General features: G+C 40.5%; 3 protein-coding genes across 8 annotated transcripts; all 3 read left to right on the top strand.

The window, feature by feature from the left end:
* The first annotated feature begins 33,261 nt into the window (after window positions 1-33,261).
* Window positions 33,262-63,449, top strand: LCP1 (lymphocyte cytosolic protein 1). The gene is made up of 17 exons (XM_035553415.2): window positions 33,262-33,324; window positions 42,396-42,478; window positions 45,207-45,358; window positions 46,229-46,358; window positions 47,512-47,644; window positions 48,235-48,316; window positions 50,254-50,419; window positions 54,073-54,215; window positions 55,275-55,301; window positions 55,642-55,737; window positions 56,362-56,557; window positions 57,831-57,909; window positions 58,125-58,239; window positions 59,102-59,235; window positions 60,234-60,357; window positions 61,240-61,364; window positions 62,771-63,449. Exons 2-17 carry the CDS (start codon window positions 42,412-42,414, stop codon window positions 62,901-62,903), a joined length of 1,902 nt encoding a protein of 633 aa, XP_035409308.1. The 5' UTR covers window positions 33,262-33,324; window positions 42,396-42,411; the 3' UTR covers window positions 62,904-63,449.
* A 9,528-nt stretch (window positions 63,450-72,977) lies between these two features.
* On the top strand, window positions 72,978-89,768 carry CPB2 (carboxypeptidase B2). The gene is made up of 11 exons (XM_035553341.1): window positions 72,978-73,048; window positions 76,670-76,745; window positions 79,247-79,371; window positions 79,462-79,570; window positions 80,143-80,244; window positions 80,807-80,911; window positions 82,759-82,875; window positions 83,853-83,943; window positions 87,262-87,464; window positions 89,369-89,453; window positions 89,584-89,768. Exons 1-11 carry the CDS (start codon window positions 72,978-72,980, stop codon window positions 89,766-89,768), a joined length of 1,269 nt encoding a protein of 422 aa, XP_035409234.1.
* A 1,739-nt stretch (window positions 89,769-91,507) lies between these two features.
* On the top strand, window positions 91,508-140,206 carry ZC3H13 (zinc finger CCCH-type containing 13). Of its 6 annotated transcripts, none has more exons than XM_035553305.2 (20): window positions 91,508-91,778; window positions 97,620-97,742; window positions 98,183-98,292; window positions 103,887-103,998; window positions 110,560-110,668; window positions 113,309-113,448; window positions 114,230-114,390; window positions 115,655-115,852; window positions 117,224-117,397; window positions 121,224-121,534; window positions 122,522-122,986; window positions 124,355-124,534; window positions 126,741-127,284; window positions 128,336-128,439; window positions 128,775-129,788; window positions 130,815-131,324; window positions 134,532-134,681; window positions 135,629-135,829; window positions 138,957-139,120; window positions 139,721-140,206. In XM_035553305.2, the coding sequence occupies exons 2-20, from the start codon at window positions 97,626-97,628 to the stop codon at window positions 139,889-139,891; spliced, it is 4,935 nt and encodes a 1,644-aa protein (XP_035409198.1). In that variant the 5' UTR covers window positions 91,508-91,778; window positions 97,620-97,625; the 3' UTR covers window positions 139,892-140,206. The 6 variants fall into 6 exon arrangements, with proteins under 6 accessions (XP_035409198.1, XP_035409196.1, XP_035409197.1 ...); XM_035553303.2 differs by having other exon boundaries at window positions 134,532-134,687; XM_035553304.2 differs by having other exon boundaries at window positions 97,617-97,742; window positions 134,532-134,687.
* The last annotated feature ends 3,973 nt before the right edge of the window (window positions 140,207-144,179 follow it).

Raw genomic sequence — 144,179 nt, 5'->3', positions numbered from 1 at the left:
AGACACACAAGATCTACACCTGCAGTCACTGAGAGCACCAAGGTTCTCTCTCATTAGTGCTCTGGTTCAGGCTGCTTTCCTAATTGTGCGATAAAATAAGTTGCCCAGATTTGTTGCTGCCTCTAAGCTCTGTGATTTTTGGCTTGCGTTTTCATTTTATCTTATGCTCTAATGTTGTTCAAACTGTGTTAGACTCTTCTTCATAACCTTCTTAGGGTGTACAAGATACATTAGCTGAGGAAGACTTGTTAGGTTCTGGAATATACTCATCATTTAAGGCAGATCCAAAACATGCAAACCAAAACATCTCCAGACCCAGGCAGTGAAACTCTTGTTTATTGTGCATTTTTTAAATTCTTACTTTCATTTCTAACCTAAGAAACTTTACACAAATATCTGCTATGAGAGCATGGCTTCTGCATTATTATGACAACTCAGGAAAGTATAAAGTTATTGTTACACACACTGCCTGAAACTACACAGATGCTGAGATAATATTAAATTAGTGTCACACATACAAATACAGTTTAAGATCTAAATCTAGCATCTGGTTCCTTGCAAGCCAGAATTAATTAATGATTTTTCATGACAGACAAACAGTAAAGTATATCTACATAACATAGACTACCTACTAAATTGCCTGTAGTCATATCAAATCTAAATCTAAGGATTACAATACAAAAGAGTTATAATAAATAGGTACATGTAAATAATGAAGATTATTAGAGTTCAGAATTTTCTTAGATTCCTGGAATCTGTTTTGCAAGAAAAACAATGTTTCATCTGAAGATTTCTCATGGTTATACTAATACTAGATTGTCTATATCTCATTAAATTATCAACCAAAATGAAAACTCTTCTGGATGTTAACGAAAATCTGCAAAATGAAATTCTAAAGGTGGAAAATATTTCCAGCAAAAAAATGAAAATCCAGTGCAGATGTTCCCACTGGTAGTTGTGAAATATTCCAGAGATGAGCAAGATAGTTTGAGATACTGGAAGGATTTTGTCATGGAGTTCAAATTTGTTATACTGATGAATTGTTTCAAATTGGGTAATTCATGAACAACAGATAAGAGCTCTCAAATATCAGTTCCTCATACAGAAAAAAAGTTCACTGATTTGGCAAACAGCTGCAACAATTCTTTCTGATTTTAAATAACTGTCTTGAGGATATAGAAGCAAAAACAGAAGCACTTTGTCTTCTAAGCAATATGATAACCCTGAGAACCAATACCTTGACATGACATTTACTGAGCTGTGTGAATTGTGGTGGCTCTGCTTCACGTGCAAGTCCTTCCCTTTTTCATTTCACAGCATTTCTGTTTTTGAGCGTGTGAACGGTGAGAGTATCTGAAACAGCAGCAAACACTGGAAATTTGTCCTGTTTCAGCTTAAACCAGATGAATGCATCAGGATTCCTTGGTGGGCTTAGGCAGGAGGGCTGACAGTCAGTGGTGTGGAGAAGACATGAATTTCTGGCCTTCTCCCCTCTTCCAGAGTGCTCTGGAGTCATCAGCTCCTGGGCCCTGTGCACCAGGGGGAGTTTGGCTCTTTTGTCACACTCCCCGTTCAGACGGAGCTCTTTCTTTGACTCCTCCAAGGACAAGACAGTGGGTTGGATGCTTTGGTTCCCATCTGCTGATGGGATCATAAGATCTTAAAAGTCAGGCAAATCTAGAGTTATATTTATCTCATAACAACAATCTGTGGGCAGATACCGCTTAGTCAAAGGACTTTTGCTGGAGCTTCTAATTACATCTTCAAGCACAAAAGCAAGACTTACTGCAGAGTTGTACAAAAACCTGTTTTCATAGCAAACACGTTTCTGAGACACAGAAAAATATTTCCTGTTCCCAATAGAAAGCACTGTCAATAACATTTAGTACTGCTTTATATTCAGCAAATTGAAATTTCTTGATGACTCAGGAAGATACTAGTTTTATTTCATCTTTTTATGAATCTACAAACCTTTTTAATAAATAATCCAACACGTTAAAGGAAAGATGCCTTAGACAAATAAAAAAAATGTGTTTTGCAAAACAGAAATGAAAGAAAATTGGAAGTTTTGACAACTTCTGTAAATCACTCCATTGCAAAATTTTGCATTTTTTTTTTAATGGTGGCCAGAAAATAGGTGGAACACCAGAACACTTGCTCTGAAATGAGACCCTCTCCTCAATTTTTATGTTGGTTTTAAAGTCTGGCATGACTCTATGTATTGATTGTGCAGTTCCTTCACACGCAGCTCTTCACTGCTGTACAGCATACCAGTACACAGCAACCCAGATTTCTGGAATTTCTAGACACAGTGAGTTTTCAGGAACTGAACACCAACCTCAGCAAAGCATCAGGTCTCTCAGTTGTCTCATAGATAAAAAAATGCACTAGGACAAATCTTCAAATTTCCATTACTGGAGCCCTCAGCAAAGCTGCACAGATCATTGCATGAACAAGATCACAGTAAAAGGAATTGAATACTTACAGTTAATTTACACATGGCATTTGCTTAAGAGTGAGGTGTATTGCACAATGCCATGGTATTCAACTAGTCCTAAGTAATTTAAAATAATTTAAGAAGCTACCCCCAAAAAGAGTGGATGCAAAGAAGGTTTCACCAGTGATGACCATGAACCAATAATCTTTTTAGTGCGTGGCGAGGCCTGACTGCGTGCCAAAAATAACCTGACAAGGCTAGTCTTTCCCCAGTGAGACCTCTCAAAACGTCAGCAAAATGACAGCAATGTCAGCAAATAATTCTCTTAACAATTACTAGGTAAATGTAGATAAGTTGAATAAGGAGGAAGTGTCATCCGAGGATCTCAGCTCTCAGCAGGTAAAGTGCAGAGTAGCTCCATTGATTTGGATGCTTTGGAGATGATTTATACAGCTGAGGAGTTAATACGCTGTACGCTTTTCAGCAAAGAGAAAAAAGCTCTATAAAGACTTTTTTTTTCTACACCCATTATAGGGTATTGCTGGCAAGAAGGTGAAAAATCAATAATTGTTTTTTATAGTACCGAGAAAGAGAACTCTCAGCACTGTTTGCTCATGATGATGGTTCTGGTATTTCCAACTCTGTTACTGCCAGTTTCCATTTTGATGAAACTTGCAGAAATGGATAATAAAGTGACATAAACTGTTTGATTTGATAATGACACATCTTATGCATATGGTAGCCGTGACCTTCAAAATGAATAGGAATCAGACAAAATTTGTACCATATTGATAACTGGCAAACAACATGGGGTATTTCTTATCACGTCTTCCAAACAGCCACATCACAGCATGACATTTTCAGATCCTGAGCAAGTTCACAGTGAATACTGACATTTCAACAGGTTTTCTAGATGACAGAACAGGAAAGAAAACAATAATACCAATTCTTTCAAGATCACAGTAAAAGGAATTGAATACTTACGGTTAATTTACACAGAGCATTTGCTTAAGAGTGAGGTGCATTTAAAGTAGGATGTATTCAGTTAGTATTATTCCCAAAATCCCTGATCAGTTTTTCCTGATCAACCTTTTGACTGAATATGTTTATTCTGAGATATTAAAGTTGATACATGAAACTCATTGTCTGCCTCCAAGAAGGACTTTGCTTATCCAGATATCAACAGCTACTCCAATGGAATCCTGCAGCAGACAGCGGGGTGAAGCCTACAAACCATTTGTATATAACAGTGGCTTAGAAAACTATTTCCTCATGCTAATTTATGGGCAGAAACATAAATTCTGCCAGAGAATCCTATGTAGGAATTTGGGTGAAGCCTTCTCTGGCTTGTTCAGCTAGACTACAACTTCTGGTTCAGACCCATCAAGGGACAAAGTTTAGATCAGCAGGCAAATTCCTAGAAACCCTGAAATACTAAACCTCTGCTGTTCCCTACCAAAAGCAGAAGAAACCTTCTCTCATTGTCCACATCTGACAACTCTTTTTCATGGTGCTGACATAATTTAGGTTAAATTAGAAACACTTTGGCAGAAGATACAGTGCTGATGAAGTGCCATGAAAATTATGCAGGATGCATCAGAAAGAAAATAAGACACAGTGATTGTACAAGAGAAATGGGGAAAGAAAGTGAGATAAAAGGAAAGAAGTAATAAACAGTGGAAAATTTAGGCATGGGAACTACAGAAGAAAAGCATGTAAAACAGCTATCTGTACAGCTGTTCTACTGTTAATAAAATATTTTTAAATCATTCCAGGCACTCCTTTTTCACATAGTTGTCCAGGAATAATTTTAAGATGATTTTTTTTTTTCCTGTGGATGAAGTTATAAAGCCAAAAGATACTTTGAATGAAAGCTGCTATTGACTATTAAGCACAGGAACATTACTGCATCTTTAAATGATTTACCTGAAGGCTGAGAGCAGTCTTCCGGTTCAAGAAGCAATGCCATACTTTCACTTAGGATCTGAACATCAGTTTTTCCTCCTCATCTTGCTTGCTTGCTATAAAGTGGAAACTGGTTTCCCAAGCATTGTCCACACTATTGACATCAGGGCCATCATTAGAGTCTATGATATGAAAAAGGATGCCAAGCATTACAGAATTTCTTAGAGGTAAGCAACATTAGAAAATAAAGACTGAATAAGAGGTGATCTGCAAAGCTCCTAAATCTAATCATTTAGATTCTCTGTTGCCATACTCAGATGAGATTCTCACATAGTAATCAATTTAACTCATGACTATCTGTATAAAAATGTAAAGAGTTCAGGGTCACAGGGAGTAGATTTGGATTATGGCCTACAGTAATGTCAGTAGTTTGCCTCCTTCCACAGTTACCATCTGGAGTGATGGAGACTACAGGGTTCTCATTGTGCGGGACTGAACATAACATGAAAGGCTTCAGAAGTGGAATCTTTCTCCCAAGTACTTTAGGTCTTATACCTTCAGCCTCACTGTCACTTCAAAGCCAAGCCAAGATTGCAAATGATTTTATTACGCTATAATTCCACTATTTTGCTAATGTAACAGCATGTAGTGGTGGTCCCCTACACTCTGGAGTTGTCATGGCACGTTTCTGAGAATCTGATTTCCAACAGTGCCTTTTTATGACTGTCACCCCATGCTGTTGATCTGGTTTATCTCACAGAAGTGACATATATCTTGTTCCTACCTGCGAAGGGTCTTTTTCCTCTTTCAGGTTCAGTTAGCTTTACATAGTGTATAATATATGCTTTTTCTTTCTTTTGTTCTTGCAAAAGTTGTTCTGGCAAACCAGAGTTTCGTATTTTCTCTTGCGAGGTGATACCTAAAGAAAAAGCAACAGTGGAAGACATTGCATACACAAGAAATACATTCCTTAATACAAATGCCTCAAAATCTTATTGTGCTAAAGCCTTACATGTTGTTCAAATGCAGTAGGAAAGATCTTAAACATAAGAGATTAATTTTAAAGCAGGTTCAAGAAAGACACAGAATTATAAAATAATTCCTATTGGAAAGGGTCTCTGAGACATCATCAGCTCCAACTCCCTGCTCAAAGCAGGCCTAGAACAGGTTGCTCAGGGCCTTTTCCTGCTGAGTTCTAAGTATCTCCAAGGATGGAAACCCACGACTTCTCTCAGCAACCTGTGCCATTGTTTGACCAACCTCATGGGGAAAATGTTCTTCCTTATATCTAACCAGAATTTTCCATTTTCCAGCTTGTGTCAGTTGCCTCTTCTGCTGTCACTGTGCAGCTCTGGGAAGAGTTTGGCTAGCTGATGACAGCAGTAGGATCTCCCTTTAAGCATCTCCTCTTTAGATGATGCAAACCCAGCTCTCAGTCTCTCCTACATACCATGTGTCAGCCTCCTGACCACCTCATCTGGCCTCTGCTGGAGTGTGTCACTATCTGTCTTGTACTGGAGAGCCCCAAGCTGGACAGAGTACTCCAGATGTGGTTTAACAAGTGTTGAATATGAGAATATGAGGTTATAGACACTTCCCTTGACTTGCTGGCTATGTTTGGTTTAATACAGCCAGTATGTGGTTGGCCTTTTTTGCCACAAGGACATGATGCCAGGTCATGTTCAGCTTGTCATCCACCAGGATCCCTGGTGTTTTTGTGCAAAGACACTTTCCAGACTGCACCGGTGCATGAGGGGTAATTATGTCCCAGGAAATCCGAGCCTAAGATTGTGTAGTTTATCATAAAAAGGTTTATATTTGAACTATTATTACAAAATAGCTTCACAGAAAAACATTCTCAGCATTAAAATATGAGATCAAATAATAATAGGGCTGACCACTACCAGGAGATAAATAAATATATAGCTTAAAGCTGCACACACTCAGTGTACTGCTTCTCTCAATCAATCTGAAGGAACACCTCTCTCTAAGCCACAATCACCATATCTGCATCTGTGGTGTAAGCAACCAGTATAGAGCCTCAGCACCGGCTACAGTGAACAGCTACAAGTTTCTGTGCTTAAAATAGACCTGCTATGGTTCGTTCCTTCTGCAGCTGACCGTGGGTAATATAACAGAAAGCGTAAGCCAGCAAATGACACTGCAAATCTCTATTTTACTATAAATGGTCAAAAAGTAGACATCTATTTTGTGCTTCATTCATTCCGCCCATCTTAGACGTTTACCTTGGGTTAGTAAAACTTGCCTTCTGGAAGTTTCTGTCCCTCTATCTATAGTTCAAGACAGAAGCATTCATTACTAGTTATGATTAAGTAATAAACTCCAGGGATTTGAAGTTAGGTGATATGAACTGCCTCCTTGAGGTTTCAGTTTCACTTCAGTGCAGGAGACTCTGCACTGTCACTTAAGGTAGCAGTGGTTTGCCAACCTCACATATTATTTTTTTAAATGTTTTGGGCAACACCCACAGTCAGGAAGAAAAAGGGATGCACCTGCAGGAGAAAGGGACGCTACAGAATCAGCTATTCCCAGCTCTGATGACCTTCTTCAAAGGGACTGGAGAGGCTGAGACAAGGCCCCAAAAATACTTTGGATTTATTATACTTTTCTTCTTTCCAATGCAGCTGAAAAGAAACACATCAAAGTACCCTTCTAACAAAACACCTTTTCAGTGAAGTGATACCTTCGTGTGTTACCATCCACTTCCTCAAAACTACTTGTCTAGTCCCTAGTGACACAGCACCTGTATTCCCGCTCATCCAGAGTTTGGACGAGTGGTGTGCTCAGACCATTTAATCTGAAGAAAAGCCTGTGACAACCACAAAATGCTGCTTTTATCCTTTCACAAGTTTGCATAGACTGGATACAAATAGGAACATGAATGCTACAGTCAGGTGTCGCTGCATCTCATCAGAAATATTGGATTGCCACTTTTTTCTTCCAAAATGTACATTTCTCAAACTCTGCACATGGTGAACAGGGCTCCTGCCAGTGGAATAGATGCCCTCTTGAAGTTGTGTCCATGCAACCTGTGTGACAGGACCCATCAGCAATGAGAATCACTTCCCCTATACCAAAGCACATGCAAACCCCAAATGGGACGATTACTTGAGACCGTGTTTTCACTTTATTACCACACACCAAAACACCATTTCCACTGTGTGAATGATTCACAGTGGAAGTACAGAAATAACTGTAAACCTGCTCCTAGACCACCACAGTAGAAGGATGAGGCAAACCCTTCTTCCCATGGAACAGAGCTACTCACTACTCAGGAGTGGAAAACCGGTACCCAGGAATTCTACATTTGAGAGTTGGCTTCCAGAGAGCCAAACACCTCTCATGCAAGGTAATTATAAAATGTCAGCTTGTGGCAGCACCTCCATGCCTCTAAATCCAGTTGCGCAACCCAGCTTTACCATCAACACATCTCAAGACGGAACCCATGGGAAACCTTTCTCTACTATCACTGCGCTGTTTCTGCTGGAAGGAAACCTGGTTCAGAAGCACTGACAAACCTGGGGTGTACTACACGTAGTCCCCTGGGAAGGCAGGACTGTGTTTGCCCTCTGAGGAGTTCACCTCTCTTCCTCCAGCTCAGGCATGGTCTCTAGTGCTGAGGTCTCATGCTACGATGTGACTGGCAGCAACACCAGCCTACGGAATTCCCCATTGCTTGTTCCTTCCACTGTCTCATACTTCTCTCACAGCTTGTATCATCCCAACCATTTGTGGGAGATCCCTAATATAGGACACAGGAGGACACTGGTCTGTCCTGAAGAAAATCCCACGAAAACAAAGCTTTTTAAACAATCTGGATAAATTTCTTGATTTCGTCTGTAGCATGGCCACACAAACACTAGTTTCAGTACAGTTGTAGACGTAGATGGTAAATGGTTGTGAAGAGGAAGAAACAAGATGCCAGTATTTATTTTTAAACCTGCTCAACATGAGACCTGCTTAACATTTAAACCTGCTTAACGTGGCTGGAGCAGCAGCACAATACACCAAGATCACTCAATGCTCTGTGCGTAGGAAGCCTCGGTGTACAGAAACTCAACATAAGCTCATTCTCTCTGTATTTTCAAAGATTTACAGCATGGGACTTTTCACAGTCCCCTTTTATCATCAGTTAAAATAAACATACACGTTTACATTTAAATCATCATTTGCTGTTATCTGAAAACACAACATTTAATTTAGTTAGCACAAGCTGTAATTCTCCATTGACTATTTCTCAACTAATGAGGGCAAATTCAAAGACCCACACAAATAAAAACCCACACATAAATGAAGGTGGTTTTTTGTCGTTGGTTTTTTGTTGTTGTTGTTGTTTGTTTGTTTTTTGTTGTTTGTTTGATTTTCTCCCTGCAAGAGATGCTTAGGAAAATCTTACAATAAAACACTGTACCAACAAAAAAATACTATGATATTTAATATCAATTACCTAAGAATTTCTGTTGCTCAGGCTTTCTTGTTTCAACTACTGGTAAATCGATATCAGATAACATCACTGTGTTAACTTCAGTCTGCAAGCTCCTGTTTTCAGTCATTAACTTGCTACTGAGGACTTCACAGTTGTAGTGGGAAACAAGTGGCTTTTTGAGTGTCGTCTTCAAAGGCAGATGGTGAAAGGATGAACCTGCAGCTAGATTTTCCTGTGTAAATACAGGAGTGAAATGGTTGGGGCCAGTGCGCTGTAATTCTTGGTGCTTCACACGAGAGGATTTACGATTTTTGCAAAATGCAGTTATCAGGCACACTGAGATTTTTAGTAGTAATAAAATTGCTTCTAGGAATTTGGACAGAAAGGCCGTTTTCCTCTTCACTTTGGTTTGGCATTTAGCTGCTTGCATAGACAGGAATAATTTCATATTGGTCATGGAATTTCCTTTGGTCATGCAAACCTGTAGTTTTGGGCTGGATCTCTATTTGCTCATGGTTATTATCTTGCTTAAACATGTCTGCATTGGAAATGTATTGGGCAAGAAGAAATGTATTCAGACTGGGGTTGGGTACTGCCAAGTAGGAACTGAATTTGAAGAAGGAGGTCTTCGTGTTGGACTTGAGTTTGATCGTGACAAATCTGATGAACAGACAGAAATGTATCTTTGGGTTGGATTTGCAGCAGACTCTGGGAAATCTGACCATGGCTGAGGGAAGCATCCGTCTGCTTGACTTGCCCTTGAGCACTGACATAACCTCCAGACACTGCTTTTCTATTTTCATCATTTGTACTCTTCATCACTCTACTTAGGTATTGTCCAGAAACCTTGCCTGCTGACGACAAAAGAAAGAAAAAGACATTTAGAACGACGCATACTCTGGCATTCTTTTCGAGGAAAAGTTTGTGTGACAAACCTCCACGCCCTATAAAGATTTTTCTTGTTCAGAAGAAATGAACAAATGGTTAAGACTAAGCATCTCAGCATTACCAATCACAAAATAAGTATTTTTTTTTCCACACAAACAGAATTCACCTATACTCTATATTGAATGACGTGCAGCATGCAGTAGAAGGGTTAGATAACAAGCAGGACAGAAAGGGCAGGGTTTTTGAAGTGCGAATCATATAGCTTAAGGAAGAATGAATGAGCAATGTACTGCTGCATGTGAAATTTGTGGCCAACAGGTCCCTATTTAGGGATCCTGCATCTGTTCTGCTAGGTGCAACATGACAAGGCAATGAGATCTGTGATGTGGGAAGTAGTGGGATTCCTTCAGTGAATGCTCCTCTTTCTGCTCCGTTGTGTTCCCTGTATCATCTAAACCCCATGTTAACACTACTGAAAGGGAAGGGGGAAAACATTTAGGGAAGTATCATATCAAAAAAGCACCACGGAGTGGACTTGTGGCCAAGTCAGTTGTGGCCGAGCTGTGAAAGGAACAAGGAAATCAGTTTCTGGAAGTTGTCTTAAAAGTAAGCGCAGGATCTTTTCCAAGCTGTAGACAGTTCCACAGAATTTATCATTCTTTTGCAGAAGCACTTCTATTTTGAGTCTGGATTCCTTTTTCTGCTGTTAGGAACCCAGCCAAAACACCACATTCAGAAGCCTGTCTGCTCCTTGATCCTATTAATAATGCAATAGAATATATATATAATAATAATGCAATAGGATGTATAATTCCTCTATTTGGAAGGGCAGAAAGACCCCTCAGAGAGTGAACCAAATCTTCAGCCAGCTAAACAACTTGCTGGAATTGCTTACCTCTCTTCAGTGACTACCGAGAGGCTTAGAAATACTATTTATTTAGCTTATTCACCTCAGTTCAATGAGTAGCATGCGTGGTGGGATGGTGCTGAGCACTAGTGGTCCCACACCACTGAGACATCATTTCATACTCCTCATGTATGAGACAGACTTTGCTACTTGGGCTATCCCAAAGACCTCATTCTGGAGGTCTATTGGCTCCTTAGCTAGTCCCCAGTTTCCAACAGTACCACACCCAGCAGTCATTTAGTCCTGGACATTTTTATCAACAAAGAAATACTTAGTAAATTACACTTCATTCAGTGTGTGTAGTTTCACAAGCTTGGTGCTCTGTTTGCTTTCCTAGGGACACTCATTTTCAGGGTCCTGCTGAGGGAGAAGTCATTCTCTATAGCTCTCTGCTATAGCTCAGCTCTCAAAGAAAGCTGGGACTATTCTGTGGGCTCATCTCCCTGGCTTTCATGCCCCCCAGCACTGTGGTTGACAACTTCAAGCCCTCTACCAGGCACAGGCTACCACCACGACTCCCTGAAATTTCTTCTGCATTTTCAGTCAACTGCTTAATTGTGTTACATCCTTCGCTTTCTACAGTCCTCTGCAGGGGAAGACACTCATGCGACACCACTGAGGCTCATCTTTTTTTCCTAGCTCAGAGCTCCTGGTCCCAGGTCTCAGTCTCTTCAAGAAGCATGAAACAAGTCCGTCCCCCAAGATGATCGAATCGTCATTGCCAAAGAGTTGCTTTTTGATCAATGGTCATGCTGCTGTACAAGTATCTATCACGTGTAATGGCTACATTTGGAGAAATGATCCTTGAACAAACTTTACTGTGCAGCTCTTAGATTCTTGTCAGGTGTACTACATAAATATGTAATCTATAAATAGCACCCATCACTAATCATCATGCTCTACTACAAGGAGAGCCATCACAATAAAACTTTGTTTCAGGATAAAAGGTTTATCTATCACTTTTAAAATGGTTTAAATCACTGAAGCACAGCTCTGGTACTGAGCCAGAAATATTTACATCTGTTCCGACAGCGCCAGGCTGTATTGTATAGAAATAGGTTGTACCAGCCTTTCAAAATAATCTTCAGAAGGGCCTAATAATAGCAAAGGATCAAACATTACATCTTCTAAGTTTTCAACCTTACTTGTCTAACTTAATTCTCTTTAATATTTTAATATTGTTATAAAGGTATTATTCTTAATATATTATTGTTCCTTTTTAATTAGTGTTAAATATTCATTAATAACAAATATCAGCATGGCAGTGTTCTAATAAAGACAAGTGAGTTGCAACAAGTCAAATTACTTACCATTTATTTCAAACATCCAAAAAAATATTTTTAATTTATTTTTTTTTCTTTCTGGTGGTCTGTCTTGGTGATTATGCGAAGATTAAGCAGTTTTAGCTATTTAGATACTCTAACAGAAGATTTTTTTAGACACTCTAGCAGATTGTACAGAATCTTAGAGAGAAATAAAAAAAAAATAGCAGCTTGCCTTGGTTTCTTTAACCCAGTTTGTAGGGACAGCACTGTTCTTTCATGTAACCTTTATTCTTTCATATTACATTTATTCTAACGTGCTGATCAGTGAGAAATAAAATTGACAAAATGCTGTATGCTATACTTCTACAGCAGATCCTGGGACCTTGCAGTTTTGACTACTGCCAGTTAATCTGTTCAGACATAGCATCCTTCTTTACAGATCTGTTTTCAGGATTGGTGCCTAGTCTCCATTTTTTATTTATTTATCACTTAGGTTAAAAATATTTTGATTATAGATCATGTTACTGTTTTTCATTTTTATTTTTATATGTTAGTGCTTAAATATTTAATCAATAGCTACTTTATATAAACTGGAAAGAGCTTTTCATTCACATATACTGGCACACAAAATGTCTATTTATTTCTGAACCATACTGCACCGCAAGTCCTTTGTTATAAAATAGAATTTCTGGATGCCTTTAAAATAATATAACCCAATATTTGTCTTTGTACATGAATGTATATTCTAAGAAGACCATGACCATCCTCCCTGAACATATTTTTTTTATTTTGTCTGAATCAAAGTTGTATCTCACGTCCCCTATGGTATGAATTAATCTGTTTCAATCTAACTTTTCTTGAAACCAGCATTTTCTCAAGTTACAACTTATATTTTCAGATGAGCTAGGGGGAATGCCTCTATTATATGGGAGGTAGTGTTCGAGTCTGACAGGTGGAAGACTCAGGTTCCAGCACATGCCCCAATCACTCTTCCACTATTTTATATGAACAGCCTCCCAAAGAAATGCAAGTCACATGGGTCATTGTGAAGTCCTAATCACATTGCTTTGCACTGGTTGCTTACAACACTTGCTGACAAGGATTATGCAGATGAGAATTATTTTTTGTTGAACAGCCATAGCAATTAGAAATAGACGCTTACAGCACATTTTGTGCTAGGGTAAGAGGTTGGCAGGCTAGCATCAGCTCGTGTTAGTATGCCTGCAGTGCACATTAGCATATAGAGCCTGTTCTAGATCTCTGACTGTGCTATCCAGAAGCTTCAGCATTAGAATTGGCTGACTGGAGCCAGTGTGGGTATCTCCAAGCACTCCACTGAGTATTCACACATTAACCAATAGATTCATCTTCTTCTGTGTTAATTTTAGAAAACACATTGAATTTGAAACTATGCACTACAAGATCTGTTTCTGTACAATTTACCTTTACCAACCTTCTCCCTTGGTGTAGATAGTTTAGATGGCAGCTTAGGAGGCAGAGGTCTACGAAGTAGTTTTGGCTGCTCACCCATTTTCTGTTTTGCTTCTGATCCTGACAGACGACTGCACAGGTTTCAAAAAAATGAGAAAAATCTGACAAGTCAAAACAAAAGACATCGGCATTTCCAGTTTAATGTGCTGAACTATAAATGTCTGCTCATATAAACAGGGTGAAAGAAGAATCGTAGAACAGGACAAGTAGCCAAAAAGGAAGATTTGTTCTCTTTGTGACTGATTCAGCAGTTTTTCTAATTATCATTAGTATTTCAGGACATAAATCAGTGATATTATTAAAAAAAAATCTAAAAGAGCTATTCTATTAACCTTGAAACGTTTGCATTAAAGAATGATTTTCAGCACCTCTGTCACAGGAGGTGAAGCAATCAGAGCTTCTCATCTCTGAGAAAAAGGAGGCACAGGAAATTAGAGAAACACCCCACGTTAAGCATTCTGAAATCTCCCGGAAGCAGGTTTTCTGCTGCATAAACAAATTTAATAAGAGCAACAGTTAACTCTGGTAAAAAAAAAAAAAAAAAGGCCATGTATGCAAGTAGTATATTTAAGCTTCTTTCTGTCTTCGTATTAGTTCATGAATTATAGAATGCTCATAATGATACTGATTTCCATCACAGAACTCCCAATTTGGTGTCAGAAAACCACTCATTAGTAGCTAAGTTTAGCACATTTCTGATTTGCCGTAATTTTCAAGATTATCTATGTCCCAAGTTACAGGGCTTAGGCTTTTTTTTTTTTTTTTTTGTAGGTCTAATAACATGTAAGACATCACACAATACAAAGACTCTATCCTAAAGAACTTGAAATCAGAAGGGGAACACAAAAGACAAACCGATGATGAAAGTGACTTTGAAGAGAAACTAAAAGTGCAATCATCAGGAAGCTATTGGCTCACAGGAAGATATACAAAGATTAAGAGAATTCTCACATACAGTTAGAAACAAGGGGATCAGTAGGCAGAGAAAAAGGAAAGTTTCAAATATTTATTTGGAAAGTACATAAACTTGAGACTTCAGTACAACTTTGCATGTGGACAAGATTAACTTAAATGAAGTGCAGCATTATGCAAATTGTGATGAAAAGAACAAAAATATGCATTGAAGAATGAACACAGTCCTGAAGCGTGTAAGCAGGTCCAAGTTCAGATTTGACACAGCTTATGGACTAGAAACTACACTTACTTACTAACTACAACGAAATATGGGGATGGAGAAAGGAATAAGCAGGAGAAGCTTAAAAAGGGAGCCTGGAGTTCAATTTTCACATTGAGTTTAAATGGTCAAATATCACAACAAGATGAGCTACCACTGCACAAAAATAACCAGAACATAGCATGTTTCACGCTTACTAGAGGCACAAAAGGAATATAAACAAAAAAAAAACCACAACTGGACAACAGCAAAAACAATGCAGGAATTATTACAAAGCCAAACTTGAATTTCAAGAACAGGAGAAAAACACTCCATAGCTATGTCTGGTGTTCCCAGGTGATACACTGCGTCTTATCATACCAGCCTTTCACTCTTCAGGATAGGGTTCTGCCTGGCACCCGCTACATGGATCAAAATAATTCACGTTGGGACACAAAGGTTGACTATGAGGTCCGAGCAGATTACTCTTACTAGCAAAGTCGTAACCAGTCTGATCTTGAAAACCTTCCAAGGATGGAGACCTCACAACCCTCTGGGCAACCTCTGCACCCCCTTCCAAGACTGATATAAAAATAGAGACGTAGAATTCATACCCAGAAAACGCACACATGTAAACATAGAAATATGTTTTTGGTTTCTTTCCTGTGTAGGCAACCTGGGTTGAAACTGGCTGGCAGGTCAAGGAGGGAAATGCTCTCACACTTAGTTAAGAAGGAATCATCAGTGCCTTGAGCTCAGACAAGAAACCCTACTGTTTTTGGCAGGGGTGGATGAAAGAGTTGTTCCAGCTGCTCAAGACAGGAAAGATAAAGCCAGAGGGAGAGAGAACTTGATTTTCTCATGAGATAACACCAACCATTATAGATGGTGAAATTCTAGGTAAAAATCTAAGTGAGAGCAGAAGCAAGAACTTGAAAGACTGTGGCCGCAAAAACGTGGCTGTGGTTGCAACTGTACGTCTAATTTAGCTCAGGACAGCAGACAGTTGAGCCAATAATGCTGAAGAAGGAAAGGAACACATCAGAAGCTGGGAAATTCAGCCTGGTGAATGCAGAGACCTTGCGATAGGAGCGAAGCCAGGAGATGGAGAGGGGGAGATGATTTACAGACACATCATGAAGAGAGATTTCAGGTGCGGATGCAAGAAAGCTATGATGTAGCTGTCTCCTGCCCTAACCACAGCCAACCTTAGTGGTTCAGCCATTCTGGACAACATTGCGCACCCCAACCAAACTCCAAGGAAATGGAAACTCCCAGAAAACTCCCTCAACCCCCTGCACAGGAGCAGCACCCCTCACCGTGCTGGGCGGGGGGCTTCCCCTCCGCCACACAAAATGTCGGACACCCTCCCGCCACCGGGGGGGGGGGGCGACGGTTAGAACACGATGGGGGCGGGGCTTAGCGATGAGGGCGTGGTCTAATAAGTCGAGGGCGTGGTCTGATAGATTGGGGGCGAGGCTTGGTGGAATGTGGGCGTGGTTTAGCGGCAAGGGGGCGTGGCCTGGCGTGGCGCCGGCGGGAACTGGCGGCGTGGCCGCGGCATCCCGCCCGCCCCCCGCCGGCACCGCCTGCCGCAGCGTGCCTCCTCGCCGGTAATTACCCGCGCTGCCTATTCTTATTTATCACTATTTTTATTATTATTATTATTATTATTTTTCTTTTCTACGAGGGGGGAGGAAATTAAATTAATTAATTAATTAAATTTAATTAAATTAAAGCGAACCGCCGGGCGCTTGCACCGCTGTGCCGGTCCCGGTGTTTGTAGGGTCGGGGCGGCTGGGAGCGTGTGCTGGAGCCCCCCGGGTTGGCAGCGAGCTGGATGGAGCTGCAGAATAACGGGGGCATCGCGGGGGATGGAAGCGCCGTTTTCCACCGGTGCCCGTCCCCGCAGCGCCCGGGCAGGGTCGGGGTGCGGGGTGCGAGTGCGGTGCCAGCCGGGGCGAGGGGGGGCAGAACCCGTCGGTGAGCCTCGGAGGCTGGGTTGGTGTTGGGAGACCCGGCATTGCAGCCCCGAGGTGGGCAGCCCCAGTGGATGAGGTGTGATGGAGGTGTCCGTGCAATAAAGTCACCTTCGAGGGGTTTGGAAGTGGGGGAGAGGGTAAAAAGGGGGCCGGGAAGGTTTGGAGGCAGGGGAAGATGCTCAGAGCATCTCCCTGTGCTGAAAATGGGTTGTGTTTCGGGACTGATGAGTAGCCTGCATCTGGGTTGTGCCAACACTAACCACCCGCCATCATCTCCCGTGTCAGAAAGTACTTAGTCGCTACCTTTAATCGTAGTATTTATTTCTTAAATTCCTTTTTGTCCACAGGGTCCCACTAAAGACAACTTCTTTATAAGCAGTAATAGTTTGGAGAATATCTGAAGGTCATTTCCTTTGACTCACTTTGGAAATGAAGAAGCTGTTTTGCATGTTGCAGATGACTCTGCTGTTTGTCCCCTCTCTGCAAGGTTATAACGTTTTCCTACCAGACTGGCAGCAATCAATGTCCCTGTCTTGCCTCTGCTTCTGCTCCTCCCTTGTGCATATTGCGCTGCGTAAAGGTTAGTGAGTGGAGTAGGCTGAGGGAGAAATTTGGATATCTTTCTACAGAAGAAGCCGTGTAAATGAAATCAAAGGTATGGCTGCAGCCTGTATAGCAGGTGCCAGCGGGGAATTATTTCTGTAACGCACCAAGGCGTTTACATTTTCTTAATGTAGTCATCATTCAAGGATCGATCCTGTGCCTGAGTGATTTATTTGATCGCTTGCTTCCGTGCTTGGCGTTACAAGCTGAAAAGCAAAGCGGCACAACTGAGAAATACCTCTGATGTCCACACCGCGAGCCCTCCCGCGTTAGCCTGTAAGCTCTTTTGAGCAGGTCTGGTGGTGGCACCATCAGCACAGCAGTGATGGTGGCATCTCCACCCAGGTGTGGCCACGGGGGCCCGAGGGCTGTCTGGTGGGACACCCCACCTCCAGCTTCATCACCCTGTTTTGTGAGAGGCAGCATGGGGGCGGCTGATGGGTGCCTTTGGGTCTGGAGGTAGGGTAGGACCAGGGCAAGCATCCAGACCTGGGAGCCCAGACATGCTCCCGAGTCCCCTGGTTGGATGCAGGCTGAAGATGATGCCCCTGAAGAAGGATAACAAGAAGGAGACCGGAGTCTTCCTGCTGAAACATTTTGTGTGTGTTTGTACTGTTGACAACAATATACTGGGTTGCAGTCTTCCCGTTGAGTTAAATGTGAGATTTTGTGACCGGCGGTAGGCATAATCCAACAAACCCTTGCCAAAATTGGTAATTTTTCTTTGCTTGAGTGCTGACTTGAGCAGGGTTCATAGTTTTGGTAACATCCACTGGGCCAAGTGTGAGCTGATGGATAAGGTGAAGCAGGTGATGGTAGCACGGTGGTGTGACCCCAGTGGCCGGGGTGTACTCGCTCCTGCCAGGCTGGAGGGGTCCTTTTGGGCAGTGCCACTGGTCTGTCTGGGTTGACTGGTTGGATGGTGCGTCTGCTAGCAGCCTCCACAATTATCCCTCTGTTCTAACGATCATTAAGATGCACTAATTGTGAGTGAGGAGGTCAACAGCAGCCCTGTAATAACTCTATAAATGTTGCTCCCGAGTTAGAAAACAAGGTGCCGCTCCCTTTCCACGGTGCTTCCTTGCTGCTAGTGCCTTCTCCCTTGCCAGTCTTGATGACAGAGCTGCGATTCCTGAATTTTCCTGCCTGCAATGCATGTTTCAGATAGCCCTTGCTCCTTTAAAGGTGTGATGATAAAAAAATAAGCCCTGAAATAACTCATACCCTCCGTTCATCCATGCAAAATCAGGAAGGAGCAGCACAGAACTGTAGACAGCTCTATTTGGAGAGCATGCTGGGAGATCTAGGGGAGGGATTTGGAGATAAACTTATTTTGCCACTCTGCCTGCACGTGTAACCTGTACTATTGCTAAATAACAGGACTTTTTTAAATTTTGAATTCGCTTTACAGATGACCGTCACGTTTTTCTCATGATTTGTGTAATCATTCGTCAGAAATTTTATTCTTTTCCGTGTTATTACAGAATCTGTCTTTCAGTTTTGAGGGCTGGGTGAAATAAGTACCAGTCACAGCAGTGTGGGTAACCAAAATGGACTGATTTTATCTGAGAAGATGCTAGACTAGCATGCTGCAAGTCTGCCTTCTGACCTTTAGTACTGGAGACAGAGGGAGCACAACTGGAAAATTCACAAATCAGTAATAGCGTTACGAGGTGGACTTGAGGGATGGTTTTCCAAATTGTTGCTGTGTTGTGCAAAGAAAACATCTGCTGCGTTCCTCTCTATATTCTGCTTTTCTCAGGCTTTCCCTGTGCTGCCTCTGAGCAGAGCCCTGACCCAGCCAGCTCTGGAGGGCTCTGAGGTTGGTCCTGCTGCATGCAGGCTTAGGGACCTGAGTGGGATGCTCAGTGCTAGGGAGTGGGAATACTCCCCGTGTAAATAAATGTCTGTTGTCTTTAGGCTTCTTCTCCTTCCCACTGTCTGTGCTCTGGTGACCCTTAATTTTTACAGTGCACTAATTTCCTTCTCTCTTACAGGAAGACAGCTAGTCCACTTAATCAGCATTCTCAATAAACCTAATTTGTGTTTTAATCTGTTTTGGCCATATTTAATGTGTTCCGATTGTGATCATTCTTACACTTCCTTTTTTTTTTGGTGGTTTTAGTCTGAATCTATATTTAATGTATTTCCCCAGTTAGTGTTTTCCTAGCTGAAAATTTATGTATCTTTGTTCATTTTTGCCTTAGACTGTGAATGTATGCCCTTGGCAATTACTGCTTCAGGAAGCCATGCAAATAGTTTTTTAGGGTTTTCTTCCGCAAACAGAAGCTCAGAAGAAGGTCAAAACATTTCTTTTTGTCCTTGCAAGCCCTTATCCTGCAGAAGGTCAATCATTTTGGCTGGGAACAGTCATACCTACGAGCTGAGTAAGCATGTGTGCTTTTACATCAGAAAAGTTTCCTTCCTCATAGCATTGCATTTTCATGTTACTCCCAAGCAGATGTCAGTAGGTGACTCCAGAGGTCCCTTCCAACCAACACATCCCTGGTCCTTTCTTCTCAGCCTCTTTATACTGGGTACCCCAGGATGGAAAAGCATGGTTAAAACTCCCGTGTCAACATATTTGGGACAGCAGAATGGCAGCACGTACCTCCCACGTGACATTGAAGTCAGTGAGGTCCAAAAGGTTTTGAAAAGGAGGCCGGTATCATTTCTGGAACTGATTTCCCCATAGATTAAGCACAGTAAAATTGTAGTAAGGATATGTTTGTTTCAGAGACTTGAGTATTTCACAGAATGGCTTTGCTCCTGTAAACAGAAATAGCCGTATTTCTTATCAAAATGAAATGTCTTGCCTTGATATAGTTCCTGTCACCTTCCTGTTACGTTGGTTAACCTAGAAATGAAAGCAGTTTTGTTAACTTTTTTGTTTGTTTGTTTTAACAAATGTTTGTTGCCATGTTGGGATGGAATTGCCTATCCCTATTAACAGCAGAAAAAAATACAGGAGAATTTTCCTTTTCTTGCATGTACTGATAAAAGGGAGCCAGCATGCTGGGTAAGAGTGGAACTGAGTGGCATTACTTTGGATTGAGGAGAGGATGTGTTATGGAAAAAAAAAAGAGCTGCTGCTTTTTCTTTTGTCTTTTTTATTTTTCATAGTTCTGTATGTCTTTATGGCCACCATGTTAAATAACAGGGAAAAATGCAAACCCCAACAAGTGTCTTCTCTTAAGCAGAAGTCTCAAGTTGAATCAGTGAAGACACATATCTAAAAATAGAAACAACTTCTTTATTTCAGGGTTATGAAAAGATACATGAGTAAATGCTCTAATTTCTATATAAACAGAAGTTTCTGGATGACTCTAGGAAGTTGCTAACACAGTTTTTCTTCTGTTGCTTATGAGAAGAACTCAACAGATGAGATTTCGGTGGACCTTCCAGGCAAACGCTTCTTTGCATTTACAAGAAAATAAATCATTTAAGCCATATATTGAAATGTCATTTCAAGCTATGCAGCCTTTTCCCTACTTTTGAATTTGAAAGCATCTGCGCTCCTAAGTGTCAGCAAAATTTTCTAGCATTTATGCCCTGTTGTTGTATACAGCCCTGGCTTGCCGATGTTCTGTAAGGAGAAACTTGAAGTACAGTTTGTGATATTTTAGTCATGAAAGATTGATAATATAGGCTTGCAAATGTAACTTGTACTTAGTAGTTAACTTTGGCAGACTATTTTTTTCTTCTTTCCTGACCCATATATTTGCTGCTTTTACAAAAGGGGCATGTGGCTTCACTCCTTAGTTTTCCCACCTGTGTACCTCAGTCAGAGTTTTCAAAATAAAACGTAGGTTTCAAAGTACCCAGTTTAAGACATGAAAAAAAAATAGACAAATCTCTAGAAAGTGCTGATGAGCTGCTGTCAGAAAGCTGTACTCGGTAAGGTCCCAGGGAAGAAGATGCATACAGGCTTCCTGAAAGTCTTGCGGACCAGATGTTCTTGGAAGTCTTCCAAATCTGGACCTCAGAGTTCATGCATTTCCACTCATGGTTAGCACAAACAGCAAAGACCATACAAGATACATGGAAATAGCTTGAGTTAAGTTTTGCAGGTACAGAGAGGTCATTTGCATGTTTGTGACTTGATCAGCTTGGCTTTAATGAGCAAAACTAATCAGAGCCTTGATTAATACAAGGAGCACGAGCAGGGACAAGCAATGGCTGATAGTCTTGGAATATGTATTTTTGCCAGTGAATTAAAATTAAGGAGTTTTCCTTAAATAAAATAATATAGTTTCTCCTAACAGCTTTATGTTAAAATACACCCACCTTGCCATTTTAGCATGTGCTTTTCCAGTGTCTGGGGCTGTGCTCATTGGGAGGGGTTCATTCTCAATGGCTGCTCTGTTTTAATGCTAGTATAAAAAGTTACTCCTAGGACCAAGATGCTGCTGTCTAGACCCCGTGCTACCAGTTCGAGTGGACCAGGACTGAATGGGCTCCCCCTTGCTAAAGTCTAAAATTCAGTAGAAAACATTCTCCCCAACAGTGACCCAAAGTCAAATGCTTTGCCAAGCAGCCTGGTGGGGTTACCCTTGCACAGGAGGGTGATGATGTCCCTTCTGCCTGGTGGGAGAGCCCTGCGGTGCCATCAAGTGATAAGCCTGGGACATCTTTTGCCTGTAAGGGGGTGCAGTAGTTACACCTCACAAAAGAGAGATGCTGCGAGGGGACACTGGGGCAGAGGAATTAACACCGTGCTACTCCCTTCCTGATGAGGTGGGGTTGTCAGCTACTAAGGGTCTCCCGTGCTCATCAGATCTTGTTTCTCAGAACTAGCACCAACCAAAAACTCTAAAAAGAAGCTATCTTCGAATATGCACGTCCTGATATTCACAAAAGTTGCTGGATTTTACATAGTACTGGAGTTGCCAGTATGTCAGTTATTTGGGACAAATAATTGAAAGTCCTGCAAAGGGAAAATAATCTTTTGCACATTTTCCTTTTTTACAATGGTAAACGTTGTACAGGATGGGGCAGTAATCAGTTCTGTTATTTTTGTATCACAAATAAAGATCTTGTATCTTCTGTTTGCCTAAGAGAAATTGCTATGTCAAAACAGAGGTACTTGTCAGAAACTAAGAAAGATGTCTACAGTCAGAGAAGGAAAATGACCTTTCTAAAGATCCTTTAGACTCACCTTCAGTCTCCTGTAAATATCAGGATAACTGACACATTTTTCATCCGATTTCCTGTATCAGAAGGAATCAAAATATTTTAAGTACTACCATCCTTCCCCCACCTTCTTTTCCTTTTGGGCTGTTCATTCAGTTAAAAAGGCGACATAGTCTTAATGCTGTGACAGACCAGTGAGCCCCTCTGATGCTCCCACCAGTGATACTACACACATAGGTGAGAAAACCATCCATTTTTCAAGACAATTAAAAAGCAGTCCTCCAATGGCGATTGGCATTTTACACTGATTTTCAGATAACCCCTCCTGACTGCCCTTGCTGCAGAGCTTTGCATTTGCCTTTGTATGTGGTTCTCATTTGCATCTCAATATCTACTTTCATAATTGTGTGCCCCACGCAGACATGTGGAAAGTTTTGGGCAAGCAAAAAAAATTTTAGGAGAGGATGGACTGTCCAATGGTTAAACCACTATATCAAACCATGAGAGATTTCTCTCGTAGACATACATACATGTACATATATCTGTATATGTAATATATATGTTTTCAGTAGAAGCAGAATGCATTAGTCAGCTGCAGCTGTATTGCTACCAGCATTTGAGCTAGCTTGTTTAAGGTGAAATTAATAAATAGAATATATTTATAGAAATATTGAGCAGAAGAATGTGAGTTTTCCTTAAATGCTCATTTGCAAGGATTTTACTGCATGCATGGTAACTTATCTCCCTTTCATGGCTCAACATCTCCTGCAACATTGCAGGAATATTGGGAGTAGAATAGCTTGAGAATCATGGTTCACATGCCAGTTGCCCTCTTGGACGTGGCCAGAAATGCACTTACCAAAGGTGTCCCTGAGCTTTAAGGATCAAAACTGAGTACCAAAGTCTCAGTGGGGTGTGGATATGCACTTATTTTTAAAATGAAAGGCAGCAGCTCTTCAGGAAACAGAGCTTACAACATACAGCTGAAACTACCGAGGAACTGTAAACAAGCTGAGCTGCTAAATCTAGTCTTTGCAAGGGCACCTGCAAACCCTCTTGTTCAAACATGATTTGCAAGTCAGAGCCTCCAGCATGCAGTCACCGTATCAGTTTGCTGCATGGGAACACGGTGGGTCTTACTTCTCTGTGATACTAGGCAAGATTTGTTCGTGCTGGGTTGTTGCAGGCCATCAGAGCCATCCCCCGGTCTTTTCATCCTTTTCCTGTTCCGGTTGCAGAAGAAGCTCACGTGCAGAGGAGAAAAAGGGCGAATTGTTGGGGTTTTCTTCAGTGTGGGATCTTTGCCTGGCTCTGCTCTAGTTTGGCTGTCCAGTGTTTCTGAAGGCTAAAACTGGTATTTCATGACATTACTCAGCAATGTAACATGTAATGTTGTGAAGAGCTGAGGAACACATTTTATAGTACCTCAAACTTACTTTCCACACTAATGCTCAGAAAGGATTTTGAGTTATTGTCATGTAGGAAACTCATTGCTGCTTGTGTGAAACTTGTAACTCACTGGGTAAGGAAAGGGAAGGAGATGCCTGAAGGAGCATTAAACCAGCCAAGGCAAGTGTAACGAGCAGGTAGACTGCTTCTGCCACACTGAAGCCCTCTTTCACTACCGCTATTTGGTGGTTTGTGCCAATCTTTATCTCAGTGTTGCTCCATCTCTCCTATCTGTGTCCTGCTGTGGCTAGCAAAAGGCATGGAAGTGACAAAAGATGCTCCTGCTTTCTTCTTTCCTCCACCTTTTGCAGCTCTCTCATGGTGGCAGTTTTGAATAGGTATCTCTGCTTCTTGGGCACGAGCATACAGGCAAAATAAGGTCAACACAAAGATGCTGGTACACAAACTCCACAGCCATCTCTCTGCCCCAAAAGCTGTCTGGGACCCCACAATTGCCAGTGAGGCTGAATGTCACCACAGGCATGTGAACCGCAAGTCCTGGTTTGTAAGACCTCCTCCAAGACATGTTTGGAGGCCTCTTTGTCTTGGAATCAGAAAATCCTACTGCTCAGGTGGCATTCCTGGTGCCCATCCGTCCTCTGCACCAAACCTCCTTGGGGTGTCCATGCAGAGAGCTGCTTGGCAGAGCTTGGCTTTCATCCATGACCTGTGAGAGCAAAGAGCGCCTTGCTGGGATGCCTGGGGTGCATCGCGAGGGTAGCACGGTGCTCTCAGCTCCAAGCTTTTCTGGCTCAATGGCTTGGTTTCTGAATTCCTGTCACCATCTACACACACAGAACATCACTGTGGTTGTGGTGGTTTCTTGTGTTACCAAACTGTTTAGCACTGCAGTTGCCCCCATGCCTTCTGAGGGCTGTATCAGAAGAGCAATTGGTGTTTGTTTGAAATTTGTCTTTTAGATAACACTCAAGAGCTCATGTCTTGTGCTCTTTTCCAAGAGCAGTTGTTTAGGGGCTCTTTTGAGTCTTCTGGTATTTGAAAACCCACCTGATGACTTTGTCTTCTTACTTTTTGGTGCACGTTGGCCACGGTGGCACAGAAAATGGAGCAGCTAAGTGCGAAGGGAGAGAAGAGAAATTGTTCAGCTTGCTTGAGCGTCTGTGCTGCCCATTTTCCAGGAGCAAAGGCTGCTCCTCTATGACACCCATTTGTAGCAACACAGGCAACATCTCTGTGAGCAAACTCACACCGCCTGGTACGTGTCTGGCACTTCACTCTTGGTACTTGCTGTTGAGTGGAGGATCTTCCATCTCTCTGTGAGCTCCCCCAAAGGTCTTTCACTCTAAGCAGTCAGGGAAAATAAAGCATAGTTTTCTTTTTCACATCATGTACCTTTTGTATGATCGCTAACTTAATTATTACCCCAATATTTTAGGTGCTCACGATGTTTGCCACTCTTGCTGCCAAAACCTGGCTACTGCCCCTGTAGACTTCAGAATATGAGAGACCTATCTTCAGACTGGTTCCTTTCGAGAGCATGTCCACATCTCTTCAGCCTTGTCTCAGTTGAGCTTCCAAGAGTTGTCAGTGCCAGCCACTGCGACAGGAAGGAGTTTGACCAGCAAGATGAAAAGAATGCAAAAAGCTTGTTTTTGCTTATTTGAGATAAGCAAAGCTGGTGCTGGGAGCATGAAGGAATCAAAAGTCTGTCTCTGTGGGGCTTGGGCTGAAGCAGAAGACCAGCAGTAATTGGTGTCATGATTACTAGCTAGCAGAGAGATGCAGAAATGTCTCCCCCTTCCCAATTTTTTTGCCCTCTTTTTTGTCACGGAAGGGATTCATCCCAAGTATAAACTCTAATTCTGGTTTTCTTATCCACCATCCAAAACCATTACTGAGATCAGATTTGTCAGGAAAAAGGGTGGCATTATACACATCCTTTTTCCAAAAATTGAGATATACCAGGCCAGAGTCTCTTGGATTCAGGATCTTCATATTATGGCCTTTGTCAAAAGTCTGGCCTCAGATACCTCCCGTGATTGATTTCTGTGCTAATGCCACCATCAAAACAAACAAAAAACCACAAAACACAATGCAAGATTTTAATTATTTTTATTTTTATTTTTTGTCATCCTGCAGCTTCAGCTTAGTTCTGGCTTTCATCCTTCACCCGCAGGATGGTGAGCCCCAAGATGCAGAGCCTGCTCTGAACACAGCTGTGGTGTGACTGGAAACGAAACCCCATGGTTTGGGCATTTTCTCTCCAGATTCTGTACTGAGGTTTTGTTTTCTTTTTTTTTTTTTTTTTTTTTTTTTTTGGCCCATACGGGAGAAACACAGCAAGTTCCTCCTGGGGGAGGCAAACTTCCCCTCCAGACGGGGAACTAATAACTGCTTTGAGGGGGTTCTGAGCTGCAGCGTGTGGTGGTTTCAGTGCAGAATTTTGGGCCACTGACCCTGGGCTTGGAAAATGCATGTGAGATCCTGCAAGAAGTGGGGCTTCTGAGCTGAACACCCTTAGAAATATTAAGAGCGTTGGCAGCAGAGCAGCATGTGGGAGTAAGTGAACAGAAACTGCTAGGGTAGGAGTCCGAGGAGTGAGGAAATGGCAGGAGGTAGGAAAAAATGCAGAAAGTGTGCAAAGGGAAAATGAGAGAATAAAGGGAAACGTGGAAAAAAAAAAAAAAGAGGAAGAGATACAGGAATATGTCTTTTAAAGAAACTGAGTGATGAAAATTAAAAACAAGTTCACAGCAAAGCAAAAAGTCTAGGAAGTTGCGTTTTCCAACATTTAAAGCTATTTAAAATCAAAGCATAATTATAAAGTATAGGAGAGAGCATATACACAAGTGTGCCTGCGTGCACACAACATTTTGTTCAGTCACGCGGGTGTTGGCATGCAGTTTTCCTTCTGGATACAAAGCAAACCGAATCACTCTTTTCTGAAACCCTTGGCAAAAAGCCCAAAGGAGAGAACTTGTTCTGGAGAGCATCTTGTTCCGTAAACATTTTTCCCCCTGCCTTTGCAGCAGTTTGCAGCAGAAGACAGGTCCTTGAAATGCTTGTGGTGGAATTGCGGTGCCTCCATTCCCAACACAAGTACTTTATCTTTGCCACAACACCTTCCCCAGGCACACATCCTCCCCTTGCCTGCACCACAAGGAGAGGATGTGTTGGGAAGCCCATTTTGCTGCAGTGCCAAAGCCATCAGAAAGTGACATTGAGGCTGTAAGTCTAACAAATAGATGACAAGGTCACTTAGCTATGAGACAGCTTCTCAAAAATGAGATCCAGATGCTCAAAAATCATGGCTATGTTTCCTCCTATCTTTGCAAAAACAACTGTTGTAATAATTATAATTAAAGCATTTTTTCCTTCTGTTTCTCTATGCTTTTTACTTCTGCAAGCCTCTGAGCCACTGAAGTCACATTCTCGCTCTTTTCTCCCAATCACAAAGCTGAGATATTTCCTGAAAGAAAAGCATAACAGCTTGCAAACTGGCTGAGTCAGGGTCTAGCTGAAACTCTGATTTTCATAGGAGTGAAAACAAAATCATGAGAGCCAGTATTGTTCAAACAGCATCTGAGAATGCTACTTAAGAACCTCTATCCTTCTGGAAATGGATTTATCAGCTCATAGGGTTGCTGTCGGTCTCTGTTTGAGACATGGGAATCCAGTATTTTTCTGTGAGAGCCTGAGGAGTGTTGCTGCCTTCTCTCCACTTCATCCAGATCCATGGAAAGCTGTGGCCCTGGCTGCTCTTTTTTGCATTAATAATGTCCAGACTTTTCAAACCCGTTCTTCTTTCCCCCCCACCAAGTAAAACCTAAGATTAGCTCATGTACTGTTATTAATATTTCACTAGTACTCCCCATTGCAACAAATGGATAATTCTGCTCAATAATTCATGCTTGGGTGTAGCCTATTAAATTTGTATTGGGGTGTACACTTTCATGTTACTTATTTATTATTGCTTTCATTTTACAGGAGGTTTTTTTTCTATGCTATTTCAATTTTCACTCGCTTAAATGCCTCTCCCTCAAAGTTCAGACTGGTTGCAGGAAATTAATCTCGTTCCTTATGCCTTGTAAGTAAGGCTGAGCTCTTACTGCAAATGGCTGGGACTTGGCCATAAGAAAAACCTTCAGACACAAATGGTTGATGGAGCTAATGATGGTGGAGCAAATGATTCTGGAACTTGGGTGCCAAGACTAACAGCCAAAAGTTCACCCACGGCCTCAAAGCTATCTGTTTTTTGCTTTATGGAGATGTTTGGTTACTTCTGTTGAGGGAGCAACCTGCTCCAAGATCTGTGATTGATAACTGCACAATCTACTCCTCTGCCAACAGGCACTATTCTCTTCTAGGTCCTGCATGTGTGTTTTGGGGAGTGTAAATCTTTCTAGGCTGGTGTCGTACCCCCTCTTTAGGAATGATCTTTTGCATTGCTTTGTGGAAACTGTCTATGCATAGCACCTTTGCTCTGTGTGGCTCATCTGGATTACCAAATAGGACAACGGGTCAGCGAAACCAAAGTAAAGATATCCTTAAAAGACTCAAAGCCAGGTTTTCAGTTAGGAGTTTGGAAACTGGAAGCTGCACAAGCAGGGAAGATCATAAAAAAGGCTCCCAGGCTGGGTTTAATAGGATGTTATCGTCATGGTCATTCCTGTGAATAGCTCTAGGGGAAAGATTAAGATTCGGAGACATTGCTTGTTGGAAAGACCCCACCAAAAACACTCTTCTCAATATGAGATAACTTTGTTTTACATGCCTGTATCTCCACATGTGTCAGTGTACAAGCCTAGCTGAGGCTCCATGCAGCACAGCACTGCTGTGGCTTGTCCATTATAAGAGGTCTGTGGGCATAGGTGGGTCCTCGCACCTCTTGGTGCACCTGGCACCTCTTGATCCTGGTGTTGGGGATCCTGTATCTCAGGGAATGAGAGCATGGTGGCATGTTCCAGCTGGAGGTGAAGTGGCTTCTTCAGGGTCAGTTCTGCCCCACTGCTTCCTGCATGAATAGATTGAGACGAAGAGTGAGATGCTCTTGTTCCTCCAACAGATATTTCGTGGTATCATGACATACCCCTCAGAAAGACTCCCAGTATCTGTATTTTGAGAGGTTTAATGGGATCAACCATCACAGCTTTGCATTCTCAGGGCTTTTTCTGGTAGATGTAATGCAGGGCGAATGCAGCATGAAAGGCATTATTTTTATATGCACCCTGCAAAGTCTTTAGGAGTCTCTCCTGCAGAGATCAGACGTGGCATTTCAAGACACATCGCTAACATGGGCAGTCCCAGCAGCAGGTAACCTGCCAAAACAGATGTTACAGGTCGAATTACCAGCCCCTACCTGAGTGCATGCCATCCGAGTAATGACTCCTGCTTCACCAGAACCCGTTTACCTGTCAACAACGTTTAAGTTCTTAGGGTCCGCTTTCAGAAACGAGGCAGGAGTGTCAGTGCCGAAATTGCTAGTGGCTACAGGAAGTGTCGCCGACTTTAACAGGGACAAGAACAGGGTCACACTGAACAAAGATGTCGTTCAGATTGCATCGAACTGCAGTGGGAATTAGATTGGGTCCTCTGTATTTTTATAAGAACAAGATAATTCTCTAAATGAGTTCACTTATTAAATAATTTCCATTAATTTTGATTTGTCCTAGTTTTTCACAGACAACGAGGCTCCCCTCAAAGGGTTCATTTAAAATTGTGCTGTCATTGAAACAAAGATATTTTGCAAGGTTCACAGGAAGCTTCCATGGTCATCTTGGAAGATCTGTGCATCTGTCCCTGCTCGGTTCCCCACCATGCCTTTCCTGGCCTGTGTATTTTCTTGGAGGGACAGCATGTACACAACCCGTGACTGTACCAGCTGTGGTACTGTCCATCCACCCTGATGGACAGCTAAACTCCACCACAACTGCTCCCTCACTCCCCTTCCTCAAAGGGGAAGGATGAAAGTATGATAGGAAAGAAAAAGGCTCATGGGTTGAGATCAGGATAATTTAATTAAAGGGAAAAGAAAGAGAGAGAAAAAAAAAAAGGAGCAAAGGCCACACAGAAGCACAGAGAGCAAAAAAACAATTATTCTCAACTTCCCATCAATGAGCGAAGTCTGGCCACGTCCCAGGAAGCAGGGCTTCGATATACTTAGCATTTTTTTGGGAGGACAGATGTCTCCATAACGAGAGCCCCCTCTCTCCTTCCACTTTCTCACCTTTTATTGCTGAGTGTGACACCACAAGGCATGAAATACCCCTTTGGTCGGTTTAGGACAGCTGCCCTGGTGATGTCCCCTCCCCACCTCTTGCCCACCCCCAGCCTGCTGGCTCTGGGGGGGTTGGAGGGAGCCCTGATGCTGTGCCAGCACTGCTCAGTCACAGACACAACACTGGTGTGATACCAGTGCCGTGCTAGCTACAAGTGCAGAGCACAGCACTGCATGGGCTGCTGCAGGGAAAGGTAACTCCATCCCAGCCAGACCCAGAACATCAGCAGAGGCAAGGAAGGTGTTGCATTACGTGAACACGTGATTTTCCAAAACACGGCATTTGGAGAAATTCATTTGATGAAGCAGAAACGGTTTAGAGGAAGGCAAAGCTCTTGGGAGACTGCTGTGGGCAGTTACAAACACAAGATCTGAGACGTGGCCATGCCAGAAAAGGCCGCCACAGGAATATCCTTTCTTAATTCCCACCAGGAAACTGTTCTCCCTCAGTGAATTATTAGACACAATGCTTGATAATTTATGGCACTTACTTTTGTACACAATCTTAGCTGGTTCCTTATGTCTTCGCAACCCCTCCTGAACTTGTCTGCCTTTTTTGGAAGCACATCTCAAAGTAGCTTCGTAGCTCTCAAACTGCAGCTCTAGGTCAAGTATATTATGTTATTTTAATGCAGGAAAGCCATGGACATTTAACTCAGTATTGCAGTACATCCTATTGTGACATCAGCTCGTCTTGCTAACCGTAAGCATGCCTTATTGCAAGATACAAGCTACTTATTTTGAAGAGTTATGATTTAAAACTCTTCCAGAAAATAAATACTCTAATGATTGCCTGCAGCATTCTGCCCAGTGTAAGAAATTACATTAGAGAGATCATTGTCATACATTGTCCTACAATCATACATTGCCTGCAGTACCACAAATGAACATCACATGGGTACAAGTTAACCAGTTGCAGGTAGGAGTTAATCATTGCATTGTACCAGCTAAATGTAATTCAATGCTGCACAATGAAATTGTTATTTGCATGATGTTTTACAGATGTACAGCGCAGAAATCAAATAGTGTACTGTGCCAGGACTTCAGCTGGAGTTGTGTGTAAAGATTACTTCAGTTTTATAACGTTTGGTGAGACAGCATGATTGGGTATGCACAGAGACATTCCAGCAGGCCCTGAAATAAGGCAGAAAAAGCGAAAGGAATACATGGTCTGCATGGTAAATGTATCAAAATTTGTTTACACTTGCTTTTAAATGCTATCTCCACTGTACTTGTATTTCTAAGCTTGCTAGAGCATTGTTTTAGCACAGGTGGTGCATATTGGGGTACATGCTGGTAAGAATCAGTGCTGTGTACTGATCACACAGGATTGAGTTCTGTCTAAGTAGGATGAATATAAAGTTACATACATTAGAGTGGAAAATCTGAGTCTCTCACCTACCTTTTATATAAACTATAACAACCCAAGAGAGGATGTTGCAAACATGTCTGATAAGGAAACACATACCCCTGGTTTTCCTGTGCAAGTTGTTAGATTTAAGGCATGCAGTGTAACACCAAATAATGGCATGGAATTATCCATTTGGTGTCCTCTTCCCTGTCTCAGAAAAGATGTTGTAGCATTCAAGGAGACGCTGTGCAGAGAGCAACAGAAATAATAAAGGATTTTTTTAAAAGCCTGCAAGGAGAAAGTTGCGGCAAACCTTTATCAGGCTGCTGTCAAACAGCCTAGTAAACAACGCAGAAGAGCTGTGGTGCTGTCTATCAAATAATGAAATACCGTAGAGAAGGTAGAGTAGGAACATCTCCTTGTCTAATAATGAAAAGCCAATGAGACCTTGTATTAAACTGAAAAGCAATTTAAATCACCATTCCTGATCTACATAGTCACACCTTGGAAGACCTTCCCACACTGAGTGTAAGGTTAAAATACGATGTGTTATTCCAATTATAACAGAAACGTTCAGGGACAGGCAGAAATTATGGAAAATCTACAAGTGATGTCTGCACAGTCAATGTAAGAATATCAAAGGGATAACTGGGCATTTCTTTTTCTGATGGAGGGAGGTCTTCTGTTGTCAAAAATGCCTCGAATATATTTCAGTGTAATTCTGAGTATGGTGAACCTATGTGTGCTTGAATGGGATCTTAATTATGGGGATTTTTTCATGCAAAGTTTTTTCTGAAGTCCTCTACATCAGCATGTAGCTGATGGTCCAGCTGGTCTGATGAATCATGAATGACAGTTTTTTCATGAAAGACATGCAGTTTGTTTTTCAGCTGTATGATTTCAGAGGTAAAAGTCAGAACACAAGTTATTTAAAAAGCTGAAGGTTGACTCTTTGGCCTGTGGAAAGAGGTGGGAATTTTGCTGTTAAGGCAAGAAATTTCTTAAAATCCCCACGGGGCTGCTGAATCACTTTTGTATATTGATGCTGTATTTTCAGTTCTCTTCAGGTTCTCTTAAACTCTGCGTCTTCGGTGTTGAAAGGCAGCTAATGTTTGCATCCATTTTAAGCACTTTTGCACTTGACCCTCAAGGTACCTGGGAAATGCGTCCTTGAAGTTGGTGTCAGCTGTGAGGCTGCGTGAGTGCCTTGTCCTATCTGCGGCTCCCCTGTACAAGAAGAACTGTAGGGAGCAACCAAGATGGCCAGGGGGCTGAAGCACGTGAGGTATGAAGAGTGGTGAAGAAGATTTGTTTAGGCTGGGGAGGAGAAAGAAGTCTGAGAATGACCTTGCTATCTACATCTGCCTAATTGGAGCTTATAGAGAAGATGGAGACTTTTTTTTTCAGAGGCACACACTGAGAATAGAAGGTCACAAGTTGCAGCAAGGGAAATTCCAGCTGCATGCAAGGAGAAAGAAGTTTTCACAGCCAGCATAGTCAAACGTTGGCAGGTGTTGACAGAGATGCTGAGGAGTCTCTAACCGTGGAGGCAGTGCCGCGAGCGCCCCAACCTGACTTTACAGCCAGCCCTCCTCTGAGTGCAGGGGTGGGGCTGCAGGCCTTGTTATTCTGTGATCCTAAAATGCATCTGGTTTTATCATGAAAGGGAGAAGGTGTAAAATCGCGTGTGTGTGCATGCACTTAGTGGGAAAGAAAGGAACTGAAGAGGGGTAAAAGACATTATGAGGAAGTGGCACGTATCAGACCTATTGTATGAGTAATGAGGTGATGAGGAGGGGAGACCAGAGAATGCTAAATTTCCTTATAAAGACAAAATCTATTTCACTATGACGTTTTGTCAGCAGTCACTTCCCTCACGGGGCTCAGTCTTGGGCTTGCAGTCCTGGGCTCGAGCAGTTGCTCTGCAGAAGATTTTCTAGTCACGCTGTTTTGACATACTCCTCTGCAGTTTACCAACCTACATCGAATTTTACTTTTTTAAGAAGTTCTCCCCTTTCTGTCGGACTGACGAGCACTTGCTCCAGCAGTTGGGACCCACAGCTTGAGCCCGGTAGGTAAGATCCCAGCACCTGCTGTTTTTTACACCCCTCGTTGAGCGTACGAGCAGTTGAACTGCACAGGAAATTGTGGTCGCCATGAAAAAGAAGTGCAGGTTTGGTATGAGCGTAATTATTTTCCAATTATCTTGTGCAGAGCGTTTCTGCTGATCTTTGGGAAAGTATCGGGTGGATTTAATGGAGTAGAGAGGTCTATGGCTGAGCAGAGTGGTAGTCTTTGGACTCGCATTCACTGGCATTTGATTAGTTTGGCGGGATGGGAGAAACTAATGAGCTGTTATTTAGGTTGCAGAGTGGATCCTTGTAAAAGGGTGATTCTAATTCCAGTGATGAAAAACACCGATTCTCAAACCTAATGTATTTCGGCCTGTATTGTTTGCACCATACTGTTAGGACATTCATTGTAGGCTTTTACAAATTTGCTCTCAATAAATCAAATTGATTCATGATTTTGGAGCCTGATTGTAGTAGGGACTTTTGCTTAAAAAATCAGTAATATGGTGTGGTCCTAACATTTTATTTGCCTTTGAATATTTTGAGTGTTGAAATTGGTCAAACTGTCTTTGGGATTTTAGATCAGGGTTTAGATGAACTTTGACTTGCAAATGTGTACAGAAATCTTAGGAAGTTATATTGTGAACAGGAACGTTTGGGCTTACATTTTTGCTCTGCAAGAGCTGTAGACTTGTTGTTTTTGTTAGATAGTGGTTTCCTCACTATGTGCATTTGGTTTGAACACTGTAAACTGACCCATAAGCCTGCGGGGAAGTTGCCTTTTCAAACAAACAGGACCTAAGTTTTTTCGTAGTGTTGGCAGTCACGTTGGCTGACTGACCCCTCACTGCTGCAGGTACCAAGTGAAGATGATCTCTGTCAAATGGTAGATGAAATGTTGCTGTCAAAGGTGCAGGTGGGTGCTCAGCAGGTGGCTCTTCAACTTGATAAACACCCTGAAATCTCTTGTGTGGAGACGCTCCAGCATGAACCACCTTCCCCCCTGCCTGCTTGTCAGACAGGAGCGGTTCGCCCTCTCAAGATGGCGCCAGAAGAGCTGCAGAGGTGCTGGCATCGGGGATGGGGCTCTCCTGGGTGAAGGGGAGACGAGGAAACCCCCTCCGTGGTGGGAAACTCCGCCAAGAAGGGATGCTAGAGGCAGGAGGGACTGGGAGGTACCTGCTGGTAGTGACGGTGGGGATTTCTGCGTCAGTCCTGACCGTGAGGTCCAGATTTACTTAGCTCAGAAGCTGAAGAAAGTGCGCACACAATAGTTAAAAAAACAAAACAACAAAACAAAACAACAACAAAAAATCAAAACAAGAGCAGGTATTCTATTACATTATGATTTTTGAATCTGCTTCCTCAATTGAAATCAAGTAAGAGTTTGGAGTGAATACTTTTACGCCTACTAAATGTTTGAGGTCCTATATACAACTTGTATTTAAACAAGTCTAGTAGTGCTTCTTCCCTGCCCACAAAATCTACCTTGCACTCCATCATGTTTCATTATGCCACCAATTTTTTTAAATCCTGTTCCTTTCTAAATAAAGTTATAAGCAGCCTAACACTCAGCTGCATAGCATGAGCAGAGCTATCTTGATGGAAATCCTACAGTAAAAATAATTACTATATATTTTTTTAAAATTATGAAATAACTTCAGAAAGAAGTAACAGGGAGGGGAGAGGTCAGGAAATTATAATGTGTTCAGAAATGCAGCTGATTTTCATTCTCTTATCCCTTTATGCAAAACATCAGACTCCAGTGAAATGCTGATACAAAAAGTAAAATATTCCTCAAAAGAAAAATATTTATTAAAAAAAATTGAAATGGCATTTAGCATCCTGAATCCAGCTGTGCTGTAGGGCTCTGCACTGGTCACTGTGCATCTTTTCAGTCATCAAAGGGGAAAGCTGCAGGACAGGAAATAAATCGCTCTGGGGCTTGCATTGGTTGAGCTCGCACCGTTTCAAAGTTGCTCGCTGTGATGAATTAACAGCGAGCATTAATTGCCAACAAGCGCAGAGGCAGTGTGAACACAGGGAGAAACAGGCAGAGATGAGGCAAACTGGAGGGGACTCGGGGAAGCGTGCCATAAAGCCAAATTTTTCTTCAGAGGGAATGGGCTCAAGAGGATTCTGCCTCCTTCCGTCCCACTTGCTGCTGTGGTTCCCCAGTGCAGACCCAGAGACCCTACAGTAAATGTAGGTGGAATCAATCATAATAATAATTAATATTTTCCATGCATGTAGGAACTGTTTTCCTGCTAGTGAGCTGGGAACACCAACCATGCTCTCCTTTTCTTGTATCAGATACTGGGCTTTTGCAGGACATCAGGGTCTGAGTCACAGGACGTTGTGACCAGACTTTCTGCCATCGTTTTGCAGCATGATGACTACCTTACGGGAACAGGAAGGGAGGCTTTTATCTGTCTGCCACAGGATTTTGTGTCCAGTCTGCCACTCTGGTCATGATGGGGCAGGTGTGGGGTAGCTCCTCGTACCAGCATCCAAAGCAGCCCCAGGAGATGTTCTCCTCTTCCCCCACCGTAGTGAGCAAAGGTGGGACTGGGTGGGTCAGGGCTTTCTTTCCCAAATAGGAAATCTGCTGAAAGACTGAAACTGTCAGTTAGTGTGGCTTGGGTTGAAAACCAGCATCAGTCAAAAAAAAAAAAAATTTCACCACAAGCCTTCAAAAATCAAAATTGTTCCTATTTTTATGGGGATGTGTTTTCACTTAAAAGCTAGCTAGGCTTTGTTGGTAAAGGGACAGAAAAGACAAGTTACCCAACAAAAAATACGTCCTGAATGCCTTAATTTCCCTGAAGGACTAGCACTCCCTACTGCTGGGCAGTATATTGGAAAGAGTTCTCCATTCCTCTGTAAATTCTGTGGATTTTCCCTTCCTAAGGCCTGTTGATTTGTATTTGATTTAGGACTCAGGCACTGCAGTGACAAATAAAGTCCTTTATAAAATGGAACATTAAGAAAATAACTCATGGAACATCACCAAGTTGTTTTATAAACAGTGGTAAATGTCTTCTCTCTGTGTTTCTTCAAATCCATAGTGAATTAATATATGTGAACCTTAATAATCCCAGTGTCTTTATACACATTGAGATTTTGCTGTTGCAGACACTTAACTTTTAAAATGCTTTTGAGGCAAAGATTGTCATTTATTGTGGGTTTAATTGTGAATCTTTAACACATATCAGGGAGGAACCATTTGCCACACCTTCAGAAAGACTTCTCTTTGTATTCCATATGATGATTTAAACATCAAGATGCTACTCAGATTGAAGCCACTGTGAGAATTTGGATTAATTATCTATTGCTATTAGAACCAAGTATGTTTCTACCTTAGGATTTAAAATTTAGTTCAGCATTGTTAAAGAAATTAGAAAAACCTCTTATCTATGTGTGTATCTATAGCTATTTAAATAGGCAAATAGTCATACCACTAAATGCATGACTTGAAAAATGAACTTTTTAATGAACCACAGTACTTGTTCAAATATGTTGCAATTCTTCACACATCTTCAATGATTTTCAAAGCTGTTATGTGAGAAATGCATCTAATTGATATGTGGCTCAAAACCTGATGGTATTTGTTAATGCTATCAGTTACGGAGAGTAGCTGGGTAGCTGACTAACTAACCAGTGAGGAAGGAGGCACAGAGACATACTGATTCTGGTTTATATCATACATCTCCAGCAGAAAAAAAAAAAAAAAAAAAAAACCTCTCACAAATAAGTGTTGATGCAATCTGGCTGGAAGCTGTGACACCGAACTAGAATAAAAGCCACTGATGGGACCGTGTGCTTCTTTGAGCTGGTTGGATTCCCTGGAGCCATCACCACAAATTATCACTACTCCAAACTGGCAGTAATTCAATGTAGTGTTAACGCTACTGTCCTGCTTGGTTGTGTGTGCATTATGGATCACCCTGCTAGTGCAGGGATGCAAGCATGTTATTTTAATCACAACTGTAACAATAACAATAGGTACTAACAAATGTATGAGGAGCATATATGAGAATAGCACATGTGCCAAGAACATGAAGTTTCATTGGGAGATAAACTATTCTGGATTATGGAAAACAGTATGTTTTGCTGAATGCCAACAAGATGGTTCTGCCTCGGTCATTTTAGTTAAAGTTGTTTTTTGTTTTGGTCAATGAGCGCAAGATGAAACTTTGAAATTGAGGAAGTTCTAGGGAACACTGTTGTGGTTATAGCATTGATTCTTCTTTCAACATGAGATCCACTGAAGAATTTCTCTTTTTCTTGCTCCTTAGTGAGACCAAGAATGCCAACACTTGCCTCCGGCAGGAAAACACTTAAAAGAGCCCAATTCATAAATCTTCTCTTGTCTCATCCTTAGTCCTTCCATACTGTAGAAAATATGCTGATTGAGACATAATTTGAAAAGAAATACACGAAAAAGGGGTGGTAGTTGTGTCAGGGGACATATGGACTTGTGGGGGGGGACCTTATAAGAGAAAGATAGAGGGAAATATTTCTGGAATGGAATATCCTATTGGGGATATATCCATGAGCAAACAGGAATGAGGAGGGTCCCGAGAAGAATGGGATAAAGAATAAAGATCTCCAATATAATCCCCATTCCCTCATAATTTTTCTGGCACTTCAGATGTATCTCAAGAGTTTCTTGGCAGTTATAAGGGCACTTCTTTCTGCCTGCTGGTGCCATTGTCCCAGGTAGGCTCTGCACCAGGAAAGGGATGCTTGTCCTGCCTGTCTGATATCAGCTGGAAGAGAAAGAGCTGAGGAAGTACTCCACAACCCTTATGGAAAGCTAGACATTTGGAAACTGAATTTGTGGATGAGAGAAGAAACAGAAAAGAGAAGGAGCCGGAGCTGTGAACTCTAATAAAGCAAATGGCACAATTTTGTGTGTAGGGACTTTTTTTGGGGGGGGGAAGGGGCACAGTCTTGTGCTTCCCCATGCAATTCTAACAGCTGTATTTCGCAAGACTGAAATGCTTGGTGTTTCATCACTTTCAGAAAAAATAAGTTTGAAGAGAAGAAGGCGGAAGAACTAGGGAAATTCTGTGACAGGGAACACACGTGTAATCCATTATCTGGTCACTCTCCGACAGCTTAGAGGGGTAATCGTGTTATTATCAAAGTGCTAGTGCATTAACGAAATAAAACCCTAATGGTATAAAATGAGTAGATATTAGTCATTCATTCAATTTTATCAACACCAGATTCATGGTTATGTTGATCCTGATCACTTACTATCTGCTTGTAGAATGTAATGCTGCCTCATGAAATTTGCTTTTTTGCTTTGGGGGAAAGTGAGACTTTAAGTGTATCTATCAAGTGCAATTTTACGTCTTCAAGGTTTTCATTGTCTTGCCTGTAATAAAGCGTAAACAGCAGAGAAATGGAGGGAAATATGAAACAAGGTAACCGTTTAATATAAGTCATGGAAACCTTTAGGTTTTAATGGCTTTGCCATTTATTATTTATATTGCATCATGAATGCACACTTTGCTAAGTAATACATAACAAGGCCACTTCGCAGGCTCTGGACTCAAAATCGAAAGAGATGAAGGTACATCAATAGTGCTGTGTTTCAATTTAACAGTAATGTTAGGGTTTTAGTTCTTCCTTTACATTCCTGACAGAAAATAGTTTGTTATCAGATCTCCCAAAACAGTGTGATAGTAGATCCTTCTGTAAGGTCAAATAAAAAGAGGCTTATAGCATGGTTTGGTTTGGATATGACAGCAGGAGAAAGAATGCTTCATAGAGGCTGTTTTGATATCTGTTTTTTACAGTTCTCAGCAGCTCATGTGAGACCATTTTGTCTTTTTTACATAAACCTGTAACTCAACAGTCTTGTGTTGAGCAAGGAGTGTATTTGCACAACAGCTTTTTTGCTTTTGCAATAGTGGGCTTATTGCTGTTTGGCAAACAAGAATGAAGTGTCACGTCCAGGCAATGTATATTTCAGGTGTTCTGATGAAGATCTGAAGCTCACTCTGTCTCAAGGAGTATTGTTCTTCTGAATTTTTATCACCTTCCATTTCTTTCTTGTTGGCAGTTCCACTGTCAGCGTCCTGCCTCCACATCCAAGCATATTCTGACTTTCATCTTGTTGCCTCTGATGGACTTCAGTGCTTTCACTGATCTTCAGCCATGCCAAACTCAAGATCCTTCCTCCCAGCTGCTGATGACCTTCAAAGTCTCGTTTGTGCTGATAGCTAAGCTGGTGTTTACATTTGTTCCTTCTTAAATTCCCTTCCCTCTTGCTATCCCTCCCTCCTGCCCAGCTTTTCTCTCTGCTCCTTGCCATCCCTGTGCTCAATGTCATTGCTCCTGTATCATTCTCTGTATTTTTTTCTCTGCATCCGTCTCATCGCACTGATTTTGCAAATGTTTTGGAGCAGAGATGTGTACTTACAATGCCTTGTGGATTATCAGTAATTGGATCGTTCCTAGAGCTGTTAGATAATTCTCTTGATTGGGTGCCCAAGGTATTTCACTTTGCATTGAGGACATCGAGGTGCTGGAAGTGTTTGACCTCTAGAAGCAAATTATTCTGGTCTTGACTGATAAAATCAGAAGGAAGATATAGGGCCTGACCTTCCATACCATTATCCAGAAGCATTTTGCATTTCTATGTGTCTAAATATAATTTACTTTTAATGATCAGAGCAAAGTAGGCAGTTTATATACAGAAAAGCTCATAAAAAATATATTTGTTCGTTTGCTGTCTGTTCCTGTCTGTTGCTTTGGATTTTTATAGCTGCCTCTCTCTCTTGATTTTCCCATGTTCTGTTTTACTGCCTAAACAATTTCAAAAATGATAATGACTTTTAATAGTGTATAACACAGTTGTGATTTGGAGCAGGCCTTCTCAGTGCCTCCATCATTCAAGTACAACCAATCCTTGGGTAATGTAGGACCAGTTCTCTTCCTGAGTTCAGGGTTCCCTGCTAAGTGTGGCCACCTTTACAAAAGAATGGACAATACTGACCTAAATAAAGATGTCAGAAGGGTGCACTGCAGCAAAAACCCTCATCCTGTTATGTATTATTAGTATACGCTCATGTAAAAAATACATACTATTAATAGGATTCTGTATTTAACAGGTTGGGTGCAATCAAAAAAAGACCAGCTTAGGTTGGTGATAAATTTTGCTAGAGGTTATAAAACTCTTTGCAAAAGTAGTAGGCAACATCCTGTTGTGTTTCTTCCCTGTTATGCTCTAGAGTCTTTAGTGCTATTAAAAGTTGTGTTACAAATTGTATTGCGTGATAAAATGACTGGAGAGGAATGGATGATCTTGCTGCGGAATATGGATTTTCCAGGAGCTTTGTCCAGGAGGTTCTTAGGTAACCCACATGCTACAAAAATATGAAGAAAAAAGAGTAGTAGTGAGGAATCATGCAGAAAATAGATAAGCATATAACAGATGAGAGGAAGACTATGGATCTCATGGTGCCCAAATATATATAACCCACATTCTTAGTGGATCACAGGGATTTTTACAGACAATCCTTGAAAGTACCATTGGAATTACTTAGTACTTCAATAGCAATCATCAGCCCCATTGTGCTGAAAACTGCACAGGCCCTGAGAGCCATTGCCATATGGATTATGCTCTATTCCTTATAGAATTTGTAGGTAGTGGCTGAACAGACGTTTCTCTGGAAGCTGTTTCTAGGCCTTACCCCAAAATCACAGTGATGAGGCAGCTAAAGCATGATAGCACTGGGAGAGAGCAGACAAAAAGCCAAGTACATGAGATTGCTTTTGGGCAATTTCAAACCCATTTCCATAGTGATGCTCATTAATAAGGAATCAATACCTGAGTTCAGGAAAGCATTAAATGTGAAGCCTAGATACACTGTGCACAACTCTCTATGTTTGTAGAGGGCTGTAGAAAATCTGCCATTTTTTAATTCTTGCCTGAATATGTTTATATAAAGTTTGGAATCCAAGTATCTAGAATGCAATGGTGCTTTTAGTCTGGGAATGTGCTATTTCTGAATTTCTTTTCTGATTTCTTTTTTTTTTTTAATTTAAACACTGCAACTGCAGCCACCCCTTTCCAAGATCAACTCAGGTTTCCATTCTATTTTATTTAAATAGTTGTTTGCTTAATTAATACTTAAAAAGACATAAGACACTAAAGTCATTCTCACAAATACAGAATAATAAATAGCTTTTCTTCTGAATAGTTTCCTCCACGAAGAGATGTGAGGGACAGTAGGTGCAGTGAAAAGCAGAGGGGTTAGTATAAAGTGCATCTTATGGCATTGTGTTGGATGATGTAACGAGCAGAAGTAAATTTTCCATTTCTAGGCACCTTTTTTAATAATCAAAATAAGTCCAGTCTAACCCCTTCCTCATGGCTTTGATGAAAGGAAAGGCAGGAAAACTTCTTCCAGCCATCCATCCCTAAAGTGCTACCTAATCTTAGGCACTTCTTCAGTGGGCAAGTCCCTAACCTCTCCCTACAGCCAGAAGGAGAGACATCCATCTGGGAAGCCCACCCTGGTGCTCCAACTCCTTGTGAAGGTGCCTCCCTCCATTCATTGACCCCCTAAGGGTGACCTGCCTCCTTACTAGGGAGCCAGAGTGTTATCTGCAAACTAGAGCTCAGGGAGTAAGTAGGCAGTGCTGCCAGGGCTGCTGAAGAAACACCCTGCGCTATGGCGAGTCATGTGTCCAAAAGGGGAAATACAACAAAACAGCATAATTTTGTTTGCTTTTCTCCATAAGAAACAAAACTGAGGAGTAGGATTTAATTCCAGTGAAGTTAGTGTAAGCAAAGCTGTTGGGATTTTGAGTAGGATTTGGCAAAACAACAGGAGTGACATGGATTTATACCTCAGGTACTCGGGATTTTAACCCATCACTTGGTTTTGGGATGCAGGAACTGGGCATTCAGTTCTGGAGAACTGCTATGACAATTTGGATCCATGCTGTTAACTCAAAAAAAAAATTTAAATCCATAATGAAAATCCCTCCTTTTTGTGATGATTACAAACCCAAAAGGGAACCGCACGAAAATGAGTGCTTTCCTCTTGCAGATTTTACAGATAAAGCATGGCGTCGACAGCACACTTCTCAGAGGAGGAGATGGCAGAGCTCCGGGAGGCTTTCAGCAAAGTGGGTGAGTACGACCAGAAAGGAGTGTGAAGTTGTAGCTGGCTCTTTGCTCCAACGCTGACCATCCATGCTGAAACGGAGTTTACACCAGCGCTGATCTGCTGTGTCACAGAAACCACAGCAAGTCCTGCCTGCTCCTGGAGACCTCCCAGCCAAAATCACAGTAGCACACTGCAGAGCAGTACTAGAGGCGTAACAGCAGATATTATGAAATAACTTGAAAAAACACCTATACAGAAAACCATGTTAGAAATACTTGGAAGTGTTTTCCTAAAAATGCTGTTTACTCCTGGAAAATGATTTGGAAAAGAATAGGTTTTTACTTTAATGCAAATTGAGTACTCCCAGGGAGGCAGGGTCTGCAGGGAACAAATGTGCAAATAGCTACAAAATTTGTAATCCCTTTACTGTGACCTTTTAAGCCCTAGTTATTTTTCAACTGTGTTTCCTTTATGAGCCTTCAAAGGTCTCCACTGATTTGTTTCCCTTAAAGTCATGCGGATCTGTCACTGTCTACCCAAATCCTCAGAAAAAGTCCTTGTGTTTCTCACAGCTGACTTACTTGTATTGATCCGTCAGCCTTACTGGATTATGTGTTATCAGTTGTCCTTACTGATTCAGGTGATGATCTTTTCATTTCTGAGCACACAGCAGTTCAGGCAAAATTTGAAACACCTGGTCATTGTGTGTGCCAGTGTACCTAAAGCACTGGACTGTACCCAAAGTCTGGAAGGATGCTCTCATTCCTTTTCAAGACATTTCCCTCTCCAAGTCCAGATCCTTTTGTTGTATGACTTCAGAGATGGGTAGGATGCTCTCTGCAATCTGTATTAATCCAAGCTGCAGATGCTGACAGCTAAGGGCTCAGCCCTTTTTGCAGCCTGCAACAACTCAGTTTGCAGCTCACCACACAGGAAATTGACACCTGCCTCTTTGAAATCACCTCTGCCTCTGGGCTGGGGAAAAAAGACTGCAGAATAAGAAACAGATATATAAAAAAATGAATACAAACCTATTTTTGAGTATGTATATACTATATATTACATTTTAAACTATATATATAACACTCTATATAAATATACAGTGTTTTAACAGAAGCTCTCCATGCAATAGAGTAAGGGTTGTTATTTATTTATTTATTTATTTATTTTTCTGTGTGGAGATTTTCATAAACTGGTAGAGAAGAACTATTTAACTTAATGATCTCATAAAATCTTACCCTGGATCTTGCAAAAGGCTCAGCAGGACTGTCCATGTCTGCACCATCCCAGAGGAACATACACGTTTTTATTTTAAGCGCAGTTCCAAAAAGAATTGTAGTGTTTCTACCCTGCTGGGCAGCTGCGCTCCACCACTACCGCTCTCTCACTCCCCCTCCTCAAAGGAAGAGGGGGAGAAAATACGATGGAAAGGGCTCAAGGGCTGAGATAAGAACAGGGAGATTACCAACCAATTACCATCATGGACAAAGCAGACTCAGCATAGGGAGATTAATAATTTTTTTTTTGTCTATCACAGGCAGACTAGAACAGTGAGAAACAGAAAACAAACGAAAAACACCTTCCCCCCATCCAGCCTCTTCCACCTCCTCCCCCCAAGTGACGCAGGGGAACGGGAAATGGGGGCTGCGGTCAGTCCCTGATGCTTCGTCTCTGCTGCTCCCTCACGGTCACTCTCTGCCCCTGCTCCACGTGGGGTCCCTCCCACGGGATTCTGGCACCCCCAGACCCCCTGCTCCTGCGTGGGCTCCTCTCCACGGGCTGCAGCTCCGGCCCGGGGCCTGCTCCTGCGGGGGCTCTCCATGGGCCGCAGCCTCCTCCAGGCCACATCCACCTGTTCCACCGGGGGCTCCTCCACGGGGGGGCTGCAGTGTGGAGATCTGCTCCATGTGGGACCCATGGGCTGCAGGGGGACAGCCTGCTCCACCAGGGGCCTCTCCACAGGCCGCAGGGGAACTGCTGCTGCCTGCCTGGGGCACCTCCTGCCCTCCTGCTGCACTGACGTGGGGGGCTGCAGGGCAGCTTCTCACTCCTCTCTCCCAGCTGCTGTTGCACAACAGTTTTTTGTTTCCCTTTCTTCAATCTGCTCTCCCTGAGGCCCAACAAGTGTCACTCATGGCTCAGCTCTGGCCAGTGGCGGGTCCCTGTGGAGTCATCTGGAGCTGGCTCTGATCTGACATGGGGCAGCTGCTGGGCTCTGCTCACAGAGGCCACCTCTGCAGGCCCCCTGCTTCCAAGCCCTTGCAAACGTGAACCCAATACACATATGCATTTCCAAACCTCTTAACTCATGACTTGCGATGATATTAGATGCAAAAAACAGGCCAAAATCACAAGTTACATCTATGAATATATGCGGATGTAGTGTGTAACTCATTATCACCTCTTAGCTGCTCTGTAGGCAGGATAATCTCTTCGTAAACCACTTATGTGTTTTTCTGTATGTAAACTCTGAAAAATCAATTGTATCCATCTAAACATAGCTTTGTTAAAATATTACTATGTGTCTAAAATGTGTAAATTCACCAGCATGAGTTTTTGTTTGTTAAATGGTGATGGTAAATTTTTTGGGGTGTAAATGCCACTGCAGTGGTTGAAAATAATGAACTTCAGGATAACAAATCTTTATATATAATGTACACTTCTTCAGGTGAAATAAAAGCAACAGCCTTTGTGTGCAGAAAATTTCATTGGGCTGGTAGAGAATCTAAACATTTGTTTTAATTTTTGCAGATATTAGTGGGAACGGCTTCATCCATGCCAACGATTTAACGGATGTGTTGAAGGCAGCCAACCTCCCTCTCCCAGGATATAAAGCCAGAGAACTCGTTCAGAATTTGACAACCACAGAGGATGGCAGGATCAGCTTTGATGAATTTATTTCAGTAAGTGAGATATTATTTTAGAGGATAAATGCAGAAGAAGGAAAAACACACATACTCACACACAAAAACAGACCACTTCTAAATAATAGAGTTTGTTGGGAATTTTCAGTTCAATGTTTTAGCTGAGAATAGTTTCCACAAAACTGACCTTTTCTGTGGGTAAATATTTAGTTTTCCCCAAAATGTTTTCATTATCTGTGGTGTTCGGGGTGGTCCCTGGGGCACAGGAGAGCCATGAGCACAGGGTCTCATGGGCATATCATTTGGCCAATGTGTTCCCTTGCTGGAGAAGGCAAGAGCAGGTTGTAACCAGACTAGAAATCCTGCAGTTAACTGGGACAAATTAAATGAATGCAGCTATGTATTGAACAGACTTAATATCTTGCAGTTTGGTTAAGGCAATGGGATGAAGTTTTTCAGTTATAAGTTGCAAGAAGATAATACTATGGCTAGATGGATATGAAAAATTTCAACAGATTGAAAATGAAAACTTTATGGGATATTTTTTCTATTAAAAACAAAACAAACAAAAAAAAACACTTCTTTTTTCTGGCCTGAACTGTGACAAAAGCAAATGCTAAAATTTCCCTTGGGATGGAGAAACAGATTTTTATTTGCCCTTTTCTCAAACTGAAAACTTCAAAGGCACTCCTCCTGAAAACTTCAGCTATGTAGTTTCACACCATATATGCTTCTGTCACTTAGCTGATCTTTGTTCATGGCTTTGAAAATATAAGAGCAGATAACAGTTATTACACAGAAATCTACTAAACAGCACACAAGCTGTGCTTCTATATGTGTAAAGCAGAGGGTTTAAAAAAGCTTGATTTAACTCTCTGAAAATTTTAATCTGTCTCTTTTGCTTGAAAGATTTTCCAAAACCTGAAAAGTGACGATGTTGCTAAGTCATTCCGAAAACAAATCAACAAAAAGGAGGGGATCTGTGCTATTGGTGGGATGTCAGAGCAGTCCAGTGCTGGCACACAACACTCTTACTCAGGTAGGTACAGGGGCCCTATGCTGGTAGCAACCAGGAGCAAATGTCCTCATGGGGATTTGTCTGCACCTTATCTTGGTGCAAATCCAGGGGCTTTGGCTTCTGTGAGGTTTGGCAGCTGTAGAGATTGCTCAGGAGAAGATGATTTGAGGCAAAGAGTTGTGAAAGTGACAAAACACCAGAGTCAGATCCTTGTCAAAAATAGTGTGAGCTGCTTTACTGGAGTGGACAGAGCTGGGACTACAGAAGAAAGCTCCATCTGCCTTAGCTTCCCCCATCAGGAAAGCCTTGTAGCCTCCTGACATGGCTTCAGCTGCATGAAGACTCTGACCCTTTGCTGTCCCTGCTCACCAGCAAGGCAAGGCAAGGGATCCCTGCTATTGCTAACCCATTTCTTCATACATTTTCCCTCTTCTATAGTAGTCCCTCTGTAAACCTGCAGCCAAATGGTTCCTGACCTTTTTGCTAAAGAGGGCATAACCCCACCAGGGCTCAATGCATTCAAGTCACTGTGTAAATGCAAATTATGCTTAGCAGAGCGTAGCTATTGCAACATACAGTTGAATCATGGGAATTTAATTACCCATCTCTATAACATGCTCACCCTCATGACAATGGGCAACCCCATTCAGTGGAAAGGAATATGGAGGGTTGAATGTACTGAAGCCCATTGCTCTTGTCAACTCATTTTGTTTATTTTTCAGATTTTCTACTTTTTACTGGGCTGAGCCATGTATATTCCCCCATACTGGTCTGGCTAATTCAGGAAGACATATATTTGCATTCTCTTGATTAACTTAGGGATGAACAGTTACATGTTCGTACATAACAGTTCGCTGATTCACTCAGCTGAAGTACAGAACCCACTTGTACAGAATAAATGATACCCCCTGCTTCCCTTCGTGACAAGATTAAGTTCTGCTCCCCTCACAACAGCTGTGGTCGGTCACCCCATACATCCTTCTTCATCCGTTCATGACTTTCACAACCTCATACCTTTTGCCTGTCTCCTCAGAGCCTTCTTCCCTTGTAGAAGTTCTGTAATTAGTCACATTCAGATTCAGGAGTCTTTTCCCCCACGAGTCCCGCCTTTGAAAGTAAAATGATGGTGGAGATGTAACACAGCAAACTGATGGATTTGGTGTTGTGTCCACAGAGGAAGAAAAGTATGCCTTCGTCAACTGGATTAACAAAGCTCTTGAGAAGGACCCTGACTGTAAACACGTGGTCCCAATGAATCCAGAAACAGATGATCTCTTCCAGGCGGTTGGTGATGGCATAGTGCTTTGGTAAATAATACCTGTATTTCTCATAAATGCAAACCATAAGCCTGCAGAAACACACACCACTGCTTACATGGAAGCTGCTGACTTTACAGTTAGGTTCAGGACTCTTTGCAGATTCGGGTCTAGTTTTGTTGCTCCTTTTCTCTTCATAAAGATAAAGCTTCTTTCAATTTAAACGAGTTTTTCTTTGCCTCCAGACCTGTAAAATGAGATGAATTCAGTGAAACTTGCCCTGAGTAGTTACTTGTTTCTATTTTTGTTCAAGGGCTTTTTGGGTTTCACAAGAATCAGCATAAGTTAGTAAGTGGTTTCACAGGAATTTCTGCAAAAGAAACTTCTTGTACAACTTTACATTATGGTATTCTTGCCTGGCATTTATAGCACATTTGGCATGTGACTCAAAATAGTTGCTCAAGTATTGCATGTGTTAATGTATATGTAAAGGGCAGAGGCTGACTATCTGTGTTCACTTAGTAACTCTCCCCCTCTTTAATTGAATTCTTCAGTCTAGTGACAAAAGCTCTATCTGCATTTTGTGCATTTGCAGCTACTAGTGTTTTTCTTTTTTTTTTTCTTTTTTTTTTTTTTTCCAGTAAGATGATCAACTTTTCAGTCCCGGATACCATTGATGAGAGAACAATAAACAAGAAGAAACTCACACCCTTCACGATACAGGTACAAAAATGTAACAGGATTCCTTGCTTCTTCACTTAGGATGCTCCAGTGTAAACACTTAGAGCAGAGGCTGCAGATGGTCCTGCACAAAGCAATCACTCAAAATTATTTGTGGCAAAGTGAGATGCTCAGGATTACATGGTAAAGAAGGTTTAGATTTCTGTTTTTTTTTTGGAAACATTTGAATAATCTGACTAGACAAATTTTGTATTTGTCCTTAAACCAGTATATAAATATTTACCAGGTCAAAGCTTTGGATACTTCTGTGGAAGATGCCATATGAATGCAAGAACAATGAGATAATTTGATGACAAATTCCAGCTGCAGTAACCCTCAGAAAGCTGAATGCCCCCTTCCAGGTCACCCAGGCATGGCCTTGGACTTACTTAAATTCACAGCTGTCCTGTTGCAGTCTGAGGCCCTCACCCAAATACTAACTGTGGTCCGGGCAGCACTGTGGTGCTACATGCCTGAGGTGGAACCAGAGTCCTTGCCTGTCCTTTACAATCTGTACTTTTTCACCTTGAAAACTGAATCCCTTCTTTATTGCTATTATGTACACATAGATATGATTTTAAAATTGGACAAAAAGGTGAATTTTCACCTATTTAACGTTTATTGTGTTTCTCACACAGCAGTATATAGAGAGGTATTTTTATATGAACGGAGTCCATATATCTGAGTACAGAATATAAATAGATATTTGGAATGGATGTGAACCTAACCCAGTTTAGCCCTCAGCTACTCTGATTAGATGGAACATTAGCCAGGCTCAAGTAAGCTCAGAAGCCATTAAATTGGATTTTTATGCTGTATACCACATTTTTCAGTTCTAATCGTTTTGGTCAGCAGCATCACTTAGTGATGCAGCCCAGATCAATCCCTGTCACATGTAGACATGATTTGATCAATATAGCTTCCACTTTAACTTAACCCTTTTACAGCTGTCTGGTGGAGAAAAGATAATTAATTTGAAATGCTCCAATTTTTCCAGCTTATGAGAATTTACACTGTATCTCTCCATGCATTTTGTATCTAATCAAATCTCTTTGTCGTGCTAGCAGCGGTGAAATTCAGGTGAATATTGCAAATCTGTGTGATAAATGGTATTTGCCAGGCTTTTTTGCCTGCTTTACTTTCCCTGTTTAACAAGCCTCCTCTCTGAATATTGCATAACTGTGGGTCAGATTTTCTTACACACTTTGTTTTAAATGGGAAGGAAGTGGTGAAGCATCATTTTCTTCCTGCCCCTCACTGTGAATTACAGAAGCCCTTTGCCTCCACTAAACACTCCCAGCCCAGGGCTCCACACCCCAATACTCAAAAAGAAAATACCCAGGCCTGACCAGTTCTGACCTTGGCTTAATCCCAAGGTTAAAAATACAACAGGTTTATTCGTACTGATTCTTACAACCAAGTATTTTTGTATACGTTGCCAACTAGACACTTACTTGTATTTTGGCTGTTAGGGCGTTTGCTTATCTGGAGTACCTGCTGGTCAGCTCCCTCATTCCTGCAGGAGTGCAAGATTGAGTGGAGGAGAGTTTACCCCATGCTGAAGCCAGGTCTGAATTTGAACTTGTGTTTGTGCCTTACCAATGTGGGTAGGAAGAGAGCCTGGCTGTGACACCAGGACTGAGCCAGAACATCACTGCGAGTGCAGACGTGCTCTGAGCTCCAGTGCCTTGTGACATAGTGAGACCAGGCATCCAAGAGTTTTATCTTTGTCAAAAGGATCCTTTCCACCTTTGTGTTGGGACTAAGAATTTATTTGTAATTCTAGGAGATTCTGGGTTCCCCTGCTCCCTACGCCCAGCACTGGGCCCACTTGTACCAGTGAAGTTGCTTGCAGATTTTAGTAGTTTTGCCTGTGTTCCCTTCTTGTACCCTCAGCTCTTCAGTTATCGTATCATTCGGACCTTCTCTTTCTTCCCTAGGAAAACCTGAACCTGGCTCTGAACTCTGCTTCAGCCATTGGGTGCCATGTTGTTAACATTGGAGCTGAAGACTTAAAAGAAGGGAAGCCTTACCTGGTTTTGGGTCTTTTATGGCAAGTCATCAAAATTGGGCTCTTTGCCGACATAGAGATCAGCAGGAATGAAGGTATGTGTGGCTCATGGTTTCAGTGCTGTATTGTTATTACTGAACAGTCTTCTTAATACAGCTTTTTTTTTTAAAAAAAAGTCTTAATTCAAATTTTTATCCAAGTCTGTGTTGACTGTCTTTTTGATTGTTGTCATATCCCTTGCCTTCCACAAGTTCTGGCACTCCAAACTCCAGGGGTGTATGTAGGCTTGTATGTGCAAAGCCAATTTCATGCTCATTTGGTGAGGATTGATGGCCTACACCCAGGTATATTGGTGTTTTGGCACTCTGGTTGACACAAAATTAATTCTGTCTAAATCTGGGATCAAGGAAATGCTACACTGCATTCAGGAAGCTTTCTTGCTTTTGATGAAACCAGTGCCAATCTTCTCCTTTTCTTGGCAAAATTTGATTTATATGATCACAGAATAATTTAGGCTGGAAGGGACCTCTGGTCTGGCATCCAACCACCAGCTGGACCAGCCTCCAAGTTAATGAGGTTGTTTAGGGCCTTCTCTTGTGGTCTCTGAGCAACCCGTTCCAGCGCTAACCACTCTCACTGTGATTTTGTTTCTTATGTCTAATTGGAATTTCCCTTCCTCCAACTTGTGCTGCAACTTCTTGTCCTTTTGCTGTGTATATAGGGAAAATACAGCTCCATCCCCTCTGTAGTTGTTGAAGTCAGTAGTTAATTCCCCTCTCAGACCTCTTTCCATGCTGAACAAACCCAGTTTTCCCAACCTCTTCTCATGTGTCACGTACTCAGCCCAACATCTTGATGTCCTTCTGCTGAACTTGCTGCAGTCATCAGTGTATCTTGTACTGGGGAATCCCAAACTGGACACAACGCTCCAGATGTGTCTTGCCAGTACCAAAGTTCTCCATGAACTTGCTTCAGTGGGAAGCTGTGGGTGTGTACACAGTCTACATGGCATCACTTCTTGATGCTTTGTTTCCTGCCTCTCTGGATAGTTTGCTCAGCCAGTAGTGGCACCACTTCCCTTCTGTTACCGTACCTCCTGCAAGTATTACCTTCATTGCTTCACCCCTTGCATCTTCTAACCCTTTCATAGCCAGAGAGACCAGTTTCCAGAATTCCCAGTTCCCATTCCTTTGTTACGTAGCAATGATGGTCAAGCTGGCAGCCGTACCCTGTTTAGTAGATCTTTTCCCTTAATGGTATTTTCTTCTTTACCTCTCATCTCAGACTTCAGTTTGTAGGGGTAGACAAACCATCATCATTACGATTTCTTTTCAGGTTCTCTCTTTTACTGATAGCCTTCCTCTACGGCTGTTCCAGGTGAAATTCCTCCTTCTTGAATACGGGCTATTGTATTCCCAAAGACCTCACAAGAGTAGCTGTGCTGGTTTTACCCTCCAGTGCAGCCAAACTCCACCGCAACCACTCTCTCACTCCCCCTCCTCAAAAGAAGAGGGGGAGAAGAAGAAAGTATGCTGGAAAGAAGAAAAAGGCTCATAGGTTGAGATAAGGTTAATTTAATTAAAGGGCAAAGAGAGGGGAAAAAACAAGCAAAGGCAGCACAGAAGTACAGAGAGAAGTAAAAAGAAATATTCTCTACTTCCCATCAACGAGCGAAGTCTGGCCACGTCCCAGGAAGCAAGGCCTCAATGCACGTAGTGGTTGTTTGGGAGGACAGACATCTTCATAACGAGAGCCCCCCCGTCCTTCTCATTTCCCACCTTTTATTGCCGAGTGTGACACCACAAGGCATGAAATATCCCTTTGGTCGGTTTAGGACAGCTGCCCTGGTGGTGTCCCCTCCTCACCTCTTGCCCACCCCCAGCCTGCTGGCTCTGGGGGGCTTGGAGGGAGCCCTGATGCTGTGCCAGCACTGCTCAGTCACAGACACAACACTGGTGTGATGCCAGTGCTGTGCTAGCTACAAGTGCAGAGCACAGCACTGCATGGGCTGCTGCAGGGAAAGGTAACTCCATCCCAGCCAGACCCAGCACAGCAGCTAGTATCAAGGCAGTAATACATCCCAACCTCTATGGGAAATACCCGGGGTGCACTAATATCGTGTTTGTTTTTCTCTGGTCATATCACATAGTGGCTCAGATTAGCTCAGAAGACACCTGATACAGTCAGGTTATGCTCATCCTCTGTTCGTAATAAGAAGCTTTTAGCTAGTAGGGGGTATTCATATTAATTCCCCAGTGAGTGTCTTTGAACATGGTACTATTGAATTTCACTCATTTTCTGTTACTGACTGCCATCTAGTTCTTCCTGTCTGATTTCCTGACTGTCTTTTGTATTAACTATGCCACCTAGTGAATAATGTCATATTTTTTTGCACATTGCTAGTATTTGTGCTGAAATAATTTTTTTTTTTAATAAAACATTTATCCCAAAATCCATCCATGATATACTCCACTAGAATCCGTCTTCCAGTGTACTTCTCTCAGCGTTAGCATTCTTCTCTTCACAAAATGCAGTGTCTACTTTAAAATGTTTCTATTTTCCCATTCTGTTACAGTTTAATCCTATAGTACCCTGTATGAAATTATCTATGGAACTCTAGATATATTAGATTTCCACTGTTTCTTTTATGTAGCAAATCCCCATTTTGTTCAAGAAATTACAAAAGACAGGAGAAACATGTCAAGGTAGTATGACATATTGTCCCTTTCTAAACCAGTGGTACATTTTGTAACGTTAACAGTTAACTTCCATATTTTTAGTTGTTCTTTTCAAAACTTTTTGTAAAGCCCTTCATGCTCTAGAGTACAGCTGAATATCCTGCAGTGCAAGGGTCATTTTTTCCCTCCTGCTTCTTCCTTTTATAAACATAACTATTATACTAATTTTCCTGTAGAAATAGGATATCTTCTCCAGTTTGACAGATGTGTAAACCCCACTTGCTAATGAGCCTGTACGGTCATGTGCAAGTTCTTCAGGATTCCTGTGTGGGTCCAGTTTCAGTGTGAAGGTCATGCAGACTTGTTTCACCTAAATTGCAGAAAGTCTGTGTTCATTTTTTTTTCATTCCCATCTTGCTCCTGTGCTCAATATCATCATCTTTTAATTAAAATCTGAGGAAAGGAAATCAGGTAGTTTTTAGACCATACTGAAACTGTTGTGCAGTTATACATGATTGACTCCTAGATCTGTGACTAACATCCTTGTCCTTTTTTTTATTTATTTATTGGTGAGATCCTATTGTTGTTTATATCCTCTGTCATGCCTTGAATCATCACCTTGAATTTTGGCAATCCTTTGGTTGCTCAGTTAGAAGCTAGGTAGCAAAATGTGTAAGAAAGAGAATAGTTATACATTTTCCTCTACAAGTACTCACAACATCAGTAACAGATCTGATGATAGCCTTATTTTGCCTCAGCCTCTCTGATACAAGTGGGTATTGCTATTACCTGTTGGCATCTGCAAGACCAGGATCCATAAGTTAGAACTACAGAATAATTTAGGTGCCTCCAGGGGTGGCGATTTCACAGCCTCTCTGAGGAGCCTGCTCCAGTCTTCAACCAACCCTGTGGCATTTTTTTTCCTCATATATAAGCAGAATTTCTCTGTTGCAACTTTTATCTGTCACCTCTCATCCCGACTCTTTTTTTTTTTTTTTTAAGGAATACAGTGAAAAAGCAAGTACTGCAGCATGCAGCATTTATTCATTTTTTATTTTGTCTCTGCTTAGCCTTGATTGCTCTGCTGAGAGAAGGAGAGAGCCTGGAGGATCTGATGAGATTGTCTCCAGAGGAACTGCTGCTGAGATGGGCAAACTATCACCTGGAGAATGCAGGATGTAACAAGGTCAACAACTTCAGCTCAGACATCAAGGTATAAAGAACACTTACCAACATTAGCAAAACATTAGCTCCACACCCAAGCCCATGTCCTTCAAACAAAGGTTGTGTACTTGCTGAATGTCCCTAAATTCTTCTAGATCTGTCTTTAATTTGAAGAAGGCTGAACCTTACCCAGACATGTAACTAGGTATGGGGGAAGAGGATGGAGCTCTTACAATTCCTCCATTTGTTGTTTCCTTCAGTACAGCACAGGAAGTCATTTACCGTGACTTAAATGACATACACAAAAAAGCACCAGGGAAGACAACTGGAGAGTCTGAGAGTTACACTAGACATTATAATTTTTATTGTAACAGATTTTTGGTTCACTGTGTGGAGTTGACTGCAGGATATCCATGGAAAGGGAAGGGAATGGAGTCTTTCCCACCTTTGCATAGGCTGGCTGAGAGGACTATGATGCAACTGATTAAATCCTATCTGCAACTGAAAGATAAATTGCACTTGCCATATTTACAGTTGGAAAATAAGGTACACATTTGCCTCTTGGAGGCCGAGACTTCAGCCTTTACACTCATTTTCAAATTAAGTGTGTCTCTCCACCTCAATACTCTTATAAATCCCTGCCTTCAAAACATAGTGGGTAATAAATGCAAATGTACAGAGAATTTTGGGGGTAGAAATGTAGGGAGTAAATGGTATTTCTCATACAAGAAGGAATAAAAACAAAAAAAAATAAAAAAAACAGCTCATCTACTTAACATTTTTGAAGAGTATTTGTTGGTTTAGGTAGTCAAGTCCCCAGACACTAACATGCAGCTTTGTTTTCAGTTCTTCTTTGAATTATTTCTGAAGTGATATTAATATTTTCCACACATGGAAACAACTTTCACAAAAATTTAAAGACACAACATGTTAAATCCTTGTCTTGTTCCTGCCCTTTTGCCTGAAAAAAAATGCTGATACTGTTGTTGTTTTCAACTTTTGTCCTTGAAATTTGTGCTTTGTCTTCTATAAGTGTTCCAGCATTTCTTTGAAATCTGCTTTAAATCTCTGCTTTCTCCTTCTGCATTTTCTTTTCTTAAATGCTCAGCAGCCTGACTTCTACAACATTATAAAGGTATACTTTTTTTTAATCTCTAATATCGTGTTCATATTGAGTCAATTCTAACATCTCTTTGTTGTTGCTGTCCTTCTTGTAATTGCAATGCAGCGTTTTGTCTCGTGCTTTGAGCTTTCTGTAGCATGCACGTATTGGCTTAGGGAAGACGTAGATCTAGCAAACACAGCATAGAGTGGGGATTGTTAAGTGCTTCCAACTTTAGTAACTTAATTATGTAGCCCAATGATTGATGTAATAAAAATGAAGCATGCATGCACATTGTTCAGGAGAGTGCTGGAATGCAAAATCTGGGCTTTAGATGTAATTTTTCTCCATTTAATTTCTCTGTCTGTCACAGGACTCAAGAGCTTATTACCATTTGCTGAACCAAGTTGCCCCCAAGGGAGATGAAGAAGGCATTCCAGCTATTACTATTGACATGTCAGGATTAAGGGTAAGATGAGAAGTTTAGAGTAAATGCCTATGTTTTCTGTCTGTTACTTGCATTGCTGGCCAGCACAGAGCTGCACGAGGGTACCACAGAAAGCAAACTCTTTTTAGTGTTGCAACATGATCTTACGTTTCAGAAGTCAAAGCTGAAGTATTAAATGAAGTGTTTTGCCTTTCATTAGATATTTATAGAATCACAGAACAGTTTGGGTTGGGAGGAACCTTGAAGATCATCTTAGTCCAACCCTCCTGCCCTGGGCAGGGATAGTTTCCACCAGGTCAAATTGCTCAAAGTACCATCCTACAGCCACTGAACCACACTGATAAACTACTAACATGTAGCAAGTATATTAAAATGCAATTATTTGGGAATTAATTCCCTTTTATGTGAGATACAATTAAAAAAGAACATGGTGAGATGGCTGGATTGTAGGTAAAGTCCATCTGAAACACTGACTTGCCATTATTAAAGATGGGAGAGGAAATTGTTATAAATTCAACAGGGACCTCTTTTAGCAGCCCCACACCTAGCCCCACATACAGGGACCCCGAATGGGTTGGTGTGTGCACGGTGCCAGGCTGTGGGCTGATGCTGAGGTGGTTTCATCCCCATTTTTGGCTGGCACAGGAGAAGGACGACGTCCAACGTGCGGAATGCATGCTGCAGCAGGCGGAGCGGCTGGGCTGCCGGCAGTTTGTCACGGCCACAGATGTCGTCCGGGGAAACCCGAAGCTAAACTTGGCATTCATCGCCAACTTGTTTAACAAATACCCTGCCCTGCATAAGCCAGAGAACCAGGACATCGACTGGAGCTCTATTGAAGGTAAGAAAAATTCAAGTAAAGGATGTTTCTGGCCATCCATGCCACAGTATCCCCTGCTAACATGATATGTTAAAGATGAAAATGTTTGTGGGATGTCTGAACCTCTACTGACTATTGAGTGTGCTTCTTAGTTGAAATCATGGTTGATTTGGCATTCTCTTAATTTAGAACATAATTTAAGAATCTGATCTTACATGAACCCAGTGCCTGCCTGGTCTGGGTTAGGGTCAGGACCACCATTGTGTGGACCATTCACTGAGCTACAGGTCCTTCTGTTTGACCTGTGCTCTGGATCTGGAGTCCCAGTGGCCTCATCTTTTGGACTACTTCAGCTCTGAAGCAGGTGGCGATTCCTGATGAATGACCACTTGAAAATGCCTCTCTTATCTCTCTTGTTTTAAACCTTCTTAAAGATGCTGCTCAGTGAAACCTTTCTATTTCTAATACTTGTAATTTTCTGAGGCAGGGTCTGTACAGCCATCATGAAGCAAGGCAACAGAAAAAAAAAATTTCCTTTTTTGGTACCATTTGAAGGTTTTTCTTAGTGCACAGAGATAGCTCACAAAAACCTGAATTGAAAACATCTAAATTGTTTCTGGGTCTAGTTCTCGCTGAGCAGTTGTTGTTCTGTGATTTTAGGAGAAGGCAGCCTACTCTTTGTCTTTGTATGTGATATTTCTAGCAAATCAGCTATGCTGTTGATGACAGCATATAAAAAAAAAGTCCAAAACAGTTCAAGTGGCAGTTAAGACTGTTAATCTTTTGAGGGTCTGAGCTCTATAGTGTGAGGCAGCAAAGTACTTAATCGTGTACTGACAAATAATACATGGTATCCATGGGGTCAATGGGACCAGTTTAATAACTGGTTGAGCATGTACTTGAAAGCTAAAATGAATGGAAATGCTCTGTTCAGTCTAGCATTTATTCAGTGTAGGTCATGCTGACAAAGAGATACACAGAATAAATCCGTGTTTTCAATTATTTTTAAGTTTCTCAAAAGCTTCATAATAAAACTGTTTATGCTAGGGCACAGGCTATTCTTGAATTCTTGAAGGCATTTCAAGGCCAATCTGCCTAAATACTGCAATATTTGGGGCATGAAGAAATATTATGTGCTGCACTGTGATCTCTTATTTCTCTTGTCAGCCACTGTCTCGTTCTGTTTATGGTTCAGTGCACTGTAAATTCTGAGTTATGGTTTCATCACAAGACACTTATTTTACTGGAGTGTTGTGGTCTGCTGTCCCGTTGATTGATATACCTGTTGTTTTAGGTGAGACAAGGGAAGAGAGGACATTCAGGAACTGGATGAACTCCCTGGGTGTTAATCCACGTGTAAATCACTTATACAGGTAAGGGGAGGTGTTACACTTCCTTCAGATAATACATGCAGCCAGCAAATTGTTTACAGAAAACATAAGAGAACTTTTGGACCTTGTAAGAATATATTTATTTATTTATTTATTTATTTATTAATAGGAAACTAAGTTTACCTCTACTAATGGTTTGGTTGGATTCCTTTCTTTGGTTCTTTGGTCAATGATCTATCTTTTTTTGTTGTTTTCAGTGACCTGTCAGATGCCTTGGTTATCTTCCAGCTTTATGAAAAGATCAAAGTGCCAGTAGACTGGAACAGAGTGAACAAGCCACCATATCCTAAACTGGGTGGCAACATGAAGAAGGTACAAATAGCTGAAATAGCTCCAGTAGAAATGCCTTACCCCTAAAAGATGTCTGCATCATTTCACGCAGAAATGTGGGCACTTGTGTTGCTCTCAAGTCCCAAGTACAGCACATCAAATGACTCTTTTCATCTTGTCAGTGAATAATTCTTCACCCTGAAAATAAATGTATCTGACTCATTAACTTTGTTGACAGGTAAACAGTATTTGTAACATAAAAAGTCTTGACACCTTTAGTATCAATATTTAAACACTGCATCCGCAGACCACTTTTGCTGCAGTTTTAGTCACCAAGTGTAATGCATCTTCAGCATGAGTAATATGGCACCAACTTAATTGCTGCTGTCTGGACCATTGCCCTCCACACGAAATGAGGACAGTGATAATCAGTATTCTTCACTGTGTGCCTCAAGAACTGATCGTAGAGTTGCTGCTAAATACGCAGCTTTCTCCCAGCTCTCTGGATGAGCAGCTCTGTACAGTTTGGGCAGGGTGACTAACTGGCCTGAAATATTGGCTGGGACACTGATCCTTTGTCTCAGTGCAATGCCTTGTTACTGGAGGTACTTCCGAGCTGTAGATTCATATTTTCCAGGGTAATGTGTTTTATGAGTCCTGATGATGAAGTATAACATTTCCTTCTAGGTTGATTCTTATCTTGGTATCTTTGGGACGGTGCTGGCTGCTGGTAGTCGAACAGCTGTAGTATCTATCAAAAAAGATAGACCTGTTTGCCCAGGAGGATCTGGGCTAAGTGATCAAAAGAATTTAAAGTAGCAGTGGATGTCTTGACAGCCACTTCTTTTTTTTTTCCTTTTTTTTCTGTATTTTTGAACTTATTACCTGATCGTGTCATTAACAGCTTGAAAACTGCAACTATGCAGTGGAACTGGGAAAAAATCAAGCCAAATTTTCCCTCGTTGGCATCGCTGGGCAAGATCTGAATGAAGGAAACCGTACACTCACGCTGGCCTTAATCTGGCAGTTGATGAGAAGGTATGGTGGTGAAACACAAGCTTAGGAGTGTTTTGGTACACACAGTTGGCATGGTAATGTTTTCTTGATGCTCTTGATAAGAACTCTTTACAGGCTACAGCTTTTTCTCTCATCTGTTTGCACATATACGCAGAGACAGAGTAACCGAGTTAGGGATGTGATCATGAAGTACATTATCTTGTGGCCAAGGCCATTGCATTCAGCTCATGCAGAAGATTATTATTGTCACTGTCCATATAGTGTGAATAAATGTTCACTACACAGAAGAGAGAAAAATAAGATGAAACATCTCTGTATCAGGGAGTGGGGAGAATGTACTGGAAATTAAGAATTGATGCAGAAATTATGTAATCTGCTACCTAGAGTGAATGCAGCTCAGTAGCTCTTCACCACTTTCATGTAGTTCTTTGTGTGTCTGGGTGCCTGTGTGCCTGTGTTTAAAAGCTCGATGATCAGGTGTAAAGAGACACAATGGCTAGGAACTACATACAGACTAAATTTATCCTAAAAAGAAAGTTTAGGTTTATCAGGCATGTTATTAATCTAGGGATGTGGTGATTACTTGCCATCAATTTGGCATGTCTTTCCAGAGTATATGCTGTCATATAAGCAAAATATTCCAGACCTGTGTTTATGCAGAAGGTCAGTCTTAGAAGGGTACAACAATTTCCTTCTGCCCATAAAATCAGTGATTATTTTTTAAGCAGTGTGTGAATGAGCCATTTACACTGAGATCCACTGGAAGGGACCTTTTAGGGATTTTGAGAAACAAAACCTTTTGACACTGCCAGAGCAATGCTTGGGGAATTGGGGGTGAATGAGACCCATTAGATGAATTAGCATGTTATAACATAATTCATTCTCTGAGAGTGCAGGAAGCAGGAAGCTGTTGGGTCTAAGAGTTGGGTTTGTCCAAGTCAGGCTCCGCATGCACAGGGGTGGTTCTGAGGTTATGGTAGACTATGAGCAAAAGCAAGTATTCTGGCTTCTCTCTAAAGGTACACTCTGAATATCCTTGAAGATATCGGTGGTGGAGAAAAGGTCAACGATGAAATCATTGTCAACTGGGTCAATGAAACACTGACTGCAGCCGGCAAGGATTCAACTATCTCCAGTTTCAAGGTAACAGATTTTTGGTAGAAGTCTCTGTTTAGGAATCTCTTATACAGTGTCTTTATGTGTGTGTTATACACATTGTTTGTATATAGGCATATATAAGCATATAATCATACACTATATTATGATATAATTGACTTAATTGTTTGGTTGTTTTCCATTCCCTTTTAAAGGCATTTTCAGATACACAGATTTTATTCAAGGGCCTTTATTATCAAGAGGTAGCAGAAACATAATATGAACATAACAGAAATCACCCTGAACGTCACTTTGACCCAGGAAATCAAATTATGGAGCTGGGAATGATGACTGGTATTTGGCAAGAACTGTTGTGTTGTTGATTATTAAACAACAGCAATTAGAAATGACAGTACTAAAAACAACAATAACAGTACACGTATAATCTGGTAGTACCATTCAGGGCTGGAGCCCTAGTTTGCAAGGTGCACAGAGGCAGTTCAGTTCCAGAGAGCTTCCAATTTCACTAACAAATCCCCACTTCCCAAGCTGGGGAACATTCAGGAGATGTAAATCAGTAGTTTGCACCAGCTGAGGACAGAGTCATCAAACCACACGTAATGAGCTCAAGATGCACACAGCTGGTCCCCCTCGCACTCCCCATCAGCAGACCTGTATCACTGTGGTCTCCACCTAGCAAGTCTGGCACCTTGTCTTGTGGTTTAATGCTGTCTCATCCACTGTGAAAACATAAAAATAAAAATCCTTGAAAGGTTTCTGAGTCCGCCTTAGATGAAAATTGTGCTAAGCAGCCCTTCATAAAGATCTAAACAGTAAATGAACTGCCCATTGCTCTCAAGCCTAGACTCTGGCTTTGTGGGAGACATGTCTTCCTGTTCTTGCATCTAATTGTACTTTTCATCTGTGCAGGATGGCAAAATCAGCACCAGCATGCCAGTCCTGGACCTCATTGATGCCATTCAACCAGGATCAATCAAATATGACCTCCTGAAAACAGAGGACCTGAATGATGAGGAGAAACTAAATAATGCTAAGTATGTTCATGCCAAGTGACACCACCAGTTATGTGCTCAGCCTTGCTTGACTGTCTTTCAAACCACTCTGCTATCATTCTCATCTGGCACATCCTCAACTGAGAAATGCCTCCAGAGCTAGAAACATGAAGGCTAGAAGTTAGACAGTAAAAAAGGCTATCACTGGAAATGAAGTGTCACAGTTGCTGCTATATAATTCCCTTCACGGGATCAAAATCACTTGGCTTCCCAAGCTTCTGTTTTCTCTTATTAAATTTAAAATTCTTTCAGAGATCAGGGAACAACACCAACAATCGCAAGCTGTGGAAACCAGTGATTAGAGATCATGATACCTCCTTAGTCACATACATGTGGAGCACAGGCATATTTAAGGCAGAAAGGGGAGGACAGGATTTATGCCTGAAAAACTGTTTTTGTGGATGTGGATATTGATTTTTTTTCTGATTGCAACCATTTCCTATCAGGAAGCCAATCCTGGGAGCATCTCCCTGTGATTTCAGTTACATGGATCACCTCCCAGTTTGGTTATCAGTTTAGCTTCTCCTTTGCTGTGTGGCAACTACAAAGGAGAAAAGGATGACTGTAATGCAGTCACAGCTGCCAATATTTATTATAATGACTTTTCCCACTGTTCTTTTCCTCTCCTGTTTCCTACCAACTGTTCATTTCGTTCCATGCAATCTTCTGTATGCTTCTCTCGGTACTTCATCCCTCTGCTGATGTCTTCTTTTGACTTTTTTCCTCCCTTTCTTTCCCCTATGCATGTTTCTCTGCATTTGGGGGGGGGGGTGTCACAGATGTATGTGCTCTATAATGGGAAGAACCCAGAATTTCTCTAGCACTTTAACATTTTTCATGGAAAAAATAGAGAGAAGACACGTACCGACTGGAGAACAGCCAATAGCCCTGCAACAGCACACTCTGAACAGGGGTTGGGAAGGTCAGCTTGCAGATTCTGGGTATGGCTCAAGCAGAAGTCCCTAAACAATGATTTCCAACAACTCTGTTCTCCACCAGCATCAGCCATGTGCTTTTCCTCGTCAGGAATTTGCTTACCTACAAAGATTGAACAGCAGAGAATGAGAGGAAGCGAGACCAACTTTGTTAGGATAATCTTTTATGGCATGGGAGACTAAATGTGTTTCAGCCCAGAGTTTGACTGGCAGCTTCCCATGCTGCAAGTAATCAGTGCTCTAACCATAAGGGAACTTCCTCTGTCTTTTACTAAAAATGTAGTTCTTTATGAACTGGCTCATATGTTCCTATATAAGAGTTGAATTTTGGTGAATCAGTAAGAAAGTTCCCAACACTCTCTGGTACTGATCATGAAAAAACTTCTTAACAAAGGGAACATTAATGCTACTGCACTAACTTATTTCTTTTTTTTTTCTCCCCCTGCAATGCAGATATGCCATCTCTATGGCAAGAAAAATCGGAGCAAGAGTCTATGCCCTTCCAGAAGACCTGGTTGAAGTAAAACCCAAAATGGTCATGACAGTGTTTGCTTGCCTTATGGGGAAAGGCATGAAGAAAGTTTAAGCACAAAAGACTTGCAGTGATGCCTGGTATTCACCCTTTTGATTCCCTCAAACTGGATGCTCTTTGTATCAAGGAAATATGCAGGGTGCTCATGCTTGTAAGGCATGAATGTTATACATGGTTCCAGATTGTACAAAAGTTGTGTATTCACATGTATCCAGGAAATGTTTTATTTTGAACAGTACTATGTGCTTGATTTCTTTGCCTTATTTTCCACTTTGCTAGGTATAACCATTTCATATTCCCGAATGAGTTTTCCAGGAGGCCTATACATAACCTCCGGTTAATGGATACCAGGACTATCCATCAGAGGTCTCCTGGAGATCTTTGTCTTGGGAGGTACAGACAGATTTTAGGATTATGAAATGTTATATACTGCTTCTGCCTGAAAATGTCTTCATGCTTCTGGCAGTATTTCTGCCATACTTTCCTTCAATTTGCACCTGGGGTTACAAAAGGGATTTTCCCGACCAACACAAGTGTTAGTGACTATATTTTTTGAATGATAGGATCCTCTTAGGAAATGCTCTTGGAAAGAGAAAAGTGTTTGGGGTCTGCTGTGTGCTGCTGGTCTGTGATGTGTGCAGTACCTTTCCCTGCAAGCTTTGCCTCTGCCATCACTGGTGTTACTCACAGAGTACTAAACCATACTGTAACCTGCTCCTCCAAGAGCAGCCAAACTCTGGAGGCTTTACAAGGAGTGCTCTCCAAAGGTTAATTCATTTTTATGCCATAATACACTTAAAACGTTAGCAGACTGCAAAGCACGATAGAAATGAAAACCATGTTAGGGAAACTAAGGGGGTGTACTCAGTTAGTAGCAATAATAAAGCAGAGGTAAGAAGTTAACCAAAGGGATACAGAACAATATATTTATGTACTGGGTAAAAAAATAAACAATGAACTGTACAGACATGCACTCAAAGGGCTGTTGCCCTGATTCAGAAGAGCATTTAAATGTGTGCTTACAAATGAAACGCATACTTAAATGCTTCCCTGAACCAAGGCCAGGATCCCCAACTGAGCAGTTTGGCTCAGTTGAGGACCTAGCCCCCTCCATGGATAGTCAGTGGGATGATGGCACTGAACCTCTTCCATGGCATGAGTCATTTTCTGTCCTGACCTTTATGTGGATTTTACTGTGGTGAAATGCAGAAGGAGGGAATTTTGCCTTAATGTGATCCTGTTGACACAGTCTCAGTTTCCTTCCCCCCCTCTAGTCCATTCAGAATTGCCTTAATAAAGAACTGATATCCAATGATGTGAGAAGTCTCTCTAAATAAAATGTTCTACAAAGCCATACGTGTGGTCTTTGCTGTTAGCAGTGCATGTGCTAATGGGAAAGTGAGCATCATAGAGCTGAAGTGGGACAAATTTCGAAAACAACACTGCGGGCTTGCTGAGCACATCTTACATATTGTTGTTGAAACCACAGATTGTGGGAAGCGGGAAGAATGGTTTCCTAGGCCATTTTTGCACATGCCACTCTGAGATACTGCCAAAGATGTGATAATACTGGACAGACCTGCAGCCTGACCCGGTACCATTGTCCCCATTTGGTGCAATACCTGCCAGCCCCTTCCTTTGCTCATATGCCAGCAGACTTTGCTTCTTTTTATATTCTGCAATGCAAATGTGCCACTTGGTTTCTGTTCTAATGATACTTGGGAGAAATTAGGGGGATTTTTAGAGGAGCCTGCTCAGGCAGACAGGCAGAACAGGCTTTCACACATCACCCATTTCCTATAGGTAAGATGCAGGATTTCAGGGTCCCTGGAGACTGATGTCTGGCTCTAGCTTTGGCTCAAGAGAGGGGTCAGAGGATGTACCGTGCTATTCAAAATGTGTTTTGTGGTGGGGGCTGCTTTTTCTCACAGTATCCCAGCACCAGAGCCGGGTGCCTGACCCAGAGCCCTCCCCGTTGCTGGTCCCCTGTTTCCCAGGCTGCGTTTTGGGGCAGTATCTGTGCCAAATTCTGTGATCTGCATCCCAAGCTGAAGCTCTGCACCAGCCTGAGCCCTGACACCAGTGCAGCAGGGTGAGCCAACCACGAGATGGCAGTCACTTATTTGGAGTTTTACAGACCGGCACTCGTGAGCTCTCCTTTGGGAAATGGAGAAAAAATTGGGATATTTAACCCTAGGCAAAACACAAGCACCTGTCAGTGCACAAAAGAGAACAAGATCTGTTGGCAGGGATGCTACAGTAAATGCCTTACCAGATCTTCACCCCTATCTCTAGTCTCCTGTGAAAAATAAAACTGTCATGGACCTGAAGGTGTGGGAATGCTTGCATTCCAGTACAGGACTATAAACATTTTCACTCTTAACCTCTATTTTATATATATATATATATATAAATATATATATATATTTTTATGAACTTGAGGTTTTGCTTTTGTGGACTGGTAATAGTAGCCTGTAATAAAGCTCCTAGCAACCCTGGAAGAGTTAATCCCATGACAAACATCACCCCTAAATAAAAAGGGAATCTGGATTTTTTTGCTGTTGCCTTTCTCCAACTTTTTCCATCACTCTCAGAGAAAGCAGCTGTCTTTGGGATTCACTCCTAAATCAAGCTGGCTTTGTAAGCACTTCCACTATTGATTTTCCTTGCACAATTAATCATAATTTTCAAAACTTCAAAAAGGCTTAGATATTCAGATGAATAAAAGTAAAGCATCAGCAGTTAGACTAACTAGGAGAAAAAAAGCACGAGGGCAATCAATCACATACTTTAGGGTATGGTCTCATCACCAGATGGACTCAGAAGGAAATATCCCCCCATAGTGTAGTAGAGCATAATCATGCACATGATGAGGATTTTACACCTTGTTGTAAATCATCCCTCCTGGCTACCTTTAGAAAAGGGATAGCAAGCAGTATGACTGGTTTCTGTGGTCTTATACAGGTAAAGTCATGTTTCTGCTTCCTCCAGAGATGGGAATGAACCGAAATCCCAGCCTGACATCACCCCTTCTTCCAAGGGCAGCTCAGGCCTGCTGCGGGCCTGGCCACTACTGCAGATCCTGGTGTCCACCACTGCCTAACTATGGTGGTTTCTGTGAACTTTACATACTTTACAGCAAGTCAAGTCTGAATTAGGACCAACATTTGACTACATTCTCATTTTCTTCATATTTTTTACACAGATCAGTGCTCAATGTAGTTCCTGTTCCACTACTGGGAAAATCACATCATTCTCCTGATGTTCCTTTGCTGCTCAGGAAGTGACACACAGCTGCGAGTCTTAGTTGTCCTAAAGTCTAATAACTATTTTGAAAGCATTTTCTTTATTGCATATTATTTACTTTTTGGGCACTGCTCACTTTTTGAAGGCGATAGCGTCTTACAGAAAACCTAATTGCCTCCCAGGTTGCAACTTATTATTGCTTGAGAAGTACATCACAGAGCCATAATAAATTGTCCAAAGCCTAAACGTGCCTGAATTCCCATAGGCCATGTGCTCACCAGGAAAGACACATCTGAAATTTGTGTAAAAGGCAGAAAGCTACAAAACTGATCATGCATATAAGCACTGCACTCCCTCAGGGCAGGCATTCATTTAGTGCACGTGTTAAGGATCTAAAGTAACACAGCAAGGAATATCTGCAAACACACAAAGCATGGAGAGAAACCCCCCACATCCACCCAGGAAATCTCGTGGCAGGTGTCAGGGAAAGAGTCCAGTGGTTAAGCACCAAAACAGAAAGGTTCAACCAGCCACATTAGTGATAAGTGATAATGATCCCTGAGGAGAGACTAGGCCTTCACCACCAGCCCTGCCGCCTCAGCTTGCTGCACTGTCAAATTATATTTCATGTTGGGGAAATGTGGCTGCAGTGCCCCATAGTGTTTCAGTCATGATTCTTTCCAGACCAACATGGGGCAGGGTTGCCCATGTGGTGGTCAGGTTTGCAGAAGACACAAATGCCTCTTTCTAGTGAGAAACTCCACAAATCTGCTGCTGGGGCCAAATATTGGGAATATAGATTCTGCTAAGTGTAGGGTCTGTGAACAGTGCTCAGGGGACCCTGTGCTGTCACAAACTTCCTTGCCTTGCCTAGTGTCATGGTTTTGGCTCGGATAGAGTTAATTTTCTTCATAGATGCTCACACAATGCTATGTTTGGGATTTTTGATGAAAACAGTGGCGATAACCCACCGATGTTTTGGTTGCTGCAGAGCAGTGCTCACACAGAGCCAGGACTGTTCTGCTCCTGGGGGTGCTGGGGGTGCCCCAGGAGCTGGGAGGGGACACGCTGGGACATTGATGAGTGTCTCTGCAGCATGGACCTGCTTGTGCAGACTGATGCTCAGCATCAGCCGGGACTGGGACGTGCCACTCCAAGGTGGGGATCACACTGGCCAAGAGGGGTGAATGAAATGAATGATAGAATTGTTAAGGTTGGAAGAAACCTCCAAGGTCTGGTCCAACCATCCCCCTGCCACCAATGTCACCCGCTAAGCCATGTCCCTAAGCACCATGTCCAACCTTTCCTTGAACACCCCCAGAGACGGTGACTCCACCACCTCACTCAGGCAGAATACACAACTTTTCTGGGGGTGTTTGCATTCCTGTTATCTATATCCATATAGATATATATACAGAGAGATGGGTAGAGGTGTGTACATGCATCCTCCTGCACCTCAGCCAAAGCATGCTCTCTGCACGTGGTGCGTGGGGCACATTCCTCAAGTGCTCAGAAACTCTGCTGGTGGTCCTCCTGCAGCTCTGGTTGACATCCTTTGTTTAACAAAGCTGCACTTTGATTTGCAAATGCTGGTTGTTAAGATACCGGCAAATCAACCAATACCTCCTGGCAGTAAGGAAACGCGAGTCACTTGGAGAACATACTGTTTGGGTGGAAGCTGATAACAGCCCTTCGGGAAGTGGAGATCATGAAGAAAGCATTTAGCGAGTACTGACACATCCTCATCTCCCCAGCCCACAAACAAAATGCGGTGCCGAAACACTACAGCGTCTTCTTCTCCGCTGAGCCTGGAAAGAGAAACAACCAAGAAAGAATAACAATGAAGTAGGTTGAGGTGTAGGATCACACAAAGTGAACATATATTTTCAGCATCTGCTCATATCTAGAAGACACATGCTGCCTGTACAGCACTCACACAGGGCTCAGACATTCATTTTCTCCCAAGTTAACCCATCGTTTTCTAACACAGGTAGAGTTTGACTTTTATATTTGGGAGTAACATCAGGCAGAAATACCAGAAGCATAGAAATTTAGATACCCCACAATTTCCCATCCCAGTGGTTTCATGGTCTGTAAAATTGTTTCCAGACTGAAATGACAGAGGTTGGTGACATTGGCCATGTATGTAAATGATCACAGTGTCCTACGGAGATTAATTGGCTCATGAATAAAGATGAGGAGCTGAGGTGTGGAGGGAGAAATCATTTATCAATTATATGCCTCGGAAAACTGAAAGATGATGTGGCCTTAACGGCTGAATGGTTTTGAAAGGGAGACTTGTAAATTGAGTTCTAATTCTGCTCTGCCGCATCCATAATAAAGAGCTGTTCAACTAATTGCATCCTCGTGTGGTTCAGGAGCAGCGGCACTCAGCTGCACTGCATGGCAAGCATCAGGGTTCAAAGTTTAGTTAGATTTTACTCGTCCTTTGCTTCACATAAGAAGGATGCTAGCCAGTTACCTTTGGCCTCATCAATAGTGATAATGCACCAAAAAAAGGGCAAGAGCCTGTAAATATTTTTCAGAAGATTAATTTTGCACTTGAACCTGGATTTAAAGAACCAGAATAAGAAGAGCACGGACTCGCTTGGCTTTCATGTTCTGCTTCAGCACATGGACTCACGGGGGTGCTTACCCATCCCCAGAGGGACTTGTTACTCATTAACTGGAAACAAGAGGAGTTGGGATGATCAAAACTAGAGCAGAATATGCTAGTCCTGAACAGGGAAAGGGATCTGAGGGATGTGACTGCTGATAACAGTGGACCTCCCCTCCTCCTGCCCCTTCTGTCTGCTTGTTAACAGGTTCGCTGTTACCAACAGACTTCGCATGGGCTCCAGCACGTGCTGAAACACAGAACTCAGACCTGAGAACCTCGAGGCAGGATGAGCCTCGTTATTTAAAGCCTTGCTGCTGGGCACTGTGCAAGTCCAGGGATGAAAGAAGGCATCAGGATCCAGGGATCAAAGAAACAAATATTTGCCAGTGCCTGGTCTATATGAGGTGCAACACCAATGCAACATCCAAAGGATGTGGATATGACCACATGTGAGAGAGGGAGGAGAGAGGCAGCAGGTTCAGCCAAAGGAGTGGAAATATCTCATTAGAATTGCCTTTAAAGTGTGATTATACTTCAAAAAGCAATATAATAATGGCACCAGGAGGCTTTATGTACTGCCAGTCCTAATTCCCATAGCAGTAGTATTGAACTAAGAAACTAAGAGACTATTTTGTTAATTATCTGCTCTAAAAATTAGGGCCTGACCATCCCTTTTTAAATAAAAGGCTGTGCATGTCCCAGGGCTACTCTAAAAGTTAACAGAAATCAGCACAGATCAAACCATCCCCTTTACTGCAAGGCTTCTGGTTGCATAGCCTGTGGTCTACTCAGTGTAGCGTCTGCTCAGCGTAGTAGCAACAGCTAATCCAGGTGTACATCCAATCTTTTTTCCTCCAGGCCTTAAAAATATATGCCTAGAAATGTAAGTTAGTTTTCAATAAAACTATTAAAAAGCTTTGAAATTGAATCAAAATCAAACAGGTGAAATTATCAAAATGAAATGTTTTGACCAGCCCAACTCTTGCCCTTCACAGTGTTTTTCACGACCACATTTTTCTTCCCAGCCTAGCTGGGAAATACTTTCCAGGTTCTCAGTAATTCTTGAAGGTTAAGAAAAAAAAATATTGTTGTAGGTAGAGCAAGTATATCTTAATTTATGACTTAATTTATGTAGCCTGGGACACAGGAAATTGCTCCTACCCATAACTAGCACCCAAAGTGTCCAAGCTGAGGAAGGGAGCAGAATCAACAAGATTCACAGGAACAAATCCACCTTCCTGTCCCCAAGCAAGTCACCCCAGCTCCTCTCACCACGAAAGAACAGGATCAGGCATTTCATAACTCTCTGATTGAGATGTCTACAGCAGGTTGGATGAATTGCTCCTGAAAAAAGCCCATTTCTCTGCAGTGCCTATGAAAGCAGCGCAGCCTGCGGCCTGCACTGACTCTCACCTCCTACGTGGATGAGAGGAGCAGATGGAGGGAATGTCAACAGAAGTCAAAAGACAAATGGTAACCCCTAACAGCTGGGGGAAAGCAAGGAAATTGGTGTTTAAGTCTGGTGCTTAAATACTTCCCCATCTCTCTCTGTTATGTCAGTAATTTTTTTATACTTAGGTTCTGTCAGCAACTGACAAAGCTTTGGGGGTAATCAATGGATAGGTGGTTGTTCATTAGAGCAAACCTCAGCGACACAGTATAAATAGATCGTATCAGGAGAGGAAATCTGATCCACTTGGCGATTGAACTGTCACAGAAATTGTCTCTGTGTGTGAAACGCACGTCGCATGCTGTGAATGTCCTTGTGACGGCAGCCTCCATGCTTTCGAAAATCAGCCCGCTTCATGGAGGTGATGGCTGGCTGGACAGGAACCTCATTTTAGGCACCCAGAGCTGAGCAGGATGGGTGCTGTTCTTGGGGTGGTGCTGCTGGCATGGGGCAGGGCCTTGTGGTGGGTATGGAGCTGCCATTTAATGACCCATGGCCGATGATCAGTGACACTGGCTTTGAACACTGTCATGTCCTTGTTGCTGAGGCAGGCTGCACAAGTGGGGAGGGGTATTGTCTGTGTTGTTTATATGCTAAAGGAAGGAAAAGAAGCCAAAATGATCCAAATAAGCAACATCCAGCATATGCTTGAAAGGCAATGTTTTTGTGTCCTACCTTGAGCCAAAGTACTTCAGAGGCTTTCAGACAAGCAAGAGTGGTGGGTATACAATTCTCTGCCATCTCTGTCAGTGACATCTCCCATTAGTTATTCTTTTAACTCTCATCCTACGTTTACCTTTCAGTTCACTGCATTTCAGCCTATGTGGTGCTTGAACCATCACAGGACTTGGGTTTGTCCTTCTCTCAGGGGTTCAGCTAGTGCCTTTAGTTTCCTCCAACATCCATTGCATAGGAGAAGCAACCAACATACAATAATGTCTGATGTCTACCATTTGTCCAAAATTTTCTTCTCAGAAATGATATGGGAATAGTATTCCCTTTTCCAGCTTAATTAACATTTTAAAATATGGGTGGAAATGATCCTTCTCTTTCCTTTGTTACCAGCAACTCCACTCCATCATTTTTTTTTCAATGTCTTCTGCTATACCTATCTTTGTAAATTCAATCTTTCTTTAAATTTCTATCTGTGCATCAGACATTTCCAGATGCAAGCACGACTGGATGGTCAAGTTTTGTCTCCTGTGTTTTACCCTCTGCTGGCACCTTCTTTTTGCCTATGTGAAGGAAGCACATCTGAACCGTCAGTTTAAAAATCAACCACTGTGGCAGACCGCTGCCCACTTCCCGTGCCAGAAACAGCCTGTGTGACTTACCGAACTTCATGTTTGTTTGAACAACATCTAGAAAAGATAAAGGAGGAACTGCAAAATCTAGGTAAGGTGCCAGTGGTTTAGCTTCCTGTGAGTCTTTTTTTTTTAGTTTCACTTTGGTGCCAAGTTTGTGCTTAACCCAATATTTACAGTTTGGAGATTTTCGGTGCTTGTGTATTTTCACAGAGATGTTCACCTCTGCTGACTTCAGCCATCTAAAACTTAGCTGTCTGACTTTTTAGGACATATCTGCCCTCCTAAATAAAAGAGAGTCAGGACTGATTTGGAGCTCTGAAGCCCCAATTGCCTGCCTAACTGGAGCAATGGCTCTGATCTGGACCACTCCAGAGCTGTTTGAGAGGTGGCTGGTGGATGCAACCTAGTCCATCTTACCTAACCTTGTTCCTAGGCATTTTTTCATCCAGTTGTATAGCTATAACCTTAAGTTACAGTGTCAAACAATTTAGTTCCCCTGTTCAGTCCCAGGTCTTGGCTCCCTGTTGTCCCCACTGGATGTGTGTGGATTCACTCCCTGGTCCTCTCCTGGAAAGAAAACCCTCTGGAACAAAACCATGTCATCTTGCTGGGCACCATTCACCTGAAGAACATTTATATCAGACAGCATGGATGTGTCAAATTCATTCAGCTTTTGGCATGTCCTGTCTGGACAACCACATATAGAAACATGGGAGACAAATCTTGAGGCACGCAAAAATTAATAATAATGAGATGAAGAGTCACTAGTACTTTCCCTTGGAAAGCTAATTCAGTGTGGCATGTGGAAAGCACAAGCTGGATGTCAGAATGTCATAGAAAAGGGAATATGGAGCAACACAAGTAATCTGAAATCCTTGGATGGATCAAGTGTTAACCAAAGAGGTAGAGACCAATTGTGGGAGATGGAGGCCCAGTCAAGGTGCTCCATCTGGAACTAGAGGAACAGTTTTCCATAGCAAGAAGGCATCCATCTCACTTGCTCCTTGTTCTCTCTCTAGCAAATACCAGCAACAGGATCTTTTCTGCTTAGGATTCTTCCATTTGGACTTCACAGCCTCATTGCCACTCCTGTAACCAGCTTCATGCTCAGCTGTGATGTGCTATAGGAGTACTGAACACAGAGCACACTGCTGGACTTCTGTAAATGTGACAGGATCACAAAACCATCATGCTTGGTATTCTTTCTTCTGTCTGTGGTTCATAGCCACAAGGAAATAAAACAAAGGCTCAAATGACAAAGTGACTTGTCAATATGAAAATGTCCAAAATGTACCTTATCCTTTCTGTGCTGGGTGACCTCAATATAAGCAGAACCTGCCCAGAGACTTCTGTCATATTGACTCAGCCACCATGAGCTTGGGGCTGAGGTGAGGGGCAGCATTAAATTTTAACCACTCTTTAAATAACATTTTTGAAATCAATAATGTGGGTCCCGAACCCTGGGCTTTCCAATTGCAGTGGGTTTCATTGTGGATGCTGTGAAGATGAAGTTTTACTTTCTCTTTTTTACCCTATTCATCTGGATTCAAGAGAAGTATGTCTTCACTCTTCCAAGGTAAATACCTCCTGTGGCTACTGGGCTCTCGGTGTGTGGTGAGTGGGACAGGGAAAATGTTGAGGTAAAGTAACTCCAAGTTGCATAGGAAAACATTTGGCAAAGGCTGACATTTATTTATTGCTCTTGTAATTGGGTCTGTGGTTCAATTTAATATATAGATGGTGGAGGAAATGAAATTATTCTAAGTCTTCTTTGCATCCATAAATCCTATGTTTTTAATCATATTAAAACTACTCTTTTCAGTCTAAGTGCAAATCAATTCTGTCCATTCAGTGCTTTCGAGTGCCAATAAAGGGCATTCTGAAACTTAATGGGAAAAAATAATTTGCTTCGTCTGCCTTAAAACAAGACCTTAAATGAATTACTTCTTGAGGTAGAAAGAGAAACCATTTCAGAAAGTGCTAACAATCTGTTTTCTTTCTAAAGCAGCTTTTATGACTGTTTCTCCAGTCATAAGTCATTTTTGAATAACCATTTTGTATTTGTACAGTGTTTCAGAAGCAGCTTTATTGTTACCTATCGATAAACTTCAGAAATACCCTGCAACCAAATGCTTTGTTAAAACATGAGACCATATGTCAGAGAGGAAGACAGCCAAAGTGCTTTTATTTTCTATATGGGCAGCTGGCTTTAAAACCTTCAGTGTCTTAATAGGTAGAACTAAAAAGATAATCCCCTCATGTGGGGATATTAGGCAAGCTGAACAACCTAGAGGAACCATGATTAAACACAACCTGCTCCCTGAACTCAAATACCTACACAAGTAACAGTGAATTGGATCTCAGGGCTCTCTGTTACTCTGCACCCCTAGTCAGTAGCAGGACTGTGACAGGTCAATGCTTCTTGAGTTTATGCCTTAAAAACAGGATCGTTCACCTGTTTCACGTTGCAATCATATTTTGTTGTGAATTGCTACAGAGGTGTGGGGTTTCAAGTAGGGGGACAGTTAAATAAGCTTGTAGGTGAATTCAGCAATATTGTTCTGTGCTACTTGGAGGTTCATTTATTTAACGTGTAAATAAAACACTGGATATCTGACCCTTACAGAAGAATATGGCATTTCCCACTGGAAAGAATGAGGTAAAACAAGTAGCATGTGTCTCTTGCAAAACAGAAGAGGGACACAAGAGGCACATGGCAAGGTCAGGGAGGACAGGAGCAGATCCTGGCAGTGTTCCTCTAGTGTTCCTACCTGCTGAGAGCCAGAGGAAGGCTTCCAGCTGGAGACAAAGTAGGGAGGCTTCTCTTCTGGAACAGTACTCCAAAAGACCACACAAGGTTTGAATGAATCCAGGCTATGAGTTCAGGGAGACACATCTATGCTGAGTACTTGTTTCAAGTGCTCATGTGATAAGCAATGCTGACAGCCTTCATGGCGATCGAGAAATGCAACGGAGAGGAGGGGGGAAGACACTGAGATGCCTGAAGAGAACTGGCAGTGATTTATGTCTGTCTGTGAGATGGTGGCCAGGGCCCCTGAATCCTGGAAGGGATTCATCCGACTATAGGGCTTTCTACACAATGCTGCGTATGACCAAGTCATCTTCATCTTCCTACACAGACAGTGGAGAGCAGTGTGCATATTTAGGATGCAATCAATTCTGGTTTAGCACACACGTCTAAATTAGCTCAGGTTCTGCTGAATCCTCACAGTGCTCGTTTCTTTATTAAGAGGATACAATTTATTGAGAGTATAACAGTATAACAAAGGATATAATATATTTAGAGGGTATAATGTCAAACTGAAGCAGAGGAACCCAGAAGCCCGCTGACCACAATTCCAGTTGCCAATACCCCCATGTTAAACACTATTAGGGCAGGGGCTGAACTGGGATTAGCTTGGTTGGTATATTCATGTCCTATCAATGAGAGCTATGACTAATTGCTGCTAGCATCCAGCTGTCTGCCACGAACCACACTCACCTGAACTATTTGTGCAACAAACTGTGGGATAGAGGTACATACCAACCTCCTCGTTACAATACCACCTGCTATGTCAGGCTGCGGCAATCATAGGATGAAACCACATGCAACATCCCTTTTCTGATCTCCCCTGTGAAAAGTCTCTCCCAGGTATAAGAGGGCAAATTCGTTTTTAAAATAGCCCTAAACACAAGCTCTGGCATGCACTCGTCTAAAGAAGAAGGCAAAGCGCCAGCCCTGCCTGGCCCTGATTGCTTTCTGATGCTCCATCAAATGATGGCAGAGGCAAAAATAAGGCTGGCATACTGTTGGTTCTGCATGAGAAGCAAGAGTGATTGCGTGGAGCTTGGCTAAAAGTAGAAAAGATGAATCACCTGGTTGCCAGACACCGTCGGGCCTCCGCTTGAAATCAGTCACAACAACGACTTGTGGCAATCACATTACACAGCTTGAAAATGCTTGTTTTGAGAGCCCTGCCTGTTTTCTTTTCAGAAACATCTTTTCAGACAGGGCTGGTGGGGACTTAGTGCCTCTTTTATGCACTGCCACCAATGTATGCCAAATGACTGACAGGATGAGAGCCACCCCAACACAGAAAATGGAAGTAAGGGCTTGACATTCCTCTGAGTCTCCTCCTTCTGCATTCTACGCATGAATTATTTTAAATATCTATTCTATGCAATGTTGAACTACATGGCTTGCAGGGCACTGAAGATCAGTGGTGGATTTACCATGTAAAGCGGTATTTTAAGGCAGCATTCAGATGATAAAGATCTCTTCGGAGAGATAAGTACTTCTCCCCCCTCATTTGCAAATTATGTGCTTCAATCACAACTGGTCCGCACTAGCACAGGGGTGGAAAACTCTAAATCACAGAATCATTAAGGCTGGAGAAGACCTCCAAGATCATCTGGTCCAACCATTCCCCTACCACCAATGTCACCCACTAAACCATGTCCCTAAGCACCACGTCCAGCCTTTCCTTGAACACCTTCAGGGACGGTTCTGCTTTCATTCTTTCTAATCTGTGCATGAATTTCTCTTCTTTCACCGATGGTGAAGTCAGGCATGGAGTAGATGGGAAGAACCATCTCTCTCTACAGTGAGTCTGGACCTTGGGTTTCAAGTAGAAGGGGGAATATAAATTACTGGGCAAACAGTAGGGAGGACAGTGGTATAGAGTACCTGAAATCACGGGTAAGTGGCAGATGGAAAAAAAGTAGATCAGGAAAACTGGACTGAAGTAGGAATGATGATAGCAGTAGTCTCTGCACATCTACCAAAAGTTGTGCTGGGCTTCTGCAGCAAGATGGGAAGGTTCATGTCTCTGCTGAAGAGTGGTTGATACCAGAGGAGAACAGCAGAGCTATCTTCTTGGTCTGGGCTGGTTTTACAGCCATCCTGCTGCACTCTTGATCAGCTGGGACTGAGAGCTGTGGTGCTGGTGCCAGCTCCCAGGAGCAATATCAGAGTACAGCTAGATGCTAGCTACCAAAGCCCTTCACCAGCCACCCAGCTCTTGCATATATTCGGCTGATTGGCAGAAGAAGGGGCTGGAATTGAGCTCAGCATCTTCACTACTGAATCTTCTTTGAGATTGCCAAGACAGGGAAGAAGAGAAAGGCCAAGGCTGCTTCTCTAGTTATGCTCCAGTTTCAAGTACCTGTGCTTCACCTAAATACCCTTGTTTTTCAGGGATGAGGTTTTGTCGGCTCTCCCACAAACTGACGAACAGGTTGAAGCCCTTCAGAATTTACTGAACACCACCGAGGTAAATGGTTCCCTGTGGCTCTCTCATCTCTAGGCCAAATTCTTCCACAATAAATAAATAAATAAATAAATGAATAAATAAGAGTGCACTATTTTTTTCCCAGTAGTAGAAAGGTTTAGCCCACTTTCATTCTTCTGTCCTAATGAAGCAACTCAACATATAGCTTGGTTTTCATCACTCTGCTGCCCCCTAATTTACATGATGAGACCTCTACTTCATAACATTATTATATCAGAGCTCAGATTTCTGCAATTGATTTTGTGTATAAGACACCACAAAACTGGTAGAGCACAGTAAGTAGAAAACATTTGCTAGGGAAACTTAGTGCTTCAACCCAATGCAGTCTTGACCTATATGACTTGCACAGCTTTAAAGATCAGGGCTGGATTTACAATATAAAGTGGTATTTTTATTAAAGCAGCATTTAGATAAAAAAAAATCTGTTATGCAATACTTTTTATTATTATTTCACTCTGTCATTAAAGAGAGCATTTAATTAAAATGAGGCATCTCTTCCTCTTCAAAAGCATTTCCCCAGTCACGCCCCCACTATCTGAAGCCAACACTCTGCATCAAAAGGTGCAACCATTCCCTCAGCCAACATATTTACAGGATGATTAAGGATGTGTCTCAGATGACTGGAGATTTTAACGGTGCCTATGCCAAGTCTTTCTCTGTCTTTCTTAGCTCCTATTAATGCTATATCCACCCAAATTCTTACCAGTCTCCTGCTGGCCCTCCTAGTTTCTTATTCTTCCTTCCAGTTCACATAAACCTTGATACCTTTCTTTACTCTTTTCCACCTCCACAGGTCAACTCACATATTCATCTCCTTTGCTGTACTAAAATAGATCTCCATTCCTCCATCTTCTCCTCACCTCTGTCATTCTTCATTTTCTTGCACACAGGAGCCCCAAGAAGCCATGAAGAGAGAGGGAAAGACAGAGAGAAAGGGAACAGGAAAGCGAAAGACACAAATGGCACCTCCCAACAAATATTCATGGTTAAAATCTAGAAGAAAAAAAAAAAAAAAGAAACAACTGAAAATTAGCATCTTACACAAAGAATGATCAGGCTACTTATAGATGTTACTCCTGCAAAAGTTGGAAATCAAAAATCTAAAACAAAAGAAACACTATCCGTACATCACACGTGTTGCACGTAGCATTCAGCAGAAGACCCAGATGCAGAAATGCTTATAACAGTCTTTTGTAGCTGTCCCTGGGGCAGTATTGACCCTTACTGGTGATGGGTAAAGAAACTAATAACCACACGCATTATGAAAGTTTCCCATTTACCCCCAACCTAGAGTTCCTCACTTTTAATTATTCCGATTCAAAGAATGCCTACGTCAACAAGAAACTAAATCTGAACTATTGTATGTGAGCACAGACATCAGGCTAGCCAAGGCCCCAGGGAAATCGGTGCTGGTGAGCTAAGCATCTGGTTTGCTTCTTGGATGCTTTTTCCAAGCAATGCTAAGATACCTGATGGCACTAACCTGCCAATAATGCCTGAGATGGCTACACCGAGACTAGCTCAGTCATTTGTATAGCACATGGCAGTAATACACCTGGGGCCCAAATGTTTTACCATTTATTGTTCCAAAGTCTTGATCGAAAGCATGGAAGAGTTTTCTTTAGGTTTTGCAAATGTGTTCTCCCTGAGAAATGAGTGAGGTAAACAGTCGACAGCCGATGTGTGTCTGGAAACATGGTGCCCTAAGTGAAACATAATATTCCTGGTGCAATTGCACCAGAAAGGAGCAAAATAAGCCCAGTGTCTAGTGACTCCATGCTGCATCTCTTTAAAAATGCATCCAAGAATTATGTTGACCTTTTCCACATTGTAAATTCATGCCTAATTTTCTGCTTACTGTCACTCCTAGATCTTTTGCTATTACTGCTTCTAAAATTTCACTCTGTTATTGAGTATGTTGGCTTCTGATTTTATTATTGTAAAAGATTTAATTTTGCCAAAAAGAATCTCATTTTCTTCCCATTTCTAATCTCTGTATTGCTGCTTCATCTTGACTTATACTCAAACCCCTTCTGGCATTTATTTCCTCCCTGATCAAAGTAATCAGTGAACACAATAGCTACAAAGACTGGTCTGATCTTCATTAATTCTCCAAATACCCTAAGGGAAAATAACTCTCAGCAGACTTGAAAACATGTAACATAATAGCTGGCTAAACATATCTATTATACTAGAAATACTATCTCAATAAAGGTTATGTTCCTGTCTTTGTTCTTGATTTATGAATTTATGTGCAGAAGTCATTATAAACATTCCTTAAATATACGCATTTCATTTCCAGCAGTAGCAGAGTGTTATAACACAACACACATTAAACTGCTTCTTATGAGTGGTCTCTTAAATTGAAAATGTATGCTTTGATAATTTTCAAAGTGCTTACAAAATGTTAATAAGAATATTTTTTTCTTTCCTTGGTAAAAGAAGGGGAAAAAAAAGATTAAATGTTCCTGGAAACTTTGCAGGTCATCCTCTGGCAACCCGTTGTGGCTGAATACATCAAGAAGAACATAGAGGTCCATTTCTATGTCGCTGCATCTAGCATAAACAGCATAAAAGCTAATTTAAGAAAACTGAGCATCCAGCACAAGTACGTATTTATTTCTTGTCATGAATATTTCAGTAAACTTGATTGGCAACACTGTCATTTGTCAGGAGTTTGTGCCCTTTTGTTTTTCAGAATTTTGATGGGAGATGTTCAAGGACTTATCGAAAAACAGACTATCAATGACACAGTGAACCCACGCAGTTCTTCATCATACTATCAAAACTACCATTCTCTGAAAGAAGTAAGGTGTTGTTGTAATACTCTGTAGATTTGTTTAAGGGGTTAAAGACCTCATGGTTGAGAATAGAGACAGGAAAAAGAAACCATCAACAGGTAAATAATTATCATTGTATTGTTCAACCATTGAGAGCTGTAATTAGTGTAATGCCTTTATAGAGAAGGAATGAAGCACCAGACAAAACCTATTATACACACATTAACTCAAACCAGCACTCAAATGCAGCCTACTCAGAAGTGAAATGCAGCAGCAAAGCACCACATAAATATTTAAAACATGAAGTGAATAATATTTTAACTAAATAAAACTAAAGAGGAGTTTCAAGGCTATACCTAGACAGTGTTGTAACTATGTCTCATCATTTGGTTCAAGAGAAGTCAGCATGGCAATTGGCCAGAAGTCTGAATTGCTAGGTGGTTTTTTTTGGTGGTGGTGGTGTTTTGTTTTTTTTCCAATTAGCTGAAGAGGTGGGAATCTGGGACAAAGAATGAAGTCAAGTCCAGACCACTTTTAGGAACAAGGGAAAACAATAGGGAGAAGGTCCTTTTACAAAGTGTTCTACTTCATCTTTGCAGATATATTATTGGATGGAAGAAGTAGCGAGAGTCCATTCTGACCTACTTGAGAAAATACATATTGGATCATCATATGAAAAACGACCACTTTATGTTTTGAAGGTATGGCTTTGACTTACTGAGAAATCTTTCCAGGTACTAATGCGAGCAAGTGGTGGGTTTTGGCCAAAACACTTTCTTAAATCTATACTTAAATACATATTTCAACAATGTGTAAACGTTTGTCTTTTTTAGAAGTTTCCTAAGTTCTTCTGATACGGTGCCATTACGTTTGACAAAGGCATTTGACCGTGTTAGGTTCCTTGTTGGGTCACAAAGAAGTTACCACATCTAGGCCATCATCCAAAGGCATGAAATACTGGCATGGGAGATAACCTTCCTCTGTTAACTACAAAACCAGCCTGGTCTGTTGCCCTGCATAGCTGGTGATCTGATGTCTTGAAATCAGGGCCTAGTGCAGTCTTGGTTCTTATGTTAGCAGTATGAATATGGCCCTCTGACCATATGAGAAGATAAATGAGAGCAGCAACCTGGCCCAGGGTCAGGGTCCACACTCCCTACACCACAGGGGCTTCTTTTTCCATCTTGGTTACCCTGCTCACTTCCACCTTTACGTGGTATTCTTTACAATAGTGATTTTAACATGATTTTTTTTTTTTGTCAGCTTTCTAAAAGGCAGGGAAATCCCAAAAGTGCGATATGGATTGACTGTGGTATCCATGCTAGAGAATGGATTTCTCCTGCCTTCTGCCTGTGGTTCATAGGCCATGTGAGTAGATATCATACTTAGCTACCATTTTCAAAGCAAAGCAAACTATCTTACTGCCATTTACCTTCTCTTCCCAATTGCATTCTAAGCTCTGTAATGTCTTAATCCATTTACTTCCACAACACCAGCTCAGGATTTTCCCCAAGATGTACATGGAGCAGTGAGTGTGTGTATGTGTGTGCATGTCAGTAGATGGAGGTATGTCTGTGCGTGAGAGAGAGAAAAATACATGGCTTAAATGCAAAAGAGTTCAGATGTATTCTCAAGTACGTATTTCGAAGTGGAGTCTCAACAGAGACTTTTAAAGATATGGAACGGTCAGGGATGGAGAAGACATGCTGTGAAGAGCAAGTATTAGGTAATCTGCCAGGGCTTTGTCTATATTGCCACATGGATCCAAGGAGTGATCCCGGCTCTGTGTCATGTAGTGCATGGTGGCTTATGTCCATATTACTCCAACTGACACTGCCAGGAGTAGATCAGAGGACACCTTTCACAAAAGCCAAGTTCACAATAAAAATAAACTAGATGAGATGGAGACTTCAAAATCAACAGCACTGTAGCCAGAGCATCAGCACAGAGGTGTCCTTAAAACATGAATTATGGTTTGTCTAGGATATCACTAAATGATGATGATGATGATGATAAAAAGAAGAAATACATTTATTTCTGTCCTCTGTCACAACTGTAATGCCTCAATGACTATAACATTTTAAAGGAGATTGCAGGAGTTTGGGACAGACACAGCTGAATGTACCTTATGACCCACTGATAATCCCAGCCTTCAAGGTTCCCTTGGAGAGAAATGCATTTGCCCTTTTCACGCTGCTCCAAATAATTACCAGCTACACTGTCAGTTTGCCAGTGACATGTCCCTGCAGCATTTTTCAGAAATAACAAGCTGAACATTTAGCTTCTCCATCCCCTTGATCTAATTTATGTGTTTTAAATTCATATTTTATTTCTATATCAGTTTGCGAAGTAACATTTTAAAATTGGATATTAATACAGGTCTGTGCACACACTAAATTCAGTAGCTCTCTCTTGAAAACACTAGGCATTCTTTATAATGTTTCCACTCTTTATCATTTAATTTTGTTGTTGGATTGTAGAAAGATTGACATTTCTCATTTAAGTCAAAGCACATTGCCTGAGGAAAACTGGGAAGGATCTAAAATGAAAGAAAGTGCTTTAAAAAAGGTATAAAGAGGAAAAAAAATGAAAGAAGATATGATTAAGGACTTAATCTATTCCAATAGAAACAAAACCACTTATCTAGGTTAAAATTTATCCCTGTGTGGTAGACCAACAACCAGGTTAGGTATCACTAAAGCCTTCAAAATAGGCAGTGAGGCCAAATTAGCAATGTAGCTCTTGCTGGCTCCTTGCATACATGTGCATTGAACCTATAATGAAATAATAGCAGAAATAATGTTATGTAAAGCAGCCACTTGAAATGTGATTCGTTATTTTTGTGCTTGCTTTATTTGATGCTACCTTTCTGGTATTTTGGGTGTGAGTGTGGGTTCCTACCATTTATATAAGCAGCAAAAGCTCAAACGTTCCTACAAATAAGCTTCAACTCTATCTCATGGCCACCTGCTAAAGCTCAAAGACTGCAGTGTATCTCACCAACTGTATCAGATCCATTCTTCTCCTCTCCCCACCACTCCTAACTAAAGCGCTCTTTGACTATTTAGAAGTTTCTGTGATGTGATACGCCTCAATCAGGAGGTAGACTGGTGTGATAACTGCATGATTATTTTACATGGGCCTTCAGTTGCCTTCCTAGGAAGGTAAGAAAACCACTGTTATGAATGCCTTTAAGTTTTTCCTGTGTTTTATAGGCAATCCATGTGCGTGAGAGAGATCAGACCATGACGACACTTCTGGAGCATTTTGATTTCTACGTCATGCCTGTGATAAATGTGGATGGCTACGAGTACACGTGGAGCCATCCCTCCGTACGTACAGATTTTTTGACAGACTGTGCAATGTACTGACATGCTGTTTATGGGAATTATTGTTGTGCATGTCAAGGGCATAATTTCATCCTGGAACTGCATGCCCCAAACCCTTAATCTGTGCTTGCAGTTTCTGCATCTCTGCCCGATTTAAACCACAACAGACACTGCAACTAATTGGTATTTGACCCACGGTACCTTTGTGTCTTCCAAGCTGCTGGAAATGCATTTAGAAACAACTAAATCTCATCCTGGGATCGCAAAGCTTCCAGCTGTCAGGGAATGCCTTTGCAAGGTTGCAAATCCAGCACAAGCTGAATAGCATACTGCATCAGTTAGACCACAGCCAACAATTCACTCTTCCCTCCTGCACGATAGCCCAGTTCTCTGAGTACATTTTGTTTCAGATAAAGGAAGGTACAACAGGTATCTTTTGTCCAGGATTTTATTTATTGGTTAGGAACTCCGAGTCTCTGAGTTGTTGGTTTTGTTTGTTTGTTTGTTTTTTCATGTTTAGATCCTACACTTAAAATGTTAAAAAGTTAAAAAATAAGTTCTTCCACTTCAGATCTTCAGTCCAGTTTGGCTTATATCTGGATAGCTACACATATAGATCTCAACAGATGCTCACTAAATTTCCAACTTTACACATGCTGCTAGCAATTTCTACAGAAGGATTAGACTTGGATTTGTAAACTCACACACCTGGATAAACAGTATGTCTTCTCCTCACCTTCCTTGGTCCAAATCCATTGAAATCAGAGCACTTCTCATCCTCTCCAACACTTCCATTTATCATCCAGCCTCACTGGCAATCAGACTGTGGTTTTATAATATGCCGTGGTCTTTTATACCTTCATTGGCAAGTGACCTGTAGAGATACAAGTGGGAAGTCACATTTAACTAACAGGTGAGATGCTGCCATCATTTTTCTCAGCTTTTTTCCCTGAACATGCTCTGTGTGTCTCTTTTCACAGAATCGGCTGTGGAGAAAGAGCCGCTCACGGCACGGTAACAACAGGTGCATCGGTACTGACATGAACAGGAATTTTGATGCGCAGTGGTGTGGTATGACATCGTTTCCTTTGTCTTATACCCCTGTCTCAGTTTCAGCCTATAAAATTCTTAATTTTGAAAACATTTTCATACAAAGATAAACGCACCTAAGCACATTTACAAACCAGTGAACACTTCCCCAACCTGAGATACGTTTTGTTGGGACCTAGGACTCCCAAGACGTTAAACCACGGACTAACCTCTTCCCAGCATGATGACAAGAGAGAGGGGGACCAGGACCCTGGACCCTGTCCCTTGCATCACACTACGACACACCTGGCTGTGGGGGAAAAGGAGGAGAGAAGGAAGAGATGGCCCTCGCCATGCCTACTGCACCACCCAGTGGAGTACCCAGGGCACTGTATGAACTGGGTCACCTCAGTCATCCCTCAGCAATGCTTAAATGACCAAAATTTCTTGGCTCTCAGCATTTGTTGCCAAGGCTATATCACTTTTACTTACCCACAGGCACTTTAGTACTTGATAGGTTTTTAATATTCTGCAGAACAGCTCTCTTAAAACCCTATAGATCAGGTCTGGCCTCACTCAGTAGCGTCACTAATGTCCTGCGTGACTTTCAGCAAAGTAATGAGGCACGTTTGTAGACCTGATGAAAGTGCCTTAAACATGGCAATTGCTCTGATCTTTAAACTCAAGAGGGGAATAGCATTGAAACCCTTTCTATGCAGGGTTTCTATTCTATGAGAGGAAAAGGCACTTTTAACAGTGAAGTCAGGTATCCCAAATTGGCATTTGGGGCATATCCTTTAAACTAACAGGTTTGTTAGTCCACTGCTAAACTGGGAATTAAGATGTTTCTTTACCATGGAGAAAAACATGCATTTTTTCAGGCACAAAAATGTTAAGTTGGGGACCAAATACATATGTTTAAAAGTCATATTCACTATAAATATCCCAAGAGGAGAGGTCTGAAGAGAGGCATGGAGAAATAACAGCAAAAATAACCTATGTGATAGACATACGAGTTTCAGGGAAAGGTTATGCAGCGTGTTTAACTTGTCAAGCACTTTTGGTGGTCAACAACTTCTGAAGCAGAGAAGTGATTCCACTTTACAAAGAGGAGAAGAATACAGGTAGCTTAAAATGTGCTTCTTCTCTAAAGGAGTCTTTGGGCAAACTGTACACATTTTTACAGGGCAACCCCGAGCACCTTAGTTTAGTAACAAGGGAAATAGTCATACTATTTTCAGCCATACTACGCTTATCTCTTAGACATGGGTGAAAACACAGAGGAGAGAAGCCTCAGCACCTTGCAGGTTGATTGGAGAGAAAAAAATGCACAGATGAATCTAAGCACCAACGTCATGTACTTACAATGACTTACATAACTGTAAGGATTATCTAAGTAGAAAACCCTAATAACTGTAGGGATTTCCCTAGGTTTCTACTCCTTTTAGTGGTACACTCAGTAAAATGCTGAAAAATAAAGTCATGTTCTTCCTAATTAGCATAAAAATACTGCTTATTCAGGAACAGATATCTCTTTGCGTGGCAAATGATAGCAATGGTTGAACAGATTTTATCCAGAACATAGTAACTGTAGGATCTCCATTATTGCTGTGGCTGTGCAAAATGCTAGGAGTTCAGCAGGATCCTCAGAAGAACTAAGCTGGAATTTTATCATTTTATAGTAATGTTCTAACTATTTTTAGCTGTATCAGTTGAATACCATAACACAACTGAGTTCATGGGAAATGACCACAAATTCACAGGAACCTGTAATTTAGTCTTTACTCACAAACTTTTAAACAGAGAAGAGTTGTTGGTGGGATGCTAAACGCTCAGACTTTCATTGGCTTCAGACTTGCTTTTAAATATACTTAGCATCATGGCAAAATTCCAGGTTTTATATCTTTGCTTTTAACTAGAACCGTACTACCCTGATTATCTGTTCAGAAACAACCTTAGGAACAGAAAAACACCTCTCACTATTTTTAGGAAGAGCAAAATGCATTACTCAATGAGCTGATACAATATGTTTTTCTTTTATATTAATAAAAGGCAGATTTACTCCATTAAGAGCAATGATCTAACCTGGAATTTCCTCCATGGAACTAAAATTGACTGGGACTTGGACTTAAATATGTCTTTGTGTTTTCCATACTGTTTCCTCAGTTGGCTGTTCTCACTACCACTAAGAACTTAGGAAAGCAGACAGAACATTCATCCAACATTGCCAGCAAACAGATCCTTCATTGCTTTCTTCCTTAGGCAGTTACTCATGTCTGTGCAAAACAGAATAGTGTAAAACTTAGCGTAATGATTTGGTCATTTTTGCATGATTTCACACAGATGCCATTTGCCTTTTGTCTATCACAATTACATTTCACCCAAATACACCTGTACTGAGGTGTATTCTTGAACTCCAGCAGGCTCAGTGCTGTGACAACTGCCCTGGGGAGCCTGTCCCAGTGCCCAACCACCCTCTGGGTGCAGAACCTTTTCCTAACACCCAGCCTGACCCTCCTCCCCTGATGCAGCTTTGTGCCTGTATCATATGATAATCGCTAGTGTTGATTTTACTCTGCAGATGCACTGGCATTATTGATTTCTGGAAGATGGACATTTGTTAAAGTGTCCCTGTGCCCAGGGAAAGACTTCCGCGTGTTAAAGTGCTCAATGAGCTTTATTCCTGCATAAGATCTAAGGATAAAGACTTAAGGATAAGATGCTTATTTAAAAATCAGACTGTAGCAAAGGGGAAATTTTTCAAAATTTATTAAAACACAAGGAGTTGACATTTAATAATAAATATCCTGGTTGCTTCCAGAAACTAATTTGATCTCCTTGTCAAGATACCAAAAATGGTGACTCCTATATGTCTTCTTGGCAATTTGTTCGAATGTATACTTCCTCATTCTTAAAAAACTGATACATTACTTTCAATTTATTTGCGTTCTTTCAACTTGCAATCAATAGTTGGCTTTCCCCCTGAGATCAAACATGCCCTTAGAATTAGGAATCTCTTCCCTGTAGTACTTCTAGATTTCAAGAAGGGATCTCACAATCTCGTTCTTGATTAATTTGTAGAAATGGGAGCACTTTCATCTTCTCCTCTAAGACTTTTTATCCAGTCTTTGAATCATTTCTTTCCTTAATATTTACCTTATTTTTTTTCCCCAGGAGTATAGTAGGTGAGAAATCTGAGTAGGCTTGCACTGATCTCTGCAAGAATTAAAGTTCTTTCCATAGTATGACAGAGTCCACTGCTTCTTGCATGTTGGTACCATACTCTGTTCTTTCATTAGATGAACAAGAGTGCAGAAGGGAAGAACTTAAGGAGTAACACTGCATGCTCTTTTGTTACAGGTAAAGGAGCATCTCCCAATGAATGCCATGAGATATACTGTGGACCCTATCCAGAGTCTGAACCTGAGGTTAAAGCAGTGGCTCGTTTTATCAGAGATCACAAAGACATCATTAAAGCATACGTAACAATGCACTCTTACTCCCAGTTGGTATTGTTCCCATATTCTTACACCATGAAGAAAAGCAAAGACCATGATGAACTGGTAAGTCTTCCTGCTTCCTTAAGTTTCACATTTATTTCAGAACTTCTTACCCTACTTGGTTATGCTCGTAATAAGGGAGTCACAATGTTCTGAAGATCAAGAATTTGTGGGTGAAATTTCTCCTCTTAAGAACTTAAAGAGGTCTGGGCTGGTCTAGTAGTGTGCAAACCAGCCAGCTACTTTTGGAGACTGGAAAAAATAAAATATTTATCCCAGACTGATAGCACATCATCAATCCCTGATACTTTGAAGCTGTTGGTAAAAGAGCGGAGTGTCAGTTCTTTGGACAACAGGAAAGGACATTTGTGTAAATTCACAATGAAGTCATGTGGTTTGCATGCACATAATCATACATGACTATGTTATATGGAAGTACTCGGTTGTGTAACTCTGAAAAATACCCTCTACATCCCAAAGCAATGAGGTGTTCTGGTGGATACTTGTTATTTTTATTAAAGGTATTTTGTGAGGGATACTTATCTTAAAATGGTTCTAATGGTAGGATGGATACCATACCCTGCTTAGGCAGAATTTTAGATCCTTGAGCCACCAGACCACACGGTAAAAACTATTCTAGAAGACAGGCAGAACACAACGTAGAAGTAGCCAGTGGTTTTCTCCAGCAATCAGAAAACTTTTGAGTTTGCTGTATCTGGAAAGGAGATCCAGGCTAAAATGGGATTTATTAAAACAGAATAATTAAGCCATAAAATTAGGTGGATAGCTTAGCAATATTTTTTATTATTTTTTATTATTATTATTTTTAATGTAAAGTCTTCGAGTACCTTAGAGCAAGGAATTCCCTCTCCTGCACTTCATAGCCCACTTTGGATGTTCCTAGGCTCCAAGTGCCGAGGCAACACATTCTTTTATTTGAAATAACAGCTCCTGCACAGCACTAAGGAAGGAGCAGAAAATTGTGTAAAGGGGACCAGAAATCTGATTTTCAGGCTCTGGGATTTGCCATGTGGGAAGACAGCACATGTCTGAGGTACACACATCATTTAATGTGTCACATGAATCTTTACATAGTGACAAACAGTAAGAGAGTTCATAAAGATACAGGATTGACATTTGCATATACTGGCAACGATCCACACTAACTGCTGTCATTTTCACTTCTTTTTAAACTTATGCATCTCTCAGGTCACTTAACATGCATATTTTTTTAATCTTCATGTTCTATAGATAGGAATACTGTAAAAAGTGCACAAGGAATGCATTGGAAGCATCCTACTTTGTTTGACAAAAAAAAAAAACAGACCATCCAATGTAGTGTTTCCATTGGTAACCAGTGCCAGTGTGTTCAGAAGAAATAAAAAAAAAAAAGTAATGTAAATATAGAACAAAATAATCCCAAACAGCATATGTTCTTATGCTGTCTTGGTTACTGTTTAATTTACTGAAACAAACTGTTTTATTTGCCTGCATTAAAAAATGTATTTGTGACTGTAAAGCAGAAGGAAATGCACTAATTCTGGGCCTTCAGCCCTTTATGTGGCTTAAGAGTAGAATTTCCTCAATGCAAATCATGTGCTGCTGGTTTTGGTCAATAGTACATGAATCAGTATTTAAATACTGTGGCAGAAAAGGAAAAATATGAGACAAGTGGGAATATATGCTTTGACAACAGTTTGCTGCCTGTGGTGGATGGTAAGGTCCCATCTATTTTTTTTATCTAGATACAACAGAAATGGAATCTGTAGCATGGGTTTACACTGAAAGTTTTAACCACACTGGTTTTTTTTTGTTGTTTGTTTGTTTTGTTTTGTTTTTTTTAAGAGCCTTTTATATGCATATTTAACTAATATGAGATCCAGAGCATGACGTAAATAAATCTTAACTGAATATATATTAACTATTATCACAAAGCTATAAAGCTAATAATGTTTTGCTAATTTCAGGAAAGTCTGGCAAAGAAAGCAGCTAAAGCTATAATGAGAACAACAAAGAAAATTTATAAACTTGGTACTGGTGCACAAACAATTTGTAAGTATGATTTTTTATTACAACAAGAAACATGATAGCATATGCCTGTTATCATCAGGAGACAGCTTTTGAACAGAAAACTGAAGTTATGGTTTCAAGTAACTTATCTTTTTTTCCCTTCCTTGTATAGATTTAGCTCCTGGAGGTTCAGATGACTGGGCTTATGATCTTGGAATTAAATATTCTTTTACCATTGAGCTTCGGGACACGGGAACTTACGGATTTTTGCTTCCTCCTGAAGAAATTAGGCCAACTTGCTTAGAAGCACTTTCTGCTGTCAAAGAGATCGCTCAACATGTTCTTCAAAATTTGTAAAGTTTAATATAATTTATTCCAGCATGACTATATTTAATTAGGCACATAACAATAAAAAAGACTGATGCTTTACTAAAACTATTTTTATATAAGAAAAAAAAAGGAATAACTACACCCCATACACTTCATTTTAGAATACCTCAAGCTTTTTTACCATACTTCCACACCTATAAATACAACAGGAGTTCTGTGCAACTTCCTTTGAGGACAGCAACACAGATAGCAACAGTGCTGCAAATAAAATCTCCAGTGCTGGTCTGTTATAATCTCTGTAAGAAAGGCACTCAGAGTCTGTACGATGTCATTTAAAATACTATCTATTAGTGCTAGCACTGTAAGGGAAAAACAGTATCAATAATTTTACATCCCTTTAGATGGTTGGAACCCCAGGTGCTGTAGCATTGCACGGGCCTTTGATCCACATACAGCATGCAGGGCTGACCCTACCTATAGAAGAGATTCCTCCATTTTGAGCTATTACACGATTTTCTTACTAGAAAACAAATCTATTCACCACTTCTACTGTCAAATTGAAAGGATGTTGACATGAGAACTTCTTGCTGCACTTTTAGATAAAGGCAAGGACACGCAGACAACCTCATCACTGATACCAAGTGGGAGCTGCCTGCAGCCTCCTCCACTGCAATTAGTTGGTGAGGTTCATTTATCCTGTGGCCAACAGTTTGTGCAGCATAACGGAGTCCTGGAGGTTATGCTGAATGTGCAGCACAACACACCACAGCACTGGGCCTGCTCAGGTTAATCTGGATCACTAACTCCTCTACCGTGGTCTCCCTGTGAGGATCAATACAACAGTCTAAAGACTTACTTGCTCTGGTAAACCTCTCATCAAATACAGTTCTCTAACCTTTCATAAAACAAAGCTTTTGAAAAAAGTTACTGAATTTGTACACACCTCGTGTCCGAAGAGTGGAGGCTCTGGAGCGTGTCCAGAGTAGGGCTAAGAAGCTGGTTAAGAGCCTGGAGCACAAGTCCTGTGAGGAGCGGCTGAGGGAACTGGGGTTGTTTAGTCTGGAGAAGAGGAGGCTCAGGGGAGACCTCATTGCTCTCTGCAACTACCTGAAAGGAAGGTGTGGGGAGCTGGGGGTTGGCCTCTTCTTGCAGATAACTACCGATAGGACTAGAGGGAATGGCCTCAAGTTGCGCCAGGGGAGGTTCAGGTTGGAAATGAGGAGACATTTCTTCTCAGAAAGAGCAGTCAGGCACCGGGACGGGTTGCCCAGGGAGGTGGTGGAGTCACCGTCCCTGGGGGTGTTCAAGGAGAGGTTGGACGTGGTGCTTAGGGACATGGCTTAGTGGGTGACACTGGTGGTAGGGGGATGGTTGGACCAGGTGATCATGGAGGTCTTTTCCAACCCTAATAGTTCTATGTCCGGGTCTCTCCTGTACTGTAGGGATGCCCATACGAATGCAACAACATCCCCAAGACAGGCTTAAAGTGTGCAGAGAAGACAAATCCAACAAACTGGTAGTGGGCGGGAGCATAATTTTGTGCGGACCTGCGAGCCCAGAGGGCTGGGAGGGGGTTCTGCCCTGCTTGGGGCAGCGAGCAGCACCTCATCGCGGGCAGACCCCCCCCCCAAACGCCCTCAGGAGCCGGGCGGGAATCAGAGAACCCCACACCGCGCTGCGCTCTCCCTCCCCTCCCCTCCCCTCCCCAACATGGCGGCGCCACCTCCCCCTCTCCCTCCCCCGCTGCCCGCCGCCATCCCGGCGCAGGGGCCGCCGGGAGGGGAGGGCCGTGCCGAGCCGAGCCGAGCCGTGCCGGGCCGGGCCGTGCCGCTTTCTCAGCGGCCCTGAGGCTCGGCGGCCGGGCGGCGGCGGGCGCCGTGGGGCTGCGGGAGCGGCTGGCGCTCCCCGCCTTCCTCTCCGTGTCGCTCCGCGCTCAGGCCCGGGAGGACGGACTCCCCCCTCGCCCCCTCCCACCCTCTCCGCCCCGGGCGGCGGCGGAGGAGGCGGCGGGGAGCGGCGCGGCAGCGGAAGGAGCAGGTGAGTGCGGCCGGGCCGGGAGGGGACAGAGCCGGGGCGGGGGGGACCGTCCGCCACCCGCCCCAGCCCCGGGGGGGAGCCCCGGGGGGAGCGGGGCCGGCCCGCGGCAGGGGGGTGCTGCCCCACGGCCGCCCTTGAGCCTCCCGCCTGCTCGGCCGTTGGCTGTTTTGTGTGGTTATCTTTTTTATTTTATTTTTTGCCTTTATTATTTGTTTAAGCTTTCGGCGGGGCTCTCCTCCCGCTTTTCTGGCAGCGAAAGGGTTTCTGAAGTGAAAGGGTCGCCATTTCCTAGGGTCGGGCGCGACCCGCTTGGGGCCTCGCCTCCGGCTCTTCCGCCGGCTTCTCCCCCAGCCATCGCCTCCCTGGGGGCCTGCGGCAGGGCTGGGGGAAGAGCAGGCAGGGGCTGGCAGCCTCGCAGGGCCTTTCTGTAGGGGCTGAACGCGGTGCCTCTCGGCAGGCGGGCGCATCCTGCCGTCAGGGCCTGTCTGCGGGTTACACAGGTGGATTAGCGGGTGGCCGTGCCCTCGGTAACAAGCCCTGCTTCTCAGCCTGTTTGCTGGAGTGTCCCACTGTCCCAGCACCATAGTGTGGCTGTCCAGTTCACAGGTAACATATCCAGCTTGTAAGGGCTGAGCGAGCTTGGATCTGCCCACGCCAGGCTGTGCAGACTGTCTCTTATTCTGGTAAAACATCATCTTTGAGCACGAGGACTTCACTAGGCAAGATACAAAACACTGCAGACCTTCTTTTGTCATCCTAGGGCCTGATTCTTTGATTATATTTTTGAACATGTAGGATGCCAACCATGGTTTTGCGCTGGTGGAAACGTAATTGGCAGTTGTTCATCATTCCCAGTGGAGAAATGCCATGTGTTAAATTAGAGGGGTAGCTTCGAGTTAACAGGGTGATGGGTTGGCAGCGTGGGGCTGTAAAAGCAAACTTGGAATAATTTTGAGTCTTCTGTCAAGCAGACTTCTCTGTGTGGGTTGAAGATCGCTAGACTGACATCCTGTAAAAGTACAGCTAGTATTTGAGGGTTTTTTTGAAAGTTGGTTAACTACACGTTTTACTATTTTTAACGCTATTTTTAGGTAGTGAAGCTGTGGAGCTCCTTCAGATATCACTATTTGATTATTATCGTGTCATAGAAATGTTAGCATTGTAATTAGAACCAAATCCATTTCAGCTAAAATCTCTTCATTTGGAAAAAAGAAAGGGGAGTTCTGCCCCTTTCCTCTTTCCAAGCTGTTATTTAGTCATCAACGGTTATCAATAATTTAGTTTATCCTAGAATTTTAATTGGTTTGTGTCTTAAGTTAGATTAGATTTTAATTTTTAAAGTTTGATTGTGATTTTAAATGGAATATTATTTGTCGTTTTACAGGTAGGATATTTGTAAGTGACCTAATGTTTAACCTGTGTGTGGTGTACACGTATGCGTGCATACTTACTAGTCGTGTTTTGGACTTTTTAAAGAGATTTCATCTCTTTACAGAGTTTTGTGAACTTTGCTTTTGTTGAATTCTGTTACATCTCAGTTACTAGTCTACTTCTAGAAGCAGAATTGGTTTTTGCAGAGGACTGAATTAGGTTTTTCTGTCAGGGAAAAAAGCAGATGTTTCAGATGTGTTTCACTTAATTGTGGCTTATGTAATATCATACTTCTATTGAAGAAAAATGTTAAGCATGCTTGACCCCAAAGTACTGATAACAAACATGCAGAATTTCAGTGAATAATGTGTCAATCATACCACGTTTCATGGATTTCAGTTACTTGGTTAGCGCCACTAGGTATACTCAAATCTGTCTATGTTTTGGATTTATTCATAAAGTAACACCCTGAGGTATATTTCACTTGAAATTGTAGCATAGATAGTGTCCTTAACAGATTGCCTCCCACTGTGGCAAAGTTACTGCATTAAAGAATAACGTAGGTATATCTATAATAAAACAAGTTATCATAGGGTTAAAGTATTTCTGATTTATGATGAAAGATTCGTGCAGATGTTATTCATGTATGGAAAAGTAATAATACTGTTGCAGTTAAAACCGTAGCTCTAGAATTTAATTTATGAGTACAAAGTTGATTTCTCTAGTGTCTTACCCTTTCTGTTATGGGACCTATTATATTTGTTAGTAGGAGGAAGCTGTTGCGGAAGTTGCAGATACTTCAAAAACCCTGAGCAGATTTAGCAATGCAAGGCTGTGTACCTGAAATAGAGAAATACGTAAGTTTTACTTGAGGAAAAAAAAAATCATTGTTGTAAGTAATTGAAATATTGAACGGGAAGCCTGAATGCTTGAGGCCCAGTCCGCACTGATGCTCAGTGTTGTCTGATCCACATGAGTGTTTGGTAAGGCGATGGTAGTTCGGGAACAGGATTTTGATGGAAAGGAGCCATGAGTGTGGGAGGAATAGCAGGATCATGATCAAGAAGGGTAAAGCAGTGTAAGATGAAAACGTGGAAGAACTGAGCAAGTTATGGGATTTTGTTTAATTGGATGTTGAATTGCAATTGTTTATCCGTTAATTTGCCATCTGAAAATTTTGAAAGGGAAATATTTCACTTAAATTTTCTGGTCCTTTCCCCTCACAATATTCTCTATAAGCAAGGGGGAGCATTTCTATACTTGCCAGTAATATAAAACCAAAAGTTTTCATTTAAAATTTCAAATGCAGCATTGTTTTAATAGTCTCCTAGTTTATCTGACTTGCTTGGTCTTTTGGAGAATGCAAATGGGAGTGACTGCATATTCAGATACAGTCTCTCAAATGTGGTGTGTGTGTGCGGTGTGTGAATATTCCTCGATTTGTCTCTGGATAACATGCCTGGGCTCTAATCCTGCAGCCTGTAGAACAGGTATATTCTCTTACAAGTGAAATCTCATTGTGCGGTTCTGGTGGCAGGAATGAGGCCCTTGTGTGGTAACCTGTGCGTACAGAAAGTAATAAACTGTCCAGTCCCAGCATGTTGTTTTCGTTTGCTTGAAATAGTTTATCATGAAATATATCTTCTGTTAACAAAGTATCTGTTTTAAATAGTAAACTAGTGGGTATGGGACAAAATGTAAGGACTGCCAGAATGTTACCTGGTTTTTATTTTCACATTTCAAGTTTTTATTTTACTTAAGCAGCTTTTTTCCCCCCTTTTTTTTCTTCTCCCAACCTTTAGAAGATTCAGGGTTGGATGGTGTTCTCTTGATTTCCTTGTAAGTAATTATCAGCCCAAATACAGGGAAGTTGGTAGTTGGAATGAAATAATCTGTTCAGTTATTATATTGCCCTCTTAATATCCTCTCCGTGTTTATAATTACCCTTTTAAGCCTAGTCATCATCATAATTTCCTATTGAGGTGAATTTCAAGAAGGTACTAGTTACTGGGTAAAGGGTAACATTAAATATATGTATATATCTTTTGCCTCTGTTTTTTTTTTGTTTTTTTTTTTTTGGAAATGAAAGGACATTCAAATTAGGAGGCCAAATGTTTGTAAATTTTTCACATCTGTATACTGCTGTCATGTCCCTGTGCTGTACTTATGTATTAGGTGCACTCATTTTATCTGTCTTTCATGTGTTGAGCCCTCCCTTCCCCTTTGCCATTGCCAGTGCCGTTCTTCTAACCTTTTTTTGTTTCAGATATGGCTCTTTTTACTGTAACTGTTTAAACCAAATTCAGTATTTGGTATGTGATCATCTTAATAAAAATGCTTCTGCATATGTCAGTATACTTTTGTATCCTCTGAAGGGTGTAGCTGCATGGAACTTTACAAATTCAGCGGGTTTTTTGCTAAAATACAGCGGGGAACAATCCTGAAACGGAAGGGTGCTCAGCTAGATTAGTTGTGGTATTGTTTTGCTTTCTAACTTTAATGGTTTATCCTGTCAGACTTTATAACTACTGCTGCACATTGAGCTGTCCACAATGACTCCTAATTGTTTTTCTCAGAAGACTGGACTAATTTGAACTCATCAAGTATTTAGATAAAATCATTTCTTCTTGTGTGCATTACATTATATTTATTTGCATTTCATCTGCTGTTGTATTACTCGATTTTCTAACTCAATTAGATCTCTCTGGAAATCTCCACAGTTTTTACTAACCCAAATAATTTCCTTCTACTGGCAAATTCTCCTGTTTCACTGTCTGCTTCCATCCTCAAGAGCACTAATGAATGTTAACCATTGTTTTTAATGTCTGGTATACACCACGTGGTTAACTTTTGCCCTCTGAGCATCTTGGTTAAGGTCTAGGTTATCTGAGCCTTACCTGGGAGATACAATTCTTCAGATAATCCAAGGCTTAGAGTTAGTCACTAGAGCTGAGAACTCTCACAAATACATAGCATAAGCTTTCCTCTGTTGCTTGTAAATGAGCTAAAGTACTTAGCAAGAGCTTGAGCACAGAGTTTTGTTAGTAGAAAGTTCGCAGGTGTCAGCTTTTAGGGAGGTCTCACCATTGAAGTAACAGTAGGATTCAGAAATTTCACCAAGCTACAAGGAAAATGAACAGGTATTATCAAACTTTGAAGCGTAAAATGTAGGTTACAGCAGTGTTACATTTTGTATGCAGTTGTACACGTTTATACCTTATTTTTTTTTTTTTTTTGCTGTAGAATGGAAGCTTACAGTCTCAATGCTATGGGAGCGTACTGCTGGGCAGATGAGTGGCATTTGGTACTAACCCAGTGTGGTGGGGGCTAGTTTAAATACGGATTCTGATTGTATGGACGACCTTTTTGTCATTTGTGGCTCTTGTTTGGGTGTATGAAATTAGCTCAAGGGTGTGTGTACTGAACGCAGTAACACATGGATGGGGCAGAAGAGAGCAGAAGGGCAGCAGGTCGGTGTTTAGCTAATTGTGTTGCGTTGACTAATGAGCTCCAGAGTGGTAGCATTTGGCTATATAACACAGAGGTGGCTTTTTGAGCTGCATGTAAATTGTCCTGCATCTGGCAGACTTTCCCAAATTTGTTTTATTTATGTGCAAGTTGGTAGCACCTAAAGAATGCACAATAGATCCTGGAGCCCATCGTGTCCTTTTTCAATAACCCGTCTCTATTGCCTACTATCGTGCTTTATTTTTATATTGTTTTCTTCCTGTTTTCAATAACTCCTTTTTTTTTTTTTTCTCAGGTAAGATAAATTGTGACTTCTTATTTGTCAAATGTGTGCTGTATTTGCTTCAAAATCTGCTTTTTTTTTTTTTTTTTAAATTATACTCAGTTACTTATTGGGGAGCCTAAGAGTTGTATTGCTGTTTTTTTAATATACTTGGATAGTTCCAAGAACCATATAAACCAGGAAGAAATAAAGAGTGCGGATGATGTCAAGGTGTTTTTCAATAGGCTGTCATGCATAACTAAAAAAAAAAAAAAGAACTCTCATTTTCAGACACATTTCTGAAAACGGGAGCCATTTTTAGTAGTTGGAATCCTTCTGAGAGGTCGGTGAAGTAATGTTAAAAGTTCTTTCCGCTTGAAGTCACTTGAATTGATGCAGAAAAATACATGATCAAGGAAAGCATCTGTACTGTGTATTGTTTGCTACATAAATGAATAACATTATATGATCTTTCCCAAAGGGAAGCTGAAGAATCCCAAGCAGGTCATAAAATAAAGTGAAAAATGATCATTACTGGTGTTCTGCTGACTAGTTTGAATCAGAGACATTCCTTGTAATTAAATACATTTCACTCATTTATGACTTCTGTTTCTTTCTTCATCACCTCTGCAGCAACTCTTGCAACGTGTATCATACTATTTTATTCATGTGAGTTCAGTGTCAATAGCCCCAGACTGAAGGATTTTACAGTTTTGCTTTTTTTTTTTTGGTTGAAGTAGTACAAAATGTCAAAAATTAGAAGGAAGGTCACAGTGGAAAATACCAAGACCATATCCGATAGCACATCCCGAAGACCCAGTGTGTTTGAAAGGCTTGGACCCAGCACTGGAAGTACTGCAGAGGTGAGTTGTGAAAGCATTCTTCTTTTCCTCTCCACCCCAGCATCTTCTTTTCCAGGATTTAGATGGTGGGAAAGAGTAGCTCACAAGTGCCAAATACTCAGATGTCACAGGTGTTAGTAAAGGTGAAAAGAACTCCTTAACTCATGGATGTTCAAAATACTAATACTAGAGTTTTCAAATAACGTGTGTTGTCCCAGCTTCTGGACAGGAGCAGTAATACTGTACGTTTTAGTACTGTTTCCACCAACCTAATTTTTTCTCTGCCAGACCTGATTCTCGTTGTTGATCTTTTTTTTTTTTTTTTGAGTTATATTTCTGGTGGACAGAAATTAGAGATAAATGGGAGTTAATGTGGAGTCATTTGTTTGTTCTGCCACACTCACACCAATGGTATTTCCAGAAATGAGTGTGAAATTCACCCAGTGATGTCTGTCTCTTAGACACAGTGCCGTAACTGGCTGAAGACTGGCAACTGCCTCTATGGGAACACATGTAGATTCGTACATGGCCCTTCACCACGAGGTAAAGGCTATAGCAGCAGTTATAGAAGGTAAATCAAGAACTCACTTTGAATTCTTCACATGCTGTAGGAAAATAGCTTTTGCAACTATGTCTTCTGTTCTTTTGTGTTTTTTTTGTTAATAATGAAATGCTGTGGCGTGCCTAACGGTGTGTTTTATCAATAACCACTTGTATTGCGAAGCTGCTCAAAACAGTTGATTTGGCAACCTTCAGTGGGTTTTCCCAGGATTTTGGGGAGTAACTTGAATGTAACTTTTAAAAAGAGTCCACTGGATGCAGATGAATTTCTTACATTACTTGAAATAGGGAAATCAAGTACCTTAAGTTATTTTTATATGTGTAGTGTCACTGCAGCTTCTGATACACCTTTCTGTCCTTTACTAAAATATTGTTTTGTAACTACTTACAGCAGTAATCGCATACTTGTAGCCCTTCTGCCTTCACTGTACTGTTTGATGAGTAGGGTGTGTAACCTTTCTAGCTGTGAGAAAACACTTCTCTTCAAAACAGTGTTGTAACTTTGTTAGCTAAAGGCCAAATGTCCTATATCAAAAGAAGAGATTCTAAAATTTCCTACTTTTTTCAGAATACAGAAATTTTACTGTTACTCCCACGTTACTCTCATTTTAAAATGCGTTTTTTCCCACTGTCCTATGTATGGTGTAACACCGTGCTTCTCAACTGAAACTAAACGTAGCAGTAAATTTGTACTATTTGTATTATAAAGGACAAAAAAAAAGTCAGTTGTAGAGTATGAAGCCTTCATAGAAAGGGGAACCGTGCAAAAACTGTGCTGTTTCCTGATGCTACAGTGATGTCAATGTTACCTATAGATTACGGATGGGCGCACTGAAGCATCAAAATGTAAATAAAGCAACTTGGTGAAGGTCAAACAGGAAGGTTGGCTTGATGTTCTCTTTCCTGCTCTTGTGCCACACTCTCAGGATGGACTTGACTTTGCTTGTTTGATCTTCTAACATGGTAGCTTCTGGGATACAAAATAAATCACTAAGATCGATGTTTATTTTGGTGTGTGAAAGATCTTACTCTGCTCTGTGCTGAATGTTCCATATGGGGGGGGGAAAAAGGAGTGATTTATTGGTAGAGATTAAATCGAAAAAGTTAAATGTAGCATGCTGCTTTCTCCTTGCTTTCAGTGTTTGGAACGCACAGTTTGTGGTCCTGCTTGGTCACTTGAAGAGAAGTCACGTTTCTTTTAATGATTAAAGCTTTGTTTCTGCTGTACTGTCACCACTAACACTTAAGAACAACACTGATTTACGTACTACTAACTTTTTCTTCCTGTTAGGACTGTACTAAAAAAGTCAAAGGATGGATCTTGCTGCTCATTTGCCTGATATGTTCAACATTTTAATAAAGATGTTTGTAAAGGAAAAAATAAAATAAAAAACAAGGAGGGGGGCAAGCCCTCCTACTAAAACAGACAAATGAAAAAAGCACACTTGTCTTCAGAGGATTCTACTGAGAGCTCTTGGCTAGGCACAGAAAAAGCTGTTTTACTTGCATAATAGAAGTTTTTATGCTATTTAACAATTTTCTACAAATGTATCCAGGTATTCTAAATGTAATTTTATTGGCTTTGTGCAAGTCAAGCTAATGCTGATTCCACACCAGTTCAGTTTAAGCAGTATTCCTGTTCACATGTCTGGGACATGCTGGTGGTGTGGCTATGCGTGTTCAGCATTTACTGCTGGCAGTCTTTTGTCTGCTTTGCAGGCAGTTTGGTAGGACATGGCACATCTTACTCCCTTCCTTGCACCTCCTATTTCAAACCTGTCTGAACAAAGTCTCATTGTTGATGTTTTTTCTGACCGTAATTCTTCCCTTGGTTTAAAACATCACCAGACAACAGGAAGACTTGACTCTAAAATCTGAAAAAAGCCTTTTAAAGGTAGTGTGCATATAACTGTGTTTCAGCATTAATGCGGCTTCTCACATCATGAGTTTTCATCCTTCTGTTTAGAACAACTAGCATGTTTTTGCATATAAGGCTTTCCTGATAAGCATATTAAGAATCCAGTAATAGACCTGCCTGTCTTCCAGGCATCTGAAGTCAGGAGAAGCTAATAAGGGAAGAGCTGTGTGTAAACATGCTGTCCCACAAGGAATTTTACTCTCATTCTCTGCCCATCAACTGTTGGTCAGCTGCTTTGCAGCTATCCCGTCCATCTTATATTATTGTCAGGATAGACAGGAAGAGGCTGGACATCAGGAAGAGGTTCTTCACCGAGAGGGTGGTCGCACACTGGAACAGGCTCCCAAGTGAAGTAGTCACTGCACCAAGCCTGTCTGAATTTAAGAAGAGATTGGACTGTGCACTTAGTCACATGGTCTAAAATTTTGGGTAGACCTGTGCGGTGCCAGGAGTTGGACTTGATGATCCTTATGGGTCCCTTCCAACTCGGGATGTTCTATGATTCTGTGATTTGTGCCATCATAGTACAGTACCTGTCTAATGCCTGAACCTCTTAATTCTGGATCCTTACACGGGGTTTAAAAAATAAACAAGCAACAACAGTAGGTAAGAGTGTATGAATCTTAAAAAGTACAAATCCTGTTGCACAGGAAACTGAAACCAGGACAGTGTCTCATGAGCATTCAGTTATATGTACGTTAAGCACTAATCTGCTTATATACACCCACGTGCACTCGTACATGCGCATACACACGTTCTCTGAGGGTTGTGTTGTAATGTGGGCTGCTCCCCGTGTTGGAAGATAGGTACAGAAGCAAATGGAGGTGCTGTTTAAATGTGCATTTCCTAACCAAGCCGCTTCAGGTGGAGAACTGAACTGTGGCAGGAAGTAACGCTGTTTAAAATCACTTAACTGCACTGCTTAAAATTTGAAATGGTGAAATTCAGCGTTTTTGGCCTTGCTTAAAATATGGGCCCCACCCAAAATGTTAATTCATTAAAGTTTTTTTTCATTTAGTTTTCTTCTTTCATTGTACAGTGATAATACTGTGCAGCCTTTTGTGCAGAAGGGTCTACCAGATACAATGTGAACTTACGATCTTAAACTGTGGAATTAAAATTATGTATTTTTTTGGTGAAATTCAGCAGCATGCATTACCTGGAATAAACAAAAGCCTCTTTTGGAAGGGAAGAAAAAAGCAAGTGCGTCAGTAGGCCATTTATAAAAACAAAAATTGTGGTGCACCTGAAGGGAAAACTAGTTAGTAGACCAGCTTGTTTTTCTGTGCATAAGCCAAAGTATCTGAAAACAGTCACAGCTTCTTGAGTAATTATTTCTTCAATAACATGAGATTGAAAACTTGGCAAATATTTGATATTTTTGGCTTTTATGCTATAATACTTGAGGGGAAGGAGGGCAGTGTGTGGAACAACTGGGTGGTTACCTTGACTTTGCTCCAGTGTTCTCCCGAAGCTGTAAGACAAAACAAACAACAACAACAAAAAACAAACAAACCCAAGAGCACAACACAACCCTGAAGCTGTAGCTTTTTTCATTCCTGTGATTTCTTGATGACTTTCATAATCTTAGAGCAGATTTAAATACTGTTTTAATAAACTAAGTTTTTTGTTCCCTCCCTTCCACACTGGAAAAGGGTATTAATTAAAAGTGAAATGATTTGCATTATTTTTTCCACTCCAGCATATAACTTCAATAAATACCACAGTATTATACGTCTGTCTAGAAAATGTGTGGGCTACATTGTAAGTTCTCTTGCTTTCTCCTTCAGCTACCAGGTTTTCCTGAGAATTACTCCTCTTGAGGAATAATAAATACAAGTACGCTATCTGTAATCTCTTTGCCTTTTAAATTGAGTTTCAGTTTCACAAATCTGGATCCTTTGTGCCATACCTGAAATACTATTAAAAATTTAGGCTTTGAATTGCCACTTTAATATTGAAAGCTGCTTTACATGCGGAGGTAGCTGATGGTTTGGAATGCTTCAGAGAATTTTGGTCGTACAAAGGAATTTTGCTTCTAAGATGGGAGGAAAAAAAAGATACCTTGAATTATAATCTTTACAAAAGCCAGATACTTTAAAGAAGATATAGTCATGTGTGCAAGGAAGGTAACTTGTTTATGTTAGTATGCTGGATATTTTTTTGATCCTTGTTAGTGCTGAAAGAAGCAGCACGCTACTGTTTTGTATCATTCCTCTGATCTAGATTGACCTGTATTTGCAGTTTCACAAAGAATTAAACGCATTTGAAAATGAGAGCAGTCACTGGTCTTTTTCTTTTTATATACTAAGGCACACAACATTGTGACATTGTTTAAAGAATTAAATGCAAATAATGTTGCAAAGGAGGAAGTAGAAACAAATTACTGTGTTCCAAACATGCACAGGTTGAAAATGAAATCATATTAATTTAAATATTTTAATATGCCTAAGCTGGGAAACAAAGTTTTCCTATTGTATATTATGTGACAGAGGAAGGATGGAAGAAACAACTCTTTCTAAATGGAAACTCTAATTCAGTTAAACAAAAAAAAAAAGAAAGAAATGCAAATTTCATTATCCAAGTATTAGATAAATTTTTAATTAACTAAAGTAGCATTTTTAACTCTTTCTTTAGTGTAAACTGATGGGTACAAATCCAGTACTTCCATACAACCATTTCACAAAAGAATCTGTAATTAAAAGGTAACAGCCATCACAGAAGTACCAAATTTGGTTTCAAGCCAGATTTATATGAAGAGAAAATTTGTTTTCTTGAACCGAAACATCATTTGAAGCAGCTCCTGTGTCCTTTTTGCCTAGGAACTTTTTTAAATGCAAGAGTTGTTCTCTTTTAACCTATAAGGGATAAATCAACTTCTGAATCCATACTAGGAGGTGATGACATTATAAAGATACCTTGTAGTAGTGTAGGATATTCCCCTTCCCACATCACAGTAATACGTTTCACAGAAGATACACAGTTGTAAGACTAGTAGAGTTATTCCAGCGTTTTAAAATTAAATAATGAAATAGTTATGTTATTGCAAGATGGAAAATGAAGGAGGCCTCCAAGAGTGAATTTCTGATGCACAGCCTTGCAACAGCCATTCTTTGTGTAGCAGTCTGACCAAGGTCATGGGAGGATGGCAACTAGGGCAGACGATCTCCACTTACGGACTACTTCTGTATTTGGAGTTGTGTTTTTATGTGACTAACTGCTAGTCTACAGTAGTTTGACTCTGCAATAATTTTATTTAAATATGTATATAAATCAGTACAGCTTAGCATATGGAGAAGGCTAAAGATAACTGGGAAGACTTGGTCTGAATGATTGTGTAACATTTGCATGATGGTCAGAAAAAGAGGATTTGTTGTGGCTAGGATCGGCTGAAGCTGATTTAGAGCGGTCACTGAGCCATGACATAGTGCCATATATACATACAAGTAATCTTCCTTCTTAGAGACAAGTCTTCCTTGATGTTCTGAAAGAGTTTTGGTTTTTATATGTTTGGTTTTTTCTTTGAATGCTTAAGCCCATTAGAACTGAATACTTTTTTCATCCTTACTGCTTTTGGTGGGAGGCTTAGATCTCTGTCTGTACTAATAACAAAAACAGTTAAAAGATTGTATTCCTTTAAAAATGATCCCATAGAACTGGTTATATCATGTTTCTGTATTATACAGGTCACCAGAAAGGCCTACTGGAGATCTTCGGGAAAGAATGAAGAACAAACGTCAAGACGTTGAGGCTGAGCCACAGAAACGAAGTACAGAGGAATCGTCCTCTCCTGTTAGGGTAAGAATGGAGTTTGCAGAACTCCAGAATCCCTCAGTAGCAATTGGGCACTGTGTCCTAGAAACCTGATTGTGGTGATTTGTAATACTTGAAATGTTTAACAAATTGATCATTTTGTACATAGTATGTGGCATATTTCATTATGAAGTGTCTTAATAGTTGTAATTGAAATTTTATAGCACTGTTTGGTCTTTTGGTTCTCAGAGATTTTATAAGTCCTGCAGACTAAAATGTCATAAATACTGATGAACAGCTATTTAATAACAGTGCAGACTCTTTAATATTACCAAGAAAGTATACCGACCATTGTTCAAATCATCCATTATTTTTCCCCTTGACATTTATTCATATCCATTGTTTATGTGCCTCCTGACTTCAGTTGTTCATCTCAAATTTGCTTTTGATGAGACAACACAGTTATTGCTGTGCTCATCCATTTCACTTTCCTCCTCACATATTCATTAGCCATCCCGACTGCTCATTTTTGGATTTTGCAACAAATTAATTTATCATCATTCTCACTTCATAAGCATCTTTCTGCAACCCTAACCCCCCTCAAATATCAAAATTTACTTTAAAATTGTGGTATCTATTTCTGCACTGATGTTGCAAATAGGAACAGAGTTGGTAGTGTGATCCTGCCACCTGTTTTATCAGCATCAGTGTGTTCTTGCATCATGTTTTTTAAGACTTAACTTCCTATGAATAATGGTTAATTTTTCATTTTTTTATTTTTGTGGAAAATCAGTTTTGCTTCTGCAGGTATTAACAGCATTCTTTTTTTCTCTGGATCTGTTTCTACTTGCTGTGTAAAATGAATTTTTCTGTCAGGTGTAAATAAATCAACAGCAGCTGCTATCATTAAATTAACAGAATGGCTTACCTTCCAATCATGTTTTCAGTTGCTGTTAATTTGTGTAAAATTTCAGTCTTTTCTTTTACTTAAATGTGTTTCTTTTATTTTCTAATAGTTTGAATAAACTGTTTAGTTACTAAGTACATGGTTGGTGGGAAAAGTGTTTTTTTTTCCAACCATTATTAAAAATTTATTGTAACTTCTTCTCTCCTGGTACAATTCTAATTTTGATGTAATTCTTGGTTTTGATTAGTTAACCCTGCTTTTTATAGTGTTCTATTCATGCAATAATAAAATACTCTTAAGCAACTAAACCCCAAATAAAGGTGAACTGGAAACAGGAGTCAAAAGGAACTGGAGAATTAGACCATCTTTTAAAGTACCAAAGAGTTATTTACAGGATAAGCACACTGCAGAGAAAAAATTGCTCTGCTTCAGTCTCATAAAACAGAAGGCTGAGGAAACCACTGAGGTTTTTGTATTAATTGCACGGAGGCAACTGTGGAAAATATGGGATATCCAAAGAAAATATTCTGGAACAAATAGATGAAGAGGGACAGTCGTCAAGAGTTGCATTGCAAAGAACCAGGATATCCAAAAGAACAGAAGACTGAAGTAACTGAACTGCTTACAGAAATCTTGCTCCATCATTAGTTACTGTTATGGTGGAGATCTAATGATTGACGTTTTCATCTTACTAAAGCTTCTGGGATAACTGAGGAAATGGATAAGAAGTCTTAATTTCATTTTGAAATAATGAAAGGTAGCTTGTTTCGTGAAAAGTTTCATAATTGTGTTTTTTTGTGTTTTTTTTTTTTTTTAAATAAAGAAGAAAGAGCACTGTTCCTGCAGTCAAAATTTGTGCTTCGCTGATCTACTAGCATTGAAACTTGAACAGAGAGTAGTGGTTAAAAGAAAACTGATATAAGTGAAATCTTAAATAGCTTCTTTTGAAACAAAGCTTTTGAGGAATAGATAGGTGAATAACAAGCATAATATCGTCAGTTTTAGAAGCCAGCTAATGGGAAAATTTTAGATTAATTTAAAATGAGGTTACAGAGAATGCTATGGTGCTTCATCTAAAGAGATGCTACTTTTTAAGAATGGAAAAATGATGGACATCCCGAATGTTAAACTTTGCAGAAGATATGAGAATACTAATTGAGATCAATAAAGTCAGAGGAATGCCATAGGGACTGCGGAAAAGATTTTCAACAGTACAATGGCAGATGAAACATGGTGTTGGCAAGTGCAAGGTAATGCACAGTGAAGGAAGTATTTAATACAAAAAATATATGAATTAATATTTTAAAAGTAACCGAAACCATACAGTAGAAAAAAGTTATTGTGGACAGCTCAATGAAATCATCTGTTCAAAGTACAGTCACAGTCACAGAAACAAAATACTCAGTAATATAAAAATGGAATAGAAAATTATCACTGCTATGCTGTAGGAATTAATGGTCCGGTTTTATTTGAAATGCTGTTTGGTTATGATCACCTGTATGCAAGGCAATACAGTCAGAGGGCTTTTTGAAGTGAGAAAGGGGTGGGGAGGAGACTGGAGAGAAGAAGAAAGGAGTTGTGGCGAATGCATATAATGTATGGTTGGGAGAATGTAAACTAGATGCGTCTTATTCATACTTTATCCCAGTAGAAACAATAGCAAATTTGAAAATGACAAGGGGAGATGCTGTTTACGTTATATATGACAATTCTACCTGATTGCCGGAAGATAGAGTAAAAAAAACCATGAATAGGATCCAAAAACAGTTGAGGCAGTAGAAGAGAAGAGATTTTCTGTGTTTGGAGATAGAGATTTTACTGGTTATCTTATGTGTATTTAGGAAGAAATTTCATACATGGACAGGTTATAAAAATATATCTTCTATTATTTCTTCATGTCTTGTACTATTATTTTCAGAGACAATATGCTGTGTTACATGGACAACTACAGCAAACTCAGTTGTTTTTGTGTTTCTTAGATTTGTGTTCGGACTTATTTCAGTTCTGATGTTAGTGTATCAAATACATTACAAATAACTAGGAAAGGTTCTTGCTGTTACTGTATTTAGTTGGAAATTTTCATGTTGAATTTTTCTCCGAATTCTGAGATAGATACATTGGAGTATTTGAAGTATTATGTAAAGCAACTTCTGGGAGGTTTGTGTGATTTGGGAAAAAGTGGGAAGAACTTAATTTACCTTTAGGAAAGGTTTTTGTAAGGAATGTCTATCACTTGTTTTATATCTGCTTTTTGTCACTGTGGCTTTTGAATATCTGCACTGGAAATAGAGGTCAGCGTTGTCTTCCATCTCTGAAATGGAATCAATACCTGTTCATTTCAGGGAAACGGAATACATTTTCTTGTATGTTTGTGCAGTGTGGTAGTAATTTTCATTATAGAGGTATTATATGTAGAGCAAAATAGTACTGTGCTTACCCAAAAGATGTGAGCTATTGATGCATGATAGCTTGTTCCGGAGTTACAGTGAATTCTGACTTAGTTTATGTCACTGCTGCATGCACACGCGCTGACAAGGCTGAAGCTGAAGCTTCTGCTTTGTAAGAACTGTAGATTGTAAGCCTTATAAATATTCTCTCCATCAATGTTGGCAAAATAACACTTACTAGCTAGAAGCATGTTTTGCAGACTGGGTAAGTCCTTTAGTGCTTGGCCAAGCTCTTCTTGCTGTAGTGGGAAATTCATTCGAGGAGACATCGAGTCTTGTGCTGTAGAGGACTCGTTGTCTTATAAGGTGGGGAACTTCAATTTAAGTAGGTGTTTAATAAAATCTCATAGAATTCAGTCATAATGTCGTATGTTTTTCTTTAAGTAGCATTTCTACTGAAATTCAACATTAGACTGTAATAATCTATTCAACACATGTTAATAGTTTAACTTCGAGCACATACGTGAAAACAGCGTAGACAAAGTCTACTAAATTACTGTCTGCACTTAGGACAGTTAACAATTTTTTTAGTAAATAATTATACCATTATAAAAGTTTGTTTCTATTCTAGTAAATGGAGTCTTTTTCAGATACAGTATCTTCCAGTACAAATAAAAGACATGCTTTTGCCCTGTAGGAGTTTGGCTTATTTTATTCTTGGCTTATTAAGGTAGAGGTGCAAAAAAACAATGTAAAGTATAAGAAGGTCTGTAAGGATATGAATGAAATATTTACTCATTAACTAATATAGCCTATAGTATGAGGGAATGAAATGCCTTGGAACTGAAACAAATACAATAAAAGGAATATATTGAAGACTTTTCCATGAGAAAATTTGAATGTGTTCTATACCGTCATAATTTAAATTCTTGAATTATGTGCCCCAGGAAAATATACTCAGTTTCTAAGCACAGTTTTTTGTGTTTTTTTTTTTTTTTCTTCCCAAGATGCTGTCTTACCATAATCTTTTCTCCTGACAAGTAAACTCAAGTTGCTTAGTGTATGGACGGGCTTGGATCAAGTTGTGTTGACTTATAAAATAGCATGCTTGCATTAAAATTGTCTATTCGCTTCCCCTATATTCAATAATTCAATAAAATTCCTTTCATAGATGATTTTGTTCTCAATTCTTCTTTAGAAGTATGATTGTCCCATTGCTGCCACTACCAAATGTCTCCACTGAGAGGAGAAAATACGGGCTGTTTCAATACGCTTGTGTGGTGTTGTAAGTTTGGAGGTGTAGGTGAGATGTGTATAGGTTGTGTACAGCTTCTAACATGGAGTATTAAATTGTTCTTGAAACGTGCAGTTTACTCAGAATGCTCTTTATTAACAAGTTATTTTGTGATTGGCCTTGAAGTTTTTTGAAGTTAGTATGTATAGGGTATGGCCTAACATGCATCTTGTGGTTTGCTAGTACCACATAGGATTGAATTAATAAAATTTAGTATTTGTATTTAATGTTTATTGTTTGTTTATAGGAACTAGTATATAGCAGAAGTAAACAGTTTGCTAGAACAAATTCAGCTTTCAAGAAAAGTAGCCTAGAAAAAGGAAGGTGCTGTACGAAAAAAATTGTTTGCAAGAGGGGCTTGTCGATAAAGCTGCAAACTTTGAGTCTTATAAAAGTCTATTTTCTCTTCAAGTAACTTCCTTTGGAGCTTAGTACAGTTGTTGCTGTTAGACTGGAATGCATGTGGTGCCTGTTGTGTTGATGGTCTAGTTGATGTAGACTTGTCTGCAACTGATGTCAGAAACCAATTTGACCTGATAAGTTAGGATCTTGTGCATCACTTTAGAGATCCTGTCATGAAGTGAAGAAAATCTGACTTGTCCTTATTCTAGAAGCTGCTTTTAGTTACACTTGACTCAAGTTAGTTCCTTCATGTGAAGCTTCTTTGTGTTATTTAGCAAATGGTCAGTTTTTCAAAATCTCGTAAGGGTTTGATATGATATACTTAGCACATCAAGATAAGGGGCTTGAAGATAACTAAGCAGCACTGAAGTACTTTTCAGTTTACTAGGTAAAATAAATGCAGTACTTACTCTGTGATCACTTATGTCATTAAACTAGTGTTTAACATTGTTAAAGAATAAAAAGGAATAGTTCCATTGTATTCACTTGCAATATTGTGTAGAGTCACTCTTATTATTTCCCTACTATGTTTCTGACATGGTCTTAAGGATTTAAATCAAGTAATGGCCTAAGTCACAATAAGGAATAGCTAGTGAAATTCTCAGGCATCTCCTTTTCTTGGCATAAAGGGTCCAACAAACCAGCACTGAAGAATCCCCAAAAGAAAGCACTCTGGGAGGTGAGAACAAATGGGGAGTGGGACAGGCTTTTGTTATTTGCTCTTTGTGTTTTCGTACATAATAAATTAATCTGTGATACTTCTAAGCTTGGATGTTCGTGGGTGGTTTGCCGTCTTTTTTTTTTTTTGGTGAACAGTTAAAAAAAAACAAAACACTTTGTCCTGTACTTCGCTAAGTCCAGGTAGATTAGAGAATATGGAGAGAATATGGATTCAGCAGAGGCAATGATGCAACTATGTAGCTCTACTACTGGAACGTAGCAGGGGGAGAAGAGCAGCTCAGGACCAGGTGGCTTTATAAATTATTTTACATTCTGTAAGAACAAACAGTCTCTGGCATCCTTAGGTATCCATAGGACCATCGGTCCTGTGCACCACATGCGCTGTTTTGCCACATGCGAAATAGGTGCTACTGCACTGGTTAAACATGACTAATAAGATCGAGCAATGAACATTCAGCTATAAAGCTATTAAGAAAACTCGATTCCAGTCCGTTGCTTTAGATTTTCTTCCCCCTTTCTTCTGCCAGCCAAGGGTCGCCCCCTGCATTGCCGCCCCCTTCTTTATCCTCTGGAGAGTTAAGTGGTTCAGCTTCTCTGAGGGTCATCTGCCTTGCATATGACTTTCTTATTTTAAACCTGATTCTCTGATACGTGCTTAATTCTTGCCCTGCCTCTAAACCTTACTTTATGAATTCCTTCTTCCTTCTTTTCCCCATCTGCTATTTGCATACTGATTATATGAAATTGCATTAGAGTATTTTGCCTGTGGAGTCTCTGCTTATTTAAGAAGGTATTTTTTCAACAGGCTGAGGGGGAAATTGCTTTTTGTACTATAAAAAAGGAACAGCCAAAATACCATGTAAAATGTACCTGCTTCTTCAGGCTTCTTTTAAAAATAAAGTTGTTTACTCTAATGCAGCATTTTTCCCTTATAGAAAGAGTCTTCACGAGGAAGACATAGAGAAAAGGAGGATATCAAAATTACGAAGGAGAGAACACCAGAAAGTGAAGAGGAAAATGGAGATTGGGAAACAAATAGAGAAGGTAAGTGAAATTAAATTAATGGTCTCCCTACAGCTCAGAGAATTGCACTAATACTGGACTGTATGTAAAGTAAAATAGTTAAAGATTCAGTCTCTAAGTAGAGTGCAGTAGCCATTAAGATCTATTTTTGGAAGAGGGCAAAGGAGCAACTTGATTTGGACTGCAGTAATAGTAAAAACAACTTTTAGAAACATTCTGTTTTTGAATCCTCAGACGAGGAACTTGGCCATTGGCTATTCTGTGGTTGAGCCTTTTGCCATTAGGTCAGTAGCTGAATCCAAGATGATTTTGAAACTGATCGGTCCAAGAAGTGAGCATGACTCCTTTGAAGTTAGAAGTCAACAGTTTTTTGTTTGTTTGTTCGGTTTTGTGTGTGTGTGTGTGTAATTTGTATTAGTGTGGACTATCTCGTTAGTAAGTATGTAATTAGAATGCGTATACCAACAGCTGAATGGGACAGTTGGTGAACAAATCATCTTCTGAAAATACTAGAGGAGTGGTAAGAGCTGTGCATTACTACTGTAGGCTCTTGTTGTGGTTGAAAGGTGATTTTATTGTCCTTGGTGCTGATAATATTCATCCATTTACTGCATAGTTGAGGAAAAATCTGTATTGTTTTCTCACCACTCTCCTGAGTCTTTCCTTTTTCCTTTGAAGACCAAGTTAAACTGCCACTGAAATCCTGACAACTTCTAATGAAATGTGGTATTTACATAGTTTTGTAAGTATCAAGGTTTCAGCAGTTGTTAAAATATTGCAAGACAATGTGGGGGTCCTGGTCCACTGTTGAGGATTCTTTCTACCATACAGTAGTGATGCCAAAGAAAGAAACAGTCATTTTCCAAAGAATTTATAGCTCTTTATTAGACAAGATACTAGTTATAAATAATTATATTAGAATACATATCTACATTTTGTTCTTGTAACCACAAATATTTTCAGAATGCACAAATGATTCTGTATGGTTAACGCTTTTGCTTATGTTTATGGTTATGTTCTGCTGGAAGTTCTGCATGATGAAAACCAAATGCAGTCACAGTGCCTTCCTAAACGAAAGGGTTTGTACTAAGCACTTGGAAGGGGGGAAACGTGTTATACACTGAGAGAGATGCATGATTTTAACTTAAATTAAAATGCCTAAAATTTACACAGAATCATAGCAAAAATCTCTGTCAAATTAGAAATCTTCATATGCTGTGGTTTACCTTTTCTGATAACCTGAAAATAATTTTGGCTAAACATACAAATGTAATTGTTAGTTGATTGAAGGTTGCTTGTCTAGTACTTTATTGTGACATAGAAAACCGTGATATAGTCAGTGTAGAAAATAAAGTTTTAATAGTCCAAGTGGCAGACTTTGTTTCTGGGAAGGAAAAAACAAACAAACAAACAAAAAAACCTGGAGATTTCTCAAGTGAATTCAGATATAATGAATCTTTTTGCAGTATGATGTACTGTAAGTTATTTGCTCTCCCTGACTGTCCTATGGCATATATGCATGGAAATAGAATCTAAGTCGAAGAAAATTTGCAACATAAAAACATCTATTTTTATGTAAATATGTAGCATGAATGTCTTAATTCTTAGACATCGAGGCTTCTAGCTTGAGAATTATGAATTTCTCAAAATAGTGTTGCTCATAACCTCTGTGGGTAAAGCAGAACTGGTGTCTGTGAAGTTGTAGTGTAATATAATTGGACAGATGGACTGGGAAAGAACCTATGCTGTTAAGAACTGCACCTTTCTGGAGGCTGTTCTCATGCTCTCAAGCCACATGAAGAGAATTTGTAGACTCAACATAGTTATTGCAAAGCTTTTATATAGTTCCTGTGTGTCAAAAGGGGGGTGAAAGCTAATGAATCTTTAATGAGGTATCTGTTCTTGGAAGGTTCTTTTATCAATGTGCTTTTTGAGTATTTGACTTAAGTAACTATAAACAAAATAGGAAGTGTAAACAGTAAGACTGCTTTCTTTTTCAACAAGATTTCAGTTGCATGGCCTGAAGGGTGTGGTATTTAACTGACAATGACGTAATGAAAAAGCGAGAAGAAAATGCTGATGTGAATACCAAGGAGTAAGAATGTTTTAAGTGTGGTTTTACCCAGTGAAAGAAGCTATACAGACCTCTTCTTTTATTTTAAAGTCAATTTATAGATGTAATTAAACAAGGTATGAATTGATTTCTAGGATACCACATTAAAAAAAAAAAAAAGCTCTAGTATAGTGCATTACTATTTTAATCCATTTCATGTGAGATTTCCCAATTAAGCAGGGCTCCACATATTTTCGGTCTTTGTGAAAACACTCTTTTTTGGGATATTTTTGGTATATGAATAGAAAGAAATGGTGTACTGGGTTTCCCTTGCTACCTTAGATAAATTGACCCAAGTCTCTAAAAGAAGTGAAGTGTTACTAATGAAGTTCAAGTATTTTAATGGTGGGTCATATGGGACTAACTGGAGTTATTTCAGGTTCACGCAGATAATTGGAGGAGAGATTTGGCTTAGCCTTGTTGATCCATTTATGCGATGCTTAAAAGTCACTGAAATATTTATGCTTGGCATCCAGTATGCTAAAGGAATATTATTTATTTCATACGTAATCCATTTACTAGTCTATTTACTTTTTGTTTTAATTAAGACTCTGATAATGGAGATGTTAACTATGATTATGATCATGAGCTGTCTTTGGAAATGAAGCGCCAAAAGATTCAGAGAGAACTCATGAAGTTGGAACAGGAAAACATGGAGAAACGAGAGGAAATTGTCATTAAAAAAGAGGTTTGTATTCTGTAAATGCAAAATTAAAATATAAAAAAAATAAAAATTCAGCAACCACTTCATAGACTTCTTATTGTTTCCTAAGAGACCTGAGCTTTCTGGATTACAAAAGTTCTATTCTGTACATAGTAGTAGATAAGTGGCATGTTTATAACTTGATGTGTGACATGGATATTAGTTGCAAGTCACGTATCATCTGTTCAGTCATCTGGCACCATAAACAAGTTTTCTCCTTTATGAAGTCAGCTATTAAATGAGTAGGAAACTTTGCAATTTAATGATTTAAAGCTAATAAAACCTTTAACAGAGATGGTGTAGAAGAAAACACAAGGCATAACTTACGCCAAGCTCCTTTTCTTACATGTCTTGTGGTAACTGAGGAAAGTAGAGTGACAGACAGGCAAAGCTGTTACCAAAGTCCTAGAAGGCCTACTTTTGGGGAAGACTTAAAAAAAGTCTGAAACAAGGTTCTTTTCTGGACAATGAAATGCTAGCTGGGATCATACTATCTGGGATCATACTAACTTTAAACTTTTAGTTACAGTCTTTGCAGTCATCTTTTCTTCCCCCACCCTTTTATTGCCATGTTTCTTTTATGGTGTTCTTGTAAGCTAATAAACTGTTTTGAAAACTGTACGGTTAGTTTATTGGAGGTAGATGTGTAAATGGTTAAGATCTCACATCTAGACTGTTACTGTTTTTACATATATGACATGTATCAGCATACAGCAAAGCTTTTGAGCATCAGTCTTTTAACATTTAATATATTCTTTTCCTCAAGATTTCTCCTGAGGTGGTTAGATCTAAATTGACACCGTCACCATCACCAAGAAAGTCTAGCAAGTCTCCAAAACGAAGATCTAGTCCCAAATCCTCCTCTTCAGCTAGTAAGAAAGAAAAGAAAGCATCTGCTGTATCTTCCCCACTTTTGGATCAGCAGAGGTCAGTACGTAGAGATGCGTCTTGGGAGAATGTGGGAGCAGAGAACCACATTGATTTTTATTACTGGGGCTTTCATAATTAATACAGTTTTTCATTTTCCTTGCTTTCAGAACTATTGATTTTATAACTTTAGGGAAAAGTCTCTAAATTATGCACCGTGAGTCATCTACTGTGGAAAATTGCTACATGCGCATAGTTGTCAGTTGACTGATTTCATGGCCTTTTCTCTTTGAATGTCCAGAGTGTCTGGGATGTGATGAGGAAATATAAATAACTAAAGTGGGAGGCAGCTTGCTTTAAGATGCTGCAGCCTGCAAAATAGCTCATCTAGACTGAAGTGAGATGTTTAAAATGTGACTTTACATTCTGTTGGTATTGGATGTTGCTGTTCAGGAAATAATATTTGATTTTAAAGCCAGAGACTTTCTCAGACTTCAGGAGGAGAAAAGAAGGGGGGGAATGCAGGTGAGGGGAAAAAAACAGGACAAGATAAGATGCGCAAAAGCTCCAGGAAGGTCAGACTGGGCACCTTGCCACAAAAAGTCAGTCTCCAGAAACTAAGTTGTTGCTGGCTGCAGGAGCTTTCAAATGACTGTTTGATGCTTTTAGATAAGAAAGAAATTACTGGAACAGTATAAGCAGACACGTCTGTATTTGCAAAGCAAACAAAGCCTTTAAGAACAAACCAATGCTTTTTGCTACAGGAGGATAGAGCATGGGGATAATATGCTACCGGCATGTAGTATGTGGTAGCATCTAGTTTATAGGGTTTATGTCCGTGATAATTCATATGAAAAAAATGGTGTAAATTCCTTTGTAATGTGAAATACATACTCAAAAGCTTTATCCTGCATCAAGTAGTTAACTGTAAATCTAAGACATGAATGAAGTCATTTTCTGTACTTGAGTGTTGCATTGCAGAATTGGGAGTCTAAACAGACAAGATACTCCAGAGTTCTGGTCTCGTGATGTATGCAGTTCGTGCAAAGGCATTGTAACCTTGGAAAATAGTTCTGTCTGAATGGGAGCAGTTCCTATTTTTGCTTCAGAAATAAAGGTTACAAATTGAAGAGCTTATTGTGAATTTTTACCACCTGCATTCACCCTTCAGTCAAGTTACTGAGCACTGCTTGCTAATGGAGTGGCAAATCCTATCCTAAAAACTTCAAGGCCCTTTACATTATACTTTCCTGCCAACATTTGAGCAATCATTATTTGAAGTAGTTGGCAGTCCTTCATTTTTTTCTTGTTAATTTATATCTAGGAGTTCTAAAAGTAACCAGAGTAAAAAGAAAGGTCCTCGTACCCCTAGTCCTCCTCCTCCAGTACAAGAGGAAACTCCGTTAGGAAAAAAACACAAAGAAAAACATAAAGGAAAAGAACGTTCAGAAGAAAAGACGAGGGAGGTGAAAGAGAGAGGCCGTGACTTTGAAAGGCACAAAGAGAAAAAAGAGAAGCAGAGGTAAGTTATGATGCATTATTAGGTAAGTTATGATGCATTATTAGCTTTTACCCTTAAAAACAAGATTACATCAATGTTACCAAAACACAGAGTAATAAGGGATTTATACCTGCCTTGCCAACAACCATTTCAGTACTCATTAAGTATTGAAAAGCCTTATGTAGTTTGATAAACTATAACTAACATATTAACAGGTTTAAGTTGCATAATAAGGTTTTCAAATGCCCTTTTGAAAGACTCATTATTTTTCAGGAAGTTGGATCTTCACCAATGAAACAATTCACTTGCCAGAGTCTTTATCAGAGTCATTTACGTGTCTGCTTGCCTGCTTTTCTGAAATCCTAGAGGACTAATATCTTTCTAAATTGGCGGTGGCACATTTAGACTTTCCCCGACCTTCTGTAGGTTAAAAAGTATTTCTGAAGTCAAAAGCTATTGCAATTCTAGAATTTCATCACTTACACATATATGTGTGTGTGTGTATATATATATATATCTAATGGTGGACTTAGATGACTATTCCCATTATTTTCTGAAGCTTAGTTGTCCATTTAAGTTGTTAAATATAACACTTGCATTTTTAAGTTCTATATTCCCTTGATGAAAATAGGGTATGTATTCATAAGTGCATCTTTTGTAACTAGTATAGCAAAGACTAAGAGGTTGAAGACCAGTAAAAAAGTCTATTTTTAATTGGTACAGTAAAAACACAGTAATTTGTTTAAAAATATTTTATTTCACTCGTACTTGCCCACTCTGTTACTGGAAGGCCATAAGCAGTAGAAAAAAAGTTCCAGGTGGTACTGAAAGGGTCAAGAGAGTAATTGGCCCATGGTTGTACTATAATCAGGTATTGCTGTGGTGACTGCAACCTTTAATTTCAGTATTGGATTTTTGGTGACTTTTTATAATAAAAAATAAGATGTAATGTCAATGCTTCATGATGTGAAATAGCTGAAGGTTCAGAGAGATTTTTAATTCATTTGAAATTGCAGTTAATGTTTGAAAATTTCTGTGAACTTAAGGATTCTTGAATAAAATGTTAATGGAAATGTTTAATAGGGCAGTAAATGAGTCTCTATTAATAGGAATTTTGTTTCACCACTGCCTGAAATATCAGGTAAAAATATAAATGTATTTTGGTTTTACTGTCTTATAGTCATGGATTTTATGATCCAGTAATCAGGAAGAAATTTAGTATGTATCTTGCATTCCTTAGTTCTGCTAACTTTCAGGTAATCTCTTGAAATTACAGATGGAACAAAACATTCTTTAAGAGTAGTTTTTGACCTTGTAAGCACAGGTTCATTCTTAGAAATGTATTGATGTCCTGTTATGCCTGTTGAACAAACTGCTCTTTTTGTTTCCCAGAGATCCTTCTGAAGGCTCCCATAGGCAGAAGCGTTCTCCTAGTCCTGCAGATCATTCTGGCAGTAACTCCTCTCCTTCCAGAGAGTATTCACCACCCGCTGCAAGGCGACGACAAGCCTCCCGAGCCCCAGCAAAGTCAACCACTCACAAGCATAACTTTTCACCTTCTCGCAGGTAGGTGATCAGTTGCAAAGACAGAACTTCCATTAATCTAATTTAGAAACTTCCTCTGTTGCTTTGCCTACTTGCATGTGTTTGTCTGGGGGTATGTGTGCGCCTCAAGAACTCAGAGGCTTCTTTACATGTATTGGTGTTGATGTGTTTTTTTTTGGTTGTTGTTTTGTTTTCAGATATTATAGGTACCTGTCAGGTCAGGAACACAAGTCAATGTGCAAGTTTCTGTTCATCAGTTCCTCCCAAATGTTTTGGCTTGGGGTGGAGCTTCAGAATTCTGATATGAGACATGCTCTTTCTGTGATCCTTTGGGATTTTTTTTTCTCTTCCTCCTCTCCTTGCTTCTTAAAGATCACAAAATCTTTTAGAAAATTTTCAAAAATCACAAAAGCAAGTGTGTCTGACTTACACAGAACAGTATGAGGACAGTTTCAGAGAACCTTCAGAGAAGATCTAGTCCCTGCTGGTTCTAGGGGCCTTAGAGAAAAACCTTTTGCCACTCTGGGAAAAGTTATTACTTAGTTTTAAAAAGAAAGGGAGAAAGCTTTGTACTGGGGGCTTAAAGAATCTGTAAGGTTAAGTTCAGAATGGTAGTGCTAAATATTGTAATTCTGTAATGGGAGGGGATGCATACTTACTCTCTACACTTCTGTTGAGGAGGGTGGGGGAAGGACAGCAGATGTCATATATATGCATTCTGATAGAACAAGAAAAAACGTCTGTTCAGCGATCTCAAGAGTTGTAAGCAAGCTCTTGCTGCTGTGGTTACTCAGTTCAGATGGAACAATGTAGTATTATGTTAAGCTAGGCATCATTGATGGACACATTCTCCAAATAAGATTGTTTGAAGAGAAGGTTGTAGAGCATCCAATTTCTCCTTGCAGCTTCCAGTAGTAAGGATACTGAAAACCACCTTTGCAGCATGTCTTTCCCCACTTTTTCTAGCCTACTCCAGTGTTTTGCTTGTTGGTACTTGCCGGGAGGTTCTATGCAGACATACAAAGTGTTGTGGAAGGGAGCTAAGCAAGGAGGAAAAGTGCCTCTTGCCTTCTGCTAGAGGCAGTGAAGCAGGTTTTGAAATGTTCTGTTTGTCTCCAAACAGTTCTTGATAGTCTTACGTGCAAGCAAATTGTAGTAACCCTATGTCTGTTTCATACGCTGGGTTTAATGGTGAAAAGTAAACATAGTATTTGTTTAAAGATGGTAAGTCATGAAATTAGATTTTGTCAGTTCTGGCTCTTACAGAGTTTCACTTTGAGTGCTTTGGAAGCTTTACTACTAAATCCAGGCTGTTTTGATTGTATGTGAGCAAGTGTACAAATGCTCACATACAATGAAAACAACATGGAGGCATGCAAGCTACTTGTTCTCTCAGGAATAGTGAGTATTCTGCTTTCAGTGGTCAAATCTTCCCTTTTGTGATGGAAAGCTACAGCCAGCATAAATATGCAGTCATGGAAACAGAGAAATTTGAGTTTACTCTTTCCTGCTATCCTTGAGGAATGCCTACCTATAGCATGCATAGGAGACTTTAAGGTTTTTTCTTTCTCCAGACAAAAAGAAGCTACACACAAACATCCTGGAGGTCAGACTGCACGTAGACATTCCAGGCATCCCTAAGATACAACAAGAGTGCATCAGCTGGACCCCATGCACTTTTACTTACACAGACAAGGAGATGCAAAATCTTAGTCTACTGTTGAGGACTACAAATAGTCTCTGGCATTGACCATCATAGATGCATCTCAGTGGGATAGTTTCCAGGCCTGGCAATATCTGAGCATACAGGTTCACAGACACTGCGTGAATTAAATCAAAAAACAGATACAGCCTGTCTCAGCATGTCTCGCTTAAGCATGTTATAAAGGCTGATTTTACTTACTTTTATCTCACCCCTTTCTTTCTGCCATTTTCCTACGTGTTTTTCTAATAGAACTAAAGTGGTTCTGTTCGAGTGTTGTTTTCAGCTGTGCTGTAAAAATTGTGTTTGATTTCCCTCAGTTGACAAGTCTGAAGTTGAAGTGCCTCAAGGAAAAGTCACAGTGCATCCTTTAGTGGATATATCTGGTTCCATAATGGAATCCAGATGTAGAACCATCACCTTTGCGAGACTGGTCCTGTGATAACCAACATACTATTCCGTGGGGCTCTGAAGGCAATTTTCTTGAGTCACTGACATTGACTATAAGGAAGAATAAAACACTGATATTAATAGAAGATTCCCACCGTGATGTATTTTACCTAAAAAAAGACTTCCTTACAGAGTTCCTACCTCAGGTTGCCAGTGATTTCACATAATGTTCTGTTCCCAGAGCTTTGCTCCTTGGAAGCTGAATCATTGCTCTGTGTTCTTCACATAAGAAGAATCTTTCTACCTGCACAATGTCTGAGTCTTTTAGAAAATGGCCTTAGCCATGAGATCTGCTGCTGAATAGCATTGATGTTTGTCCATTTAGGTCCTGGATAGCATTGTGACATGCTGTAAGCCTGCTAATCTGAATCATTTCAGTGCTCCTTCTATTCAGAGCCCAACTGACATCAGCTATCTTACTGAGAAAAAATTCTTGACATTTGCAAGATGCTCAGCAAAAGCTGCATTACATATATAGCTTTAACAACTGCTGGGCTATTATGGAATATTGCAGAAGGGTCCTGCCTTTGGTAAAGCAGTCCTTCCTTTGTGGGTCACCTGAAACTGAGGAATTCAACTGTACGATCTGGGTATTTGTTTGAAGTCACTGGCACTGTATATGCATGCATATTCAAAAGCAGAAAGTAAATTACTTAAGTGATTTTTTTGAAAATGTGTTGTCTGTGTGTGGTTATTCAGACTCCTGCTCTTCTCTTTGGAGTCTCTGAAATTCTGTGAAGTGGAAGGCAGTTGGGAATTAAGGGCAGTGCGTATTTCACAAGAAAAGATGCTTGCAAATTGCTTAGATGCTGATAAGGAACAAAAACTACTACTGAGCTCAAAGGCTTGAAGCATGTATATGTCCACGTTAGACTGTGCATGTGATAACATGTTATGAGGAAATCTGTTCACTGGTATGTAAATGATCTTTAGTTAATCTATGGGATTTCCAAGATGAGACACTTGGTATATGTTTTTTCTTATTCTGTTAGATAAGAGATCTCCCTGCTTGTGGAAACATTCATGTTTGCTAAACTTTTAAGTAGATATCATAGAATCATAGAATATCCTGAGTTGGAAGGGACCCATAAGGATCATTGAGTCCAACTCCTGGCACCACGCAGGTCTACCCAAAAGACATGCATGAGTTTCTAGGATCCAGGCCTAAATTGTTTAAAGGTTGTAATAAAAGGCAGAAATTAAAAATGCAAAAAAAAAATGCACTGTTGTTCTCTGAAAAAAAAAATCTATTTAGGAGGAGAGGTGGATGCCCTTATGTAACACTATATAAAAGCTATCTGTCTAACTTTATCATGAAGACCAAAAAGTAGCATATATTGAAGAAAACAATTGTACTTGGTTCGTGGGGTGGGAGAGACCACATTTTTGCTGACTCTTCTCTCTCTTCCCCTGGGAAAGCAGTCTAATATATATAATGCAGTATATGTAATGTAATTGTGATTTAAAAACTTGTTCTAGGGTATTAAGTAAACTATTACCATTTAGAGATAAGTATACTTTGAAATATATGAGGGAAGATTAGCTGGATGTTACAGACATAGCACTTGTTTTCAACAGACAGAGGATAGAGAATGCACAAATTATTTTAATCCCTCTGTTTTGTGTAGGGTATAGTAATTTAATTTTTTCAAATCAAGTTATTTCATGTGTGGCTATTCTAATTCTTCCTTGCAGGTCTGCCTCTCCATCAGGTCAGCATCATTCTCCCATATCCTCTAGGCATCACTCCTCTTCATCGCAATCGGGTTCCTCTGTTCAAAGACATTCTCCTTCCCCACACCGCAAAAGAACTCCTTCTCCCTCCTATCAAAGGACAGCTTCCCCGCCTGCAAGACGGTCATCTTCCCCCTACCCCCCACGCTCTTCCTCTTCTCCTCAGAGGAAGCGAAGCCCTTCAAGGCACCGATCTCCTGGAAGAGAAAAGGGAAGGCACGATCGTGATCGGACTTCACAGTCTCATGATAGGCGCCACGAAAGGCGGGATGGTATGAATAAAAATAGCATTTCCGACAAATGTTTGTTTGCAGATTGCATTTTGAACAAGATTTTCAGTTTGTGGCATGATCTGCACCTATCCCAGTGGCCAGGTGGTAAAGAAAGCACTGGCAGAAATCTGTATAATTCTTGCTGTGTTTGTGGTGCTGTTTTTGGGGACTGTGCAAGGGCATTGGTCCTGATAGGACTGCTTAGGTAGGCTCAGATGGTTCAAGAGATCCTGTAAGCATCTGTTTAGATATTTTATGTGTAATGCAGTGGTCGTTTCTGTAGGTAAGTGATCTTCTCTTTGTACGAGGCATATGCTAGCAGATCTGATGCTATTCCAGTCATCACTGATTGCTTTGTCCATTGTCTTTTTCACTGACATTAAGTGAGGTGTGTGCAAAGAGTCATTCCCTCTGGAAATCTTTAAAGTTGGTTGAGCAATCTGTGATGGTCAGACATGCCATTTCTCTAAATAGACAGATTATAAAGAGTACGTATGTCAGCTTTTTTTAGACTGACTGTAAACTCACTTTCCTGTAGCAGTAATATTGTAAATAAATAATTTTAAAAAATGATTTTATGAGGGCAAAGAGGTCTTAAAAGCAAGTGATCTAATTATAGCACAAATTTATTGAAAATGTGTGTGGAGAAAAAAAAGGAACCTATGATTGTAGGAAAAGTGATCTTACCTTTAAATTACTGAAGTGTGCTTGCTTTCTAATGTCTTTGAAATTTATTTTTACTATACTTATTCCCCCTTTGAACAGGTAAATATTTGTAAAGCTCAAATTCAGAAAAAGATGTTTAAAGCTTACTGAAATATATAGGTGGATACCCAAAATGATCTTATCCTTCTTACACTCAAAATTTAAATTAATATGTATATCAGAAGTATATTTTGACTGTATTGTTTTAGTGCTATTCATCCTCTAAATTTTTGCTTGCTTTGATTAAGCTCGGTATATAACACTCCTTTAAACATTTTACAGAAACTAGAGGGAAAAGGGAAAAAGAAAGAGACACAAGAGATGATCGTGATTATGACCAGGAGCAGAGTACCTCCAGGGATCATAGAGATGACAGAGAATCTCGTGATGGAAGAGATCGGAGGGAGACGAGAGATACCAGAGATCGGAGGGAGATGAGGGAATCCAGAGACACTCGAGACTCCAGAGATACAAGGGATTATAGCAGAGATAACAAAGATAGTCGTGATCAAAGAGACTCACGTTCCACCCGAGATTCTCATGACTACAGAGACAGAGAAAGTCGGGATGCCCATAAAAAGGATGACCAGTATCAGGAGGACTCACGCAGCTATGGAAGATCCCATGGCAGAGAGGAGAGCTCTCGTGCCGAAACAAGGAATGACTCCCGAAGTGACTCCAGAAATGACAGCAGAAGTGATCGAACGGGCCGAAGTCGAGGTAGAGGTCCAGAGTTATCTGACAAAGGTATTACATGATTTTGAAAAAAAAATATAAATAGTAAGTGTCCTTATTATTGGAGACCGAACACTGACATTTGTATTACCTTGTTTGGTGTTACGTGTGGAAATGCTGCCAAATAGGAGTGATTAGGAGCGGCTGAGGGAACTGGGGTTGTTTAGTCTGGAGAAGAGGAGGCTCAGGGGAGACCTCATTGCTCTCTGCAACTACCTGAAAGGAAGGTGTGGGGAGCTGGGGGTTGGCCTCTTCTTGCAGATAACTACCGATAGGACTAGAGGGAATGGCCTCAAGTTGCGCCAGGGGAGGTTCAGGCTGGAAATGAGGAGACATTTCTTCTCAGAAAGAGCAGTCAGGCACTGGGACGGGTTGCCCAGGGAGGTGGTGGAGTCACCGTCCCTGGGGGTGTTCAAGGAGAGGTTGGACGTGGTGCTTAGGGACATGGCTTAGTGGGTGACATTGGTGGAAGGGGATGGTTGGACCAGATGATCTTGGAAGTCTTTTCCAACCTTAATGGTTCTATGGTTCTGTGATTCTGCAGTTCATGCTTTTAAGTTATGTTCAATTCTGTTGTCATTAAATCAGAACAGTTGCTTAAAATTATAGCACTTCTGCATTCTCTGTTTAAGGTGGCATAACACCACTCTCCTGCCATATCATTTTAAAACAAACTTGAACCCCTGCACCAGTCTTAATGTTTCTGCAACTGAGCCCTAGGTTTTCCCATTTGCCACAAACACAGGAGGCTTATGTGTAGTGCCTGATTAGTAGGAGGCAGCATGTCTCAAAGTACTGGGTAGCAATTTTTTGTTTTCTCAAATGCAGCTGCATAGGCACTTGAAAACTATCTTTTACCCTCTCCACCCTTCTTGATTGACCGAAAATGCAATTTTAACCTTTGGCAGTATTTTTGAAAGTTTGATGCACTTTGTACAACAGCTTCACTTACCACCTTTTACCTCTCTAATAAATGGCATTTAAACTTTTTGCAATAAGAATGTGCCATACAATTTTTACAGGAAAAATTATCTTTCTTACTCTCCTGCTGCCAAGTCTGTAAGTTTACATCATACTTGGAACAAATATGAACTGACTTTTTGACTGTTTTATTTCCTAGTCAGGAGACCTCATGTTATGACTAGGGGAGGGTGACGTAGGAAATCTTGAGTCTGCGGTTGGAAAATAATAACTTTGCAATTAAAGCTTGTCAAATTTGAGAGGTTTTGGTTAAGTAGAGTTTGCCAGTGCAGTTTTTATTTCCATGAACAGTTAATTCAAGTTTGTTAAAAAGTTACTGCTTTAGTTAGGTGTTACAAAACATCACTGGATTTCCTAACATGTGGGAACTCATCTTTTATCTCGATACATCACTATTAGGAAGTCGGACTAGAAGCTCCCAGGTGGATGGTCACAGCAGTAGTGGAAACTACCATGATAGCTGGGAATCAAGGAGTAGCTACCCTGATCGAGATCGCTATGATAGTCGAGACCAAGCAAGAGATTCCTCCTTCGAAAGAAGACATAGTGAACGGGACAGGCGTGACAACAGAGAAAGAGGTATTTTAATGTATATTTTTACACACACGTATATACGTAGTTTAAAGTATATGTATGAATGTGTTTCTCTCTCATTCCTTCCCACTACTAATTCATAAATAACTGCACACTGACGCTAGTCCTATCCTTGATGTGAGTTAACTTTGTTAGTACAGGTAGCCAATACAGATAGCAGTGATCATGGAAAGCGTGTGCAAGACTGTTCTTTTAGTCATAGTGTGCAAGATGTCAAACTTTTGCACCTGAAAGAGTTTGCTGTTGTTTCTGAGGAACTTACTACCAACTGCCACTATGGAGAATAATTGTATTGCTCACCAATCAAGACAATAGGAGGAATCAAGCAAATAAAAATAGTATGGAAATGAAAGGATAAGCTGTGAAGAATGAATACAAAACTAAAATGATTTTTTTCCTATCTTAAGAAGAGAGTTTTGGAAGGGAAAGGTGTGTTGCAGCTGTTGTTCACCTTCAGTTTTTCAGAGGAATGTTTTGTATACTACTTTGTGAAATGTTTTTTGGCTCACTGAAATGTCTGTTGTCACCTGTTCTTGTGAAAGGTTAGATTCTCTCATGTCTTCAAGGCACGATTTCAATAAACCCAATCTCCAGACTTCCTTTTTCTTGTCAGCTGAAAAACCCTGCAGTCTGAATGTGTCCTGGAAGGTTGGCTCTTGCAGACTAGCTTTTGCTTCTTCCACCTCCAAACCTCCAGTAAATGCTAAATACCTTATCATGTAATTTGTACTTTCCATATCATACTAAGTTTTTGATTTTAAAAAACCAACAACTTGGAAGTAATAACATGTTATCATAACAAGGTCGTGTAAGAAGTGTTGACGATCCATGTTCAGTTGTCTAATATACTTACAGGCATCTTAATTCATGCAAGAGTTGTGTGTAGATGTTTTGTCACCCAAAACTGACACAATAAACAGGTGTTACAGAACTTTTGTATAAAACCTACTACTTGGTATGCACAATAAATCATATTATAAAGTTACAGGCACCATTAAAAGAAGATGAAACCTATTCATGGAACCATTTGCTTAGTCTGATAATTTAAATCTGTAAAAAAAAAGAAGCGCTACATCTATGACAGAAACGTTATTCGAGTTTGCTTTTAATTTTACCTGGTAGCAGGGGAGCATTAAGTCATTGTTAATTCACTCAGAGATTAAAATTGATTAAACTAATGGAAATGCATGTTTTATTGACTTAGTCCTGTTCAAGCTCTGTCTGCTTATCCCTGGTGGGCATGGTCTCAATTTACAAGGAAGTACACTCAGCATCAGAGTAATGGACCTAAAAATACCAACCTCTATTCATGCAGTTCTTGTTCTTTTGTATAATGCTTTGAATATATATTTTGAAAGAAGCTTTACTGGTCTGTTCCTGTTCAAATGCTACAAATGTTAGCATAAAAATTGTTATAAAGTAGTCAAAATTTATATAAATATTCCAAAAATAACTAACAGAGTGCAGCCAAATTTAGCATTAAGTCTGTGGAGAATAAATGCCCTTAGATAAACCGTCTTCACTATCTTTCTGGATCAGTTGTTTTCTGTATGAATATCATTTTCTCCATGACCCTAGCCTACTGTCTGAACACTGAAAAACTCTCCTTATGTGAATGCATATGAAAACTTACAGCAGTTATGCTTCCTGTAGCTAATCCTCATCTCTCCCTTTCTCTTGGATTTGGTTGTGTATTTCTATGCAGGGATCTCTTCTTCTGTGAGGAGATAGGCCAGTATTTCTTATAACACCTAGTAAAGTTACAGGAAAATAAACAATGTGAGTTCTTAGAAACTTGTGACTCTTAATTTTTGGAAGTGAAATTTTCTTATGGAAGTCTTGATGCTTGGTTTTCATATGTATGTCATTCTGAGCTTTCCAAGATCCTGTACTAGATTTTAATGATTCAGTAATACAATAGTAATGGCTAAGGTTCTAAGGCAGTATAATTATCTTTTGAAGCCATTCAGAAATGCCCAGTAGAAAATAAATAGTGACTTTTCTCTAAACTAAGGAAAGCTCCCTCCTGAAATACTGGAAAAATATTTCAGAACTACAGGGAGCTGTTTTTCAGTTGATTCAAACCTATAGCTAGATTACCAAAACACCAAGTCATTGGTGTTTTATTAGTGTAGTGGAAGCAGTGTGTATCCCATTAATATTTGGTAATCAAACTTGCTTCTCTTCACAGATCAGAGAGCAAGCTCACCAGTACGACATCAAGGACGAGGTGATGACCTCGAGCGGGATGAAAGACGAGAAGAGCGAAGGGTAGATCGCAGTGATGATAGGAGAGATGAAAGGGCCCGAGAGAGGGAGAGAGAAAGAGAGCGGGATCGAGAGAGGGAGAGAGAAAGAGACCGGGAACGGGAAAGGGAGAAGGAGAGGGAGTTGGAACGAGATCGTGCTCGGGAACGGGAGAGAGAGCGGGAGCGAGACAAAGATAGGGACCGTGAGCGCGATCGAGACAGGGACCATGACAGGGAAAGGGAACGAGAAAGGGAGAGAGAAAAGGAGCGAGAGAGGGAGAGGGAGGAGCGGGAAAGGGAGCGTGAGCGTGAGAGAGATCGAGAGCGGGAACGAGAAAGGGAGAGAGGTCGAGACAGAGATAAAGAAAGAGAGCGCCAGAGAGACTGGGATGACAAAGAAAAAGGAAGGGATGACCGCAGGGACAAGAGAGAAGATATCAGAGAAGAAAGAAGTTCAAGAGATGTCCATGAAGAAAGAAAATCCAAGTGAGTGGATCTGACTGTTACTTCAATAACATCAATAAAAAACTCTCTTAATATTGATTTCAGTAAGATAGTAAGCAGGGGAGTGTCAAAGGAAGGAGAAGATACCCTGTTTGTGCAGAGGTGTGATCTTGAAGCCTTGTCTCCCCTGCATCTGTGTGGCATATGCTGGTGGCTCCAAAATCAGATTCTAGGCTGTGTACTATGTTGGTGATGTTAGTCTGATGCTCTGCTAATGCAGAATCACGGAACTGCTAAAGTCTGCTTGTTTGGCCTTGGCTTTAATAATGCAGACATTCTTTGAAACCTAATAGGAGGCTGTGGTACCTTTTGAAGTCTCAAGAGTGTGATAGCAACTAACTAGGTCAGGGTTCATGACTGTTCATCAGATTTCTGTGGAACATACATTGCCCTTTGCACTATTGAATTTTCAACACCAGAAGGCTACCAGTGAAGGCATCAACAATATCTCAAGTAAATGTGTGGTGCTTCTTTTGTTTTATCGGTACGGCACTGATTCTCTTTTTTTTTTTTTTTTCCATTTAGTACAATAAAATTCTCATTGTGACATCAGTAATGAGCAAATCAGTGTTGTCCTGAATGGCTGCTTTGCCTAGAAATAATTAGTAGCTTTTGTGTGAGAGAAGTATGGAATCCTGTAAATCATCCAGTACAGAGTCTTCCCAGTCCCTCATGGGGAGAAGTGAGCAAGCGTCTGGCTTAGCTGCCAGCTAGGGTCAACCCACTGCAAGGATCATTGCCATAGGAAAAAAGTGATTGTAATTGCCTTCTGTACTTTTTTTGTTTAAAAAATAAAAAATAGCTGTCCTAAGTGTTTAAGTTTTAGTTTTAAGGTATAATATATATATGACAAGACAAATACTTTTGGAAGTTTTGAAATAACAGCTTAGAAAACTACAAAACTTCCTAGCATCCTTAGATCTTCTCTATGAGGTGTTTACACTTGAGGGATTGTATTGATGATAAACTCAATTACTGAAGGTTTTCTTCAAAGAATACTCAAGAAATTTGCCTACAAATATTTGTTCCACAGGAAGCGTCACAGAAATGAAAGCAGCCCAAGTCCTCGTCAGTCACCCAAACGTCGCCGTGAGCACTCTCCTGATAGTGATGCTTACAACAGTGGAGATGATAAAAGTAAGTAGTAGTGGGCTCTCTCTGCTGCAGGCAGGATCCAGCTTATCCTCTGCCTATGGAAAATAATCTCTAATCTTAAATAGAAGAGAACACGGAGAGAGTTTTTAAGGGTCCTCTTCCCCTTTCTTATCTGTTAAGGTATATGTTTACCAAAATGGTAGTAGTCTGCTGCTGCTGCAGCAGTTTTAAAAAACAAAAAACACAAACAAAACTTTTGTGTAACTGAAGTGATGGATTTTTGTTTTGATTGATACTTCTTAGCATGCAAAGATACCAAATGTTCACCCTTTCTCCTTTCTGAACAATACAAGTGCATTGTTCTTCCCATTTTGTAGATGAAAAGCACAGACTTCTGAGCCAGGTCGTGCGACCACAGGAATCCCGGTCATTGAGCCCCTCTCATGCTGCAGAAGATAGGCAGAGTCGCTGGAAAGAAGAAGAGCGAAAATCAGACAGAAAGGAAAGTTCCCGGCGTTATGAAGAACCAGAGTTTAAAGAGAGAATTTCTTCAGCAGATAAGCAAAGAGAGCAACCAGATGCTTCAGAAAGCTCCCGGTCTAGGATTCAGGAAAATCTTGGACACCGTCCCTCTGAAGAAAGAGATGCTTCTGATAGAATGCATGATGACAGCAAGAAAAAGTCTAAAATACAGAAAAAGGCCACAAAGAAAAAGAAAGATGATGATAGCGGGGTGGAAAGGTATGCTAATGAATCAACGACCGAGGAAAGCCAGGTCTTTTCACCCAAGAAAGGTCAAAAAAAGAAGAACATAGAGAAAAAGCGGAAGAGGTCCAAGGGTGATTCTGAGGTTTCTGATGAAGAAATTGTTCCACATCATAAAAAGAAGAAAGGCCCAAGAACCCCCCCTGTCACAAAAGAAGAATTGGTTGAAGCACCACCTGAGAAAACTGTGGCAGAAGTCCCCCCAAAAAGAGAAGAGACAACATTTAGTGACTGGTCAGATGAAGACGTTCCTGAACGTGGTGACATTATTGTTCCAGAAAGAAGCACTGAGGACTCCCATAGAAAAAGTCATAGAACGAGGGGAGAAAAGGTGGAAGCCCCTCATGTTACTATAGATGATGGACCACATCGTAAACCCGTGGATCAGAAGCGCAGCAGCAGTCTCGGTAGCAATCGGAGCCATGCCTCAAGCCGACTTCGATCCCCTTCCAATGAGTCAGCTCATCGCAGTGGCGATGACCAGACCGGACGGAAGAGGATCCTGCACAGTACCTCTAGGGACAGGGACAGGGACAGAGAGAAGAAAAGCTTAGAAATCACTGGGGAACGAAAGTCCAGGATTGACCAGTTGAAAAGAGGGGAGCCCAGTCGCAGCACATCTTCAGGTAATAAGATACGTTTTAGCGAGACTGACTTACCACTCTTTATGAAAGTGCAAAGGTACAAATCTCAAATCATTCTTGCATGGCTATATACTCTTTTAATTTTTAATTAGTGTGAAGGGAGAGGGAGGTTCTATGCAATTCATAGTAAAACTGGAGGGAATTAAGATTCCTGGAAGTGTTACTATACTTGAAAAGTTGATCCTCAGTGGGCATGATGATTACCACTTTGTTTACACCAAAATATTCAGTCAGCTTTAGCAGTTCATGCTGTCTAGAGGATAAAGCAATTTGTAGAACAAATGAACCTGAAAGAAAGAGAAAGTCCTTGTGCTAACAGACCATTGAGCCAGTTTTATATAAATAATGTTTTCAAATTTGCTATTAACATTCATTTTGATATGGAAATACTGAAATCTAGGCAAAATTAAAATGCCCTTTGTGGGAGGGAGAGATCCGTTATGATCTCAGGAGCTTTTTCAGCTGAGGGAAATCTTTTATGGTTCTTGTTAGGCATACTCTTGATACATATGGAAATCATCTTTGCTGCAAATCAAAGTAATCACAATGAACTTGTTTTATTTCTGTAGTTCCTATAAAGAAATGGGTAAAATATTTGCTTAAAATATATACACCGTCAATAGAAAATTATCTTCCTCCCAGGGCCATTTGGCTTTCTGTTCTTATCATGGTTACGTGCCTGAAATTATCTTTCTGAATTTATTATATGCTAGCTTTTCAAAAAAAACATATTTTGAAAATAATTTTGAGATGATTCTTTTTTAAAAAAATATATTTTATTGCTTAAATATGTGAGTAAATTATGCACGTTCAGTTAGACTTCTGTAATAGTTGAAGTAGCCACTAAAAATGTTTTCTGGGGAGTGGGAGAAATACCATTATTAATTCTAAGATGATGCTTTTCAGAAGTCCACTTTCATACCAGAATCTTTAAAACACTTTGGTGTAGGAAAATGGTATTAAGTTTATGAGCTGTAGTCATGCCTGTATTTAAAATATTTTATCCAGATCGTCAAGATTCAAGAAGCCACAGTTCAAGAAGAAGTTCTCCTGAATCAGACCGTCAGGTTCATTCCAGATCTGGGTCTTTTGACAGCCGGGAAAGGCTTCAGGAGCGAGATCGACATGACCATGATCGAGAGCGGGAGAGAGAGAGGAGAGAGGCAAGACAGAGAGAATGGGATCGAGATGTTGACAAAGACTGGCCAAGGAGCAGGGAGCGAGAGAGACTCCGAGAACGGGAGAGAGAGAGGGAAAAGAGAAGGGAGCTGGACAGAGAGAGAGACAGACAACTACCCGATACTGCAGAAAGAGAGAGAGACAGAACTGTTGACATTTCCTCTCAAAAAGAATCAACAAAACACAGTGAAGCAAAACTGGACAGAGATCATGAAAAAGAATTTGATGGTGTTTGTCGGGATTCTGCAGCTTCAGAGAAAGAAAGACCAGACAAAGATTTAGGACCTTTACAAGGTTTTGAAGATGGAAATGAGGCTGAAAAGGTGGAGAGTCTAGAAGGTGAGATATTCTGGGAAAGAACCTTCACCGTCAAGTATTTTATTCTTTCCTTTTCGTACAATGCTGAACTGTATTAGAACACTTCGCTACTGAAAGGTGTATTGGCCCCAGCTTCTCTACTGTGGAAGCAGGATAAGGGAGAATTCTGGCAAGCATCTTCTTAATGTTAATTGTGTGAATGTTAGTGTTTCATTTCTAAAGTCTTGAGTCAAAGAGGCATTATGATATGCCTCATAAATGATATAATTTTGCCAAGGTGTAACATTTCTGCATAGGCACTTTGCTGAAACACCAAAGGTTTGATTGCCCTGTTAAACCATTGTAAGATATATTTTTTAGTTAGGAAGTCACAGGTAATGAATGAAAAAAATGAGGGTTGACTTGCTGCTGTTCTTTGGGATTTTTTCTGCAGAGCCCAATTATCATAGAAATGATAGTCTGATTAGTAGATGAAACATATGTATGGCTTGGCACAACAGTCCAAAAATTACTTTACTGAAGTAATCTTATTAAATGTAGCTTCAGTTTGCCGGCTGTAATGGTACTGGGGAAAACACGCCTAGGATTAATAAATAAAGGGCCAAATGCTGACAAATTCACATAGCTTGAGCTTTGCTAGAAGAAAGAGCTTGGGAAGTACATCTAACCTTTATAAAAATGCAAAAAGCAAAAATCTAAATCCAGAGTAAGTGGTGTAAGTTATGGTTATGTTCAGTAAGTAGGGTTTTTTTTGGTGATCGTAGCGTTGTATCCTCTAATAAGAAGGAAGGTGATGTGTAGGATTTGGAATCTGGGGTGTTTGGGATAGTAAAGCCTGAAGTCCGTAGTCTTCAGAAGCAAATTAAGCTTTTGTGGCTTTCCGTAAGATACCAGCACATTGTCTCATCATATCTGCATGCTTAAAAAGAATTATCTTATTGTGGATACTTGTTCATTTGGGCAGTCTGGAGAGGATGAGGAGGGCTGTTTTATTACCTACGATATCTCTTACCTGATTGCTCACAAAACGGTCATTACGGTTGACTAGTACAATTGAGAAAATTCCATTTAAGGAGATTATCTGTGGAGTGGAAACATTTGTCAGAGATAATATTTGGAGCGAGCCTGGGGAAAGTCTGCTCTATCTTGGTACAATGGACAGAATTCATCCATTTTTAAGGAAGAGGAAAGAATGGAGTAGTAAATCTGAGAGTACAGTGTGGTAACTTCAGAAAAGAGTTGGTGAAAGGTTGTTCTTAGGTTTATCTTCTGTTTCAGAGAGGGCCTGTAGCCAAACAGACTTTGAATATTAAATGCGTTCTTAGGTCTAGCCTTTCATCAGACTTCTTATAAGCATCTTAATACATGTTCATTCGTGTATTTTTCAAAGGTTGTGTGTTGCCTGAAAGTGATCATGTGTTATGGTTTTGGTATGTTAGTCTAGGATTCTTTCTTTTTTTTGAAGACAGGCCTTGTAAAATACTAGGTGACAATTTTAGTGAAGCATACTATAAATAGCATATTACTGATCTTCTAAGATGGTAGTGTACTTTATTCTGTTTCATTAATTTATTATTACTCCAGTTTATGTTCCTCCTTTTAGCTATGTTGTGTTAAATCAGAATTAATATAAAATGACATTTCTGCAAAAAAGCAATAAAGGTAGTGATAGTATAATTTAGAAATTATCAACCTGATTTGAAATTCAAAATTGGGAAATTCAATCATTTTTGAATTATGTATTGAGAACTGTAGATTGTTATTTTTAATTGCTTCATACAGTAATTTTTAATGGTTCATCTGTGCCGTCCAAGCATGCAGTCACAGTGAGCTAGCGTACCTGCTAGGTCCGTGTGGAAGCAGAAAATGGATCGTACAGGCAGTCAGTATTTAAAATCACAAGATACAAAATGAAATCTAGTAGAGATTGCCATATTTTTCCTTTTAAAGATGATAGCAAACTAACTCAATAAAATTTCCAGATCTGGTGTGGTAAGGAGGTGTCTGGTATTTATTTGGATCAATGACTGCAGTACATTGTCTAACATAATGTGTGAGGATATAATTACTTAATTATGGTGATGTGTTGAACCTTAATGTGTTTGCTTCAGGAATAGGTTTAAATGATGCCCAAGGTGCTCGATGCTTCCTCCAAAACGCTGCCAGGTGGTCTGAGTAGTTAATTTACACTCTGCTAGCATGTCTTTTACTTGTCTTTTCAATGCTGATTTTTAGATTAGTTGAGGTGACTTTTCTTTTCCTGCAGGTTTTGTAAAGGCAAACAAAAAAAGGTGAGGGGATATCTTAACACAGAGGCAGTTTCTCTTCTGGATAGGGAAGATTGGAGAAAATAGATAAGTCATCCACAGGGGATGACCCTTGTAAATTGTGTCAATTTTGTACTGTGCAACTGATTGCGAGTACCTTGGTGGAGAATCCTAAGGAAGCCTGAATTTTGAGCAGCAGGGTTTGTGAATGCTTCAGTCAGGTCTTTCAGTGCTGGGGGTGAGAGAATACTTTCAGAGGTGCCTTTCATGAACTGCAAGCTGCTACATTTGAGTGTCTTGTGTTTGCTACATGTTTATGCGTGTATCACATGTATCCTTTATGCGTGTATCACATTTATTTACATATAAAAATAGAATTCCTTGCTATACAAATAGAATTGTTTGATTCTATTTGTATGTGCATATAGTATGTTGATGGACAGTGCAACAACGGAATAAATTTGTCATAACGTTCTTCATGCTCTTCTGATTTCCATGAAGAGTCAGAACCATGAGAATAATTGCTTACTTCAGGATATCTCACACCATGTATTTTGGAGTTTTGTTGCTTATTTGTTCTGTCTTTATATTCAGTCTTTAGACTGAATCCTGAGTTAGGATTCATGTGCAAAAGCATCTGGTAGAATTTGTGGTAGTGCTACATAACTATGTATTGGATCATCAACTTACATTTCTTCTGAAGGTGGTCTTCTACAAGCAGCTTGAGTAATACTGCACAAAAAATAATTGACCAAGATGTGTGAAATTCGAACAGCCACTTTGTCGATGAGAGAAATAACTTTGTTTGCATCAGTGAATACCTTTTTTTCATTTTGAATATACACACCCCCAAAATTAACAAGCTCGTTTACTGACCCTGTTTTTTTGTCAGTCTGCTTGAAGCATGTTTGAAAACCAAGAATGATTGCTTTAAAGCTACAGTCTGTATCTGTGTCTGTAGGAGGAGAAGATGAAGCAAAGATTGATGACGTTCAGTCGCTCGGATCTGGTGCTGGAGAATACGAACCGATCAGTGATGATGAACTGGATGAAATTCTGGCAGGTGATGCTGAAAAGAGGGAGGATCAACAAGAGGATGAGAAGATGCCTGGTAAAAGTATAACAAAACCCCTTTATGTTTATTTGAATATAAAGATGAGATCAGTTTGCATGTAAAGCTACTTTGTTCCTTTTCAAAATGTATTGTGATGTACAGTAGTTCTGAATTCAGAGCACTGTTTTTGTGCTCCTCAGTATTTCTTATTTTTTCTGTAATGGTCGGGTATGCCTGTGAAGTATAGAGGTAACTAAAAAGTCCTGGAAACTTTGTTTTGAAGTAATATTTATTACATTGTTTATAGCTAGAAGCAGCAGCTTTGGTTTTATAAATGTTATAAATGAACATAGATGATTACGAATTCTATCCCATTTGGAGCTTATCATTATTTGGAAATGATAATTTTAGGAACAGATTTCTATCCTCGCTTGAATGCTTCCTAAATACACTGGGAAACATGGAATCTTCTAGGTCACCTGGGCTATATGATCAGTGTTCATATTTTATGTAATAAATGTGTACCCACAGTTGTATGGTTATTCAATAACTAATATATGTCATTTCTTTGAAAACAGCAGCATCCAGAGTTGAATTACTAGCTTTTTAAGCATTTAATTTGGACCTATCATAGCATGTTAGTGGTACTGTCACTTCTGTGAACGCCTAAGTGAGTGATCCATCCAAATCTGCTGGCTAAGCAGGGTCCGAGCAGCCTTTCACAAAGTGGTTACAATCAAAGTGAAACAGAATGTTTTTTATTTTAATCCAAGAAGCTTTATATTTTTTAAGAAACTGTACGTACCTTGTCGCCACCAATCAAAGCGAGTTTGAACATTCCTATCTGAAGTGTCTAAAGAACTGTCTTTGAAAACTGCAGAACAATGTTCATCTAATAACGTGTTGCTTTTAGGAGACGGGGATGTCTACAGCATGTGAAATTAGTCAGCTGTGGTGTAGGGGGTGATGATGTGGTAACTCATTTTCTGTCGATGTTTTCGCAGATCCTGTGGATGTTATCGATGTTGATTGGTCCAGTCTTATGCCAAAGCAGCCAAAAGAACCACGGGAGGCTGGGGCTGCGCTCTTAAAATTCACACCAGGTGCCGTTATGTTGAGAGTTGGCATTTCCAAGCGATTGGCAGGACCAGAACTCTTCACCAAAATTAAAGAGACTTGCCAGAGAGTATTAGAAAAACCTAAAGGTAATTGTTTCTGCAGGGTTTAAACTGTCTTTTTGTTCTTAGTAAAGATACTTAATGAAATGGGTGCTAGTTCATTATTCTAGGTTTCCAGGCCATAGAAAGCGTGCACTGAGCACTGTGTAAAAAATTCAGGAATCTAATACAGCTGTATATTAATCAGATTAGTGTTTTAATTCCAGCAGCGTTAGAGAGGTCTTAAATGACTGCCAAAACAACTTTTTTTGTCATAGTGGAATATTCTTTTTTGAGACCATCTTGAATTAATACCAGGCCTGAAGTGTGTTGGCAACATTTGGAGAGGTAATGATCTTCTGCAGTGAATCAGTAGTAACTGTGTGAGGGGAAAAATAGGATTTCTTATTTTCTCTGAAGATTCTCTTACTTGCTTTCTGAAGATCTTCTCCAGAATGCATAGGAAGGAGTTTTTGGTTCAGAATGAAGAACTCAGTGAAATTTGTGTATTATGTAGTAGAAGTGAGAAATTAAGTGAATAGTATGCAGGTGTAGCATTTGGGTCAAAGTAAGTGGGCATGAGACATGCATGATGGATGGAATGGGCAAGAACTAAACCAGTGGTATTCACTGCAGCTGTGTAGGGTAAGTAGGGCTTTTGTGTGAGGGAGAGTACTGATTTTCTCTTTGGCATCCCAGGAACCAGCTGAGCTGCTTGCAAAAATTTAGTTGGCAAAATTGTTACTTAGGTCTATGAAACGTTTGCTCTCTATAAGATCCATATGCAAATTATTCCAGGATCTAAATATGATAAAAGTGTGCCTTATAAAAAACAGTTTCTGTAGAGTCCTTGGTTTTAGGGTATAGGTTTTTGTTTTAACTCTGTAAATTCTAGTTCTTGACATGAAACCGTAGGATATCCTGAGTTGGAGGGCGCCCATAAGGATCATCAAGCCCAAACCATATTTCCAAGAGTGTTGTCCAAACACCCTGCAACAGCACTCTAATTCTTTGCAACATTACTCTTTGTGCAGTTGTCTTGTTAACCTTACAGTAAGATTGCTTTCAAACAGTAGAGAGGGGAAAAATTTAAGTAGCTGATGTAATTGATACACTGTCATATCTTCCTGAGTATGCAAACTGTCTGGCATAGTAAAGCTATGAACTGTGTCTTTCTCTGTTAAGCTTAAATTTTGCTGCATACTTCACCAGGAACTGCATTGCAGAATCCTCCTGGCTATCTAATATATTGCCTGAAATAACCTCAGCAGTCTTTGCATGCTTCTCTAGAAATAACAAAGTCCAGGGGGGTGGTGATAGTAGGAGTCTCTGTAGCACTGTCTCTGGGTTGTCTCAAGCGTGCTCAGATGCAGGAGAACTTTGCTCTGGAGAGGAAGGAAGGCTGAATGCCTCCGTTAATTTCTCCTTAGCGTGTGCAGTCTCTCACTTCTCAAAGTTACTACATGTGGAAGTGCCAGTATGGTTTCAAGTGCGTGCATTTTCTCTGTAATCTGCTGCTAGGTAAGATGATTCCTTGTATAGTGATGACACAGCCACAACGTGGGTATTCTAAAGTAAGGCACAAATTTTGGTGCCCTGAAAAGTGAAGCCGTTGAGCTAGGCTCAATTCAGTGTGTGTTACAGTGGAAATGTAGTGTTTTCACTCTGGATTTCTTCATGGTCATATAATGTCTTTGTTTCCCCATTTTATTCCTGATTCTGGTGTTCACCTTTTTGTTCTTATTTATGGATGAATAGTTCCTGGTAATACTGTGAAATGCAGAAAAAAAAGTGCTCGCTTGTTACTGGGATTTTTGTTTGTGTTCATTTTCTTTGGAAACAAAAATCTGTAGTATGTGATGGAATTGAGATTTGTATCTGACTTTCCCTCATCTGTTGTATGCAGTTGAGGATGAGCATCAAACAGTATTTTGTTGTCAGATATGCTCAGCACCTGGCACCTAGGCAGATCCTACAAGCAGTTTCTGTCAGCTTCGAAGTGGCCTTTTTGTGTCTCACTTGTGGTGCTGGTTGTCTGTTGGGGTTGTCTTGATAAGTTCAGTGCAGTTCTTTAACCTGTCCTTGGTATCTTCTAAATTTTTTTGTTTCTTTTCACCTTCTTTGAAAACTAATCTTACTCAGCTCCATCACAACTTCAGTGGTTTAAAACGGTGTCCTTTCTCTCTCTTGGGTGCGTTCTGCCAAGCTACAGTAGTAGTCTTCGCTTTTAGCTGCTAAATTTTCCCCAGGTTTGCTGGTGTCTGCAGTTAGGCATTCAATTCTCTACTAAAAACCAAGTGCTTTATTAAATACAGAAGATTGGATCGGACTGCTAACTGCATAACTTACCATATTTTTTTTCAATCGTATTGTATCTTCTTATTTATTGTGGAAGGGTTATATGCCAATATACTGCAGTCCCGCCGTATGCACTCTTTTGGTCTTTGTCAACATTTCGTAGAAAAGATGTTACAGAACAAGTCTTGCCTCAGGAGCCATCTTGAAAAGGAACTTTGGTTAACGTGTTCTAGCTGCACACTTTCTTCTGATAAATGTATTAAAGGACTAGTGTTGCTGCTTTAAGTACTATTAGCTAATGGTTTAAGTGAGCCTAAAGGGAGGGAGTAGTTTATTAGCGTCTGTTCAGTTGTTCTCCTGGTTCACCCACCATGGATAAAAGAGTTATGGTGCATGTTTCACTCCTACTTAGCTATACAAACCCTGTTTTAACACTGGTACAGTTATCCTATGCTTTGCAGGGAAGTACAACTTTAAACCACTTTTTGTTAGCACTAGTAAACACCTTTCTTTGTACTTGTCTGATCATGAATGATATCCCCTCTTCTGCATCAGAGCTGTCACTTGATTTTTAGGCATCTTGGTGACTGCTGTCTCAATATTGCTTTCCAGTGCTGCAGCTACATACAAGTGTACCCATGCTTACATTCAGATGGTGATGAATTTGTTCTTTTTTCTACAAACTGCAATACCTTTTTTTTTTTTTTTCCGAAAGCTTGGTATTGTGTAAAAGGCAGAAACACCAACAGTAGAACTTAAGGGAGTTGTTAAATCTCGTGCAGGATTGTTTTAAACTCCAGTAAATTCATATTGCCGTATATTATTGTTCCAAAATACCATGTATTTGTTGATCTTTGTAAATATCATTTCCTTGTAGATGCAGAAAACCTTTTTGAACATGAACTGGGGGCCTTGAACATGGCTGCACTTCTACGAAAAGAAGAGAGAGCGGGTCTGCTTAGTAATCTGGGTCCTTGCTGTAAAGCTCTGTGCTTTAGAAGGGATTCTGCAATTCGTAAGCAGCTAATGAAGAATGAAAAGGCAAGTTGTTCACTTACAGAGCTGGGTTAAAATGTGGAAACAGGCTCTACTGTGCAAAACATTTGTCTAGGGTGGTAATTTTAGTAGTAATTGTTCTGGAGCAGATCTAGAGCTTTAAATAATGGAGAACAGACTTATTGAAATATTCTAGGGTTTTTATGTTTTCATTAAGCTGGGAGATTAATCTAAGATGGAGACTTAAACTATTTCTTATTATGGCATTTAAATTCTGGAAACGCTTTCTGCATTTAGAGAATACGCAATCAAAGTAATTGGTTAAAATACATTTTCAAGGATAATTGTTGAATAATTTTCCTGCTTAAGAGTCCATGTACTTCTATAAGAATTTTAAGATTCTATTCTTGCAAGTTAAAAGAACCTAGATACATTTCTTTTTAAAAGTAAGAGAGATACTTCAGCTATGTCTTACACTACAGTAGGTTTTGTATTCTTGCATGCTAATAGAAAAATCTTCAGTTCTTGAAGATTTTCTAGTGAATATGTATGATTAAACCTGTATTTACTGAGAATACTTGATGTTAATTTCTCAGCTTACATGTTAAAAGCCACTATTTTTGGTTTTTATTTTAATTTCAATAGGGTGCAACAAAACAAGCTTACACGAATCCTGCAGCCATGGACAGTGACTTGTTACGGTTGAGTCTACGGTTATTCAAACGCAAGACTGTGTGCCAAGCTCCAGGGCAAGAAAAGACAGAGGATAGTAAGATTCCACAACCAGCTATCCAGCAAGAAGTGTGTGTGTCTTAAAGCAAATGACCACAGCAGTTCTTTCTAGCTCATATCCCATTACCAGTGTTGGTACTGTCTAGAACTGGTTGTTTGGAAAACAGCTGTAGAAGATGGAAGGAAAGACTCTGTTTGTACACAGAAAGGAATTGGGGATTTTGGATGTGAATAAAAGTGGTAAAAAGTAGACTTCTGTGTGAAGTTCTCTGCAAGTTTTGTAATATGAATCTTACACTAACAAAAACCTGTTTTATGGTGCATCAAGTGTAATAATGTGAAGATGTCTGGTTTTAGCAGTTTATAACTCCAGCCGATATTAAAGTGAAGAAAACTGTCTGTGTGTCTCTTTCCTTATTACGAATGGGTTTCTCCACCACCACCACAGACCCTTCACAGGTGTATGGAATTTCCGAAGTGGCTTGCTTCCTGGGAGTTTGTCTACCTCTGCTTTTCAAATCCCTTTCCTTATTGCAGTAGTCTTTGGTGTGGATCTGGATTTGGACAGAGCTCTAGGTCTTTATCTTTAGCATAGGTTTCCTCTGATAATTTCTGGATGTAAAAATCTAGTATGAGAGATGGAAAGAAAAACCTTCCAGGAAGTGATTTCTGACCAGTTCTAGATGTCTGTATTTATGAGACTCACTGCGTTTTGGAAATGTCTGCTGCTTACAAAGGAAGACTGGCGCACGTTTTACATTCTGTAAGTATCAGGACAGATCAATTTCCTGCAGTAGCCGGAGGGTGTTTCACACTTGGTAAGTTTTCAGATGTTAGCAGTAAAGGCAGTGAGCAGTTGTGTTTTATTGGGTGTTACAGGTTCAGGGGCCTGACTGGAGACTCAAGCCTGGGCTCAGTTTTGTAAGAATTTTTTTCAGTTTGAGAAGTGAATCTCTAGTGGGATCTTTGGATTATGCCAGTCAGGTATCTTTAGGTAGTCTGTGGAAGCTTCCATGTGTAACTGAGGCTTCTGAAACTTTAAATTAAGTCTCTATGTACACCTCTGTACTTGTCCCAGGTTTAAACCTGAACTGTTGCGTTGAAGTCTGCTCACACAGGGTGAGAAAGAAATCCAGAGCTTAACCTTGATAATTGGCTTGCTGCAAAGCAACTTGTTTTCAGTGTTCTTATATAGGTTAAAAATTAGTTATGAGCCACTAGTCTTTTTGATGGTTGGCTGATACTAGTTTCTAATCCTTTTTCTCTGCTTGGAACCAACACAGGGAGGGGGATGTTGTCTGTGTGTAGTTCAATGTGATGGGCTTATCTAGCATCTGCCTGGTGCTTAGAGTGGTGTTGGCTTCAAGCAAATGCCCAAATACAAATTCCAATTCGGTTCAAATTCACTTTTCAGAACATTAATGCAAAGCTTTCTTACCTGTAACGCTTTCCTATAATGTCTCTTTCTTCAGTGACATGTTGCTATTCCACATTTAAATAGTTGTTATTAAAGAAAATGTGAGAGCTTTTATTTATATTTTGTAAGTGCCCACACAATATATGTGCCTGTTTCAAATATGAAAGATGCGAGAAGTTTCTACTATTGGTTTGATTCTTACTAAACTAAGTGATGCAGGCAAAACGTAATCTTCCTAGTTTTTTCACTTGTTGAAACTTTTTAAGGGGCTTGGTAGCTGTTTTTAATGTCGTTGGAGTTTCTAATACATGCTTTAAAAAGAAGTATGTGTTCTTAAGCACACTAGTATCTTAAACTGAGCAAGAGTTAACAAACCTGTTCAGCATTTAAATTCATCCTCACCTATTTTATAGCTACAATAATGCTGCCTTTAAGTTGAAAGTATTAGATCATTGCTTCCAATTACATTCAAGCCTATTTTAATCATCTCTAAAAGACATAAAAATGTTTGATAGCTGGAAACAGCCTTGTCTAAGACTGCAGTACACAAAATAGATTCACTGTTGGGTATTTAATTACACTCTGCTTACTTTAAACACTTTTCCTGTAAAACAGTCAAGAGTGTATATATGCACTTAGTTTGCAGAAGACTATTTCACGTTGCCCTAGAAAAAGCAAAATAAGGTAGGCTTGGTGGGCTACTGTGAGTATCTTGTGAAGTGACTGTCCCATTGAAGCTCAAATCCAATGCTGACCCATGCCACCATTTATTGGAATTGTACAAAAAAGGTGCTAAATCGCCCCTTATACCTCTTTGTTTTGATTTGATCTGCAGTGCTTTGTAGTGATTGTAGTCCAGTTTTCATTTTGCAAGGCTCTAGCCGTGGTCCACAGGTGCCTGTAACCTTTTGGGCAGCGGCGAGCACATGTGTCTCGGTTGGCATCCCTTGGGCGCTCCAGCTCCAAGCCCAAAAACGCAGAGAAGCCTCTATTGCTACTCCATTTCTCCTTGATAAATTGGTTTTAAGCAGGCCGGAGCGTGGCGATGCAGAACAAGCTGCCAGGTGAGCTGGTGGGACGAGGCAGGCTTTCACCCAGGCGAAGCACCGTGCCCAGCTCTCGCAGCCAGGACAAATTCCCAGGCAGGGCAGGTTTTTAGAGCCTCAAGGCGCAAATGGGGCTGACGCCTGTACCTTGGGATGCTGTTGAGGTTATCGTCTCTGTTGGGCCATCTGTATGGTACGCTCAGAAGACAGAGTTTAGGTGATTTTGCTAAATTAAGGCTTCTGTTTGAATTGCTTTTATGCAGTCGTGGTCTCCCCTCCACACTGTAGAGAGCACCCTTCAGCAGAGAGCAGGGGGCTGGAGCTGCCTTTGTAATAACAGTTGCTGCCTGCTTACGGAGTTTGGGACCCCCCTGTTTTGTAGTAACAAAGCCTGCTTTTAAAGGGTATTAGTATAAAATGGATGCTTCTTTCTATATTTTGCCTTATTGTGAAGGGGAAGTCCAAGGACACAGAACCAAATGCTTGATATTCATGTACGCATGCCAAGGTTTTGTGGGCAGCGTGGAAGAGGAATTAGATGCAATGTAAGGAGACAGTTTGAGATTGGCAAAGGTGCTGTTACCATAATAAGAAAAAAAACTCCAAGCTGAGCCCTAAATCCAGAAGGCAAAGCAATGTAGCCAAGTGTCAAGATGCAAGGGGTTTCTTAAGGCAAACTGACCTACAGGATTTGGAAGTTTGCCTCCGTCAAAATCAATAAAGAAGTCCAAACTGGAATGTGCAGGAAAGGGAAGTGTTAAAATGGCATTCAGAGAGCAAGTAACTAAAGGTTTTTGGAAGAAGGCAGTGTTGTACAGAAACAGACAGTTTCATTGCTTCTGCCCTACCGGTAAGAGATCAAGGGATCAAAGAGGGAAAATAAGCGTATGCTGGGCAAGTTTAATTTCTTGATATCATCAGTCGCTGTCAGGGATGTGCCTACCACAGGCTGGCTTTTTCCTGATTAATGAAGTTGAGGTGTTTTGAAAGACTGAAGTGTTGGAAGGCGTGCTAGGACAAACTGCTGAGGTACAGAGCAATGCGTTGGCAGATTTTAAGGGGGCGTTCACGTGGGAAAGGGTTGTGTTGGTTGTGAACACTGTTCCTAAAGGGGGATTGTTAGAGTAACTAGTATTGGATGTGGATTTTAAGAAAGCTTATGGGTTTGGTGGGAATGAAAACCCCTTTTTAATTTACTTTAGGATTAGGTTTGCTGTTTGAACCTATTATGTGTATGAGGGGTGCTTGGGGCACAGTATGGAAAGCACCTGAGCGAGGGAGTAGTAGGAATTGAACGGCATTGAGTAGTGTTGGCTGTCAGCCTGGGAGTGTGAGGTCTCCCTTCTGCTACAAGCCAGGAGCTCGTCCAGAATGAGGGAGAGAGGAAGACCTTGTTGTGCTGTGTGCAGGATAGATTGGTGAAAGAGCCCTGGGAACAGCCCTGGGGAAAGGTCCAGATGGGTGTTTCCAGCAGAGAAAGTGTTTTAGTACTGAATGTAGTACCTGTGGCCTCTCACCTGGTCTGTCCCGGTCTGCTCACCTCTGCCTTCAGAAGATGGATTCTAATTAGGGACACAGAAAGCCCTGAAAGTGAAGAGAAGCACGGAATATGATTGCTGTCTTAAGGGACAACCTGGTGGAGGTGGCCCTGCTTGACCAAGGGTTGGAGTGGGTGACCTCTGCAGCTCCCGTCCAGCCACAGCCCTGCTGTGTTTCTGTGAAAAGAACTGGGCAAGTGCAAAATGAGGAGAAAAACCTGAAGAATGTGAACCTAAGTTGCCCGTATCTGCCTTTAAGATGGAAGCTGGAAACCCCCAAAGGACCCCACAGGTGCATGCAAGATTTACCTTCTTCCCTAGCTGCAAAGTTGCTTTGTGTCAGCATGAAACAAACCTGTGGTTGCCACTGT

The sequence above is a fragment of the Cygnus atratus genome, chromosome 1 (assembly GCF_013377495.2).
Source record: "Cygnus atratus isolate AKBS03 ecotype Queensland, Australia chromosome 1, CAtr_DNAZoo_HiC_assembly, whole genome shotgun sequence".
NCBI classification, from domain to species: domain Eukaryota; kingdom Metazoa; phylum Chordata; class Aves; order Anseriformes; family Anatidae; genus Cygnus; species Cygnus atratus.
Note: the sequence above shows the minus strand (reverse complement) of the source record. Positions and strands in the feature narration are given on the sequence as shown.

Coding starts and splice junctions, on each gene's coding strand:
- LCP1 (XM_035553415.2), top strand. CDS start 42,412: ATGGCGTCGACAGCACACTTCTCAGAGGAGGAGATGGCAGAGCTCCGG. Junction 47,645..48,234: donor GGTGATGGCATAGTGCTTTG/GTAAATAATACC, acceptor TTTTTTTTCCAG/TAAGATGATCAACTTTTCAG. Junction 57,910..58,124: donor CGTGTAAATCACTTATACAG/GTAAGGGGAGGT, acceptor TGTTGTTTTCAG/TGACCTGTCAGATGCCTTGG.
- CPB2 (XM_035553341.1), top strand. CDS start 72,978: ATGAAGTTTTACTTTCTCTTTTTTACCCTATTCATCTGGATTCAAGAG. Junction 83,944..87,261: donor TTTTGATGCGCAGTGGTGTG/GTATGACATCGT, acceptor CTTTTGTTACAG/GTAAAGGAGCATCTCCCAAT. Junction 87,465..89,368: donor GCAAAGACCATGATGAACTG/GTAAGTCTTCCT, acceptor TGCTAATTTCAG/GAAAGTCTGGCAAAGAAAGC.
- ZC3H13 (XM_035553303.2), top strand. CDS start 97,626: ATGTCAAAAATTAGAAGGAAGGTCACAGTGGAAAATACCAAGACCATA. Junction 98,293..103,886: donor TATAGCAGCAGTTATAGAAG/GTAAATCAAGAA, acceptor TGTATTATACAG/GTCACCAGAAAGGCCTACTG. Junction 114,391..115,654: donor CCACTTTTGGATCAGCAGAG/GTCAGTACGTAG, acceptor ATTTATATCTAG/GAGTTCTAAAAGTAACCAGA.